The sequence below is a fragment of the Pseudorca crassidens genome, chromosome 7 (assembly GCF_039906515.1).
Source record: "Pseudorca crassidens isolate mPseCra1 chromosome 7, mPseCra1.hap1, whole genome shotgun sequence".
Classification (NCBI taxonomy): domain Eukaryota; kingdom Metazoa; phylum Chordata; class Mammalia; order Artiodactyla; family Delphinidae; genus Pseudorca; species Pseudorca crassidens.
In genome coordinates this window covers 33,199,712-33,316,684 of record NC_090302.1, presented here as the reverse complement: position 1 = coordinate 33,316,684, position 116,973 = coordinate 33,199,712, and the positions used below count along the sequence as shown (strand labels likewise).

General features: G+C 46.3%; 2 protein-coding genes across 5 annotated transcripts; one reads left to right on the top strand and one right to left on the bottom strand.

The window, feature by feature from the left end:
- Nucleotides 1–315: 315 nt before the first annotated feature.
- Nucleotides 316–56,904, bottom strand: ANKS6 (ankyrin repeat and sterile alpha motif domain containing 6). Of its 2 annotated transcripts, none has more exons than XM_067743840.1 (15): nt 56,421–56,904; nt 48,674–49,170; nt 43,994–44,038; nt 43,085–43,289; nt 41,976–42,082; nt 39,785–39,933; nt 38,273–38,471; nt 37,435–37,484; nt 34,101–34,304; nt 32,873–33,026; nt 30,625–30,794; nt 21,657–21,843; nt 16,660–16,727; nt 13,388–13,504; nt 316–3,709 (listed from the first exon to the last, which is right to left on the bottom strand). In XM_067743840.1, the coding sequence occupies exons 1-15, from the start codon at nt 56,771–56,773 to the stop codon at nt 3,605–3,607; spliced, it is 2,610 nt and encodes an 869-aa protein (XP_067599941.1). In that variant the 5' UTR covers nt 56,774–56,904; the 3' UTR covers nt 316–3,604. The 2 variants fall into 2 exon arrangements, with proteins under 2 accessions (XP_067599941.1, XP_067599942.1); XM_067743841.1 differs by having other exon boundaries at nt 21,657–21,840.
- Nucleotides 56,905–57,083: 179 nt separating this feature from the next.
- On the top strand, nt 57,084–110,601 carry GALNT12 (polypeptide N-acetylgalactosaminyltransferase 12). 3 transcript variants are annotated; one of them, XM_067743839.1, is made up of 10 exons: nt 57,084–57,857; nt 84,942–85,111; nt 89,733–89,922; nt 92,618–92,803; nt 95,554–95,671; nt 97,051–97,227; nt 99,617–99,748; nt 101,664–101,777; nt 107,005–107,151; nt 109,377–110,601. In XM_067743839.1, the coding sequence occupies exons 1-10, from the start codon at nt 57,793–57,795 to the stop codon at nt 109,515–109,517; spliced, it is 1,440 nt and encodes a 479-aa protein (XP_067599940.1). In that variant the 5' UTR covers nt 57,084–57,792; the 3' UTR covers nt 109,518–110,601. The 3 variants fall into 3 exon arrangements, with proteins under 3 accessions (XP_067599940.1, XP_067599938.1, XP_067599939.1); XM_067743837.1 differs by lacking the exon at nt 57,084–57,857 and adding an exon at nt 70,938–71,333; XM_067743838.1 differs by lacking the exons at nt 57,084–57,857; nt 107,005–107,151 and adding an exon at nt 70,938–71,333.
- The last annotated feature ends 6,372 nt before the right edge of the window (nt 110,602–116,973 follow it).

Here is a 116,973-nt window from a genome sequence, read left to right as displayed (position 1 = left end):
GGTTTTATTTGTTTTATGTTGGCTGGGCTTATCCCAATTCAACATTTCTCTCTGTGCTGAAAGGCAGCAAGACAGCATGGAGAGACTTGACAGGTGAGGCCTGCATTCAAATCGACCATCGCCTGTTACAAGGTGACCTTGGTGAGGTTGATATCTGTGTGCCACACTCACCAAATTGGTAGAAAGGGGATTTTAAGGCTGCCTCACAAGATTATCATGAAGGAGGTGAGGCAACAGAAGCGCCCAGCACACCATAGGCACTTGCTCCATAACAGTTCTCATTGGAAGAAATCTGAGCAGCATTTTATACCTTCGATGAGCAAAAACAAAGTGAGAACACAAACTCACCATTATTTAATATACATTTGGCAAACAAAAGTCCTTCAAAGAATCAAATCCCTGTATGGAAAAACAATAAAATAGTAACAAAAAGAAATGTTGGATGGTAAGGAACATGGAAACACAGTAGAGCTGAAACAAAACAGCACCTTGGTCTCTTATCAAAGGATCCAGTGGCACTGCTGAGGCCAAACCCTACCCCAGCCACCTGGACAGTGGGAACAAGGTCTCCCGGAAGAGGATGGCCATGCCCTGTGTCTATGAGCCCTAGGGAGGCAGCTCCAACAGGAACTAAGACTCATGGGGGCTGGCTCAACCCACTGGGTAGGGAGGGCCCTGAGGAGGGGCCCTGGGTGGTCCCCACCTTAGGAAAGAAGTTGAAGAGGGGACTCACCACCCACCTCCCCCAGGAAGGAGATTCAGTCCCTGGCCAGTCCTTCAGAATTTGGTATCGACTTTGTCAGGGAAAGCATCAGGTCTCCTTACATGCTGAACAGGATCTGTTGGTTAATGAGACATGATCACCTTGCCTGAACAAAGCACAGATGGTGCTTCACACCTTCAGTCTGGGCTGCAGAATCTTCCCAGGAAGGGTCCCAAGCCCTCAAAAGGTGCTTTCTTGGAAGGTCGGCGTAGATGTTCACAGCTGTCTAGCCCGGGACTGGCCTGCACGGCACTGTCCTTAGGCAGCTCTGAGGCAAGAGCAAACTGGAGGGGTTTCCTGCTTCCTCTCTGCCCCCTGGATCAGCCCCTGTGATCAGGCTGGAAGGCCTCCCTTCTTTCTGTCCACCTTGCTGGGAATCCCAGTGACACAAACACCAGAGTCAGCCACAACTGGAGGGTGGGGATTCAACAACAACCCTCACTTCCTCGGGGCTCCGATACCAGCAGAGCCACCTAAGCTGCTGCCACCTCTGGCTGGAGGCTGCTGCTTCTGGCCTTGCCCACCCAGCCCTGGCTACATCAGGGCAAGTGGGAGGCGGGGTGGGGCAGGGGAGAAACAGAGTATTTCAAACAGGCAAGCACTGTGGAGATTTCTCCCATCTGCAGAGCTCCACATGGTGTGAAAAGGGCTTTCACCTTCATCTGCTCCTCAGCGCCTTGGGGAGCGCTACCCCCTTGTAACTGAAAGGGAAACTGAGGTCCAAGGAATGTTAGAAATATGTTACCCATTAAGAAGTGGCTGAGCCAAAACCCAGTGCTAGGACCGACTATAGATTCAGTGCTCTTCCACAGTCTCTGAAGATATGAGTACATTAAAACAGCGAGAATGCCTGGTGCCTCTAGCCCCGGGAGTCTATAGGAATTGGTGGCAAAAGCATGGGCTCAGAGCCCACTAGATCCGGTTCTCAGCCAGCTCTACTCCTTCCGGGCTGGGGAACTGGCATGCAGCTCCAGTCCTCTGTGTCTGTTTCCCCAGCGTGCAGGATGAGGTTAAACCATGCCAGCCTCCAGGCTTCTGGTGAGGACAGATGACACTGGGTTCCAGCTGCTGCACACAGAAGGTGCTCAATGACTGTGTCTCCTTAAAAAAGGTTGGGATGCGAGGAACATTTATAAAGGTGTCTGTCAGTGATGGCTAAAACAAAACCTCTTCTCTCCAGTCATGTGGGAAGCTGGCTTTTATGGGCGGGAAGATGGGAGGATGAAGGAGGAACAGCATCCGCTGGATCAACGGACAGAGGGAGAACACGATGAGGCTCCAGGCAACATGGTCAGGACTCCCTCTAGAAGCCAGCAGAGGGTGAATGGGCACTCATGGCCGGGGGAGGGAGAGGTGAGAGGCCACATCTCCCAAGGAGACCAGCATGCGGCCAGGCAGAGCTCACGGTAAAGATGAGAACTCTGCAAAGGCTGCTATCCATTGCGCATGTCCCACGGACCAAGTGCTTGACGCACGCTGGCTCTAAGCGCCAACTTACCCGTCCCTGGCCACACAGCTGGCTAGCTGCAGGGCTGAACCAGAACCCTGAGCCTGAGTCCAGAGCACACGCTTTCTCCACTCTTCCGTGCTGCCCCTCGAGGCTGGGACCACCATTCCTTTCTTCTCTTGCTGTCCAGGTCCTCAAGGGTGGGGACTGGCTCTGACTCATCTCTGCACCCCCAGCACCCAGCGGTGCTGGTCGAATGAATTACGCACTTGAAAACATTTCAGAAACCTACTGGACTCAAAAGTCAGAGTCCTTTTCATAGAATATGACACGGTAGAAAACTACACAGGCTGATTCCCTTCTGAGGAATGTAGCCTTAGAAGAAATTCTAAATTCTTCACTTCTTTGCCTAGAAAATGTGAGTATCCAAGTCCTTCTACAATGTAATGTATTAGGGTCTTCTGCTCCCACTCAAAGTGGAAAAGCCCTACTGTGATATGGGGTGAGCAGCGTGGAATATCAGAGCATTGTCTTGCCTGACGACAGACAAGGAAACTGAAGGCCAGGAAGGAAAAGGGATCCCTCAAGATCACACCTTGGGCCTCGCCATTTTTCCTACATAAAAGGCTGCCTTTGCAAGAAAGAAGTACGCATTCAACATATACATCCTGAACAGCTGGTGTACGCTATCTGCAGCAGGTGCAGTGAAGTGCTAGAGCAGAGTTATCACACGGAGCAGTAAGGGCCCCAGAGGCTGGAGGAGTTAGTTCTGTGTAAGGGAGTTGAGAAAGGCTTCATGTGATAGGTGACTTGGACCATTAGGGAGAAGTTAGAAGTTCTAAGGGAAGATGTGGAAGAGTGGCTAACCTTCTGCCAAAATATGTGCTCCCCCATCTAAGTACAGAGCTGTTGCTGTGAAGCCACTACCTGAACAACGACTACACGTGGGGCCACGTGACTATGAGCGGCCGATGGAACGTGAGCAGTTAAGAGCAAAGCAGTAAAGAAATGGCTGTGCCTTCTTCACCATCCCCTTCCCCTCTGCCAGCCAGAAACAAAGCCTCTGAGGCCCCAGGAATGGCAGAGCCACAGATGAAAGGAGCTGGGTCCCTGAATCACCGTGTGCTTCTGCCGAGCGGATGCAGCCATACTGGATTGTATGGGAGAGTAAGTCTCTACAGTGTTGGAGTTTGTTACAGCAACAAGCATCACCAACTACTACAGAAGGGAAGGGAAGACAGGTGTTCCAGGCAGAAGGACTAAGGCACAGCGGTGTGACAAAAACATAGTGTGTTTCAGGGAATGGGGAAGGTCTGATGGTGGCTGGAGCACCGGCCACGTGAAGGGGGTACTGAGATTCAGCAAGCTCACGCTGGTCACCACAGGAAGGAAGGTCACGTACAGGGATTGTTTCCAGGGGCCCTGGTGTTGCTGGCGCTGCTCTCGAAGGAAGAGTGGAAGTTGTGAATGGTTTCCTGTAAAATTTGTCTCTCGCGTCCCTGTGGAGGAAATTGAAAACAGACACAGAAAGTCTTGTTAAATCTTTTAACCATTAATTCAATTGACACAGTGCTGTTAACGTTTAACTCATACTTGAAAAACCCATGGGCATCTTGGGGAAAACAAATTACCTAATTGAAAGAGTACTGAGTTTAATAAAAACATCCTGAGTCAGAATCTCCCCCAGCACCCACAAACACAGCATGCCAGGCCTGGAGAGGCCCCCAAGATGCAGGGGTCCAATTTCCCAGATGAGGAAGGGCAGCAGAACCCAGGGAGCAAGAATGACTTGCCCTGGGTCACTCGGCCCGGAAGGGACGTCTCCTACCCTGCCCTGTGCATCTTTCCAGCCCTCGTATCTCCAGGGACTTCAGAGGGAGCTGAACTTTCTGATACAGAGTGAGAGTTTGAACTGCCTTTACTCCCCCTTGTCCAAAAGATGACAGATTCGTTTTCACAGTGATTCACTTCTCACCCCATCCTTGCAGACCCCCCTCCTAGTTGCTGCTCTTTACACACGTATTTTGAGATGGGAAAAGAGGGGGGATGTGGATTTTTTTTTTAAGCCCAAAGAACATCTTCACTGAATACGTAGGCGAGAGGCAGTGATATATAGAGGTGAAGAACAGAGACTGGAATCACACAGCCTGGGTTCAAATCCCAACCCTCCCATTTACTAGCTGGGTGACCTTGAGCAAGATACTTCATCTCTCTGGGGCTTAATTTCCTCATCTATAAAACGAGGATGATAATTGTACCTCAGATGGTTGCTGCTGACATTGGGCTGTGGGTGGGCAGCAGGAGGCCAGCATATCCTGACCTCAGAGAACAGCAGTGTAGATTAAACATATATATATATATATATATATTTTTTTTTTTTTTTTGGCGGTACGCGGGCCTCTCACTGTTGTGGCCCCTCCCGTTGCGGAGCACAGGCTCCGGACGCGCAGGCTCAGCGGCCATGGCTCACAGGCCCAGCCGCTCCGCGGCATGTGGGATCCTCCCAGACCAGGGCACGAACCCATGTCCCCTGCATCGCAGGCGGACTCTCAACCGCTGCGCCACCAGGGAAGCCCTAAACATATATTTTTTAAACTAAGAAATAAATGTGGTCAAAATGTAAAGCAAATTAAAACTGAATAATCTCTGGCAGATTGTTTTCTGCCAAGAGTGGAAAAAAAATAAAAAACTCCACCGAATGAGCCTAGACTTTAAACTTTCTCTTCCTTTATTGCATGGACTGCCCTTTCCAGATCCCCAAGCAGAGACCTCTAGTGCTGACGAGGCCTCCTGGACACTTGGGAGGGCAGAAGAGTCTCCCTTCACACAATCCTTCCAGGTCATTCTTCCAAGACAGCTGGGAAAGTGCCATCAGGATTCCATCAACACACACCTAAAGGCAGCAGGGAAGAGGACAGAGCATTGGAGGTGGGGAGGTGGAGTCAGAGGACCCCGAATCCCTAACCCACTACTCACTCTGTCCCAGGCATGACCCCATGCTGCTGAGTTTCTGTATCTGTAAAAGGGGGATGGTATCACATGCTGGGGCTGTGATGAGGCTCAACCTGAGATAATGAACGGGGTGACACTGTGCAAACTGCAGAGGGCTAAAAAATAAATAGAGGGAATGACAACCATGTCATTATTAGACACCACCTTAGCCTTAATTGCCTGAGAAATGAGGTCAGGGCGAGACAGGGTTCCAGCACACTATGCTTCCTAACCTCAGGAGGGAGCCGCAGATGATGAAAACCATAATCACTCCCTGCATCCACACCTGATTGAAGATGATAATGATAACTGCCCTTTAAAAACCCCCAAGTTTCAAAGGACCTGCCTGATAATTCTCAAAAAGAAAAAAAGCAAATGGCCATTAAAAGTAGAAAAAATGTTCAGTCTATCTAGTAGTTAAAGAAATACAAACCAACACAAGGCATACTTCTCGGCCTATCAAATTAATAAAAATTAAAAAGCAAATTGGTAGTACCCAATGCTGGCAAGGGTGACACTGGAACTTATAACCACAGCTGGTGGGGGTGTTCACTGGCTCCTGCTGGAAGGTATTTCAGGACAAAGTACCATATACCTTGACTTAGACTCTGACTCCATAATTTCACTTTTTTTAGATGTCTATTCTGAGGAGATAATTAGAAAGCCTTATACACGAAGTTGCTCACTGTAGCACTATTTATAGAAAGTTGGAATATCTACATATCCAACAAGTAGGGATTAAAAAAAATAATTTTAGTACATCCTTGCAAATTTATTTTATTATATTAAAAGAGTTCTTAATGACATGGGTAACTGCATATATTTACTGTTAAACAAAGTAAGTAGAATATAAAATTATAGATCCAAATTTATCTCAGCCACATAAAGAAAACATTCAGCACAAAACACTGCAGAGCGATCTCACCAAATACGAACAGTGCTGGCCTCTGGGTAGTTGGATCGTGACTCCTTTGAAAGTTTTTTCGCCTTTCTGGCACTGTGCAAATTTAGTAAGACAAATATGCACAACTTTGAATAATCACAAAAAAATGGGAATGGAAAGAAGCAATGGCTTTAGGACCAACTAAAGGTGAAACTCAGGCCATCATTTCTGTTTAACCTTCTCCAATATAGCACTTGTCTGAAACTAACAGACTAATAAGCTGACTTGAGTATACATCACAACTCGGATACTGGGGTGGGCTCACCTGGAAGTCAAATAGTTTGCAGGCTGAGGGTCCACGCTGCTTTGCTGATATTTTTATGGCTGAGCCAGGTTTTGGGCGAATAGTCATTAAAAAAAAAATTTTGAGGAGGCAAAGATGGTGTCAAGATGGCAGTGTGGGAAGATGCAGAGTTAGCGTCTCCCCACAACTAGGGTGCCTGCCGGCCGCTGGTGGGGGACACTGATGCCCAAGGAGACGGGAAGAACCCGAGAGTGAACTGGTAGGATGTAGGGGGACTGAGGGGGTAGGAGAAGTGGAGGCCAGACAGGATCAGCGCCCCTGAGGCCGGGGAGATCAGGAGAGGCAGGTGGGAGGGACTCTCCGGAAAGAGCATGAGAGGAGCAGAGGGCAATCGCCTGGCCCACGCGGGCCGGGGAGCCTGCTGAGCTCCCAGGCGGGTCCCCTGCCCTCCAATGCCCTGTCCAGGCCAACAGGTCCTTGGGAGCATAGGAGGGAGGCCAGGGAGATCAGGAGAGGCAGGCGGGAGGGGCCCTCCCAGACCGGAGGAGCAGGAGAGGTGGGAGGGAGTTTGCCCCACCCACTCGAGCCCAGAAAGCCTGCTGGGCTCCCAGGTGAGGTCCGCTGCCCTCTGAGACCAGGGGTGGGGGGCACATCTGTGTCCCTTCTGTTCCTTGAGCCTAAGCCCCACCCCCCACAGCCCCCAGGGCCTTTTCCAGCCCTGTGGGTCCTGAGTATTGGCCCCACCCTCCGCCCAAACCTCGCCCTTGCTTAGGCCCCGCCCTCCACAGCCAAGGCCTCCCACCAACCCGCCCCTTTTATTTTTTGCTACTCCATGTGGCTTGCGGGATCTTGGTTTGCGAGCCTGGGGTTGGGCGGAAGCTCCGCTGGTGGGAGCTCCGAGTCCAAACCACTGGGCTAACAGAGAACCTCAGACCCTAGGGAATATTCACCAGAGTGAGGTCTCACAGAGGTCCCCGTCTCAGCACCAAGATCCAGCTCTACCCAATAGCCTACAAACTCCAGTGTTCGAAGCCTCAGGCCAAACAACCAGTAAAACAGGAATACAATCCCACTCATGAAGAGAAAAAAAAAAAAGGAGATTGCAAAAAAAGATGTCACAAATGAAGGAACAAGGTAAAAACCTACGAGACCAAATAAATGAAGAGGAAATAGGCAATCTACCTGAAAAAGAATTCAGAGTAATGATAGTAAAGATGATCCAGAATCTTGGAAATAGAATGGAAGCACGGATTGAGAAAATACAAGAAATATTTAACAAAGATCTAAAAGAACTAAAGAAAAACAGAGATGAACAACACAATAACTGAAACGAAAAATACACCAGAAGGAATCAATAACAGAATAACTGAGGCAAAAGAACGAATAAGTGAGCTGGAAGACAAAATGCTGGAAATAACTGCTGAGGAGCAGAATAAAGAAGGAAGAATGAAAAGAACTGAAGACAACCTCAGAGACCTCTGGGACAACACTAAATGCACCAACATTCGAATTATAGGGGTCCCAGAAGAGAAAAAGAAAGGGTCTGAGAAAATATTTGAACAGATTATAGTTGAAAACTTCCCTAACATGGGAAAGGAAATAGTCACCCAAGTCCAGGAAGCACAGAGAGTTCCATACAGGATAAACCCTAGGAAAAACACACCAAGACACATATTAATCAAACTAACAAAAATTAAATTCAAAGAAAAAATATTAAAAGCAGCAAGGGAAAAACAAAAAATAACATACAAAGCAATCCCCATAAGGTTATCAGCTGATTTTTCAGTGGAAACGCTGCAGGCCAGAAGGGAGTGGCAGGCTATACTTAAAGTGATGAAAGAGAAAAAAACCTACAACCAAGATTACTCTACCCAGCAAGGATCTCATTCAGATTCGATGGAGAAGTCAAAAGCAGCTCCTGCAGCTCAATAACAAAAAAACAAACAACCCAATCCAAAAATGGGCAGAAGACCTAAATAGACATTTCTCCAAAGAAGATATACAGACGGCTAACAAACACATGAAAGAATGCTCAACATCATTAATCATTAGAGAAATGCAAATCAAAACTACAATGAGATATCATCTCACACCAGTCAGAATGGCCATCATCAGAAAATCTAGAAACAATAAATGCTGGAGAGGGTGTGGAGAAAAGGGAACACTCTTGCACTGTTGGTGGGAATGTAAATTGATACAGCCACTATGGAGAACAGTATGGAGGTTCCTTAAAAAAATACAAATAGAACTACTATACGACCCAGCAATCCCACTACTGGGCATATACCCTGAGAAAACCATAATTCAAAGAGTCATGTACCAAAATGTTCATTGCAGCTCTATTTACAATAGCTTCCCTGTATTTGCAACACATGGAAGCAGCCTAAGTGTCCATCAACAGATGAACGGATAAAGAAGATATGGCACATATATATACAATGGAATGTTACTCAGCCATAAAAAGAAACGAAATTGAGTTATTTGTAGTGAGGTGGATGGACCCATCTGTCATACAGAGTGAAGTAAGTCAGAAAGAGAAAAACAAATACCGTATGCTAATGTATATATATGGAATCTAGAAAAAAAAGAAGATGGTACTGATGAACCTAGTTGCAGGGCAGGAATAAAGAGGTAGACATAGAGAATGGACTTGATGACATGGGGTGGGAGGGCGAAGCTGGGGCAAAGTGAGAGTAGCATCGACATATATACACTACCGAATGTGAAACAGTTGGCAGGTGGGAAGCAGCAGCATAGCACAGGGAGACTGGCTCCGTGCTCTGCGATGACCTAGAAGGGTGGGATACGGAGGATGGGAGGGAGGCTCGAGAGGGAGGGGATATGGGGACATGTGTATGCATATAGCTGATTCGCTTTGTTGTACAACAGAAACTAACACAGTATTGTGAAGCAATTATACTCTAATAAAGATCTATTAAAAATTTTTTTGGCTAAAATGTTCAAACTTTTTTGATTGTGTATGAAATATATTTTATATCACAACCCTGTTACATGTAAATCCATACAACTTAAACAAGCTTTAGCCTTCTTACCTGCAAAGAACGTTCATATTTTCTGCTCTGTTCTATTTTGCTTGTTAAAATGCTACTCATGAACTACTAAATTGATTCCACAACCCTCCAGCACGCTGTGGACCACAGCTAGAAAGACATGGGGGTGAGGGGACAAGGAAAGCTGGGCATCTCCTCTCCCAAGTGTCCTGAGTTTTCAAATGTGTACAGAGCATTTGAGCCACAATGGGTACTCTTTTGGCCAAGGTTCAGTTTCGAAAGAAAGAGGATGAACATTAGGAGAAGCTCCTGCCCTAGAGCAATCAAGAAGGAGACAGGAGTCGGGGTCAGGCGGGTCCAGCCCAGAAGAGCCGAGGCCCCAGGCGTCCAAAGAGCTATTGGAAGCCACACTTGGCCTGAGAAGTTCTTTGCTCTTTCTAAGAACTAGCACAGACTTGCAATGGTAACCTAGAGTAGGGAAGATACACTTGCTTTTGTGATATTCAACGTCTCCCAATCATACCTTTGCTCTAAGATGCACTTGACACACAGTCCTCATTTCCACAGGACTTTGGCACTACTGACCCTTGAATAATAGGGCCATTCTCCAGCGATCAGTTCAGCTCAGCCCCTTCCCCTTGCACCTATCTCCACGTGGGTTTGCCTGACTTTGCAGGGTGGATGCTACCTGTGGGGAGGACATGGGTGGCGTGGCATGTTGGATGCACCCGGATCTTTCAGTTGGGAGATGATCAGCTGGGGCCCCCAAGGAAGACCACGGTATTGGGCTGAATGTTTGTGTCCTGTGTTGAAACCCTAAGCCATCAATGTGATGGTGTTAGGGGGTGGGGCCTTTGGGGGGTGATTAGAATTAGGTGAGCTCATGAGGGTCAGCCTCCCATGATACCATCGGTGTCCCTATAAGAAGAGATAAGAGAGATTGGCTTCTCTCTGTTATGGGTCACATGGGGACACATGAGAAGGTGGCATTGTGCAACTTGGAATAGGACCCTCACCAAACTCAACCACTGGCACCCTGATCTTAGACTTCCAGCCTCCATACTTTGAGAATTCAATTTGCATTTACAAGCCACCTGGTTTGGGTATTTTGTTATGCAGCCCGAACTAAGACAACCACCAGCGGATGTTCCTCTCGATGGGGCCCCGCTTAGTGTGGGATACAAGCTGTTACAGAAACAAGGAGAAGGGGGGCAATGAATTTCAGAGAAAACTTAAAGAAAAAAATGTTCAGGCCTGTACAGACTTTAAGACAAATGTCCTCCTTTGGAGTGGGCTTGAGATGTCACATCATCCACTCTGATGATGACAGTTTCCTAAGATTTGCAAACCAACCCAGTCTGTTTTCTTTTTATGATTCCGGACCAAGGAGGCCATAACCACTGAGGGCAGAGGAGAGGTTCCAGAAGCATTAGCGGTTACCATCTACCAAGCCCCAGGCCAGGCTCCAGGGACACCTAGCTCCTGTCCTTCCATGCCCTCCGAGGTCCTCACTGGCCCTACATCTAGAATCTTTTCTGTCCTTCTCGACTGGCCTAGGCTTGGCTTTCCTCACCTCCTTCCTCCCCTTGGCTCACACATCTGGCCCTTGGAGGCCAGGAGGAGGAAGGGTCCTAACTTCTGAGCCAGAGCCTCCTTACCATCACTCACCTAGTCTCCACCCCGAAGCCCTTGGACACTTGACTGGGTCACCCTCAACCACCCTGAGAGCCTTAATCTGTCCCCTCTGGCCTCCCCTCACACCAGGCATCTTTCTCTCCATGCTCCAGCCACTCCTTTAGTTCTTTAAATGCACCACACATCTTCTCACTGCAGGGCCTTTGCACATGTGCTGCCCTCTGCCTGGTCTGCACTTTTCTTCTACCCCTTTGCCAGGTGGTTCCTGTCTTCCTTCACATTGCAGCCCTCCTGCCCTTCCTCGGGGACGTCTTCCAGGCCCTTGCCTTACCAGTCCCCACTCTAAGTCAGGAGCTCTCACAACACAATTTGCCTGTCCCGTGCCTGTGGATTATACCGAGGCAGGATAGCAGAGAGGCCAGGACACAAACTCTGGGTTCTAATCTTGCCTCTGCCACTTACTGACTATGTGATCTTAGGCAAGTTCCCTGATCTCTCTGTGCTTCAGTTCCCTCATCTGTAAACTGGAAACAACCTCAGCAGCTTTCGTGAGGGTTACACGAATGACTAGATGTGACGTGCTCAGAGCAATGCTGGGCACTGAGTGATACTCAGTGCTCAACACCCACACAGTGCCTGGGACATGGCAGACAGTTAAAGGGAGATTTCTCATGAGTAAATCAATGCTCTGAAGAGTTTAGTGCTGGCTTCAGGTGATCCACCTGCAGTAAGCCACCCTGAGGCTTCCGTTCCCTAGGTGAACCCTTCCTAGCAGCCGAGACCTGCCCACCTTCTGCTGCTCATGTCTAAGGGCAGGGCAGAAACGGTGCTGGTCTCCGAGTTGGGGCTCACTGCCTCTCTCGGAGCCTCTGCTTCCCTATCTGTAAAGTGAGGCAGCAAGGGTCCCAGGACAGGTGAGCAGTGTTTAGGAACAGGCCACTTGCAGAGGAGAAAGAACACACAGCAAAGACCTGCAGGAAAACGCTTAGGCTTGCAGACACCTGCAATGCCTGAAGCAATGCCGACTACATCACTTTGAAGGACGACCTCACAGCCTACACACAGGCAAAACAGTGACGACCACGATGGCAGAAAAACCAGCCGCCAACCCGGCGAGGCTGCAGGGCTGGAGGAGCTGCTTCCACACAGTGTGATGCTGCAGGAACCAGTGAGAAGGACCCCCTCCCTACCCCCGACTCTGCTCCTGGGCTGCACGAGGAGAGTGTGAGGGTACCGGCCTCCTGGATTAACTGAGGAAAGGTATGCACAGTGATCTGTGAATGATAAACTGTTACGTGGATATTTACCTGAGATTGTCACTACAGGTCTGTTCAATATTTCTGTGCCTACCTGGCACTATATAGAAAGAACCATAAAATGGCACGATCGCTAACATAACCTTGTATTGTGGAACACAGCCTGAAGAACAAAACAACAGCAGAAAAAGCAAAAACGCAGAGATGTCCATTCTGGTACTATTTACAATGGTCAAATCCCAGATTTTACCTGTCACTATCGTCGAACAAGTGGGGAGCTGTTCGGCTAAGTGTGAAAGAGCAACAGGTATGCAAGTATTTATACGTTATTGCTTGAATAAGAGACCAAAAAAATCCAGCCCACGTTAGGGAAAAAGACAGAAGGCAAAGGAATGTGAATAGCCCAAGAGCGACTGTACAACTGTCTGCAGAGTGAGTGGTGCCTCACTTCTCTTGTGTTCTGTTTGCTTGTTTGTTTTTTGCATATGTGCCTTTGGGTGGGTGGATGGGTGGGTGGGGGCTTTGCTAATCTTTAGCTCTAAAGCTGGTGAAACAGAAGTTGAACATTAGACAAAAATGCAGGATGCCAACAACAACAACAACACTGACTGACAGATCTCTGTGTGCCAGGTGCTCTGCGGAGCATTTTAGTCCCGGCAGCGAGCCCATCACCCCCACCCTACAGACAAGAAAGCGAGGCTCAGAGGAGGGTGTGACTTGCTCAGGGTCATTGTAAGTGGAGGAGCTGGGATTCAAACCCAGGTCGGCCTGACCCTGCCGCCTGTCTTAATCAACTTCCACTGTGCTCCGGAGGGCAAAACCCAGCCCGGTGGGGTGAGATGACCGGAGGGAATGTTTTAGCCAAATCTAAGGAGAAACCACCTTATGGGAAGAGAGATCTCGAAAAGGAACAGGCATACTCAAAGGTAGTGACCCCTCGGTCATGAGAGGTGTATGAGCGGGGCTGTCGTCCACCAGGTGTGGGGGAGAGATGAAATCAGACCATGAAGGTCCCTGGAACACTGGGGCCGAGGATCCTAGTGAAGCTCTCAGCTGTTGGAAACAGGAAAAAAAAAAAAAAAGATTGAGAACAATACCTTGCCTGCGTTCAGTTCAGAAATCGCTGCCAAAATCTGCTGCCTGGACCCATCTGTCTTAATCCCCAGCTCCTTCAGGTCGCCATCGGTGAGCGTGAGGAACGCTTCCATATCCACCTGGGGAGAGAGAGGGGGATTCGCTGCTATCTGCTCGGCGCCACACCTCTTTTCCCCAACCACAACCAGACTATCACGATAACGAGCTATTAGTGTTTATGAGCAGTGAATTAATTATGATTTACTACTTCCAAGTCCTGGCTTTATGCTGAAAGTTTATTTGAAAACATCATTAAAATCGAACCCTCAGGACTTCCCTGGTGGTGCAGTGGTTAAGAATTCGCCTGCCAATGCAGGGGACACGGGTTCGATCCCTGGTCCGGGAAGATCCCACATGCCGCGGAGCAACTAAGCCCATGCGCCACAACTACTGAGCCCGCATGCCTAGAGCCCGTGCTCTGCAACAAGAAAAGCCACCGCAATGAGAAGCCCACGCACCACAACGAAGAGTAGCCCCCCGCTCGTCACAACTAGAGAAAGCCCGCGCGCAGCAACGAAGACCCAATGCAACCAAAAATAAATAAAATAAAAAACAAACAAAAACAAAACAAAACAAAAACAACGAACTCTCCTCAGCTCTAAGCCTGGGATTTTTAGGAGAGGTGCATTCTGGAAAGACTCTGAAAACGAAACAAGTAAGGGAAGTCTCTGAGACGGTAATCTGGGTGACTCGAGTGGTAAAAAATCCAAGTCTTGGTACTAGAAAGTTAATTCCAATGTTGCTGCACTTTTAACAGTATCCGATACTGCACAGAAAATATGAGTATGTGGCAGTACTCACCATGTTTCCCCCCCCCCCAAGGACAAGAGAGATGCAGACTGCGGAAAGACAGAGTGAGAAAATAAACAAGCAGAAGCAATAAAGGAAAGAAGGGCCATTGGTTTTTACCAGAAAAAAAAGGGCATCTCAAAGCTGTTCAATCCTTGGTTTTTGCCAGAGAAATTCTAACATTTCTGTCATCCCTGCCTAGGCCTCAGCTCCAGGAGAAATTTCTTCCCTGTCTTGATCTCTTTTAATAGTCACTTTACTTTCATGGATTTAAAAAAAAATCTTGAACCAGGTTTGAGTTAGTGGGGAAGGGTCTGCTCCCTTATCCAACATCAAGCTCTCCCTGAGATGCAGAAAGGGCCCCTCTGATAACGGATAAGCTCCCTGAATCCCTCGGACACTTTACAGATCACAAGGTGCTAACGGGATCAAGGAAGAGGTGACATGATTTTGACGGAAACCACCTGCCCCTGGCCCTGCTGGATACTCCCCTCCCCCACCATCCCAGACCTGTGGCAGAGACCCCACACCCAGCTCCTCAGAAAGCACGGAACGCATAAAATAAAAGCAGGCAGCCATCAGCAAACAGTAAAGATTTTTTTGACGATGAGAACAATCGCCACTGAAGTTTAAGACATCAAGGAGGCAGGAAGGACAGGCTGGATAGGGCAGAAAAGCAAACCAAGGAAGAAAGCCACAGCACCCCTTACTGTTTCCTGAACAAAAATACAAACTCCTCAGATTTTGGAATTTATGAATTAGATAAGATTCTAATGACCAAATAATTCTGCCTTCTCAAATAACAGAGAAAATGTTAAATAATATTTAAATCAAACTGACTAGGTTGAGTTCATCTGCCCAGTGAGGAACATTTCTCTTGCCATAATTTAGCTTGAATTATTTTTATAGAGACTGGATTTTCTTCACAACCACAATGCCTTTTTTTATAATGGCTTTTGGCTTTTATTCGGAGGCAGACCCTTTTAAATTTAAACATGATCTGTTGTATTTACTTTGAATGCCAATATACTGTGTATTACCCCCCCCCCCCCCAAAAAAAACAAACTCCTCAACTGCATCTCAAGCTTGTTGGGGACAATGAGTGACTCTCGTGATTGCTACAATAACTATGACAGTTGTCATGTGCTAAACTGGGCACCAGAATGTTCTAAGCCAGTGATTACACCCTGGTGGCTAATGGGCCCACTGAGGAGTTTTATTTGGCCAACAGTAAAAATTTTAACATCTTATTGAGATGTAATTCACCTACCATACAATTCACCCATTTAAAGTGTGCAATTCAAAGATTTTTAGTGCAGAGTTATGCAACCGTCACCACACTTAATTTTAGAACATTTTCATCACCCCAAAAAGAAAACCCATACTCATTAGCAATCACTCCCATTCTATCCTCCCCACATTCCCTGGCAACCACTAATCTACTGTCTGTCTCTATAGATTTGCCTATTCTGGACACTGTACATAAATGGAGTCATACCATATGCGGCCTTTTGTGACTACTTTCACTTAGCACAGTGTTTTCAAGGCTCATCCATGTTGTAGTGTGTATCAGCATTTCCTTCTTTTTCATGACCTAGCTACATTCCATGGTATAGAGGTAACACGTCTTAGTTATTCATTCATCAACTGAGGGGCATTTGGGTCGTTTCCACTTTTTGGCTACTAAGAATAGTGCTGCTATGAACACTCTGTGTGAACACATGCTTTCAGTTATCTTGGGTATATACCTGGGAGAGGGATTTCTGGGTCATAAGGTAACTCTGCTAAACATTTTGAGAAACTGCCAAACTGCAGGACAGTAATTTTTAAAAATGTGGTGGTGAGCGCTTTAGAGCAAATAGGAACCTCTTAGACTAACACAGACTATTTACATCCAGATACTGAACACAGGTTCATCAGGATTTGCTTTTTTACCTGCTTTAAACCTAAGAACGTGCCAGGCAATCCCCTTCAACTAGAGAGCAGAGTTCAAAATTATACAATTCTATTATAATAAAACAAGTTATAAGGTCCCCAGGATTTCACTGTTATGAACTGAACCAAATGTGCTGAACAAGAATTCTATTTCCTCAGCTATCTAAGTGAAAAAGATCAATCTAGGCTTACAGGATGACAACCTACATATTTAGACAACTGTTTTATGGTAAGATATAAATTGACATTCAGAAAGAACATCCTGGGCTTCCCTGGTGGCGCAGTGGTTGAGAGTCCGCCTGCTGTGCAGGGGACATGGGATCGTGCCCCAGTCCGGGAGGATCCCACATGCCGCAGAGCGGCTGGGCTCGTGAGCCATGGCTGCTGAGCCCGTGCGTCCGGAGCCTGTGCTCCGCAACGGGAGAGGCCACAACAGTGAGGGGCCCGCGTACTGCAAAAAAACCAAAAAAAACCCAAAAAAAACAAAAAAAACAAAAAAGAACATCCTTACCTCTTGCTCCTCAAAAATGGGCTGATATTTCTCAAGTGATAATTTCTTAAGGATTCCAGTCAGTTCATCTTCAAGAGGGAAAGAATGTAAAATAAGATATTTTAGCATTGGGTAAAATGTATCAAGAGTGATCTTCAAACTTTCATAAAACAGTGGTAATCTTATTTTGAAATTCTACCAGAAACCCCAACACAGAAAACAGATCTAAGGTGCGTTCCTGGGGATGAAGCTGAAGGTGGGTCCCGAGCCACCTGTTGACCATAATCTTCCCTTAGGGCAGGCTCTCAGCATTTGCCAAAACCCCAGATTGGGCTATGAAGACAGAAGATGTGGGGGCAGTTCATGGCCAGGCTCCAAAGGCTGACTCTCCAATGGCGGGACCATCAAGTTCTTGGAGGTCTAGCTGCTGGGACTAAAACCCTCCCGTCTGTCCCAGAACAATTTTTAATTATGATTTCTTGACTGTTGTTAGCTACAGCTGCAGTAAACACTAATGCCAGCAGTCCTCAGCTAGACAGAGAAAGAACTGGAGAGAACAGGTAGGTGGGCTTCAGACCAGAGTCAAGGTTTGCCTCAAGCGTTCGGAGGCTGTGGGCTTCCTGAAGGAAGGGCGTGTCTGAATGGGACAGCAGAGCCAGATGGGCACAGACCAGGGGAAAACAGAAAATTTTGAGTATCAAGTTATCAGAGCAGGGAAGATAAAGGAGACAAAAGCAGCATCTGTGGGGGCTTTAAGAAACATTCCTTCACACATTCGATAAGGATTTATCGGACTAGGCACTGGGGGCTCAATAGGGACCAAAGCAGACCATAAGCAGGCTGTCAGGCTCAAGGCAATGAGGAAGAACAGAGCAGGGTGGGGGAGGTTGACAAGGGATGTGAGAATGTTGTTTTATAGAGGGCGGTCAGGGAAGGCCTCTCAGAAGGAGATATTTGAGCAGTAAATGAAGGAGTGAGCTGTGCAGATATCAAGGCAAAGAGCACCAGGCAGCATCCAGACAGTGAGAACAGCAAGTGCAAAGGTCCTGGGGCAGCGGGGGCAGCTTACAAAAGAGTGGACTGGAGGTTAGGAGGTCAGAGGTCCTTTTATTCACTCATTCATCATTCAACAGTGGCTACTACTGTGCCTACTACGTACTGGGAATGCAAGGATGGAAACGTCCATGCTGTGAAGGAACTCAGTGTAGCTGGGAAGATATAATGAAGAGGATGACAGCTGATGCACAGTGCTCACTGTCAGGCACCCTGTATGGATGATGCATCTCCTCTTAACAACCCCATGAGGTAGACCCTCTTACTGTCCCCATTTGCAGATGAGGAAGGCACAGAAAGCTGGGTACCATATCTCGAGTGAGGTCACACCACTAGTCCATGGCACAGCAGGGATTCAAACACAGTGGTTTAGCTACCAGGCTTCTGCTACACACACTGCTCTGCCACTTCTCCCACTGGTGATGAGTTTATGGCGAAGCACATGAATAAGGGGATCTGGGGACAGAGAGGACAGCTGACCAGCCCAAGGGACCGGACAGGCTTTGCAGAAGAGGTGCTAATGAAATAGGATGTATGAGGTGAAACGAGTCCCAGTCCACACATAATCTATTATAGGCTCATGACGCCTATCATGCTTTGCTGCTGTCATTCCCTCCACGAGTCTCTCTCCACATCTGTGTGCTGGTAAATGTTTAACAACTGGATTTCTGGGAGGGGGAATGTACGCACGTATATAAGTACATGATTTTACTGATTTAAGGATGTGTGTGCACAATTTACATACAATAATAAATTACACAATACTCTGTATTATAAATTCCATATAGCCAATGCCTTCACTGCATTTCAGGCGTCTCACTGAATGCCTTCATTGATTTTTGCCTTACTCTTGAAGACATAGCCAATGAGTGTAGCTCCTACATGAAGGCTCACTAATGCTTCCATTTACGTGAACGTGCGAGATGAAATGAAATGATGAAGACATACGTTGGAACTTCATGTGAGCAACTTTGCTGAATCAGATAATGGTTTTCAAAATCTTGAAGAATATTTTCTCAATTTTTAATGTTATTTTCAATATAACAGGTTAAATAGTTAAAGTTTAACCTGTATAATTAACACTGTCTCTGTCACTGTCTAGATGACATCCAGATGCTCTTTAAAACATTAAATCAAGCCCTAGTGGGTATTTGCTGATTTTCGTGGTATAAATGCCCCATTGTGGTCAATTTCAACCTACCAACATCATGTTCCTGGCAGTGGAATTGGGAAAGATGCACAGCAGTAACACATCAATACACAGTATTCCCACCACGTAGATAAAGGAGACATAAAGAATCTTAAGAGAACAGGTATTAGTAAAACGCACTAAAAATCAGTAAATAATATATTTTGTTTTAAATGCCACATACCTTTACATGTAACATAATCAGCTTAATTATAAGTTCATGCAGTTTGACTTTTTTTTTGTCTTCTTTTTTTTTAAGCATTTTTATTTTTATTTTTTAAAACTTTTTGGCCGCACAATGTAGTATGTGGGATTTAATTCCCCAACCAGGGATCGAATCCACACCCCCTGCATTGGAAGCATGGAGTCTTAACCACTGGACCGCTGGGGAAGTCCCTGTCTTTTTTTTACACATATTTTTGTTGTTGTAATTTGACTTTAAACAGCTGTGTTTAATTGCCAGCTCAACTGTTTCCTACAAATGTAACAATCGGTTCTGGGCCACCATTCCCGGCTCCCAGCCCCCCACTCTTCTCAGTCCTCCTGGCCCGGCACGAGGGCCACTCTTCAGTGAAGACTGCCATGGTGCTTCGTGCCTTGCTGATAACACACGTTTGATCCCACCTTGCGTTACAATCATTTAATGTTATTATGTGGAATGTATCTGAATCCCCAGCCTGATGATGAGTTATGCTGACACTGGCACAGGTTACAGCACCCAGGGCCTACCCCAGTCACCTTCATAGTAGGAATGTGAGGCTGAGAAGGCCACGTTGTCACCACCCCACCACTTCCTCCAGGAGGAATGAACAGACGGACACAGGTGGGAGGATGAGCAGGGCAAAGGCTTGCATGCAGTCCTTGACTGAGGCTACAGATTTCCCACAAAAATATCATAAAGAATGGCTATTTGGGGATAGATTGCAGGCTCTGGTCTGTGATAATCTAATGCCTGAAGGACAAGGGTCTGGCTGCCTCGGGACCCAGGAACCCCAGGAGGGAAAACTAGGCTTTCTAAGCCAGAGAAGGTAATCTAAAAAGAATTTGCTGTCAGGTCCTCCTGTTTTTATCCCAACTAGGCTTTGCAAACCTTTTTTAAAAAAATGAATGAGAGGGGAGCAAAGTGGGCATAGACAGTGCATTCTGATGACTGTCTCAACTCTTTTTTTGGAAAAAGGTGGGGTACAAATCCCAAACTGAAACTGTAGGAGTTTAGATTCCTGAAAGCCTCTGAGGCGGGAGAGTTCATGGGTAGGGAAATTAAGATTCCACACAGAAAACACAGTTAGGGGGAATTCCTTGGTGGTCCAGTGGTTAGGACTCGACGCTCTCACTGCCAAGGGCCTGGGTTCAATCCCTGGTCGGGGAACTAAGATCCCACAAGCCACATGGTGTGGCCAAAAAAAAAAAGAAAAAGAAAAAAACATTATATAAAAAAGAGAAAACACAGTTAGGGAGGAATGGGGTTGCTAAGTGAATCTCTGAAGCTTTTATAAATGATTGCACTAGATATCACAAAACAATAAAAGCAGCCCCAAATAAAGCGGATGCCAATGGCAGTGTACATTTATCAACTCAGTACAGACCAGAGCCTGTGCAGTTGATTTCAACTTATCACTTGCTGGGCAGAACCTGCTCTGCACTCCCTCCCAGTAGCTGCAGCAAGATGCCTGCAAATGCACTTGTGAGGACCACACACACAATGAGAGTTTCCTCCCCTCTCTGATTTATACTCCTTGATTTGCACCTGCCTGGGCCCCATCTCTCACCAAAGCCCTGCTCCCTCCTCCCCCATCCCTGCTCCCAGGAGCCACCAGAGGGGAGTTGTAAAGGATGAGCTTCTTCTCTCCTTTATCTTTTATATCTTCACATCTTTATCTGGGGCCTCACTGCACAGCCTCCACCCCTGCCCGGCCGTCCGGTCCATCTTCCTTTCCTCATCATCCCCACTCATGCAACTTCCAACGTTCTCCTGGTTACATCTCCTGCTTTTGCTTGCCCTCCATCCACTTCCATTTTCCTCTGAGGAGCTACTTCTCTCCCACTCCCAATCCACACAGACCTGACCCCAACCCTGGCTCCAAAGGCAGACACACTCCACCCTTGGGGACACAGAGATAGTCAAGGATGGGCAAACAACCCAAGTTGTTATAAATATAGCCAAGACAGGACAATGACCTTTACCCCTGGGATTTTGCTGTACCTACTAAGAAAGCAGCACTCTTTCTGCTGGGGTTGCTAAGTTAGTAGGAAGAAGTAAGCATGGAGCTGCTGGGTATGTCCTTGCCACTACCTGAAGAGAGCTTACCTGAGACATGGAGAAAAACATTCCCTAAGCACCTGGATCCAGACACACCTGAAGAACACCCTAGATATTTCCATTATATGAGCCAACAAATTATCAGTTTTTGGTATTGTTTTTGCTTAAATCAGTTTGAGTGGAGATTCCATCCCTTGCAACTGACAGAGTTCTGATTTGTACAAGGTTCAGGGAAAGGTACATAACTGGGGTCGGAGAAGCAGTTCTATGGGTGTTTGTTTGTATATATAAACGAAACTCACCTACATTCAAAAACTACTATACACCTTTTAGGTATGTAAGCTCAATGAAGACAAAAATACAAGGTAGAATCAGGGAAGGGGAAAGACAGGTGTTTTTGTATGACTGAAAAAATGATAAAACACCTGAACTAGGATGGCTATAGCAAAGAAGGGCAGCTGCTAGGTTACCATGGTGAAGAGGAAAGGGCGGGCTTTCAGGACCCCGGGGACTCACCCTCATCAGTGATGGTGCCACTGCTGGAGCCCCCGCTGCTCTTGGACTGCCGGTGGGATGAGGAGGAGGACACGGAAGACTCGGCTGCCTGCGCTTTGGGAGAAGGTGAAGGCGTGAGCGTGGGGGAGGTGCTTTTGGAGGTAGTGGAAGTTCCAGATGGAGGCCTTTTGCTCGTCTCCAGTTTCTGCTGAAAAGAATAAGACAAATACAATTTTTTTTTTTTTTTTTTTGTGGTACGCGGGCCTCTCACTGTTGTGGCCTCTCCCATTGTGGAGCACAGGCTCCGGACGCGCAGGCTCAGCGGCCATGGCTCACGGGCCCAGCTGCTCCGCGGCATGTGGGATCTTCCCGGACCGGGGCACGAACCCATGTCCCCTGCATCGGCAGGCGGACTTTCAACCACTGCGCCACCAGGGAAGCCCGACAAATACAATTTTGAGCCCAAATCAATTGAGTTCTTTGCCCACTGGGAGGGAAAACAACTTTCATACCAGGACTGGTGAGATTTGGGGTTTCTGCATTTACTCTTGACCTGTGACTGAAATTTTAGAATCCAAGCTATAAGCCCTCTTTATCTGTCTCTGTACGTCTGTAGATTAGAAAGGCCTTTATCCTTCATTGTGTAAATGTGTAATATTTTCTTATTTCCAGAGGTTATTAATAAATTTGATTATAAAGTCAAAAAAAATAAAAAAGAATAAGACAAATACATAAGCCATCACCTGGAGGGTACACATGATTCAAACAGACACCCACAACAGGGAACACGTGGGACATTTGACTCAACAAGATATCTAACCAGGACTATGACATCTACTTAAGAAAACATGCAAAGCAGAAACAGTATTATCAAAACAGTTACAGGAAAATCCTCCCCTGGAGCAGAGAGGCAGGGAATGGGATGGAAAAAGTGGCACATAAGGAGCCAGAAAACCCGGGTCCTAGTCCTGCCCCTACAGCTGCAATATTGTGTCCTTGGCTGAGTCCCCTAACCTCTCAGTTAACCAGCTCTAAAATGGAAGTGTGGCTTATTACAAACGAAGGCCCATTCCGCTCTTCATGTTTCTTCATTTAAACCAGTCACTTCTAACCTTTCACCACAGAACACTTATTATTTTTCCTTTGTGTGTGTTGCACACAAAAAGCCCTTCTTATTTTGAAATACTTTATTTTATTGAAGTACAGTTGATTTACAATGTTGTGCTAGTTTGGGGTGTACAACATAGTGATTTGGGTAGGGTTTTTTTGCAGTTTACATTCCATTATAGGTTATTACAAGATATTGGGTATAATTCCTGGGACTATACAGTAAATCCTTGTTGCTTATCTATTTTATGTATAGTAGTTTGTATCTGTTAATCCCATACTCCTAGTTTGTCCCTCCCTGCCCCCCTTTGGTAATCGTAAATTTGTTTTCTATGTTTGTGAGTACTCTTAGACTTACAATGACGGAAACTAAGAAATTAACACTGGGACAGTATCAGCTAAACTACAGACGGTACTCAAATATCACTAGTTGTTACACTGATTCTTATTCTGGTCCAGGATCCATGCTGCATTGACTTGTTAGGTCTCCTTAGTCTCCTCCAATCTGTGAAAACTCCTTGGTCTTGCCTTGTCTTTCATGACCTCGACACTTTTGAAGAGTCCTGGTCAGGTATTTGTAGACAGTCCCTCAATTTGGATGTGTCTTATTTTTTCATAATTAGATTTACTTATGGATTTTGAGGTTGATGACCACTGAGGTGATGCGCCATTCTCAGTGCATCACACCAGGAGATACAAAGTATCAGTACCTTATCACTGATGCTAGCCTTGATGACTTAGTTAAGGTGTTGTCTGTCAGGTTTCTCCATTGTGAAGTTACTATTTTTCCCTTTATAACCAATAAATATTTGGGGAGACATTTTGAGCTAAATGTTTTGTTTTTTCTTAAAAGTTTTGCCTGCTAATTTTAACATTCTTTGGTGCATCTTCTCTGGAGCAATTACTACTGTGATGTTCTAATGGTGTTTTGCTATTTCACTTATTCCTTCCACATTTATTACTTGGAATTCTTCTGTACAGAAGACTTGTTTCTTCTCCCCCGATTTATTTATTCAGTTATTTATTCATATCAGCATGGGCTTGTGGATATTTATTCTCTGGGTTATAATCCAATACTACTGTTATGCCCTGGTCCCTTTTATTGGAGGGTGCTATTTAGAAACCAAAATCTGGATAGTAGGTTGCTCATGGCTACTGGGATATCACTGCTTCTAGGTCCTCTCAGTGAACAGAGCAAGGAAATATATGAAGTCTACTAACCCATGCATACACACATAGCTCTACAGTAAGTATATTCCTATGTCTATCAATCTGTGTATATATGTATATTTATGCATACATTCATACTGATTTATACTGATACCTCTGACTCCAATCCAATACTCACAGGATTAGTTCTAGCATTTCCCCTTTGACTCAATCTCTGACAGTTAAAAACTGGGCTCATTATCTATAATATATTTACTTATTTGTTCAACCCTAGTATATATATAAAGTGTATATGTACACAAAAGGTATATATATGTAAAGTAGCTTCACAACTGCTACACCATAACGCCTGCAAGAAAAAAAAAACCTCAGATGAATTGGGAGATTGGAATTAACATATATACACTACTATGTATAAAACAGATAACTAATGAGAACCTGCTGTATAGCACAGGGAACTCTACTTCACTTTGCTGTACAGTAGAAACTAACACAACATTGTAAAACAACTATACCCCAATTAAAAAAAAAATCAACTAGAGTACAATGCTTTTGTACAGTTCTTTTTGTCTTTACTTTACTCTCACAATATCCATTTACATGTTTTCTCCCACCTCCTACAGTGCAGTTATGTCATTCACTTGTAATACAACTACATCTGTTGTCATAGTCTGCGTACATCCTTAGGTCCTGGTTGATTTTTTTAAAATTTGCATACAGTAAAATAACTGTTGTGTACAATTCTACAGGTATTGATAAATACGTAGAGTTGTGTATTCCACCAACAGAGTACCATATGGAACAGTTCCATCATCCCCCATATTCCCTTGTGCTGTCTCTTTCTAGTCAACCCCTCCCCCCATCCCAACCCATGGAAATAACTGATCTGTTTTCCATCCTTATAGTTTTGCCTTTTGTATACTGTCATATAAATGGAATCAAACGATATGTACACTTTTTTGTCTGATGCAGCATGATGCCTCTAAGATTCATTTAAGTTACTGCATGTGTCAGTAGTGTGTTATTTTACATTGCTGAGTAGTATTCCATTGCATGGATATTACCACAGTTAGTTTACCTGTTCACCTGTTATGAGATGTTTCTAGTTTGGGGTATTTATGAAAAAACTGCTGTAAACATTCGCAAACTGATTTTTGTATAAACAGAAGTTTAAAAAAATTCATTTGGGTAAATATCTAGGAGTGAGAGAGCCAGGTCACATGCTATATGTATGTTTAGTTTTATAAGAAACTGACAAACTTTTTCAAGGCGGCTGTATCATTTTTGCATTCCCACCAGCAATGAATGGGAATTCCAGTAGCTCCACATTCTCACAGCACTTGTAACTTAATTTTTTTTTAATTTTAGGCAGTCTAATAATAGGTGTAGAGTGCTGTCTCATTGTGGTTTTAAGTAGCATTCCCTAAATAATGATGTTGAACATCTTTTCATATGTTTACGTGCCATCTGCATATTTTCTTTCATGATACTTTTCAGATACTTTGCCCATTTTTAAATTTATTGGTTGTTTTCTCATTGTTGAGTTTTGAGAGTTCTTTATTCTGGATACAAGACCTTTATCAGATACATGATTCGCAAATATATTGTCTAGTCTGTGGCTTGTCTTTTCATTCTCTTAATGCTGTCTCTTACAGACAAAAGATATGAATTTTCATAAAGTCGAATTTAACATTTTTTTCTTTTATGGATCATGCTTTTGGTACTATATCTTAAACTTACTTGCCAAATCCAAAGTCACACAGACTTTCCCCTAGAAATTTTATAGTTTTTCATTTTGTATTTCAGTCTATGATCCATTTTGAGTTAATCTCTGAATTAGCTGTGAGAAATATGTGAAGGTTCATTTTCCTGCATATTTAATTGTTCCAGCACTATTTGTTGAAAAGACTACCCTTTCTTTGTGGAATTGCCTTTGCACCTTTGTAAAAAAAAAAAAAATTCAGTTGATTATTCTTTGGCCTCTCTATTCTGTTCCATTGACCTGTGTGTCTGTCCTTCCCTAATACTGTACTGTAGTTTTATAGTAAGTCTTGAAACTAGGTATTATGATTCTCTTTTTCATAATTCTTTTGCCTATTATAGTTTATTTGCATCTAAATATAAATTTAAGAATCACTTTCTAGATCTCTACAAAAAGCTAGCTGGGATTTTAATTGGGATTACATTGAATCTATAGATCAAATTACAAAAAAATGGATATCTATTTATTTAAGCTTATTTGATTTATCAGTGTCTTGTGGTTTTCAACTTATAGACTCTGCGTTTACTTTATTAGATTTATACTTAAGTATTTCATTCTCATAATACATTTTCATATAATTTTATTTTCATATAATACATTTCAAATGTATTGTAAATGATATTTTAAGTTTCATATTTTAAAAGTCTAACTGTTCTAATTCTAATTGTTCATTGCTAGTGTGTAAAAATACAATTGGGACTTTTGTATATTGACCTCGTATCCTGAGACCCTGCTGAACTCACTTCTTAGTCCTAGGAGCTTTTGTGTAGATTTTTTTGAGTTTTCTAAGCAGACAATCATATCATCTAAAAATAGAGATAGTTTTCTTTCTTCCTTTCCAATCTGTGTACCTTTTATTTGTTTCTTACCTTATTACACTAGCTATAGTTTTTGGTACAAAGTTGAGAGACAACATCCTTATTCCTGATCTTAGGCGGAAAGCACTCAGTCTTTCACCATTAAGTATGATGCTAAGTACAGGTATCTTACATGAGGTCCAGGAATTTCTTTTCAATTCTTAATTTGCCAAAAGTTGTGATCGCGAATGGAGTTTGAATTTTGCCAAGTGCTTTTTCTGCATTTTATTCTTTAGTCTGTTAATATGGTGAATTACTCTGACAAAGTGTTCTTTTTTGGGTATTTATCCTATTTAGTGTTCTCTTAACTTCCTGGACCTATGGTTTGGCATCTGTCATTAATTTGGGGAGAAATTCTTGGTCATTAAAAAATACATATATATTCCTCTGCACCACCATTCTCTCTTTCTTCAGGGGTTCCAATTACTTGTATGTGAGAGTATTTGATATTATCTCACAGCTTTTTGGTGCTCTGCTTTTTTTTTTTTTTGCTTTACCTTCTTTTTTACTTTGTGTTTCAGTTTGGGTAATTTCTATTGCCCTATCTTCAGGTTCACTGAGTCTTTCCTTAGCTGTGTCAGATCTACTGAGGAGCCCATCAGAGGCATTTCTAATCTCTGTTACAGGTTTTCTGTTTCTAGCATTGCCATTTGATTCTTTCTTATAGTTTCCATTTCTCTGCTGAAATTGTTACTCATAGGATCTTGCATGCTGTTCAAATTTTCCACTAGAGCCTTTAACATATTAATTGTAGTTCTTTTAAATTTCCTGTCACATAATTCCAACACCTGTTTCACATCTACATCAGATTCTGATGACTGCCTTACTTCTTGGGAGTGTGGTGTTTCTTGCCTTTTTTGTACGTCTTATAATTTATGCTAAAAATTGGACAACTCATTTAGAATAGTAGAGACCAGGACAAATATTTTCCTGCCTGGAAATGGGTACACCTTTCCTTCTGCTAGGCCTTTAATGCTCCTTAGAGCTAACTACAACCCAGAGTGGAAAAAGAAGTCCCTTTCTTACGTTTTAAAAGACTTTGTCAATAAGCTGCCTATATTATTAAGGAATTCTTCCTCTGCTTTTTCTATAAAGACAGACATTCCATAATAAAGCTTCTGGTTAAGCAGAAGGTAATTGGTATATCCCTAAGAAACAGATCTATCCCAGCCAAGAGCAAAGAAACACAATACTCTAGGCCTTGTGTGCAGCATTATTCGGGAGGGAGCAGATAAATATAAAATTTGGGATGCTCTGAAATATTTGAACCATTCCTCTCATCCGCAGTGTGGCAGATTGATCATGTAATGGCATCATCTCCACCCCTCCCTGGATCAATACCCTTTGCTATGTAAGTCTGTGTGGTCTCCTGCACAGAGGGTGTGATGACTTAGTTACTTGATTGGTTTTCAACTTATGCCTTTGACTAGTGCCATTAGAACATACCCAAGCTTGCTGTGGGCATACATGGCCCTGTTTTTTTGGTCACCCCAGCCAAAAGCCAAACATCTAAGTGATCCCCTCAGACCAGAAGAACTGCCTAACTAAGTCAAGACTAAACTGCCCAGCCACAGACTTGCAAGCAAAAGAAATGCCTTCTGTTTTAAACCACTGTGCTTTCGGGTGGGAACAGAAAGCTGACATTCCCAGTGGGCCTTTGGGCTTCCTGAGATCTGGGAAGTGTTGAAGCATACTCTGATCCCATTCCCCCCAATTCTGGGTCTCCTAAGGCACACTTCATGTGAGAAGCCATGCCTTACAAATATCCTGCCATCGCAGTGGTGCTTGTTTTAAGCAAAGTACAAAACCCAGATTTAGGAGGCTCATATTTTGAATACTAATTTCTAATTCTTCCTAACGCAGTCTTTGAAAAGCACTTCATGTCTCCATTTTGCTGCTGGAGCCTTTGACAGAAAGCCCACTCCTGTGTCCTTTGGTTTAGGGCAGTGGTTTCTAAGAACTTGGGCTGGGCTGGCTGCAACACTCTCTGGGGAGAAAAACAGATTCCCCTAACCCTACCCTAAGAGTTTCATTCAGTTATGCTGTGTGGAACCCAGTAATCTGAATTTTTAAATAGCTCCCCAGGATTACAGTATATTCTTATGTTAAGAATATCAGGTGATCATTAAACTGAATCGTTTCCCCAGTCTTCTGTTTCCTGAATGCATCTTTAGACACAATTTCCTTTCATCAGAACACACTTGTATATAGATTAAATGATAGGTGCATCCAAGTGAGGTAATAGTTAATTTAATTTATAACTTAGATGCCTACCTATTTCCAACACCAATTAAAGGAAGCTAACAATATATAATACATCTAATAAGACCATCAAAATAGAAACAGAAAATTTTAGACAACAGAGAAGAGGAAAACTATATCAAAATTCTAGAGTAGCAGATTTACCTTAATGAGTAGCTGAGTCTCCTAGCAGCAAAGGCAAAAAGTGAAATATGCTAATTATAGAATTCTTACTATCTGATGAAATAAAATGTATCGAAGTATCTGAAGAAATAAAATGTATCGAAGTATCAGTAGAGACATTTTTTCCGTAGAGCTGAATTCTAAAAGGAACTTAATTACATAAATCCTATTACACAAGTAATTTTGAACATAATAGAAAATATGCTAATGTATAGAGAGAAATTTTTTCTGGAGTTATATTGTAAAGAAACTAATTATACAGGTCCAACTGTGTAAGGGACTTTGAATAACAAAAAGAGTTGTATAACCAACAGTGGCTGGGCAGACAATAAAGACTATTTCTCATACATCCATTAAGACATCAATCTCTGGAGGCACTTCTGGGCAAAGGTCCAAGAGTGAGGCCTTCAGACGATCTAACTTTTCTCAGGGAAAAAGCTTAAGACATCTAGAAAATGAGATGAAGAGTGCGGTTGTGCCTGGACTTGGGGTCCTCTCAGAGGAGGAAATGGGCTATACTGCCCCACTGTAGGGGCACCTGGAGAGCCATCTGGTAAAGGAGCCAGTTCATGCTCATGACTAGGTACCCACACTCTGGGGGCTCACTCCATTAATCAGCCCCAGAGGAGGGACTCAGGAGGTGGAGGGGGAAGATTCTGAAGACCCTGGAAGACCTGCCCTCCCAGAGGCATGTGGGGTTTTCCACGCATTGCAAATCCCACAGTTTGCTACCAACGTGGTGACTGCTCTGGGGCTGCACTAATGGAGGAAAGGTGCCAGAGCAGGGAGGTGAGGCCCTGGCTCTGTCCTGACCACCAACCTCCCTTTAGTTCCTTTCCTACACCACACTCTCATCTCCGGTGCTCTGCACGTGCCGTCCCCTCACCCTGGGACAGTCTCCCCCTCACCCCACCCTTGCCCCTTTCATCTGGCACTTCATCCTTCAGAGCCCTGTCTAGATGTCACTGACGCCCTCAAGCCTCGGCAGAAACCCAGCCGTGCCCCACAGCATCCTCCCCTCTCCACAGCAGACCCTACCACACCAGTGTGAGATGGCTGTGTCTGCAGTGACACCCTGAGAACGGTCACCAAAGCCCTGGTTCACTGCTGGATCCTCACTGCTGGAAGTGCCAGGCACAGAGCAGATGCTCCAAAGATGTGGACAGTGGATGCATAAGAAAGGAGTACAAATACTACTGCTACGACTGTCAACAGTAAGGGCTGACACTTATACAGGCATACCAGGTACCAGCCCCATTCTAAATGCTGAAGTGTGAGGCTGTGATTAGAACCCAGGCAGTTGCTCCTGAACCCACACTCTGAACCCTTTTGCTCTAAATCAGTGAACAAAAACACGTGCCGTGTGAGGCTGGATGACCAGTATAGGGCTGGAGAACTTAGTGCTCACCCCGGCATCGCACCGCACCTCAGCACCCCTCCCACCTGCAGGTATCCTGGAGATCGGGCAAGAGGTGAACACACGTGTGCAGGAGACCAAGGGCACAGGGTATGATCTCGGCAGCCACCCTTCTCAGAAAGCCCAGGTGCGGCCAGATGGGAGGTTTAGTCCTATCCCACGACGGTGGCACCGCCTGTGCTCCCCAGGCGTGGACCATGCTAGAACAGGACCTGTGAGCGTCAGAGGAGCAGACGGAAACAGAACAAGCACCTTGCCACCAGGAACACTGCCGCCTGCAGAGGAGACCAGGAGCTCAGACGGGCTGGAGCCAGGCGCTGGCCCAACAGGACTTGACCGATGGCTGGGCTTCTGCTCAGATAATCCGGCTGCTTTTTTCCTCTGGGCAGCGATCTGGGACAGAACACTGTCTATGCTTCCACCTGAGGAAACAGGAATAGGAATGACTGCCTGGGTCCAGAGCACTGCAGTGCGGGCGGTGGACATCAGGTGCCGACCTGGCTGAGCCAGAACCCCGTTTCCCAGACCCCCGCCCCTGGCTCTGGGTCAGGGCTAACCACAGGAGGACTGTGCATGACAACTGGCAGGTGGACGGCCATCAAGGCTCCAGTTTGTCCTCGCTTTCCCCCGAGCCACGGCCAGTTCAGTCAGCCGCCAGCGGGCACAGACAGCACGCCCTGCCCTGGGTTCCCCCAGCAGCCTCGCTGCAGCGCCTGCCAGCAGCTCCACATGCTGCCACGCCAGGGCTCCTCTGCCATCATCCAGCCTCCGCTTCTGGATCCCTACGCCCCCAGCTACTCCCACAGTTGAGTCAATAACTTTCTCACTCCATAATACTCAAGGGGTTAGCTTCCCTGACTGAATCCTGACTGCCAAGTTCCCTCTCCCTGTTTCCCCAAACCTACCAGCAACCTTGAATTATTAGGAAGGAAAAGGGGAAAGTGATAATATCCAGAGCGCGGGAGGGCACTGGAGGGAGAACACTGATATCTGACATTTATAGAGCACTTACTAGGTCTGGAGGGCAAAGTGTAAAGCTTCAAAGACAGGCACACCCACTGCCCCCGCCACCCTGATTCAAAGGCACTTACATTAAGCAAATCGCTAAGCAAGCAGGCAAGCGCAGAGCTATGGAGCCATTACTTAGAGTGGGATCTCCAAGAGCAAAAATCGAGAACAGCCTGAATGGTTGAACACCATTCAACAAGAGGGAACTGGTGAATTAAAACTGACACCTCATATGAGTGGAAGGCTGTCTGGTTATTTAAAAGATGCTGTAGCTACACGTGTACTGGCATAAAGAGGTGTTTACAACATGGTAATGGGTACAAAGAGGAAAAAGGTTACAGAGCAGACTACACTGGGAAGTCAGCCTGCTTGCGTGCAGGTCCTGGCTCTGCTACTTCGCAGCTGTGTGGTCCTGGGCGAGTTATTTAACTCCCCTGAGCCCCAGTTCCCTCCTCTGTAAAGTGGAGAGGACACCTCACAGGTTGTTGGAGGACTGAAGGAGATAATCTATTTAAAGGGCACTGTGCCTGGCACACACTAAGTGCTTAATAAATTATTATTATGCTTTCAAAAATATGCATTAAAGTACTTTGCGAAGATATACACCAAAATGTTAACAATGATCCCTAGTGGGTGAGATTATACTTTTTTTTTTCTTTATCTGGTTTTCAAGCTTTTCCATAAGAAGCATGCATTCCTTATGTAATGGCATAAAGCAGGGTGCCTTCCTGCAAAGCTGGCTTTGGTTAATCCTGGATCCCCTCGGGGAGAACCAGAAAATATCCTGTAACCAGCCTCATTACCTATTCCCATACTCTGGTGTTTTGTTTGGTTTTTTATAGTATTTACTATCATCAGATTTTTAAAAAATTATCTGTTTATACCAGAATACAACTTCTTACAGAACTGACTTTGAATTTTTTATTGCTAAATGCTCTATCGCCTAGACATTGCCTTGCATCTAATAAGTGGTCAACAATATTTGCTGAAAGAATATGGTAAACAAATGTAATGATGTGAAAAAAATTAAAATTAAAGAAAAAGAAAGTATGCCAATAAGCCCCAAATAACTGTGGGGCAATTTGCTTTGAGTCTTAATTGTCTCTGGGCAAATCTGCTGTGTGTCTCTGGGCAAATCTGTCACCCACTCTGAGCTTCCGTTTCCTCATCTGTTCACTGAAGGCTCAGGATGAGAAGATATCTAAGGTTTAATCTTCAAGGATTTTAAATACCGCAAAAACACCATGTATTTCTCTTAGTTTCTTGTAAAATTTTCCAAGAAAATAAAGCATTATAGACTACTTCTTCCCCTCCCCTGCCCTAAGAAAATGCATAGAAGAAACTATGAATTGTGAATTCACTGAAAAATCCTTTAGGCACATCAACGAGAAAGACAGGTTGTATGCAGTGGTCTCTAGGACTGTCCCCAGTTCACACCCTCAACCCCAAGGGATCTTCCCACCTCCACGGAGTGGCCTGCCTGGGTACCCACCTGAGCGGTTGTGTAGCTCCCCACCGTGCCTGCTCATGCCTCCTACCCCACTGGAGCCACCAGAAGAATGAGGTGAGTGGTTGAAGTTTCCAGAATTGGCAGGAGAGGCTGGGCTTCTGGAGAGAGATGGAAATTTAACTGGCCTGACGGGAGTCTGCAAGAACAAGGTGGATATCACAGTTAGGGTTTGCTGTTCATTCCTTCCGATGCACAGATCACAGTGGTGAGGGACCTGGAGTTCAGCTGGCCCATCCCAGCCGGTGCTTGCATCCACTGGCATGTCCTTGCCCACCGGTGCTCATCCTGCTAGGAGTCCCCCAAGGGATGGCAGTTCACATCTATCTGCTGACAACTTGACTGACCATTAACTCAGGCTGAGCACCTGTGACATCGTTTCCTACAGGTCACCCACCTGCTCCCATGGGGTGGACTAATGTAAACCCGCTCTGTCCATTTTTGAGTACCTCCAGCCACCAGGCCCTTGGTCTCCAACTAGTGATTTGGTATTACGACAGTCCAGGGAGGCAGCAGCAAGCAATGGAGGTCAGACAGAGACGGGGGCCCTGAGGTTCTCCAATCAGTCGACACAAAGCGGCAGGGTCAGGTCCTAAATCCCTGTCCTCGGTTTGCCCATTTACTGTACCTACATTATTTACAGTCTACACATATGGAGATCAGCTCCCACAACGGGACGGACTACCTCAGTATATCACAGAGACACACCGAGGGCCACCAAGTCAGAAACCACTGTGGTCAAAAGGAGACAAGTCACACTTTCTGGTTGCAAGAAAACACTAGTAGCACACATAGTTGCCTCCCAGCATTAAGCTTTGTCCTGGACCTGCGCAATGTAGTATGGAACTTAATTAGAGGCCAAGAACCTGATTTCTGGTCCCAGCATCCCCGCCCCAACTTGGCTGGGTGACCTTCAGCAACTGACTTCCCTTCTCTGGGCTGTTTCCTCATCTACTAAAGGGAAGGGTGGATTAGATCAGGTCTTCAACCTGTGTTCCAGGGAGAGGGACTCCCATTTTCACTCCATTCACTCTAACATTTTAATCTGCTTACATATTAAGTTCTTTGGTAGGGTTTCATTAGACAAAAGAATATCACTCATTTAAAAGAAAACAAAAAGCTTCAGCCCCCCTGGATTAGTGGGTCTCAGGTCCCTTCTGCCTGCAATGTCAGTGAGTGGTGACATGTAAAGCATGTCAGCTGGACAACTTACGGTGTCTGTGCTCCCGCCGCCCACAGGTTGCCCCCTGCTGGCTCTCTGGGGCCGCACAGTCTTCATGGGGTCTGCCTTCCCGTTGTGACATGTCCGGGACCGATCCGAGCTCCACAGCTCAAAGCTGGAAGGGGGTAAGAAAGGGGGGATGACTGCCTTCAGCTTGTCGCTTGGGAGTCTGGTGAAGGGGGCTCCATTCCGAAGCTGAAAAAGACAGGCTGTGGGTTAGGCAAGCTCCAAGAGGGCTCCCGGCTCTGCGAGGAAGGCTCCAGCTTTCCCCTGCTTCTCAGAGAACGGCAGCACTACCTACCCCTCCACCCAAGCCAGAAACCCACATGATGTCCTCAGCTCTCTTCCCAGCAACCAAGCGATTCCCACAGCTGCCCTGCTCCAACTCCCAGGTTCTCTTGCATCTGTCCACAGCAGAAACACACAACAGGGGCGGGGAATATGGAGAGTCGTGGGGTAGCCAAGAGGTGATACGTGTGCTGTGATGGGGCAGCACAGGGGAGGGGCCACCTCTCCCTGCAGGTAGAGAGGGCATCTTGTGGGTGGGGGGGCACTTGAGCTGAGCCCAAAGGACAACAGAGAGGTTTGGGAAAAGGGCACTGCAGACCGAGGGAAGAGAATGTGGAAAGGCCTGGAGGCAAGAGGAGCAAGACCAGTGCACAGAATTGCAAGGACACTGGTGTGACGAGAGCTGGGGGTTTTGGGAGGAGGGGATGAGGGTACTGGAAGGCCCAGGCTGGCTATCTGTGAACCCAGCCAACCCTCCCATCCCCCATCCCACCATGTCCTTCCTACTCCAGCCACACCTCCCACTGCTGACATTTTTAACTGCAATTTAAGTTTTGAAAATGTGATTTGGGGTCAGTATAAAATCCACACAATGATGACTGGCGGATTGTCAAGGAAAAGCTTTCACACAGTCCAAGCTAACTTTAATTAAGAAAAGACAGTGAACTTGGTGCCAGATGGTGCTTTGCAGGGAAGGGCATACCACAGCTAAACCTGCCTCGGGAGCCAGGCAGGTGGGCATCTCCGCAAGGATGGCTGCAAACGCCCACTCAGCAGAGCACCGTGGCCATCCTCCATCTGCCACGGGGCAGGCAGGCACACTCGTGCCCTCTAGAGGGCATGAGGAGGTGGGACAGGAGAGCAACAAGATGGGAGGGTGGGCATCCTGGGTTCCCATCCTGGCTCTATCCTGCTTTTCTGAGAGTCCGTGAATAAGGGGTGTACCCTCTGGACCTCGACAACCTCATCTGCCTAAGGGTATTCATCAGAGCTGTTAAAACAATGAAAAACTAGGAACCCCAAAGTCCAGGTCAGTCTTAGATAAAGAGATGAGGGCACAGTCCCATGATGGAATGTTCATCCTGCAGCCATTGGGTGTGATGGGACCAAAGAGTGTTTCTGACACAGAAAAGATGGTCATGACAAACTGTTAATACACCAGGTTCAGCACAATATGGGGAGGATAACAGTGCCTGACCTGGCATGGTTGTTGGGGATATTAAGTGAGTGAATATATGCAAAGTGCTGCAAATACTTAATAAGCATTTGGCTGGTACACTTAGTGCTGTGTTAAGTATTTGTTTATTATATATAACACGATATCATATTCACAGATGTGAAAAAATGATTAGGGAAAATACTCAAAAGATATATGCCACAAAATGTCAATCATGATTATATCTGGATGTATGATCAAGGGCAATTTTATTTTTCTTTATACTTTACTGCACCTTCCAAAATTTCAATAACAGCATTTGTCTTCATACTGAAAGTAATTCTTGCTATTTAATAACATTATCAAATGTTGGGCGGTACAAGTCCCACAGTCAGTGTGCAGACACCAATTTACGCCTATTACACAGCAGGGCAGAGCGGGCAGATCCTGGTCAGGGCTCCGCAGGTCCTGGGGCAGCTTAGTCTTTTGGGGGCTCCTCTGCTCCCTTCTTCTCTCCAATACTGCCCTCTCCTGGCCAGCCTCCAGATTAAGGCCTCAGAGCTAAAGGGACTTGAGCCCAACTCCAACCAGGAGACTCTCACTTCAGAGAAGAGAAATGAAGCCCACAGAAGTGAGGTAACATGTCCAATGTCACACAGTAGATAAATGAGAGCTCATTCTGGGCCAGTCACTATGTTAAGAACTTCCTGGGGATGATCTCATTGAAAAACCACAACCATGAGAGATCATCCCCTAAGTTAGAGAAGGCTAGCTATCACCTAATGTCCATCCTCGATATCTTCCTCAGCAGACACACCTGATACTTAGATGGGCACACGACCACTCGGAACAAAGACTTCATTTCCCAGCCTCCTGTGCAGTGTGAATGGGCCATGTGACTAAATTCTGGCCCATTTAATGTAAGCAAAAGTGATGTGTGAGTTTCCAGGAAACTTCTTTAATTTTTTGCAGTACGTGGGCCTCTCACTGTCGTGGCCCCCCCCCCCCCCCCCCCCGTTGCGGAGCACAGGCTCCGGACGCGCAGGCTCAGCGGCCATGACTCACGGGCCCAGCCGCTCCGCGGCACGCGGGATCCTCCCAGATCGGGTCACAAACCCATGTCCCCTTCATCGGCAGGCGGACCCTCAACCACTGCGCCACCAGGGAAGCCCAGGAAACTTCTTTAAAGACACCTGGCATGTGCCTATGGTCACCTCTTCTTCCCTCATCTTTCCTGTCAGCTGGAGTGAGGTAGTAATGGACAGAGCTCTGGCAGGCATCTTGGACCAAAAGGTGACCTTGGTAGTAGTAGCCATGGCTGGTAGACCAACAGGTAAAAGGAACCTAGGTCCCAAACTCTATGGAACAATAAACTAGTCTTGAACTTCACTTACTTGACAGAAATGTGATGCTGTCATATATTTATGCCAGTTATTTGGGGATTTTCTGTTACTCATAGCTGAACCTAATCCTGATACATCTCTAATTTATAGATGAGGAAACTGAGGCCTCTCTCAGGCTGGAAACATACCCTCCTCTTTGACTTCTCTCTCCTTGGCTTTCCGTAACCAAAAGGGTGAGTTCAATGTCACCCATCAATTCCTATGCCTACAAGGCCCCTGTCCTCAGTACTGCCTCCTTGAGAACATGATTGGGGATTACCTCTGGCTGCTAAGCACAAGCACAGCCTTACCTGCAATTCAGGGCTGGCATCTGTCCTGATTTCTCGGTGCCAGAGATATACCCACTGTTACACATTTTGATATCGACCCCATCTGTAACCACCACAGAGAAAGACAAACGCCTACATCCCTTCTTAGAAATCAATCCCCTAACGATTGGTAGAGACCTGAAATGCGTTTAGAAAAGCCCCACACTCACCATGGTTGTCAATAACACATCTTCCTTTTCTCCTCTTGTGCTCCCAGGACCTGAGAAACAAATAGAAGTTTCCTGAAATGACCCCACCCCCACCCCACAAAGAGTTCATGGCATGACAAGTGACCAGGTCAGCCTTCATCCTGGAAAACCAACTCTCCTGAGTGATTAAATACTTAATAATAATTGGTATTCTATATCTGAATAGAAGGAATCTTAAGATACCTTAAAAGGTATCTTAGAGTGTGTTTTCAGCTTTCCCGTAAACCACTGTCATGCTGGGTCAGACAGTGGTACCTCCAGCTCAATAGTCTGTCTCAAACAGTGGTGCCAAAGGATCTAGTCTGGGTGTGGGAAGTCTGACTGTTAGAAGGGATCTGATCTAATTGACGTCCCAATCAGTGTGGGAATCTCCTTCAGTGCCCTGGCAAAGTCATCCAATCTGTTGAATACCTCCAGTGGTGGGGAGCTCACTACCCCCAGCCCAACCCTAGTAATTCACTCTATTTCAAAACACTGTCAGTGCAAGACCAATCACATTCGGCAGGTGGGAAAATCGCTGATCGAAGGCAAGAGAGAGGCAGTGACTGGCCAGTGGTCTCAACAGGGCATGTGGGACAGGAGCCTGGGACTTGTGCCACCAGCTTCCCCATTCTACCACACTGACAGCAATTATGTCCCTTCTTTGCCAGACCAGCCACTCTGCCCCAGTGTCACATTCCAACAGCATCTCACCTCTGGCATCAGCCTAGGAGGTGGGACAAAGGGAAGAGGGTGAGGGCAAAAAGGTTCAGGGTTTGACCATTCTGGAAATTCTACCACACATGCAACTTCTTCTTACCATTGTCTTTGGTCGTGGGGGTCACGTCGGGGAGCCCAGAGCGGCTCGTCTTGTCTGGGGGGGGCGCCCTCATTGTGGAGTCCAGTGCTGGCTCTGGCTCATCACAGAAAGGCAATGGCTGGTTGCTGGACAGCCCACGGGGCAGTGTCTGCATCAGTTTGAGCTTCCGGAACCGATTGGACATTCGGTTCCACCAGGACTGCCAAGGAAGTGCAGAGCAGAGGTCATGCCCCAAGAACACCTAGCCCAGGGACAGTGACCACACTCCACACGTGCTTCCCTTCCTCTCTCCTGGGCCCACTGCGGGCATTACCAATCAACCATAGCACCCTTTCCCAAAAGCCATGGTTCTCTCTAAATCCTTCCTGACCCAGCCCTTAGGGGGCCTTTCCAATAGGCTGGAGTTGGCAGTGAACCCTATTTGCTAACCCTCCTCCAATCAATCTCCTTATTGCACAGATAGAGAAACACAGACCCAGGGATATCAATTTGCTCAATGTCTTACAGTCAAACAGGGACAGACAGGTGGACACAGAGGCAATACCAAACACCTTAACACCTATTACTGCATAACCTCCTTCCCCCTATTCCAGTAACAATGTGAGAGGTGTCAGGGTGTCCACACCAACGCCTGGACCATCTGCTCCTGTAGCTGATGCCTTCCCACCTAAAGAGAGGACAGGTGCCACCTCTAGGGTGTCTACATAATCCCACGATAGCTCAGGGGTTACTGGCACAGCGCCAAAGGGAGGCTGTGAGAGCCTGGCCTACAGAGATGGCAGTGAGGCAGGAATGAAGAGATCTATGCAAACAACACTGTGAGGAAGAATCCAGGGGCCTGAGTGAGCGACGAACATGAGAAGAATGCTAAGTCTGCAGATCTGAGAAGGTGCTAGAACCCCAGCCAGGACAAGGGAAAAAATAATTTTGATTTCCAACAAGCAGAGCAGGGCTCGGAGGATAAGAAATTCAAAGAGAAACATTCAGCTTGCAGTTTAGAAATAGGCAACTGGAGCTTGGTTTTGAGGTTTCCGGAAGAAGCTGACGGGGGTCTGTGGACCACAGGGAGATCCTAGAATGGTGCAATCAGCAAATACTTTCCACACTAAAGCACAGGCCACAGACAGATGGCCTGGAAGAAGAGGTGTTCAAGGTTGGCCAGCTCAGTACTACATCATGCAAAAAAAATGTTTAAATTCCCTACATTTACAAATTGTGTCTCTGCATCAAAATCTGGGTTTCTAGCTTCTCCTGAAAAAGATGGGAACATGTGGCAACATGGACCCACATACTTGCAAAGCAGCGACTAAGGCCACTAAGTGGTTACGATCACCCCAGTTTTCCCTGGTCCCCACCGTTCCCTATTGCTCACCTCCAGCTTACTTCCTGCCCCTACTGGGCCCCCACCCCAGCCTACACCAGCCCTGGTTAACAAGGAAGCGGCAAGCATCTCCCCACTTCACCCATCCTGGCCTGGCTCTCTGACACCATTTAAGACAAGAGAAGTCAAACCTTAAGTCCGCCTTTGTCATCAGGCAGCACTGGGACACTCCAGGGCTGTCGGACCTTCGAGTGGGGCGGGGGTGGTGAGTGGCTGGGCCGGCCTTTGTCTTTATTCACCTGCATGCAGACAGATGCCAGCAGTCGAACAAGTTCCGTGTCTATGGACACAAAAGGCAGCATTTTACCTGCAAATATGTCTGTCGGGCCATGGGGTGGGGGCCCAAGATGACCCCCATCAGCCTGAGAACTCAGCCCCACAGCTCCAGAGCCTGTGTTACTCCAGGATCAAGGCGTCCCTGCCCCTCCACTGGCTCTTCAAAAGGTGGCAAACAGGTGAGCAGGGCTTAACCCACTTAACCAGAAATAAAAGCCAGAAGTCCTGTCCTACCAGGAAGGCAGAGGGGTCGTGGGTTTAAAAAAGTACAGGCTCGGGACTTCCGACGCGGTAGTTAAGAATCCGCCTGCCAATGCAGGGGACACGGGTTCGAGCCCTGGTCCGGGAAGACCCCATATGTTGCGGAGCAACTAAGCCCGTGCACCACAACTACTGAAGCCCACGTGCCTAGAGCCCATGCTGTGCAACAAGTGAAGCCACCGCAATGAGAAGCCCGTGCACCGCAACGAAGACCACTTGCAACTAGAGAAAGCCCGCACACAGCAACGAAGACCGAACGCAGCCAAAAATAAATAAATAAATAAATATATTAAAAACAAATAATAAGTAAAATAAAACAGCTGTTGTTTAAAAAAAAAAAAAGTACAGGCTCTACAGCCAGATGACTGAGGTTTGAATTCTGCCTCTGTTCCTCCCTGGCCATGTAACTGCAGGTAGATTAAGAGGTGACATTAGTACCACCACCTAAAGGTATCTGGAGGATTTGAGGTAATTCCTAACATACAGTAAGTGCTTAAGAAAGGTTAAGTAGTATTAGTTATTATTAACTCAACTAGGCTATTGAAAAAACAACAAACAGGACTGAGAAGAAAATACTACCAACTATTAATATGCTTTTCTCTTGATGACTGTTTCCTTTTTTTCTCTCCAAGTGTTCAATAATAAGCATGTGTTTCTTTGAAAATTTCAGGCAAAAACTTCATTTGAAAACCCACTAGGAAAAAAAAAAAATCCATTGGGGTAGATTGTTTTATTGGGAAAGGGAGTGGGGGAGAAGGGGGGAGCGGGAAGAGACACAGGGAAAGAGACGAGTCTGTCAGAGGAAAGCGTGTGTGGGAGGAGGCCGGGGTCCCCGGGAGACTGATCCTGAATGATGTGAACCCTAGCCACGTGAGGAGTGAGATCGCTGCACTTAGGTGGAGGGCCCTATCTCTCTAGCAGGGCTCAGGTCTTCCCAGACTCTGGGCTCCTCCCCTCTACAAGCAGCTCTGCTTCTCTCGCTGCTCTCCAAGGATACAACAGGACCAGCACGTATGTGTGATGTGTGGGGCCGGCAGGAGGGGAGGGTGGTGGGGGAGGTGATGCTGGCGGTAAGGAAGGGGCTGCCACCTCCACAGCTAAGGGAGGCCGCAGGAGTCCCTCCACCAGACACTGAGGAGGCAAAAGTCCTCCCCTCCACCGCCAGCTGCTTAGAATCCGGCTCAGGGTTCAGAGCCTGCGGGCCAGGAAGGCCTCCCAGCTTCTCCTGCTCTGGGCTGAAACTTGGGGGTCACAAGAGAGACAATAGGTAAGACAGACCCTGCCCCCTGAGCTGGCTAATTGGAAGCCCCAGGTCCCAGAGGAAGGCCTGTCAAAGTGGGGGAGGGTCTGAGATGCCAGCTGGGGGCTTAGTAATGGCGACACCTCCAGCACAGGACCCTTGACCTGCAGCCTCCACCTACACAATTAAGCCACGGGGGTCACTGCTTACTCTGATTCTGCTCGTGAGAGGGGCCTGTTTCCTCCGGAGTCAATCAGTTTCCGGCTGGGAGCACAAATACCAACCTAGGATTTGTGCAGTCTGCCAAGGGCTTCCCTCCTGGAGACTCCCAGAAGGCTGGAGCCGAGAGAGGCCTCAGGGACTACCTGGTCCCAGCTCCACCCTCCTTGGGAGGAGTGAAGACTTGCCTGAGGCTGTGTGGGGAGCTCTGGGAGTCTGAGAGTGGCTTCCCCCTTGAATAAGCAAGTGCTTAATCACAGGTGATTATCTCAATTCCCAGCCAGAGAACCCGGCAGGCTTAAAACTCTTTTCCAGAAACAACCCACCAGGATCACTCAGCAGCATCACTAGGTCAAAGGCCGTGTACCCGTTTTTTGCACGAAGAGTGACATCGGCTCCTTGGTTTAGCAGATATTTGACAATCTCCTTGTTCCTGTGGAAGAAAGAAAAAGCCAGAGTGAGACCCACTGAAAGAGAAATCATGGCCTTGCTTCTGGGCAACATGAGTGGTGGCTTTAACTACAGCAGCATCTCTGCACCTGTAAAAGGGCTTGGAAAGCTGTGTCTCCCAGCCCTTGTTCCCTACACTGTGGCCAGCCATGACAGAAATCAAAGCCTGAGTGTTCCTTCCACAAACCAAAAACCAAGGGCTCTGCCCCAAAACCACTGGCCCCCAGGACCACATGCAGGCCCTGCCCCTCCAGCCCCAAATCAGGACTCCTGCAGCTGAAACATGAAGCCTCCCGCAGGCCAGGGTGTTTGATGTGGAAGTCTGAGGCCTATCAAATGAGGAAAGAAACCACTTCAAAAGGATGCAGGAGACTGCTCTGATCACCTGAAGCAGGACAAGGGTGGAGCCCCTAATTTGGAATCAGATCACTGAGCAGGTATAAGGCTGTATGCAGATCCCTGCCTCTTGGTCAAGCCCACCCCAAGGAGGAGGCATCCAGGAGGGCAGAGGGATGACTGGATGAGAAGGGATTCAGAAGCACCAGTCGACGCTGACGCCTATGCAAAACGAGGGCTAGGACAAGCCTCACCATCAGACGAGAAGCCAGTGGTACAAATGGCCGATGTTCATTCCCAACAGGGGCAACAGGGGGCTGCTATATACACCAATGTGAAACTCCAGAAGAACTAATCTGTTTGCTCAACTGAAACTTATCTTTCAGTATAAAACCTTCCTTCTGCATGGTTTCTCATGACCACAGGTGAAATTGTGTGCCAAGGCAACAGGAAATCTGGACACAAAGGGTAGGAATACAGGATAGACTGAGCCTGCGTGGCTTTTAGTCTTTTTTGAGTGCCTCAACATCGTCATAACTGGGGGGGGGGGGCTCATCTGTAGCATCTCGGTACCAGAAACCCATCAGGAATCCTCTTTCAGCCCGGGACATCTTAGCCTCCCCACTGAGGGAGTGGAGCTGGCACTGACCCGTGGTAGGTGGCCTGCATGAGGGCCGTCCAGCCATGCACGCCGTCCTGCTTGTCCACGTCAGCATGCCTCTCAACCAGTAGCTGCACCAGAGGCAGCTGCCCCATGACAGCTGCCAGCATCAGTGGGGTCGCCCCATCCCCATTAACCAGGTTCACGTGGTTGGGGTCTTCATCGGCAATCTCTTTGACCAGCTGGAAGTTTCCTGCAAGCAGAAGCAGAAGCAGAAGCAGAAGCCCTGGTGATCCGTGGGCCTGGCACTGCAGGATCATTTACCCAGTGGTTTCATGTAACAGATGTGCTAAGCCAGCCTCTGCACTGGGCTACGGGGCATCGCAGGGGCTACAAAGATGAGTCAGAGGTAGCCCGCACTCTCAAATCCTTCCGTCTAGGAGGGATGGAGGCAAGCACACGAACGGCTTTACCAAAAGACAGAAAATGTCACCGACATCTTAAAAGGATGGTGATGAAGGGCAATGAGCACGCAGAAGGAGAGCTCAGGTCTCCCTGAGAGGTGAGGATAAGGGCGAGCTTCCTGGAGGTGGGGTGTCTATTTCAGGAGAGGCAATATTAGGCTAAACAGCCCTTCATTACAAAGAGAGTGGAGCGGGTAGGCGGGCAGCCAGGCATTTTAGAGGTAAGTAAAAGCCAGGACATAGCCACAGGATTTAGCTGGAGAGGCAGAGGGGGCCTGAGAGAGCAGTCTGGAACCTGTGTGTAAAACAGCATGACTACCAGACTCCAGGGTCTGAACCTCCCTGGGTGAAACTAGAGTCAGGAAACAACAAAATGCCTGTTTCTTTCTCAAATACTCTGGGTGGCCTTGGAAAGGACTATAAATATTAATTAGGTTGGAAAAAAATAGCACTGTATTCTTAAATATCCAAAAAGATTTTCTCAAGCGCTTACCCATTTTCAATGCATGGAAAATATCAGGTCGCCTTTTCTCCTCATCTGGGTAAACAAAGATTTTACAAGTTAACCACGGAAAGGTTTGAAACAACAGAAAAGTCACAAGGGTGTAACGACCCAGCCTAGCTTTAAAAATGATCTGCTTCTCAAAAGCAGTCTAATCAGAGACCTGAGATGACTCCAGCAGACCTTCTGGAAGGGCTATTGTCAGAGTGTCTGAAAATGCTTCAGACACAGACCGTGGGAGGTCATCTGGCCCAGAAAACATGAATGAGCAGACCATTTCCCGATCCCACAACTCATAAAGCAGTCATTTTTAGGCACTCCAAACTTTGGGATGGCCTTTCTCAGATAGAATGGAAAAGTACAGTCTTAGAAAAATGTATTCCTATGAAGATTTTAAAAAGAAACAATGATTCTTTTAGTCTAAAAACTAAATGTACAACCATGAGGTAATTCCAGAGCAGAGGACCCCTGAGACACTGAGCAGCTAATCCCAGAGGAGGTCATGGTCGTGGCCACCAGAAGAGCCAATGCTAATATTTGCTTTCCTTCCCAAATAAGCAGCCATCTGAATGATTCTGAAAGTCACCCCTACCCCAGACTTGCAGATGCAGCGCCCAGCAGGCGACTGCCCAACTGATGTCTTCGTGCTGGGCCTTGCTGCGCCCACCCAGGGCTAGCCCCTCCCTCATCTGCTCTCTGTCATCTTCCTCGAAGCTGGAGCTAGCGGGTACCCTGCTCCTTCCCGTCAGAAAGCATCCATCCTCATGACCAGGCTCTTCGCTGGTGTGCAAATGTAGGACTTCCTTTGACTAACTCCGGGGGGATGGAGCAGCTGCAGGAGGAAACCTGTGACTCTGGGCCAAATCCCTGGTCCAGATCAGCCCCCTCCGGCAGCTGGGAGGAAGGTGCAGCGTGGCACAAGGAGCACAGAGTCTCGAGTCAGAGTACCTGAATCTGAATGCATGTTTCCAGAGAGATCTGTCTCCTCATCATTAATATGGGGACAACACACTAACATGGGGACCATGTGGTTGTTGCAGGGGTGGATAATATAGATGGTAAAATGCTTCAGAAATTCTTAGGCTCTATTCTAAAAAAAAGAGCAATTTTTGTTATCTTTCCTGGTGACCAGCATCCACCCCAGAAAAGGTACTAGTTAACTCCAGGGCTCTTACAAGGAAGTATACACAGGGCCATGGAACCAAGTGTCTAATTTTGCCTTTGAAATACTATTAAGAAATGATACTGTGTTTTGGTTTCAAAAAATATGTCTCGTTCCTTTAAGTGTTTAAGAGTCTAATTTGCCGTGGGCCAGGGCCTTCTCATGCCAAGACCCTTTGACAGAAAAGAGTGTGTCACCTGGCCCTAGTGTTGGTTGCTAAGCAACCTTCTGGTGCAAATGAATCACTGACAGTCTAGTCTTACCCCAGGAAGCTGGGGCAGCTGTGCCTGATGCCCAGTGACCCTGGGCTGGTCCTTTCCTCACTCCAGGCTCCAGTTTTTGCATCAGTATCAGAGCAACTCCAGGGACCCTTCCATAGCCCAAGGAACAACCACAGTGGGGGTGGGGAGGGTGTCACAAGGACAGTTACAGCCTCAAAGATATCCTGTCCTGCAGCTAATGCAAGGGAGAGAGCTGGGGATCTCCAAGGCCCCGATGCGGGGTGGATTTCTGGCGTTTCACAAAAAAAGCTGGGGCCTAATGTTATTCACTTAATAATCTGTCATTATTAGTAACACAGCCTTTGCCCTTGCTGTTGTCCTACCCGAAGGCTCTTCCCTGAGAGGCCGCATGGAACACTTCTTCAGCTCCTGCAAGTAGGCTGAACTCTCACCTCAAGGGGGCCACCCAACGGCCCTATTTCATACAGTGGCCTGTATCGCCCCAACTCCACTGCTCCCACACCCTCCACCTCGCCCCTGTTTGTTTTCTTCCCCACCATGGTACTTCCATCTACCGTACTATGTAACTTATTTTATTTAATATGCTTATTTCCTGTTTCTTGGCTGTCTCGCCTACAGAGGCCAGCGTCCTCAAGTGCAGGGATTAGGTCTGATTTGTTTGCTGGTGCCTAGAACAGTGCCTGGTACATAGTAGGCACTCAAATACTTGCAGAGTAACGGAATGAATGAATGGTCAATAAAAATCCATTTTGGTAGCTTTCACTCACTGCTCTTTATGTGCCAGGCACTGGGGTATGTATTTTACAGGCATTATCTTACCACAGCTCATAGGACCTCACAAGGTAAGTGCATTTATTATGGCTGTTTTATGAAAGAGGACACTGGAGTCCTGGAGGGACAATGAATACAACAAGGCCGCCCAGCCACAAAGTGGGAGAGCTGAGCCTCAAACCCTGGTCTGCTCGATGGGGAAGTCTGCTCGTAACCATGACCCGGTCCCATCAAATAGAATGACTACGGTAACAGGGGTGAGGCAGCTGCCAGCATCTCTCACGTGCTCCCTCTGGGCTGGGATGACCTCACTTGATTGTCACAGCAGTCCTGTGAGGCAGGGGGTACTCCCGTCACCCACTTATGGATGACGAAACAGAAGCTTAGAGAACGCAGGCAGCTGGTCCAAGGTCCCTTGGCCAGCACAGGCAAGGCTGGGTGGATCCTGGTAGAGGGTGACCTTGGGCAAGCCCAACACTGTGTCTGCCCCACCGCACCTCGAGGAGATGAGGGCATCGCCTTCCCAGGGTGCCAGGGCAGTCCCTAAGGAGGCACGTGGGGAGCTAAGACCCCAGAACGCCGGCTGGGGGAAATCTGAGGAAGGAGGAGAATAAGCAGTACGAGAGGCACAGCTCAGTGGCTACAGGCAGGGTGCAAGTTCCAGACTGTCGACTTCTAGGGTGGAGGCCTTGAGCGAGTTGCCTGATCTCCCTCACCTGCAACGTGGCTGAAGCCAACCTCCCTGGGGTGGGGGTGAGGTAAGAGTCTGCCTATTGGCAGAGCAGGGACATGAGAAGGCAGTTCCCGTCCCGATCTTGGCTACAGAGACAAATGGAACTAAAGCCTTTAAAGGAGGGCAGCAGCCTTGCGTCAAGGAAAATACCCTGTGTGAGGCTGGAGCCCTACCTTCCAACTGCAACTCTTCCCCAGGACCTAACACTGAATTGCTATTACATTCTAGCCCAAGGGCTCACACCCCAGAGGCCGGCTTATTTTCTGCTCATGACCACCTGGTAGTTGTCATTAACCCCATTTTACACAAGAGGCAAAGGAAGGCTCAGAGAGAGTTACAAGCATGCCCAGCTCCCAGCGGCCCTACAAGTGTTCCAACTGGGCGGAGTCACATCCCCGTGCTCTTCCCATGGATTCCCTCGCCTTCTGAGTGTCACTCAGCTTCTAACCGGTATGTGACCTTTGACCAGCCTCTATTCCTCTCTGGATCTGCAAAGAAGTAAAGAGGTCTCCTGGCTCCAGATAGGTTTTCCTAAACTTTACTTCTTTTTCCTTTCTGTTTGGCGTTCTCTTCATTTTCGCCATCCCTCTGTTGTTACGGGGTTTTTCAACATGTTTATTTCAGAGTATTTTGACCCGACAGTGTATTTCTAATAAGCATTTCCCAAATGTGCAGCATCTTTTGATTGATGGAACTTTTTTTAATTGACCATTTGAATTTTTTTTTAATTGAAATGTAGTTGATTTACAAAGTGATTGACAGGACTACTGCGTATTCTTTGCATGGTTCAAACCTTTCAACACTTTCAAGTCTTTTTAGCCTGTCTGTCTGATGACCTTTTCTTCCAATTTTTACCTTTCAGTCCTACGTGCTCACATGCTGCAGCCCAGCCTTACAGCCCAGGTCGTCTCAGGCCTGCCACTGAAATCAGAGCATCACAGACAGAGGGTATTGAGGCCGTGTGACTCTGCATTACACAATTCTACTGCACATGATGAACTAGAGGTTTTGAAACATATGTCCTGTAGCAGATTTGCTAAGGATTGTTTAGACATCTCTTTAAGTGCCAGAAAGATGGCAAGTTTAGACATCTCTTTAAGTGCCAGAAAGATGGCAAAAAGAAAAAAGAAACAGGATACACTAATAGGTGTTGAAAAAACACAACAGAAAAGGAGGCTAAATTTTATGTGACTTAGTCTCTGGGCACTGGTCATTGGCAACTGAGGTTAGGCACACTGTTCTAGAGCAGGGGTTGCCAAAACTACCCCGTGCCTGTTTTTAGAATGATGGTTTTCCTGGTCACAGCCCCACCCACTCCTTGACATATCACGTAGGCTGCTTTCATTCTAGCAGAACTGAGTGGTTACGACAGAGATTGTGTGGCCCACAAAGCCTAAAATACTATATTTATTATCTGGTTCTTTACAGAAGTTTGCTGACCCATTCTAGAAGGATCTCAGAACCTCCTGCACCAGAATCATCTGGTTAGGAAGGAGGGGCCTTGCTGTGCAGGTTTCCAGGCTCTTCTGAGAGCTACCAAATCACTCTCTGGAGGGAGGGTGGGCCAGGAACCTGCACGTGGCAGGCACCCCTGCCTGATTCTCCCCCACGGCACATCTTAAGTCCCACTAGCCCGCAGGCTGCGATTTCCACATGCCCTTCTGTTTGGACACCCCTCGGCGTTTGCCATTTAAACACAATCTGGGGTCCTCTGTGAGGCCACGGCGGGACGAGGGGGTAGTTTAGCGGTGGCGCAGCCTGACCTGTCTTGGGTCTGACAGTGGTCAGCGGGTCCAGGTAGTCTGCAAGGTCCCTGTACTTGCGGTCAAGTGCGACCTCGAAGGCGGTCTTCTCCAGCACGCTGAGGTGGTCCGGGTTGGCCCCCTTCTCCACCAGCTGCTGGGCCGTGCCAAGCCTCCCGAGGAGTGCTGACAGCATCAGCGGGCTCCAGCCCACAGTGCGGGCCGCGTGGTTGGGGTCTGCACCCCACTCCATCAGCAGACGTACCACAGCCTCATGTCCGTGCTGGATTGCGGCCATCAGGGCCGTGACGTCCAGGAGCTCGTCCCTGCCGTCCCCCGCCTGCTCGCCTGAGGGTTTGTGATGGTCCACAAAGGCACCGGCTTCCAGGAGCAGCTTCACCACGCCCAGGTGGCCACCCCGAGAGGCCACAGTGAGCACACTGGCCCCCAGCCGGTTCTGGGCATTGACATCAGCCCCGTGATCCAAAAGGAGGTGTGCCACGCTCACATGTCCAAATCTGCCAGGAAGATGGACAATTAGTGACACTCAACATGGGGCAGTGATGAGGAGACAGCTCATGTAATCATTTAGTTATTAACTATTGAATCATTAACTATTAAAGTTGTAATAGCTGCTTATAATCAAAGGCCTTCTTCTGCTGCCAGGCACTGTGCTGGCCCTGCATACACACCATCACAAAGGCAAGCCACTGCCCTGTCTAGTTTCCAATCCAGCTCTGCCACCCACTAGCTGCATTACCTGGAGAAAGAATTTTAGCTTCTTCGTGCCTTCATTTCCTCATCTCTAAAATGGGGATATGATTATATCTACTTCAAGGGCTGTGGAGGATTAAATGAGTTAATATATATAAATATAAAACATACATAAAGCACCTAGAACAGTGCTTGGCCAAAGGAAGCACCACATAAATGTTAGCTATTACAATTGTAATCATTTAAACATTTTACATCACACAACAGGCCAAGGTCACCCAGCTGGTGAGAGGTGGCCACAGGGTCAGAGCCCAGGTCTGTCTGAATCCTGCTGCCTTCCCGCTTTCCCCTACACCACGCTGCTTCCCACATCGCAGAGAGTTCGTGTGATTCTGCTTCAGAGCTGGGTAAGCTCCCTCTCTGTGTTCTCATTCCCCACAGGCAGGGCCCATGTCTGACTCACGTCTACCCTTCCCAGCCCCAAACACACATGCACAGAAGGTCCTTCGAGATGAGACAGCGGACCCCATGCCAAGAAGTGTGGCGTAGCTGTGGTCAGCAGAGGCGGGTGGGGGCACCTCTCGCCAGAGGCCTGCTGCCACCTTCTGGCTGGAATGTCCCCTGCTGGCGGCTGAGAATCCGATCTGGGCCAGACCCTCTCCAGGGAAGCTTGAGCGACTGCCTGGCTGGGACGCTGGGGAGACAGACATGCACCCACCAACTCTAATACCAGGAAGAGGAAAACAGATGCCTTTTCCCAGCAAAATTTCTTCCTTCGTCTGCCGCCAGAGGGCAGAAGAGTTCTGTTTTGCAGCGTTTGGGGTTGGCGCAATCTTTCTGGGCTCAGAGCTGGAAGGAGCCTTGGACTAAAAGGAAAGAACAACAAGAAGAAAGGGGCCGGCGGCGCCAGGTTTTACAAGACCGTAATGCCGGCATGAGGTCTGCATCTGCGAGGCAGCTTTTACAATGAATCTCTTGTGGCGTTCCCCTCCTTTACGGAAGCGGTTTTGTACTTCTTCTAAACCCAGGGCCTCCCTCCTCCCTGTGGAGGCAGAGCCAAGGTTGAACTCTGTTTTGAACTTACAAATACCTTCTGGGACGTGAACCTGAACAGCACCGGGTCACTCAGCCTGCGGAGCTCGGAGGGAGAGCTTGGTGAACTGGCTTCCCCAGCTGCAGGGGAACTGGGCCTGTCTGGCCTCTTCTCCAAGAGTGGACTGAATCTGGCAAAAATGTGGAGAGCTGCAACCCCAGCCTGTCTCCCTGCCCATTCTCCATAATGATATTCCGCAAACCTAAATCTCATGGCCACTCCCCCACTTCCCGAAAAGGCCTGCCAACTTTGTCAACCTTACTTCCTCCCAACTCCCACACTGTACTGCCACGCTCACCTGCACTCAGCAGTTATACTCCTCCCATGCCTCTGCCATCCTGCCTTTCTGACCAGAGTACCCTCCTGTCCTTGTCTACGGGTCTAAGCACACCGTTATCCTGCTGCAGGATTCAGCTCAGATCTCACCTCCTCTGAGCAGCTTCCAGATCATCTCCCCACATCAGTTCAGGTGTCCCTCAATTGAACACACACAATACCCTGTCCTCACCCCTCCTGATGTACCTGGGCCCTCCTTCTATAATTGTGTCTTCCTGTTAGACTGTGCACTCTCCAAGGACAAGACCCACAGTGGAGCTCAGTAAATTTTGTCGAATGAGTGAGTGAATGAACAGTTGGCATAACCACGCAGAGGCTGGTCCCCAGACAGGCAACAGAAATGGCCGAAGAACTGGTGTATCCTCCGTTGGAGTAGATAACTTTAAAAGATTACCCTATTTAGGGACTTCCCTGGTGGTCCAGTGGTAAAGAATCCGCCTTCCAAGGCAGGGGACGCAAGTTCGATCCCTGGTCAGGGAACTAAGGTCCCACATGCCGTGGGGCAACTAAGCTCGCGCCCCACAACTACTGAGCTCTTGCGCCTCAACGAGAGAGCCCATGTGCCGCAAACTACAGAGCCCATGCGCTGTGGACCCCGCACGCCACAACTAGTGAGAGAAAACTCGCACGCCACAACTAGAGAGAAGCCCACACGCCACAAACAAAGACCCTGCATGCCACAACTAAGACCCAACGCAGCCAAAAATATTTTAAAAATTTAAAAAAGATTTCTCTATTTAGTTATCAAGCATGAGATAAAATCTAGCATAATCCCTGACAGCAGATAACAGATAAAAATCCTGTTTTTATCTATTGGATCTTAGTAAGCCCTGAGATAAACTGATAATGCCTATTTCACAGATGAGGAAACTGAAGATTACAATGGAAAGCAATAATCCAGAATCTCTCAATTTGGAAGCCATGGAGTCAAAACTTGAACCTAGACCCTAAAATCCCAAAGCCCACTTTTTCTGGTAAAACAAACTCACAAAGGAGGAAAAGCGCTTAATTTGAGCAGAAATGCTGACACTTGGAATGCTTTCTGAACTCGTGAGTAGCCCAAGAGGTCATTCAATTAGGCTGAAAATATAAAAGGATTCAATGAAGGCTGAGATAATTTTGTGGATGCTAAGCTTCTAATAGGTAATTACTGAAGATAGGGAAGCTCAGGGCTTTCTGAGCAGCTGCTATGATTACCAATTAATGTCAGCAATTAACACCTGTATTGAAGGACCTGGCACACACTCCCACTCTCAAAGCACTGGGCTGAGAGGCCAGCTCTGCCACGCTGGCAGGCGGAAAAGTGAAGGGCAGAAGAAGGAAAGTAAGGAAGCCAAGGGTGAAATTAGAGCCAGAGTAAACACCATATAAGCTGTCCCTTTAGTGTTTAGCAAATTTGGCAAGTGGCTTCCTTGTGGCCAACACCAAGAGGAAAATGGTGAGTTACAGGATTCATGGCTGAGAGCAGAGGCTGGGAGCATAGGCTCTGGAGCACCTGCCTAGGTGTGAATCTGACTCTGTCTCTTACTAGCTGTGTGGCCTTGGGCAAGTAACCTAACTTCTCTGAGCCTCAATTCTTTATCTGTAAAATGGGGAAGGCAACAGTACCTACTTCCTCAGATTCTGTGTGGCCTGAATGAGTTAATTCATTTGAAGTACTTAGCACAGTGCTTGACACAAACTAAGTGCTCAACAAAGGTTATCATTTTAAGAATAGGAAAAAAAACATGAATGAAACCATCTCTGATGCTAAAACACTCACAAGAGACCAAAGTGCAGTCCAGGCACAGGGCCTCTGATGGTCCTGATCCAATGATGAGCTTTGGAACACAGAGAGCTGGGAAGATAAATAGATGCTCACTTCATTGAAAGTGGTGGCTGCCAGGAGCACCATCTCTGAGGCCTATCTACTTTCAAGGAGAAAGAGCACAGGACTGGAACGTGTCGGCACACAGCCATGTGCTTGGCCATCCTGACTCAAGGGTCAGACAAACTGTGTATCCTTTAGGAAGTCTCCCTACATATTATTCCTCAACACTGAGCTCTTGATGCAGGTTAGGCAAGCGAATGCTTGAGCACAAGCCAGCACAGACAGTCCAGATGGTCAGTATCACAAACTGAAGTACAATAAATTTTAAAGTACCCAGGCCCTATCTAGGCTCAGCTAAAGGTTGAGTCAATTCTCATCATCTCATAGGACTATCCCATTCTACCATAGTAAATTAGAGAGTATGTCATAGCTAACGCTTCCAAAATAGCACCTGTAAGATAAATGGAGGAAAAAAGAGGAACATAATTAGTCCAGAGCCTTTCGATTTGCAAGTGATAAAGTCAGGACACTTGGACCACAAATTCCAGCTCTTTTTACAATACCAACTTGTAGAGAAGAAGGAAAATCCTCTAAAAATGTTAAATTATTAGTTAGCAGAGTTCAGCTTAATTCTTCTGAGTCTCCTGTCCCATCAAGGTTAAATTTCATTAGATGAAATTAATCAGATGACTTTGACCATCCTGCAGAACTTGGTTAGCAGCAAAAAACTGGTGATCAGGGTCTTTGAGACACCCTGCAGCAAACCAGGTCCTGCAGACATAAATCTCACTCAGCAAGGCCCCCGGGGCTCACTAAGGGTTCCTCGGTTCCAGGTGGGAGTTCAGAGATTAGGTGCGCGTCAGTGGCTCCCAAACCTACCATGTGGGAGAATCGTCGCCGGGGAGCCTCGTGTCACACAGAGTCCCTGTCCCTCCCCTGGGTCTTCTGAATCACAATCCCAGAAAGGGAACTCAGGGATCTGATTTGGAAAAGCGTCCCAATGATTCTGATGTACGGCCAGGTTTGGGTGTCACTGACAAAGGTGACCAGCTATAACGTGGGAGTGGTGGGCACTACTGCAGAGGCCTGCCCAGGGCTGAGAGACCAGAGAACAGGGGGGATATCATGGCAGGCTTCCCAGAAGAAGCTAAGCTGGGAGGAAGTGGGGGCTTCACTCACTGAGGGGAGAAGGGGAAGAAGAGGTTTCCAGTACATGGTTGTGGTGAGGACTCTGCGGCTGGACTCCCCAAATCTGCTGACTAGCTGAATGCTCATGAGCAGATTTTGTAATGTCAAATTCTCATTCATAAAGTGGAGACGAAATTCTTGGCACACAGTAAATGCTCAATAAACGTTAACTTAAAAAAACAAAGAACATGCAGGGAGACACAAGAGAAGGCCTGGATGATGTCATCTTGGCCTGAATTTAGGAAGCCAGGGGGAAAGAAGAAGAGAGGATTTGGGAAGAGGTCCGAATGTGAGAGCCTCAAATGCCATGCTAAGGGCTCTGACTAGGGGAGCTATCCCAGGAGAGGCACAACCAAACATTCATTTCAGAAAGATCTGGAAGCTCTGCAGAGGATGGATTACAGAAGGCACACCTGGAAGAGGAGACAGCAGTGGGAGGCCACTTATAAATGTGCGGCCTGGACTAACGCAGAGGGGAAGGAGAGATGCTAAGGCCTAGACGGCCTGGAAGAGTGGATGGGGCCACTAAGAGAGACAGGGAACCTCAGAAGTAAGGCCCATAGCCCAAAAGGTTTTATGGGCACCCCACACTGCTCCGGGCAACAAATCAAGTGTCTTAAGACAAGGAGTCCCAACACAATGATAGGTACATAAAACACTGCACTACCCATGTGAATGGGCAGCTCAAGTGTTACAACTGGGATGCGTTACCTAGGTGTGTTTACAGACTGAAATAAATACCCAAGGGCTAAGGAATGGTTAAGCAAACCACAAATGGTTAAGTAGTGCCCATGGATGGAATATCACACAGCAGTGGAAAACGATATATTTAACGACGAAAATAATGCAGAGTAAAAATTTTCCAGAAATACAAATTAAACTAGAACAACCATGTAACACTTGGAAATGAACTCAGAAATGAAATATAATCGGGTCACAATGAGAAGATTATGGGTAAGAATGTTGTGATTTCAACGCCTTTTAGAAAAACAAATGGCTCATACATATGGAAAGATGTTTCATTTCACTCAATTTAACAAATGCAAGTCACGGCCACGCTGAGATATTTTTCACTCATCAGACACAAAAATTCAAAAGTTTAATAATATACTCTGTTGGAGAGGCTGCAGGAAAAAAAAGGCACTCACATACACTGCTGCCAGGAGGGTAAACTGGTTAATACTACTGTGGTCAACAGAATAATGGGCTCCCTAAAGACGTCCACATCCTAATCCCCAGAACCTGTAAATATGTTAGGTTTCGTGGCAAAGGGGAAATTAAGGTTGCAGATAGAATTAAGGTTGCTAATCAGCTGACCTTGAGATAGGGGAGATTATCCAGGTGGGCTCAGTGGAATCACAAGGGTCCTTTAAACGTGGAGAGGGAGGCAAAGGAGGCAGAAGATGTGATGACGAAGCAGGGGTTGGAGTGATGTGATTGCTGCTGGCTTTGTAGTAAGTTGTTACAGCAGCCATAGGAAACTAATAAACCTGTATGGAGAGCAATTTGGCAATATCCATCAAAATTACAAATGACTTCTGTTCCCTCCTTGGGGAATTTCTCCAAGAAACTGGGTGGGACCTAAGTAGTTGGCTGACAGGAGTGAGAGACTTCACTGTATATCAGAGTTTCTTTATACCAGAGTTTCAAGTCCGGTTCATCCTACTTCCTGAGTACATCTCAAACTCATTGCTTTGCTCTCACACCACCATCTCTGCTCTGGTCCAGGACACCAACACCTCTTCCTGGATTGCTGCAATCCCCTCCTAACCAGCCTTTCCGATTCTAGCTCACCCCTCCAATCCATCCTCACGGTGCAGTGAAAGTGATCTTTGAAAACATAAATCTCATTCTGTCAGTTGCTCTGCCTAGAAACTTCCATTACTTCCCAGTGTCCTTAGGATAGCTCACCTTTCGCAGCCTTGCCACGGTGCATCTCCCACTACTCCCAGGCTCTCCCAGCCACAACATCGTTCTAGCAGTCCTACCAATGCCTATTTCACTTTGGTTTCCAAACCTTTGCACGGGCCTCCTATCACCCCATTCCCACCTTCCACTTCTTCCGTCCAGGTCAATTCTTAGGTATCCTTAGGTCTCGACTTGAATACATACATCATCCTTACCAGAAACCTTCCCCCGCTTCCTGAAACTGAGTCTGCTCTCCAAAAGCTCCCCCAATTTTCCCCGTGAAAGCTGTTCCTTTACCTGGCCTACCCAATGGCATGTGAGCTGCTCCAGTGGGAACTTTACCTGGGTACCGCAGCATCCCGAACGCCAAGCTAGGGTTGGTAGGTAGGTTCTTAGAAAACCCTTGTTGCCAGAAGTAATAAATGGACATCACTAAGGTTCTAAGTCTCTAAGATTCTATTTGCTGTCTCCAGATTGTGTTTTGAAAGGCCAATGTTTCTAAGATTCGGATTTTACTTTATTAAAAAGAGCGTCCACTTCTCGTCGTATCCCAAGCTACTCAAAGTTTACCATTCCAATTCTCTCGAACCAGTCCTTCACTCTTTACCTCCCGGGGCATCTGCGGGGGGCCACCGGGCAGGTCCGGCCGCCTGAGCCCGCCCGCGCCCCGGGGGCCGCTGGACACCACCCCGGATCCCCCGGCGCCCCGGACCCCTCACCTGGCCGCCTGCATGAGCGCGCTCCAGCCGTAGTGGTTGCGGCTGTTGACCGAGGCGCCGCGTCGCAGCAGGAACCGCACCAGCTGCTCATGGCCCCCGGCCGCGGCGAACTGCAGCGCCGTGTTGCCCGCCTCGTCAGAGCAATCTACGGGCACCGGCGCTCCGGCCGCCGACCCCGCCCCGGGCCCGGACGCCTCGGGCCCCGCCGGCTCCGCGCCCGCCTCGGGCTCCGCGCCGCGCTCCGCCGGTTCTGCAGTCCCCGGCTCCAGCAGCCGCCGCGCCGTCTCCGTGTCGCCCTGATCGCAGGCGCGCAACAGCAGCTGGAAGGCCGGGGGCAATCCGCCCTCCCCCATCGCGGCCAGCGGCCAGCGGCCCGCGTCCGTCTGCGCCGCTGAACCAGCCGGCTCCGCCCCCGGATACCGTGCGCCGGCGCCCCCTTCCGCCCGCGCGCGCGCCTACTGTGTGCCGGCCGCGTGAGGAGGGCCGGGCCGCGCGCCTACTGTGTGCCGGACGCGCGCCCAGGGCGAGGGCACGCCTCAATCGCCGGCGTCGGGGGCGGGGGCTGGACAGCGGGTTCCGGGAAGTTTCGAGCTGCGTCCGCCGCCGAGCTCCCGAGGTTACCTTTGCGTTCTGGGCGCCCGCTTGCGGCCCTCCCCGCTGCTCCGGATACTTCCCGCCGCGTGCGGAGGTCCGAGCGGCCGTCCCAGCCCTCCTCACGTTGCGAGCTCCCAACCACTGGGCCAGGGTCTGAGTACACGGGCTCACGGGCCTGGCCTGTGGCACGCGCCGCTGACCCCTCCGGCACCCGGCACTAACCTGGCGCCTCCGAAATGGTCGTTGACTGAATTAAGGAACAGATGCGTCCACTCTGTCCTCGCAGAATGTCCTGCCGGGCCATCAGTGCCATACTTGTCTGGGACGGGCGTTAGGCCTACAATCACCTCCTGTACCTTCATCTCTTTTCGTCAGTGGTTCTTGAAGCAGCACCGTCTGGGACATTTTACAAATGAACATTTTCTCATCCCACCCAGACCTACTGAATAGGAAACCGAGTATGGAGCCCAGACACTGGTATCTTAGCAAGTCCTCCAGGTGATTCTGAGGCACGTTAAAGTTTGAGACGCACTGTTTGATACTTAACAGCAGTGCTGTCAGCCGCGGGGAAGGGCCGAGATGATCACCCCCAATTTACAGAGGAGGCACCTGAGGCTTAAAGAGGATGTGTCTTGCTAAAGCCCACACGACTGTCGTGTGGGAGAGCTGTGACTAGGACCCAGGTCTTCTGACATATAGTCCAATTCTCTTTCTACTCTCAACAAGTATTTATTGAGTGACTACTGTGTGCCAGGCACTGTTTTAGGCCCCGGAGAAGATGCAAAATAAAATCCCTGCTGTCCTGGACCTGACAGTGGAAAGAGGCTGTAAATACACAAACAAGTAAGTAACTTGTACGTCAGATGGTGATGAGTGTTATTAAAACAATAAATAGAACATAAAAGAATCCAAGTAAATGGGTTAGAGGATGGGATGTTATTTTATAATAGGTTGGGTAGAAAAGATATCACTGAGAATGTGACATTTGCAAAGAGACCTGAAGGAATTGAGCAGTCAAGTTATGCTAACATTTGGAGAGAGTGCAATCCAGGCGGAGGGAAAGAGAAAGATTCTAACGAGAGCAGCCCTGCCAGCCAATTGCTTTACACGTTCTCATCGCGATAACAGACTTAACATTCTGATCTGGGGTAATTGGTTTCCACAGACTGTGAGCTATGGTCCCAAAGCCTAGCAAAAAGCTAGACATATGGTAGGTGCTAGGTCATTTAACTTGACTGTTAAATGACTAAGTCTAGTATATAGAATTATAATACAGAACAAAACTTGATGAGGGCATGAGGAAGGAATAAGGGTCATGGCTTTGGCAGATCAAAGATGGTAATGCCCTTCGGATATGGACCGGCAGGGCTGGAAGATAAGGTCTTCTAGGTGAAGGGTAAAATGAGGAAAAGTCTCGAAAGTACACAGGGTTCAGGCTGCAAAATGCTTCAGTGCTAGAGATTTATTCTGTGAGTAATGGAGAGTCATGGCAAGTGTTTGAGTGTGTGAGATTCAGTAATAGAGCTAATCATTTCGGCCATGTGGGAGGTGGCATATCTCAGAGATATTGCGGGTTCGGTTCCAGACCACTGCAATAAAGTGAGTCATGCAACTTTTTGGTTTCCCAGTGCATGTAAAATTTATGTTTACACTATACTGTAGTCTAGTAAGTGTGCAATAGTCTTTAAGAAAACAAACAAGGTAAATACCTTGTCAGATGGTGATGAATGTTATTAAAACAATAAATAGAACATAACAGAATCCAAGTAAATGGGTTAGAGGATGGGATGTTATTTTATAATAGGTTGGGTAGAAAAGATATCACTGAGAATGTGACATTTGCAAAGAGACCTGAAGGAATTGAGCAGTCAAGTTATGCTAACATTTGGAGAGAGTGCATCATCTAAGCCCTCAGCAAGTTGTAATCTTTTTGCAATAGTGACATCAAAAATTACTGATCATGGATCACCATAACAGATATAATAATAATGAAAAGTTTGAAATATTGCAAGAATTACCAAAATGTGACAGTGACACAAAGTGGGTAAATGCTGTTGGAAAAATGGTGCTGGTAGACATGCTCCATGCAGGGTTGCCACAAACCTTCAGTCTATAAGATGCCACATCTGGGAAGCACGATAAAGGAAAGCACAATAAAACAAGGTGTGGGGAATTCCCTGGTGGTCCAGTGGTTAGGACTCCATGAGCTTCCACTGCAGGGGGCACAGGTTCAACCCCTGGTCAGAGAACTAAGATCCCGCTAGTTGCACAACCAAAATAAATAACTAATTAATTAATTAAACAAACACTGTCACTCATTTCCACATTTGGCTCTGTTCATCACAACAGAGTTGAGGATGACTTTCTTTTGAATGTCTAATGAAGACTTGGTTCCTTGAAAATCCTGAGCAATTGCTTCCTTGTCTTATTGTATTTATTCAGGTGTCTTTTCTTATATTTTACTAACTAGTTGTTTCACTGTAAAAGTAATATACATGGTAAAAAAAAAATTCCAACAATACAAATGGGCATAAAGCAAAAGCCTTTTTCCCTCCTCCTCCACTTTCCCACTTTCCCAGTCCTACTTCCCATAGGTAACCAATATTCACATTTATTTTATCTTTCCAAAAATATTTCATACATATTTAAACATGCACACCTACTTATAGGCATTAATCAAGGTTCTTGATTGCAAGCAGCAGAAATTAACCCTCTGGATAATTTAAGAAGAAAGGGGATTTAATACGAGGTTTTGTTCATAGCTCACAGATCCCACGGGGCCAGAGAACCAGCCCCGGAGGCCCCACAACCAAGAACAATGTCCCAAATCATGCCAGGCTGCACCCTATACCAGGATGGAGTCTGCACAGGCCCATTTTGGTGTCACCAGCTTCAGAGTCCAAGGCAGAGATGGGAGCATCTGAATGGCCTGGCCAGGTCATGTGTTTTGCCTGGCAGAAAGGGAGTTGGGAAAGTGCATTTCTAGCTTTTTCAGCATGTATAATGGGAGGTAGGCTCCATTGTGTGTGCCCCAGAAGGTAGGAGACTCTCCAGCATAGGAAGGGGGTTCCCATGCTGGGCAGCCAAAAAGGATAACAAATGTCTACTACAAATATTCCCTCTAGAGTGGATCTGTATTGCTTACACCTGTCCTGCCTCTCCTACTTGGGGAAGAGACACCCTCTTTCTCTTCGGGAGCCTCCTTCCCCCACTCTCAGTCCACGTGGTTCAGTGATTAGCGTATGTCCAAGCTCATTCCAATTCCTTCAGTGCAGGATTTTTTGTTAAAGGTTGTCAGCTGTCAGGACGTCATAAGCCAGGCTGGGGCTCGCTCTGCCCCCACTTGAAGACAACCTGCCTGAGAGTGAAGCCACCACACAGAAGAGCAGAGACAAGTGATAGAAAAAGATGGAATCAGAACCCCCCCACCCCCATTCTTTTTGGTTAGGTTTGTTTTGAGCAGGGGATGCAATCCAAGCCTTAACAAATGCATATTTTACTATTTTACTTTTTAAAGAAGTGGGTTCCTACTATGCATGCTATTCTGAATATTCCCCCGCCCTTTTTTCATTAAATAAATGGCTTGGGCATCTTTCCATGAACATAGATCTACTGCATCCTTTTTTTAAAATATATATATATTTATTTTCTTTTTGTCTGTGTCGGGTCTTAGTTGTGGTGTGCAGGCTCCTTGTTGCCAGGCGCGGGCTTCTCTCTAGTTGTAGCACACGGGCTCTCGTTGTGGCCCGAGTGCTCAGTAGTTGTGGCACGTGGGCTTAGTTGCCCTGCGGCATGTGGGATCTTAGTTCCCCGAGGGATCGAACCGAGTCCCCTGCATTGCGATGCAGATTCTTAACCGCTGGACGACCAGGGACATCCCTACTGCATCCTCTTTAATTGTTGCATGTAACACCATTAAGCAGATGTACCGTAATTTATTTAATCATTTTTTAATGATGCACAATTAGGTTGTTTCCAGTTTTCTGCTCTTATAAAAAAAATTCTGCATTGAACAGCACTTGTAGCAGTCAGGTTCCCAGCAGGAGACAGGTGGCACATTTGGCTGAGGAAATGAGGACCATTTACTAAAGAACTAATTACAGACACGTGGGCAGTATTTACTAAGAGTTACAAGGGATGTTGCAGTACTCAGAGGCTGGCAACAGTAGGGAGCCATCACCACCCCAGGCCTGAAGGGGGAAAGGGAGAGAGCAGTTACTGGAATTCTGCAAGAGAGAAAACTGGAGAGATCTACCTGATAGGAGTTGGGCCTTTGGTAGAGGGATGCAGCCATCCTACGGCAACCCAGTAGGAAGCAATCCCCAGAGGAATAAAAACTTCTGACCTCATCCTCCTCCTGCCCTCTGATCTCTTGTCAATGCTCCTCATTGGCCAAACATAACTGTTAGCCTGAGGTTCAGAGCCTACTGATGTGGCCCTCACAGTCAGCCTCCCAGGGAGGAGAGACCGAGCGGGGCAAATAAAGATTCCAGCACCTTGCTGCTCAAACTCTGGTCCCTGGACCAGCAGCATCAATACATCCTGGGAGCTTCTTAGAAATACAGCATCTTGGGTCCACCCCAGACCTATTGAACCAGAATCCATTTCAACACCATTCCCAGGTGATTTGTGTGCACAAAGGTTTGGAAGAATGGATCCAGCACATCTTTATACATAAATCTCTTCTGCAAGTGTATCTATAGTCTTATTATTTATGAATTCTCTTCCAGTATCTTTTCACTGATCCCTATGTTGGTTTGGGTCCTCTAAGAATCAAATGCCATAATGTTTTTTTTTCCTGGGAGAAATGCTTGTGTACGATAAAGGTGGAAGGAAGAAGAAAAGGGAAGGAGAGCCTTCAGACCCAGATGCAGGTCTGACAACTGGGAAAAGAGAGTGGAAAGGGAGGAGGCTTGGGTAGGAAGAGCTTCAGACTGCCCTGCAGTTCTGGGAATGACTCGACCAGGCTGATGGGGAGTCCCCAGGCAAAGGGAGTCTGCTAAGTCTTCCTGCGTCAAACAGAAATGGCTGGGTTCTGGTGTCCCTCCCATGCTTGGTCACTGACTGGGAGAAACCAGAGGAACTGTAGCCTCAGCAAGAATATCACGGAGGACCCGAAGGCATAGCAGCTAGAGTCTCTTAGTCAACTGTTCTCCCTGCAGCAGGTTCTCTTGAAGGGCCTTCTGAGTGGTGTACCTCCATCACCAACACAATCCCCGTTCAACCAACATTAACTGAGTGCCTTCTGTGTGCCAGACATTATGTGTGTTGGATGATAGGGACACAGCCCCTGGCCCCCAGGGAATCCCACGTGATTGTGGAACAGGGTGGTCTGTGAGCTTTTGTTATCAATTCAGAGGAAGGTTTCAGAGTTTGAGGGTGTCACTGACAGCTTTATGGGAGAGCTTGACCACAAGTTGGGCAGAAAAACTGGGTGTGAGTTGGGTAGTTGTAGGAAAAGAGAGGAAACAGGTTGGAAAGGAGGGACAGGGGGATCAGAGACTGGTGCAATGGATTAGAAAGGAGGTAAGGAGGGTTTGGAAGTAAAATAATCTCTAAAGAGTATTTATTTACCTTAAAATATCTTCCTAATAAGATGATGATATGTGTTGTAAAGAGTTCCAATGTTGTAGAAATACAGAATGTAAGCTTCTTGAGATCAATGGCTCTGGGTGTTTACCATCATATCCCTTGAACCTAGTACATTGCCTGCCAAGTGGTAGGTAATCAATAAATATTCGTTGAAAAAAAATGGAATGAAAATGAAAGGGCCAAAGAATCTCACTAATCAGAAATAAATATAATATGGTTAATGGTTTGGTGAATATTTCTTTAGAGTTTTTCCTTTTTATATATTAATGTATTTTACTCAAATAGAATCATACTATCCATACAGCTCTACAACTTGATTTTCTTGACTTAACAATGCATCTTAAACGCATTTGTATGTTAAACACTTAGAATTAATGTCATTCTTGTTAATGACACTCTGGCATATTAGTGTATGGATGTGCAGTACTTCATTTTATAATCTACTATTAATGGATATCTGGGTTGTTTCCAACTTTTTGCTTTTATATACAATACTGTAGCGGACCCCGACCTTTCTGACACCAGGGACCGGTTTTGTGGAAGACAGTTTTTCCACAGACTGGGGTGGGGGGGTACGAGGAGGATGGTTCAGCCAGTAATGCGAGTGATGGGGGGCAATGGGCAGATGAAGCTTCGTTTGCTTTGCTTTGCTTTGCTTTGCTCGCTGCCTGCCGCTCACCTCCTGCTGTGAGGCCTGGTTCCTAACAGGCTGAGGACCGGTACCGGTCCACGGCGGTGGGGGGGGTGGGGGTGGTTGGGGACCCCTGCAATACTGCGATAAGCTTCCTGTAAGCTTGTCTCTTGAGCACTTATGAATCTATTTCTGTTAGATAAATTCCTAGATGTGAAATTGCAGAACCAAAAGGATACGAACATTAACATTTCAAATAAATGTTGCCTAATTGCTTTCCAAAAGGTTGTACCAGTTTGCATTCCTACTGACTGGATAAGAGTGCCTGTTTACTCACATCCTTGACAACACTGGAATTAATAACCTTTTTAGTCTTTGCCAATCTGATAGGTGAAGAAAGTATTTTGGAGGAAGTTTAGTTTGCATGCTTTTTAAGTAGAGAAGTTGAGCATATTTCGATACATTTATAGACCATTTTAGATCTCTTTTTTGTGGGAGCTGTCTTCAAATCCTTTGGTCATTTTTACTTCTGTTTGTTCTTTTTATTTCTCTGTTGATTCATATACTGGGTAAATGTCATCTGCAAATATGTCTTTCTGATTTGTCTTCTGTCTTTTGAGTTTACATTATTTGGGGCTTTACAGAATTTAAAAATTTTTATGTAGTCAAATTTATAAATCTTTTCCATAATGGTCTCTGGGTTTTTTCATCCAGTACTTTCATCATTGGATTTTCTTATTTTTCTTTTTTTACTTTGACATTTCTAGATCATTTGGAACTTATTTTGGTGTAAGGTGTGAGGTTGGCATTTAACTTTATTTTCCCAAATGTTTATCTAGTTGCCCCAATCATTAATTGAATCAGTCATCTTTTCCCCACTAATGTTTGAAGTACCACTACCGTATAACTTATTAAGCTCTAAAAGGGCTGTAATGATCCCCTGTGAAGGGAGCTAATATGACAAATCAAAAGTGCCTTCTACAGAAATCTATTTGTTGGTTGAGCAGCAGATGAGATGGTGTGGTCAAAGAACAAGTTATCTCCTCAAACTAACAAGAAACCCAAGGAGAGGACAAGTTAGTCAATTTGGGAAGAGGTATGAAAAGAATTAAGGTCCCAGCTGGATTTGCCCTCTATGGATGCCAACTTATCATCATTAATAACATTTACATAGTACTTACTCTGGGTAAGCAGAGTAACTCCTGTTACTTTACCTCTGTTAACAAACTGTTGTAGCTCCCAGGTGGTACCAATGCTGCTGGTCTAAGAACCACACTTTGAGTAGCAAAGTACTAGTCATCTTCCATTTGCCCTTGCAGAAGCTCTTTCCACCCTGCTTTGTGTCCAGGGAGGCTGTCTGTGTGGACTACATCGCTCAATCCTTCCCAAAACCCTACTCTGGTACTGTTATTATCACCACTATTTTATACATGAGCACATTGCGTTGAAAGAGGTTAAGTGACTTGCCTAAGGCTGCACAGCAATCTGTGATGGGGCTGGGATTTGAGCTCAGGCAAGCGGGCTGCAAGGCTGTGTTCTTACCCACGAGGCTAAGCTGTCTTTGGTCTTTGGTCTCACAGCAGCCTGCCATTGAGGTGTGTGGTAGGAAATCCTGAACTAGGGGTCAGGAGACCTGGCCTCAGATCCTTGTTCTGCCCCTTGTATGTTGTGTGACCTTGGATAAACCACCTCACTTCTCTGAGCCCAAGTTTCCTCAGAGAAGAAACCTTGCAAGATTGTCAGTGGGTAAAGTGAGATGCTAGCAGTTTACAGCACATATAGGTGCTCAGTAAGTGACAGCTTGTATCCATTACCTGGCACTTGAACCCAGGTCTTGTAAGGCCTAATTCCATCACTCTTTTCTCTGCAACTAAGCCTCTGTTGGGAAGCATTCCAATTTGGTAAGCCGATCCAAGTTGTAATCCTTGTCTGTTTTCTAATCTGACAGATCTTAAATGTGTTGGGCGTTTGGACAGAGACCAAAAGGCACAGCTCCAAGACTTTCCTATCACACCTGACTTCCAGCACCAACCAGTGGACTCTGTTTTGTGCATGGAGTCACCTCCCACTAGTCTATAGTCTGATAGCAGCAGCAGTTCCGGGTAGGAGCTGCTTTGTATGGTTCCCCTCAAACCCCATCCCCCTCCTGGAGCCCTGGGGGAGCTGCTCATGGAAGGGCCATATCCTCCAGGGAGGCCAGTAACCAGAGGCTGTGAATTGAAGCAGATGGCAAGTTAGATCCTACTCTGCCTGAGCCACCAACTTGTTCAAGACCGCCTCCCCACTCTGTGTCTTAGGCTCCCCATCTGTAAAATGAGAGAATCAGACCAGACTTATGCTTCTTAACTTTTGGGCTGTGGTCCCTTTGAAAATAGAGAATATTTGATAAAAAGCTTGGGACTAGCTTACCAGTTTACACATTATCTTTCTACAGGAGATACAAAACTATTCATTTCCCTGAGCTGGGCAGCAGCAAAGGGAGTTCCAGATTAACCTAAAGTATGATTTCAAATCACTGATCTCACTTTAACATCCAGGTATCCGTGTAAACATAACTTCTTCAGAGAAACCTTCCTAAACCCCTAAACTAAACCAGGTTCTACTAGTATAAGTCCTTTTAGCACCCTGCAATGCTTCTTCAAAATATTTATCACAACTCTAATAAGTTATCTTTTTATTATCTGTCCATTCCATTACACTCTCAGCACCATGATGTCAGAAGTATCTGTCTTGTGACAAAGATTCTCTCCTTGACCAAATTCTAGACAGGTTCCTCTGAGCTTTCATCTTGACTAGGGCTCAAACTTGGCCTGTAAAAACTACAGACTCTCAACACAAATGATTTCATCCACCCGCCTCCCCTCACCTTAAAAGACTTAAACACTAACATAGTTTCCAAGACTGTGACACTAGCACCCCTTAAGTGCCTGCCTGAGAAAGCTGAAGACTACCTAAACAATTTGCTGTTTGCTCTGTCCAACACCTAACCAGAGGCCCCTGACCACCCTTTTTAAGAACATTTACTGAAAAGGGCTTACAATTGTGAATCCTTTCTCTGTCCCTTTGAGATGTGTATGTATCTCCTACAATTCAGGAGTATCTTTCTCAAGGACCTGAAAGTCATTCCTTTATTTATTTATTTAAGTTTATTTATTTATTTATTTTTGGCTGCATTGGGTCTTCGTTGCTGCACACGGGCTTTCTCTAGTTGTGGCGAGAGGGGGCTACTCTTCGTTGCAGTGCGCGGGCTTCTCATTGAGGTGGCTTCTCTTGTTGTGGCGCATGGGCTCTAGGCGCGCGGGCTTCAGTAGTTGTGGCTCGCGGGCTCTAGAGCGCAGGCCCAGTAGTCGTGGCTCACAGGCTTAGCTGCTCTGCAGCATGTGGGATCTTACCGCACCAGGGCTCGAACCCGTGTCCCCCTGCATTGGTAGGTGGATTCTTAACCACTGCACCACCAGGGAAGCCCCAGTCATTCCTTTAAAATGCGATCGTCAGGAAGGATAGGGCCTCTGTCTGGCAGTCTCAGTGGGAGGATAGAATCCTGACTTTGATGATTGCAAGCCAACAGACATATCTGGGCTAATCAGCATTTATGCTGACCAATCCTTTGTAATTTTTCATTTCCTCAGCTCTACTTAAAACTCCCAGTTACCCCTATGCAAATCAAAGTTGAATCAGTTCATACTGGACCTCCTTCCCTATTGAAATGGTATGTTACCGATTCAAATCTGTCTTTCCCATTTAACTAGTATCCAGCTTTGTTTATCATCGACAGTTGCTCATTGTAGTTTGCCTAGTCTGTAGCACAGTACCTGGCACATGTTTAGATGCTCAGTAATATTTCCTCTTGAAATATGTTGATTAAAATCATCCAGTTGTTCCAGTTATCTACTGCTGTGTTACAAACCATCCCAAATCGTCATGGTGTAAAACAACAATCATCTTATTATGTTCATGGGTTCTGTGGGTCAGGGATTTGAAGACAGCACCTCTCTGTTCTGTGACATCTGGGGCCATAGCTGAGATGACTTGAATGACTGGGGAGGAGCCACTTTCAAGATGGCTTCTTCACTCACCTGTCTGTTGCCTGGGCTGTCTAGGGTGGCTAAAGGTTGGGCTCAGCTGACCCTGTTGACTGTGTGTCTGCCTGTGGCTTCTCTGGCGTGATGGCATCGGGATCGTCAGATTTCTTTCCTGGCAGCTCAGGGCTCCGAGAACAGTGGTCCCGTGAACAAGGTGGAAGCTTCATGGCCTTTTATACCTAGCTTTAGAAGTCACAGAACTTCACTTCTACCATATTCTGTTGGTTGAAGCAGTTAGAAGTCTGCCTTGTTTCAAGGGAAGGGAGTATCAAAGAATTTTCAGCCTGGTTTTAAAATCACCGTACCATCAGAGTCAGATTTGGGGAGAATTCTCTTGCAATTAATCATCTGCTTATCAGTGAGAATTAGACTTGGCTGCCTAAGACAGAAAACCCATAGAAACAGTGGCTTCAATGAGATAGAAGTTTATTTCTCTCTCACTAAACAAAGCCTGGAAGGAGGCCAGCAGGACTGGTTCAGTGTCCACAATGTTAGGGAACTGGACTCCTTCTGCCATGGTGTTTCACCATTTTCAGTGCATGACCCAAGGTGATTGCTTGAGCTCCAGTCTTCATAGCCACAATCCAGCCAGCAAGAAAGAAAGGTAAGGAAGTTTCCTTTAAGGACATTACTCAGAAGCCCTATTTGACACCACCACTTATAGCCCATTGGTGGCACACTTAGTCACTTGGCCATGCCTAGTTGCAAGGAGGGCTGGGAAATATAGTCTTTATTTTGGAAGACAATGGGTCCAGAGAAACAAACACATTTTTAAAAAAAGGATTCTAGAGAAGGAAAAAGAGAAGATTGGATATTGGCAGACATCTAGCAGTTTGTACCATACCTTTTTATTCTGTTCTATTTCCTGTTCTGCTACTGATCAGCTGTGGGCCTGGACAACGTACTTCCTTTGGCCTGGTTACCAAGTCCTCTGGTAATTAGAGACGTGGCTGCGATGATCTAATAAGGAAGCTCAAAGGATTAAGCAAATAAATGTGTCAATGCTCTGGTTTCAGGGAGAATAACTGGAGCCCTGTCCAGTCAGCCTCCTTTTTACTTTCCTGGATGGTTTTCCCTTGGGATTTCTAGGAACAGATTCTGAAAACGTCCAGACTGAGTTGCTGAGGCCCTTCCAGCAAGAAGACCTAAAGAATTCATGTTTGTTACCTTTTGGGAGTAACTTTTCTCTGCACTTAACCAGACTGTGCCCTCCATCAGGTACTTCCCCACTGAGTTCCAACAGGTGCCTACTTAAGTAAGTGTGAGACACAAAGCCAGCCATGAATTGAGCACTTACTGTGTCTGACACTGAACCAACTTCTGGGATCATAAAGTGACCACAGCCCCATACTCTTAATCCTTTACATTCTTTTTTTTTTTTTTTTTTTTACAAGGCCAGGGTATGAAGGGCTGTAACAAAGTATGATGGTGATATGGATTGAATTGTGTCCCCCCAGAAGATCTGTTGAAGTCCTAATCCTTGATACCTATGAATGTTACCTTATTTGGGAATAGGGTCTTTGTTGATGTAATCAAGTTAAGATGAGATCATTAGAGTGGCCCAAATCCAATGACCAGCGCCCTTAGAAGAAGAGTAGAAGGGACACAGAGACAAACGCACTAGAAGAATGTCATATGACCATGGAGTCAGAGATTGGAGTGATGCATCTACAAGTCAAGGAATGTCAAGGATTGCTGGCAACACGAGTAACTAAGAGAAAGGTATGGAACAGATTCTCCCCTGGAGCCTCCAGGGAGAAAGTGGCTCTGCTAATAAGACTTATTGCCTCCAGAACTGTGAGAGAATAAATTTCTGTTGTTTTTAGCCACCTAGTTTGTGGTAGTTTGTTATGGCAATTCTCGGAAACTAATAGACATGGTCAGTTTGATACGTCAGCTTGGCTAGGCTTTAATCCTCAGTTATTCAATCAAACACTAATGTAAATGTTGCCATGAAGGTATTTCGTAGATATGGTTAACATTTACAATCAGCTGACTTTAAGGAAGGAGATTGTTTAGGTGGGCCTGATTTAATAAGTTAAAGTCCTAAAGAGCAGAACTGAGATTGCCCTAGAAAATAAGAAATTCTGCCTGTGGATTGTAGCTTCTGCTTATGTCAGAGAGTTTCAGCCTGTCATTCCTGATGACCTGCCCTATAGATTTTGGACTTGCTTCACCAGTCTCTGCAATTGTATAAGCCAATTTCTTGCAGTAAATCTCTTAATATATCTCTTCCTGCTTTTGTTTCTCTTGTGGAACCCTGACTAATACACAAAAGGATGATGTGATCTTTAAATACGTTTACCTAAAAAACCATGGAATTGCTGAAGGCTTCATGGAGGAGGTGGCTTTTGGCAGGGTCTTGAAGGATCGGTAGGAGTTTGCTAGGTAGGGAAGGGCATTTCCAGCAGAGAGAACAGCCTATGCAAAGGCCTGGAGTGAAACCATGCCTCCCCTATCCCCCAGTGGTTGGGGGGATAGGCATTACAGAATTTGGAGTCACATTATGGGGGTCTCTCCAGTCAAGCTGAGGACTTCGGCACTTGTCCTGGAGGCTAGGGGTTCTCCTTTTTTAATTCTTTGTTCTTTCATTTCTTTATTTTTAAAAATTGAGATATAACTTTCATAAGTCAAGCGCATGGGTTTTAAAGAAGAACTTGATGAATTTTTACATATGTATTTATCCATGTAATCCTCACTAAAATCAAGAGATAGAATCAGGGCTGGGATTAGGGTGAGGTGAGTGAAGTGAGCTGTGCAAGCACAGGGTTAGATTTTCTGCCTTTAAACTTTTGGTATTTTGTTGTCATGGATTTTTTGCATTCATTTTGATTTTGAAAAATATTGTTTATTTTGATTACTGAGGCTTATTTGGCCCACACTTCAATTTTCCGCCTTGGAGAGAGCCTCATGCCTCACTCTAGTCTGGACCCTATTAAATATTTCCGGCACCCCTGTGGCTTCCTCATTCTCCCAATCCTCCCAAAGGAAACCTCTAGCCAGGAACCGGGCTACTTAACATGAAGGGACGGCCTGGGGTGTGTGCAGTCATGGGTGTGTTTGCGTGTTTTTCTGAGAGGATAGTTCATTTCTTTGATAAGTTTCTTGGAGGCGTCTGTAAAGTGAGGAATAAGAAACATTACCGACTAATAGGGAGCCAGAGGAGGGTTTGTTATTCAAGGGATCCGAGCAGAATGTCTTAGGTCGGTATGCCTGCAGGCCTCCATGAGATAGCCCGGTGTAAATTAGCCTCACTGTGCCCCAGTCTCCTCATCTGTAAAATGTACCTCTCTTATTGGACTGTGTAGGGGTCAGATGAGATAATGGCAGTGAAATTCATAGCGCCCTGCACAGCGCATTCGGCCAACATTTACGGAGCGCTTACGACTTGCCAGGCGCTGAGCTGAGGGTTTTACGGCCGTTACCTTTTTAATAAAGCACACAGCCCACCAAGAAGGTGCACGGCTCAGCGAGCCCTCCTGAGGACCCTGTAAAAGTTCGCCCCTTCGGCGGGCAGGCGGGGCGGGAAGGGGGCGGGGCGCAGGTGGGGCGGGCCGGGGGCGGGGCGGCGCGCCGGTTCCGGGATCCGGGTCGCTGGCTGCGCCAACGCCTCGGGGCGCGCCGGGCGCTGGCCGCAGCTGGCGGGCGCATGTTGGGGCGCGCGGCGTGGAGGCGCTGCCCGCGAGGGCTTCGGCGCGGCCGGGAGGCGCTGCTGGTACTGCTGGCGTTGCTGGCCCTGGCCGGGCTGGGCTCGGTGCTGCGGGCGCGGCGCGGGGCCGGGACGGCCGAGCCAGGACTCCCACGCACCCCGCGCTCTGGGCGGCGAGACCCGGTTCTGCCGCGGCCGCCGGTGCGGGAGGACGCTCTGGGCGCGCGAGGCGAGGCAGTGCGGCTGCAGCTGCAGGGCGAAGAGCTGCGGCTGCAGGAGGAGAGCGTGCGGCTGCACCAGATCAACATCTACCTCAGCGACCGCATCTCGCTGCACCGCCGCCTGCCCGAGCGCTGGAACCCTCTGTGAGTCCCCAGGTGGCGGGAGAAGCACCGCCCTCGGAGTCCCCGGGCCTCAGTTTCTGCAGCTGTGAAGTGGCAAGGTGGAACCGGGGTCTCGAAAGACCTGGGGATCTCAAGTCTTATTGAGTCACTCGGAAGTGGGCAGTGAAAGTGTTCATACTGCGGGGTAGGGGAGAAAGTTTTAAAAAATGAAAATAGAAAAATCTCAGAAATTGACAAATCTGCAGACAGGTTTCAGATGAGACCCTTTGGGTGCCCTTCCTGGGTCCAAAGGCACCCCCAGTCCAGTTACACCTGTAACGTCCTGCTTTGGCGAAGCTAAGGACCTGTGGGGTTCGAGACAGGCTTCATTCACTTACCTGTGTGCACCTGTGTGCACCAGGGCCCATGAATCAACCAGGAGGGGAGGGCCCGCCTGGCAGGTGAGATGAAAGGTGCCTGGAAGGGCAAGTCGGAAGTCGCAAGCCTCCTTGCCCTCTCTCTGGGAGTTGGGACTCCTGACCTTTAAGTGGAGGAAGTCAGGAAGGAGCGGTTGCTGGGAAGGGCTCCTTCTGGCTGTGGTCCAGCAGAGCTGACTCCTGTGAGTGACACAGTCCTGGAACCTGTGTGGTCAGAGGCCTAATTCCTATAGGAGCTGCTGTCTGGAGGGGTTGTACCCACTGCTTAGGTAAGAAGGGAACAAGCTGGCCGGTGGAGGATGGCCCTCCTGGCCTTCTATTTCCTTTCCTCTTTTGGTAGGGATCTTCCAGGTCCCTGCTGGAGCCCCCTCCTTAAAGACTTTGAGGGAAAGAGGGCTCAGAGAGGGGGTTCTGGAGCCAAGTGGACAGCCTCCTGTATGTACCAGGCATCTGCCACTCCTCCCTGCTCCTTGTCCCTCCTGCTTTACAGGTGTGGAAATTGGCCCAGAGAGGTCAGGTGACTCACCCAAGGCCCCACAGCTGGAAAGTGGTGGAACTGGCCTTGGGGGACTGTGACCCTCCTGGCCCCCATGGTACTGTGCTGATTTCAGGATTTTACGCAACTGCTCTGTGCATCCTTGGTCAGAGAAAGCATGAATGTCTGCAGGAGGAGGCCCACCTCTGCCCTCACTGGCAAAGTTTGAATGGATTTGCACCTCACTGTCTCTGCTGTTTTTCAGGATCTGCTCATGCCTAGCCTATGCTTTTACCTTAGGCATTTTTACTGTTTATCTTTTTGAGTCGAGCTTTGTTTGTTGGGGTTGGTGGTAGTTCCTCCTCTTCAGCCAAATGGCTGAATATATGTTTATCTCCTTGAAACACGAAGGGTGCTCACTGAGGCAAGGTCTAGGGGAAGCTTTCAGGTCAGAATCAGGGTTCAGACCCAGCTCATGTGAAATAAAATCGTGGCTCTTTTGCTCATCAGCTCTGTGATGTTGGGCAACTTATCTAGCCTCTCTGAGCCTCAATTTCCCTGTCGGCAAAATAGGGGATGAGTAGAAATAACACAACCTAGGAGTTAATAAAACACCTAACACCTGGGAACACACTGTGTACTCAGTTCTTATTAGTTTTTCCTGCCTTCCCTGTTGCCAACAATACACTCAGGAGGTTGCTTTTAAGAGTCGTCCAGGGATTGGTCATAAAGTTTTTCTTTTCCAGGTTCCAACTTCCTCTGTTGTCCCAGGTTGTGAAGTCTCTTTGAAACATTGTGGATGACCTGTGGGGCGTATGGTGTTCCATCTCCATGGTGACACAGCTGCTCTGTGTCCTATCAGGATTTGCTTATAGATCCTGCTATTGCAATGACCCTGGGAAGTTAATCCAAACCCAGCGTGATAAGGAGTGTGAATGCCTCCTGTCTTTAATTCCTGCAGCAAGGCCTATTGGGTCATTCTTGCCTAGAGAGAAAGGTGAGCTCCATCTGTGTCGGTCTCAGCCCAGCCAGGCCTTGAGGTATAACTTAGATGTAGCCAGTAGTGTCAAGGCCTTTCACGAAGACTCACTTTTATTATAGTTCATACGGGCGTGAGGACCTAATAAGGTGTTGAGATTTAGCCTGAGAAACCAGAATGGCAGATTATGAGTTCACAGTCGGGGTCCTGGGTGAGGGGGAGGGTTAGAACTAATTAATAAGCAGAGGTGTGGTTAGGATCCTTGAATGTCATAGGAGGGAAGGTCCTGAGGGAGCATCCAATCTAACCAGAGAGGAAAAGCCATGCCCCCAAGGTAACACACAGATCTGGGGCAGAGCTGATCTAGAACCCAGATCTTTTATTCCATCCTCCCTTTTGATATGGAAGCAATTATTTATCTGTTAATTTTAATTATAAGAGCAATACATGTTCACTCTAGAAAAGTTTGCATATACAGAGAAGCAAAAAAAAAAGAAAAAGAAAAATCATCCATAAACCTACCATCCTGGGAAGAACCACTATTAACATTTTGCTGTGTATCCTTCTAGACTTTTCTAGGTATAGAAATAGATTCTGAAAAATATACACACGGGTAAGTGGGTGAGAACATATTCAGGCATGAGTGTGTACAAAGGCCCACACACGTTTTTAACCAAAGTCTTTGCACTACAGGGGATCAGTGTGTTATCATAGGCAAGGGACTGTTTGGCTTGGTTCTTCTGGCATCTGCAAGCCTTGGTAGCTAATAGAGACACTTCGAAGTATTGGCTCTAATTCTTCAAGACTTGGTGTAGACCCTGGCCCTTCTGTGAGGCTAATAATTCACATGCCAGTAGATTAGTGCATCGCTTTTTTTCTATTAGTTACGGCACTGAATCGAGGAGGAAAAGGAGGAGGGAGGAGGATGACAAGGAATTCTTGCATGGTAGTGTAGTAAGTATAGGGTTTGCAAAACTCTTTCACAAATATCGTCTCATTTGAGCCTAGTGAGGAGAGGGAACTTTCACTGTGAGATGGCAGCAGGCCAAAGTGGGGAGCCAGATAGCTGGGTTTGTGGCCTTGGGGAACTTTGAAAAATTATGTGAGGGATCTTCCCCAGAATGATTAAATAGAGTTTTGGTGGGTAGGGCCTAGGCTGAGGCTGATGTGCAACTAGTGTTGAAAGCTACTGGCTTAGAGCCTTTGGATTTCTCACTCCGAAGATTAAGCGTGGGTGCTTTTGAGGCTGTGGGAGAATACCAGAATTAGACAAAGTGGGGACTGATAACAGGTCAAATGCAGATGAAACTCGTGGTGACATCACAGTCAGTTACAAGGTGTGTCACAAGTGATGATGGGTAATCATGTACCAATACTTACATGAAGTTTTAGTTTTCATAGATAAGGGAAGCCTTGAGATAATCCTATACTGTTATTCTCATTTGCATTCTGACCTCTTTAGCAGGAGAGAAAGGTGGAGTGACAGCGCCCTTGGGGCTCTGCATTTCCACCGCACATGTATGGGGTTGCCACGCATGTGAACATCAGCTGTTCTCTGCCACTGCCAAGGAGTTGTGAACCGCTGGTTAGAAAAGTGTGTAAATAATACACACAGGTGTTTGCATTTCCTGAACGCTTGCTCTGGTTTTAGCCGTATTAGTGCTATAGTTGCAGAGTGTGTATCCGAGTTTAAGGACTAGGACTTGGGTGCTAGGATGGCAAAGAGTCTCAAAATAGCTCTAAATAGGTAATTCAGCAAAAGAAAGTGTTTGTGTCCTGCTGGGGTTGGCAGGAGGGAGTTGGTTAAGATTTCTCTTTTTGCAGAGAGGTAGCCTGCTTGTCTGTTCTCTTAACATTACCTTTGGAGAAACATCACACATGGTGTGGAGATTAGACTGATGTTTCTTTGCTTCCCCGACAAGGTTGTAAACTGAGGCTATTTTATTAGTTTTTCCTAGACCCATCTTGTGGTTGTCAGAGTGGCGTCCTTTCTTTGAATCAGTACCTTAAGTCTACAGAACATGTTCCTTTTGGTTAGAGTTTTCATGATACCTTCTCCCATCCTTTTATTTTCACTTCTTCTGTGACTTAGCTTTTAGGCATGTCTCTAATTAGCATGTTGCTGGATTTTGTGTTATCATTAAAAAAAAAATCCTGACTCACAGTCTTTGACTTTAACTAGATAGTTATGTCCATTTATACTTACTGTGCTTACTGATACTTTAGTGTTTGATTATGCCATCTTACTTATGCTTTCTATTTGTTATGCTTTTTCTATGTTTTTTCCCTTTTTTCCATACTGCTTTTTGAACCCATAGAACCTTCTGGTTCCATTTTTCTCTCTCTATTAATTTGGCAGTTATCTATTTCCAATCTTTAGTGGTAAATTTGAAAGTATATATTTAACTGAAAAAAGTCTAAAGTTAATCGATAACTATGGATCCTAGAATGCTTTAACATTGATCACCTTCTTTCCCAATTTGTATGTCATTTTACTCCACTATTTTAATTCTGTCTTGCTTTTTAAACCAACACATTAGACATTTTTAAAAATGCAGTATTCGTTTACATTTATCCACATGTTTACCATTTTCTCTTCCCATCATTCTTTCCTGAATGGTCATCTTTGGATCTCAGAGATCTTTCTGGGATTCTTTTCTTCTTCCTGAAAGATATCATGTATTTCTTGCTGTAGACAAGGTTATTGTTGTAAACACTCAGTTTTATTTATCTGAAAATGTTTTTATTTTGCTCTTGTTCTCAAAAAATAGTTTGGTTGGGTATATAATTCCAGGTTGATAGTTTGGCATTTGAAGATAGTATTCCACTGTCCCCTGGCTTGCTCTTTGCTGTGAGATGTCTATACTGAGTTAAATTTGTCTGTCATTCTTGTTTCTTTGTCATTCAGTTGAGGTCCTCTTTTATTTATTTAAGCATAGTCAGCATACTTATTTTATGCTCTGTCTGATACCTCTAATATCCAGGTTCATAGATTTCCTTGTTGTTCCTGTGCTCTGAGGACTTCTTTTACTTTTTTGTAAGCTGATCCATGCATTTAAAAGATTTTTTAAAAGTATTTTATCAAGAATTTTTTGGGTGTCCTTTACCAAGAGGTGTTCCCAGATATTTTAAATCTTTCATACTGCCTTGAGTGGAAGTCCTATATTCACTTTAAAAAAAGACTTATTTTCTCTATTAGTTAGGGTTCTTTGGTTGAAAGTGACTGAAAACTCAATGCAAACTGACTTAAATATAAAAGAAAATATATTGACTTCTATGACAGAACAGTCTGAGATTAGAACTGGGTTCAGATTATTCTGGGCCCTGAATACAGGGACTCAACTGATTTCATCAGGAAAATGTTGATTGGTCAGGCCAGGGGCATGTGACCTTCCCAGAGGGGTGTGTATATGTGCATATGTATACACAAGTGTGTGCACACACATTGTATGTATGCGTGTGTGTGTGTGTGTGTGTGTGTGTGTCCAGCCTTGCACAAACCATACAGCTTGAGAGTGCAGGAGGCATGGTTCCTGAAAGAGCAAAGTGCAGTAAGATGAAGAAAGGAGAAGGCATTCTGGGCCAATAAAACACACCTATGTATATTATGACCTCCCTGGCCTGTTCTCCAAAGGATATGAATTTTCATTTTTTTAAAGATGTTTATGTGATAACCTAAATATAATATAAAAGAAGACCTGGAAGTATTTGCCGCACCCATTCATTCGCATCCATAAAATACATAGACATATATTGTACTGGTGGAGGTTATGGTAGTCCGCACCCAGTAGGGTTGTTTTGAAGGCTAAAGGGAATAATGCATGTAGAATGCTTAGCACGCTGCCTATCATGTAGTAGGCACTCAACAAATGTTACTATTATTACTAGGTATTACTAGGTATTTTCTGCAAAGCATGCAGAAAATACAGAGGAAAACACAGTTCAGCCCCTGCCCTTACAAAGCACATGGATTATACCAGAAAGTTAAGGAAAGAATGGCTTACTATGATTTAGCAGTGAATTTGGTTCTGAGCTCTCTTTTATCTCCTATGCAGAAGTGGAACCCTGAGTGATGCATAGCTGCCCTTGCCTAATGGAAGGATGCACAGCTTTTTATCACCCAGGAAAAGGGGAAAGTGTTTTTCCTGGATGCAAATTTAGAGATATTCAGGAAGGATATATTGAACTTCATGAAGGAGAATGCTTTTAAAGGATGTTTTATCTTCTTTTTTTCTTCAATTGAAGTATAGTTGATTTACAATGCTGTGTTACTTTCTAGTGTACATCAAAGTGATTTAGTTATATATATATATGTATGCTTTTCCATTTTGGTTTATTACAGGATATTGAATATAGTTCCCTGTGCTATACAGTAGGGCTTTGTTGTTTATCTATTTTATTTATAGTAGTTTATATCTGCTAATCCCAAACTCCTAATTTATCCTTCCCTCACCCGTTTTTCCCTTTGGTAACCATAAGTTTTTTATCTATGTCTGTGAGTCTGTTTCTGTTTTGTAAATAAGTTCACTTGTGTCATATTTTAGATTCCACATATAAATGATATTATATGGTATTTGTCTTTCTCTTTCTAACTCACTTCACTTGGTATGGTAATCTCTAGGTCCACCCATGTTGCTGCAAATGGCATTATCTTACGCTTTTTTATGTCGCTGTAGCATTCCGTTATATGTGTGTGTGTGTGTGTGTGTGTGTGTGTATACCACATCTTCTTTATCCATTCATCTGTCGATGGACATTTAGGTTGCTTCCATGTCTTGGCTATTGTAAAGCGATATTTTAAAGAACAAAGGAGAAAATATACTACGCCAACAACAAAAAAAGGAGAGGGCAGAATGTTAAATATTACTCAGTGAAGACATTTGCTATGGCAAGCTAAAGAAATATGATTCAGCATTTTAAAAATCTTTCTTGTGATTATAAAAATGATGCATGTTCATTATAGAACTATTTTTTTTAAATAAATTTATTTATTTTTGGCTGAGTTGGGTCTTTGTTGCTGCACGTGGGCTTTCTCTAGTTGTGGCGAGCAGGGCTACTCTTCGTTGTGGTGTATGGGCTTCCCATTGCAGTGGCTTTTCTTGTTGCAGAGCATGGCTCTAGGCGCATGGGCTTCAGTAGTTGTGGCTCGCGGGCTCTAGAGCACAGGCTCAGTAGCTGTGGCGCACGGGCTTGGTTGCTCCGTGGCATGTGGGATCTTCCCGGACCAGGGATCGAACCCCTGTCCCCTGCATTGGCAGGCGGATTCTTAACCACTGCGCCACCAGGGGAGCCCTATAGAACAATTTTAGAATGCAGAAAAATATAAAGAATTAAATAAGAATCAGTGATAATCCCACTGCTCAGAGATCACCATTGTTAACATTCTTGGCATATTTCTTTCTATTGTTTACTGTTTATGTGTGAGTGCATGCACACACACTTTGTTGTTCGAAGAACTGACATGATGCTGTTTATAGATCTGTACCCTGCTTTTCTGATTAAACGTCAGAGAGTGGCCATCCTTTTTTTATTGCTAAATATTCTCTGAAAACATGGCTTTGGATGGCCATGTAGCATTTCTTCATGCAACCGTGAATGTTTATCCTCCGACATTTAAATTGTTTACAGAATTTCACTATTATAAATAATGTTACAAAGAAAAATTTTTACGACAAGCCTCCTTCAGGGTATCTCTGATTATTCACTTGGGTGAGAAATTCTTAGATGTATTGATATGAGATGAATGAGAAGAGGAACATTTTAAAGCTCTGAGTGTAGGGAATTCCCTGGGGGGCCAGTGGTTAGGACTCCAAGCGCTCACTGCTGAGGGCCCTGGTTGGGGAACTAAGATCCCATATGCAGCGCAGCGTGGCCAAAAATAAAAAATGTTTAATAATAATAAAAAAAGAAAGCTCTGAGTGTATATTGCTAAATTGGTATCTTGTAATCTCAGAGCACACAAATAGCCCACCTGGACATTTGAGAACAGTGCCCTTGAACTTCTGGATTTTGCACAGCAGTGAAAACACATAAACAAAAACACTGAGGAGGGGCTGACATACAGTCCGAACTCTATTTGGTCAAACAGAGCTTGTCTTGTTCTCCTATTTACTCCCATCATGAGAAGAAATAAATTTTAATCCAAAACAGTAAGGATGTGATTTCAAACTAAAGGACAGTTCGTTTAAATTGAATAAATTTCATGTTTGAAAACCTCATTGTCCTTATTTCTACTCATTTCTCTTTGGACTGGTGCATATGTGAAACTAAATTTTAGCTTTACCTTATTTTTAAAGATAAAAAAATCTTAATTTTAGTTTCACAAAAACACATTTTTTTTTCATGTAGTATAAGCAGTTCTTTCTGATGCTTCTAGTGGGCTGTGGTGGCTTTTCTATGCACCCTGTCTAGTACTCAGAGAATATTAAATCCAGACATAGTTATTAATATTCTTATACATATATGTGTGTGTTTTCTTTTTGCTCTAACATATATTTGGAGGAAGGCAACTGTTTTTTGTTTTTGTTTTCATCAACATTTTTTTAATTAAAACAATTTTTGTCTCTGACTTTTTATTCTTTTATTTTGTTCTATTTTATTTTTAAAATTTATTCAGATTTTTATACAAAATTTAAAGGTTACTTTACATTTAGATTGATTACAAAATGTTAGCTATATTTCCCATATTGTACAATACATCCTTGAGCCTGTCTTACGTCCAATAATTTGCACCCCCCCACCACTGATAACCACTGGTTTGTTCTCTGTATCTGTGAGTCTGCTTCTTTTTTGTTATATTCACTAGTTTGTTGTATTTTTTTAGACTCCACATAAAAGTGATGTCATATAGTATTTGTCTTTCTCTGTCTGACTTATTTTATTTCACTTAGCATAATGCCCTCCAAGTCCATCCACATTGCTGCAAATAGCAAAATTTTGTTCTTTTTTATGGCTGAGTAGTATTCCATTGTATATATCTGCCACATCTTTTTTTTTTTTTCTTTTGCGGCACGCGGGCCTCTCACTGTTGTGGCCTCTCCCGTTGCAGAGCACAGGCTCTGAACACGCAGGCTCAGCGGCCATGGCTCACGGGCCCAGCCGCTCCGCAGCATGTGGGATCTTCCCGGACCGGGGCACGAATCCGTGTCCCCTGCATCGGCAGGCAGGCTCTCAACCACTGCGCCACCGGGGAAACCCTCTGCCACGTCTTCTTATCCATTTGTCTGTTGATGGACACTTAGGTTGCTTCCATATCTTGGCAATTGTAAATAATGGTGTTGTGAATATTTGGGGTGCATGTATCTTCAAATTAGTGTTTTTGGTTTTTTTCAGACATATACCCAGGAGTGGAATTCCTGGGTCATACGGTAGTTCTATTTTTCAAGGAATGTCCGTACTGTTTTCCACAGTCTGCACCAACTTACATTCCCACCAACAGTGTACAAGTGTTCTTTTTCCTCCACATCCTCAGAGGGCAGCTGTTTTGGTAGAAGTGGGAATGAGTGAGAAAGGAGAGGGCCTTGGGCAGGGCCACTAAGATTGAGATACGTATAGGTCAGAATTGGCTTGGTGTTTGGGTACACCCTTTGCAACATTAAAAATTTTCTTTTCTTCTTTTTGTATTAAACTTTTAATTTTGAAAAATTCAAACCTAGAGAAAATTTGCTAGAATAGCCAAAATCCTCTATATCCTTCACCTAGACCCACTCATTATTTTGCCACATTTGCTTAATTTTTCTCTTTCTATATGTATCCTATAATATTATACACATTTGAGAATAAGTTACAGAGATGATAATCTTTTATCCTTTGTTACTTCTGTGTGTATTTTCTAAAAACAAGGACATTCTCTCATGATACCATGAAGGTAGTTATCAAATTCAGGAAATGTATACAATATCAGATGTTTCCAACTGTCCCAACTTCTAGAGCAACTTTTTTCTTCCTTACCCGGTATCTAATTGAGAATCAAGTAGGACATTTAGTTGTCCTGCCTCTTTAGTCTCCTTTAGTCTGAAATGGTTCCTCAGACTCTCATTGTGTTTTAGGACAGTCACGTTTTTTAAAAGAGTACAGGCCTGTTGGTTTATAAAATGTCAATTCAGGCCTGTCTGATAGTTTCCTTGCGATTTATTTCAGCGCATGTGTGACCATAAAACTTAATGACTTAAAACAGCAATAAACGTTTATTATTTCGCATAATTTCTGTGGGTCAAGGATTTGTGAGTGCGTTATCTGAGTGGTCTGGCTTGGGAGTCTCTCATGAGATTGTAGTTAAAATGCTACCTGGGTTTTTTGTCATCTCAAGGTTTGATTGGGACTGTTGAGGCTGGAGGATCTGCTTTTAGGATGGCCCATCATATGCTGGAAAGTCTGTCTGGGCTGTCCTGGCTGTCAGAAGCCTCAGTTCCTCTCCACATAGATCTCTTCATGGGACACTTGAGTGTCCTCACTACACAGTGGCTGGCTTTCCCCAGATTGGATGGTCCATGGGAGGGAACAAAGAGGAACCTTCGGTGTCTTATGACCTGGTCTTAGAAGCCACATACTGTTACTCCTGCTGCATTCTGTTCATGTGTGGTGGTTTTAAAATATACCTACAAATTCTTTGATAGTCTTCCCTTTAAAAGAAGGAGCCTAATTCTCCTCCCCTTGAGTATGGGCTGGACTCCCCTCTGTGGAGCACAGCGCTAAGTAATCACTTCCGTGATTCAGAAGACCAGCGTGTCCAAGAATTCAGGTCCTGCTGGCTAAGGCTGATGGGAATGCCTTATCGCTTCAGGGCATCAGCGTGGTCATGCCTCCAGCCTACAGATGAAGCAGGCATGAGAATGTAAAGGGGGCTGAGAAGAGCCAGCCCCTCTCAGAGACTCAGATAAGCCTATTCATGTGGCAAGGCCACCCCAGTGATGGCAGAGCCTGGGCTGCTGCCTGGGTAGCCTCAGAGCCCTCTACAGAAACTGTCCTGGCGCTTAGGAAAAGGGACCTGGAGCTACTTAGAAGACCCTGAGAGGGATGAGAGGAGAAATTTCCTGTTTCTTGGTAGGAGGGAGGGCTGGTTGAGGAGAGGGGATGTAGGGATCTTTGTTTAGATTCTGATGGCCCACCTGAGCCTCCCGCAGGGTCAAAGGCACGAGCCAGAACCCTGTGACAAGATCGCACAGGGACACAAGGAGTTCAGCCAAGTACATACACACTTGCAGGCACTCTGAGAACTGTCCAGGCTACCCCGCCTCTCAGCCTTGTCTTTAAAATAGGAACAGTGAATGCTAACATAGGAAGAGGTTTTGAGAGTGAAATAAAGTGCTACATTTCATCAATTCTAAGGCATTTTTTCTTTCTTTTTTTTTTGGCCACGTGGTGCAGCTTGTGGGATCTTAGTTCCCTGACCAGAGATTGAACCTGGGCCCTCAGCAGTGAAAGTGCAGAGTCCTAACCACTGGACCACCAGGGAATTCCCTCTAAGGCAGAGGTCCCCAAACCCCGGGCCTGTTAGGAACCGGGCCGCACAGCAGGAGGTGAGCGGCAGGGGAGCGAGCGGTGCTTCATCTGCTGCTCCCCATTGCTTGCATTACCGCCTGAACCATCTCCACCCCCCACCCCCCATCCGTGGAAGAATTGTCTTCCACGAAACCGGTCCCTGGTGCCAAAAAGGTTGGATACCGCTGCTCTAAGGCACTTTAAAAAAAATATTTAAACATTTCTGAAATTAGGATGTCTCTTAAAATCAGAGCATTCTGCAGTTATGATTGGTAGCATTTGTCTTTCTTATTGGTTCATAAGAGAATGGTGTGTCTTCCAACCATTGGAAGACACACCATTAATTTTGATGAAAGCTTATAGACTGGAGATGTGATAGCACTAAGGAATTGCTAACTTTTAAAGTGTTACAATGATATTGTGTTCATTATGAAAAGAATCTTTATCTCTTAGATATATATATTGAAATATTTATGGATGCTGTGGTATGCTGGGTTTTGCTTAAAATTAGTCTGGGATGGGGGTAGTGGGTGAAGACAAAGATGAATCAAGACCATGTGTTAAGGACTACTGAAGTTAGGTGAAAGGGTCACAGGACTTTCTTATACTGTTCTCTCTACTTTTTGCATGTTTGAAAACTTTCATAATAAAATAAAAGGAGAAAACAAGAAATAAGTTGTGTACACAAAAGGCTTTTCCTCTGCTTTTTGTGGGACTGGGTCCCTCATTATTCAGGCCTCATCCTAAATGACACCTCCTGGAGGGGCCCTCCCTGATTACCTGTTCTGTGGTTGCCTCCATTCCCCCTTCCTACTCCCCTCTGTAGTTGCTCTCTCTTTCATCCCCCTCCTTTTCTTCATAGCACCCTAACTTTCTGAAATTATTGATATGTTTACTTATTTGATTATTGTCCCCCTGATTGTAAGCTCTGGGAAGCAGGGGCTTTGCCTATGTGCCTGGCACATAGTAGGCGATGAGGAAATGATCGGTGACTGACTGATACAGGTCCCACTGCTACAGTGCCTGGCACGTGGTAGATAGTCAATAGATGTTGGTTTCACCCCTCACCCTGCTTCGTTCTCCATCTCTTTGATCTTGCACTTAGCTTATCTGTAAGACCTTCCCTTTCTGCCCCCGGAGGCTGGCCAGGCCTCAACATTTATCTTCTTCTCAAATTTCCACCCCATCCCTTGGTCTGGCCTTTAGCCAGGCCAGCCTTCAAACCCTGGTCCTTCTGGTGTCCCTTGTGGGTTTCTGTTCCTCCCCTATCTTGCTGTCAGCCATGTCCTGATTTCCAGGCACTGCCTACTCCCTGGGATGACACTGGGAGTTTGTCATCCATTACTCTGAGGAGAGAATTCTGTGTCAACCTGGAACCTTCTGTGCAAAGTAACAGAAAACCCTACCAAAGAAAGAGGGAGCTAAATGGTTCTTATCACTGCCAGCCAAGCCCTAACCCCAGAGAGATGGGTGGGCTCAGCGCCCTCCTCACCACAAGACTGCCTCAGAATGGAACGGGAGGGTGGGTGGTGGCAGTGGTATGGGGGCTGGGGGGTAGTCAGTGTTCTCTACAGAGCCCTTCCTGGAATGTTCACACATCCTAGCCATGGTTCCAGTTTATGCATTCAGTGCATCACCTTTGAAAGCATAGCCCCTGCTGGGATGCAGAGTAGGAAAGGTGCTGGGAGAAGGTAGGGGGAGACTCAAGTGGTGGTGAGTTCTGGAGCACGGAGAGTGACACCTGCTGAAACGGAGACGTGGGCAAGATGCTGTAGGAGCAAGGAGGGGCGAGCACCTGCCCCACACAGGTGTCCCCAGACTTTTCCAGAGAAGGCGGGGTGAGTTCTTGAAAGAGGACAGAGAGTGTGCCAAGCAGGAAAGGGAGGAAAGGGCGCAGTCTGAGCAAAGGCCTCAGTGGGATTGGAAAGGCGTGGACAGATGGGAGAGCTGTTGGGCGGGGAAAAGTGACAGTCCCCCTCCCTTCTGATTCTGCTGAGTTTGCATGTTGCATAAATCTGAAAATTGCTTTAAAGCTTAAAAACAGCATCTGCAGTTCAAGCTCGTTAAGTATTTAAAACCTTTTTAAAGAATCTGCTGGGTCTCCTAATGGAACACGGGGGACTCTGGAACATCCCAGCAGCTATTTGCCATTCCCCAGGGGGAGGCCCCTGGACCGTGACCTACGTCCCTTTCATCACTCCATCCCCAGCACCAGCCTGGGCCTGGTACATACAGTCAACAGTGGGGTCTTGATTCCTGAAGTTGTGTTGTGTTCGCAGGTGCAAAGAGAAGAAATACAATTATGATCAATTGCCCACGACATCTGTCATCATAACATTTTATAATGAAGCCTGGTCAACTCTCCTTCGGACAGTTTACAGTGTCCTCGAGACATCCCCAGACACCCTGCTAGAAGAAGTTATCCTTGTAGATGACTACAGCGATCGAGGTGAGCCCCTGACGTGGGCTCTTGGAAGAGCCTGCCCTTCTGTGGCTGTGCCTGGGAAGCGAGAGTGTGACGTGGGACATATAGAACAGGCCTGGAAGGACAGGCTTCCTGCACCCCTGTGTGGCTGGCCACTCCCCTCAGGGAGTTCAGAGCCAGGTGGGGGGAGGCAGATGTGATGGCAGAGGGCTCTACCACACGGTGCTACGGGACTCACCCCACCTGGGTGCTCAGGAGGGGATGGTTGACCTTAATCTTGAAGGCTGGGTTTGCAGACAGCAAAGGTGGAGGGAGGCGTTTCAAGTGGAGGGCACAGAATATGGAAAGGCTTAGAGGTGCAGTGCTGTGTGGACTGTGTAGGATCTGCAAGTAGTTCAGGAAGGATGGAGGGCCGGCTGCTGCAGTGAGTAGCAAGAGATGAACGGGGGTGGGTGGGGGGAGAGGGCTCAGGCCTTCGACCCGAGGCTGAGGAGTTGGGGCTTTGTCCTGAGGGCAGGGAGAGCCAAGGCAGAATTTCAAGCAGGAGACCAGTTTTGCTCTTTGGGGAATCCCTCTAGGCTGGAGTGTGGAGAATGGGGTACTAGGGAGCTCTGCAGGGAGGCCAGGGGGCTGTGGAGGTGGCCCAGGTGGGAGATGGAGGCTTGGAGTCGGGTGGGAGGGGAGGGCAGGGCAAGGGCAGGCGGGTGGAAGGAGGGGTACCCGGGAGGTGGCATCCACAGGCCCAGAAACTGGCTGAGGTGTGAGGCGGACCTTCGGGCTTCCGGCTTGGGTCTCCAGGTGAAGGGTGATGCGGTCCCAGAGCTAGAAAAGCCATTTAGGGCAGGAGGGGCAGGTCTGGCAGGAGAAGGGGGGCATTTGGCCTTGAACATGTTGAGTTTGGGATGAGATCAAAAAGGGGCAGCCTAGACAGAAGAACTGAAGCCAGGGAGAGGCATTCCATTGAAAGGGTGGTTGTTGTCCCTACAGACCTAACCAGTGACCTGGGATCCAGCAATTCACTGCAGTCCAAGGCTGGCCCTTTATGATTCAGTGAACGTTTTCTGAATGTGTGCTAAGGCGCTGGGGATTCCGTGGGAAACAAGACAAATCCCTGCTCTCATAAAAGTCACATTCTAGAGAGGTGGGTGGAGATGGTCAATAAACATATAAAGAACATAACATAATATGCATCACATAGTACAACACAGTATAACATAGCATACCATAATGGAACGTGATACTATACTACAGCACGAGTAGGAAGTGCTCTGAAAGAATACTGGGAACAGGAGAGTGAGTGGGGCTTGGGCACCAGGCCTACTCTAGTGGGTGGAGGTCAGGGAGGCCTCTTTGAGGAGGTAGCCTTTAAGCCAGAAGCTAGAGAGGCAGCGCAGTGAAGGTCTGGGGAGAGGGGCCGGGCTGGAAGCAGCAGGTGCAGAAGCTGGAACAGCAGCCATTCTCCGCGTCAGACCACCGGCTGGTGGAGGGTGACCTGGGGGATGAGGTTGCAGGGTGGGTGGGGCCAGATCAGGTGGGGCCTCGGAGGCCAATCTAAGGGGTTTAGCTTAAATAGGAGCCTGTTGGGAGCCGCCTGAGGGCTATCGGGAGAGCTGGAACGTCGCTAGGTCTTGGGGACTCAACTGTGCTGCCCTGTGGAGCAAGGCTGACGTTGGGGGTGGACACGGATGGAAGGGGGAGGGGCGTAGGGACTGCCATGGCCTTGCCTGGCTGGGGTTAGCCCTGTCCATGGAGCGGTAGTCAGCCAGCACATCTTTGGCCACTAGCTGACGTGAGGGCAGCTAAGCTGAAGTGAGGGGAAATGTCACGGCCCTGCAAGAGGGAGAGCTGTGGGCTTGGTTGCTAGAGCCCGTTTCAAACCAAATCACCACCCCGGACCACCCATCAGGGTAGAGCCACTGCTTATTGGGCATCTGCTGCTTCAGGCTCTGAGGCTGGTCTGTCTGACTTCAGAGCCTGGTGTATAGGTCCTAATTGGTGGGTGTGCCGGGCTGTTCTCACAGAGACTCAAAATAACAGTGATTTACATGAGATAAAAATTGATTTCTCGCTCACATCACAAATCTGGGGTAATAGTCTAGGGCAGGTGTGGCCCCTCCGCGCTATTAGGGCCCAGCTCCTCCTGCCCTAAGTCTCCTTCTTCTCGAGGATGGTGCACTGCCTCTGTCTGCATAGCCCAGGCTGGGTCTTCACCTCCTGTTCACTCCTGTCAGCAGGAGGGTTTCAAGGGGACTGGGAGCTACACCTGGAAGTTGCCCTCAGTCCCACTGAGTAGAACAGTGTCACCTGGCCACACCTACCTGTGAGGGAGGCTAGGAACATCGTCTCTATGGAGGGTGTCCATGTGCTCAGCTGAAAAGCATGGGGAGAGTGAGTCTTAGGGGACAGCTGGCATTCCCCATGGCGGCAGGCAAGCCACACTGGGGGTTGAGGCCTAGTGTAGCCTACAAGGTGCTGAATTCTGTGGTCAGGGGTCTTAGGCGAGCTTTACCATAACCCGTCATGGCACCTTGGGCAAGTCACTTGTCTTCTGAGCCTTAGTTTCTAATCTATAAATGGGTTTATCTACACTAATACCAGAGACTTGTGGTGAGGAATAAATGAGATCATGTGTAGGACAGAACCTCACGTAGCAGCCAGCTTATAGTAGGCGTGCATCTCCATTTCCTTTCCTCCCAGGGTTTTAAATATGTCGGTGTAGACGCTGGTTCTGGGTCACGCCGCATAGCCTGGAATCCCAGCTCCAGCACTTTGCAGCCGTATAGCCTTGAGCAAGGAGCTTAACCAGTTTCAACCTTGCCTTCCAGCCCTGTAAAATGGCATAATAGTAGTTCTTACCTTTCAGGGTCATTGTTGAGGATTAAATGAGATGAAGGTGGTAGCTTGCTACGTCAGGGCCTGGCCCATTGCTGGCACTTGTTCAGCGATAACTTCAGCTTTTATGAACTATTTAAAAAACGGCAGAGTGCCAAAAACGTTTCAGAAGTGTATTCATTCAGAAGCAAATATCAGATTATTTTCTCTTTATGGGATCAAGCAGCTGCTCAGCAGACAGGAATACAGCCCAGTACAGCTCAGTGCTCCCATAAATGTAAGGCCAAGACTGTGGGGGGACAGGACTTCCCCTCCCCATCGTGGTAATTTGTGAAGTCAGCAGGATGCCCCTCTCAGCGTGTATTGGAGGTAAGAAGTCCTGCCCTGCCCCCTCCTCCCACCCTTCCTGCAGGGTCAGTCTGAGCTGATGAGGGATGTCAGCGCCTTCCAGGATTGGGGAAGACAGTTCAGGCAGACAGAAAATTGATGCAGACCAAACCCATCCTGAGTGCTGGGTGGCTGCACCACAGTTTTCCTGTGTGTTCCCTGGGCACTGCCACTAATTAGCTTTGCTTGGGAAGTCACCTCCCTTATTCCTGCCATTAGCTTATATGCAGTTATATTTAGGGTTGAAAAAAAATCAACCAATGAATGTTTTTTGTTTCTTGTTTGAGTATCAAGAGTACTTAGGGAAACATTTCACAGACAACAAAGCAACTGAGAACATTATACAAAGTTTTCCCGTCACTGATGATTGAGGGGGACTTTGAGATGAAGCCCATGTTGATGTGGGGAGATTCTCTCATTTTTATTTTACCTGACTGGTTCTCACCTGCCTCCACCTACCCATCGAGAGGCATGAATCGGGACCTCTAGTCCCAGAGCCTGTGTGTGGAGTTGGGAGTCCTGGGGCCAGTTCTAGCTGTGGGCACATCCTTTCAACTCTTAAGGACTCATTTCCTCTCTTACAAAATGGGATAAGCATGTCCTCCTGACAAGTTTTGGATTTGTTTAACAAGGATGGGCAGCTGTGGAAGAAAGCTCTGGAGGCAGCGTTAAGCCTGCAGACTCGAGCCAGAGTCCCTGGGTTCACATCATGACTCCTCAGCTCGCTTGTCTGGGACCTCGGCACGTCACTTAGCCTCTCTGCCATCAATGTTCTCATTCATAAAATGGGGACAGTAGTAGTACTTACCTCATAGGGTTGTTATGAGACTCATGTGAGTTCTATGAATCACTTGGACTGTAATTAGCACAGCAGGCTTTCTCATGTTGGCTGCCATTGTTACTATTATTACTGTGTCAACTGAAACGTACTTCTGAGAAAATTTGTGTTAACGTAATTGTATTATAAATAAAATTTATGTTAATATAATTCCATATAAATTAAAATTTTATGATGTGTTGCATAATTAACATAAATGAACAAAGTTTATATTAACACAATTTTTTGGAAAAATCGTGGTTGGATGGTTCTTGTGCTTTTTATTTAAATGTTTACAAGTCAAGGTAATTTTGGGAGGTAATAGCTTTATTGAGATACATCCACATGACACATTCACTCAATTCAGGAGTACAGTTCAATGTGCGTGTGTTTTGAACGGGAGCATTTGGTGGTTCTGGAATCCTCCACCTCAGCCTCCCTGGCCTTCAGGGGCTTCCAGCCTTGGTTCTGGGTGCGGTGAGCACGTCCCTGGTGCAGAGCAAAGGAGGCTCGTGTCTACTTAGTCTTCTTTTGGGGACAGGGAGGCCCTTCAAGGACGCGGCTGGGGATGTGTGGCGGTGACCCTCAGTGTCCCGCTTGCCTCCCCAGAGCACCTGAAGGAACGCCTGGCCTCCGAGCTGGCCAGGCTGCCCAAGGTCCGCCTGATCCGCGCCAACAAGAGGGAGGGCCTGGTGCGGGCACGGCTGCTGGGGGCTTCCGCGGCCAAGGGCGACGTGCTGACCTTCCTGGACTGCCACTGCGAGTGCCACGAAGGGTGGCTGGAGCCGCTGCTGCAGAGGTGCGTGGACCGTCAGTGGGGGGCGAGGGGGAGGCGGGGGCCCTGACCAAACTGGCATGAGAGGCAGGGGTGCTGGGCTCAGATGCCCCTTGGGCAAAGCCTCTGTCCCTGGTAACAGCGTGGTAACAGTCCCTACCTCCTGGGGCTGTGGAGGCCGTTAAATGACTTAATACACGGACAGTGCTTAGAACATGCCAGCATGTGGGAGGTCCTAGATGAGTGTTTGCTTTTATTACTGCTTATTATACACGTTTATTGTAGAAAACTTAGTATGATCAACCAAGAAAAAAATATGATCAGTCACACAGAATTGCACTCCTGGAGGGTATACATTTTGGTGTATTTCCTTCAAGCTGGGCTGACTTATTTATTACATGCAGTACCTACAATACCTACGGCCCACCCATGAAACTTTAAGGGACCCCCCCAAAAAAATTTTATGTTAATTTCTTTTAAAATCAGAATGGAAAATGAATATCATAATAATGAATATATAATAATGAATCTAGCCTGGATTGTTTGTCTTTTTACCAATATAGTCATAAAATATTGTTTTAATATATTTTTTATAGAGTCATGAAAGTATAAATATGGCTGTGTCTTCAAGGATATTTCCTCTGCTGTCCCACAGTCTCTTACACTCACCTTCTCATCTACCCCTCGGCCTACTTTTGTTCTCTTCTCTTCTCTCTTTCCCTTTCCATCCTACTGATTCAGCATCAGGAGCTGAGCTGGCAAGCCCAGAGCTCCTCCGGGTGGGAGAGGAAAGTCTGGGGGTCTCTGTTTGGTCCCCTCCCTGTGGAGTGGGTGAAGGGCTGGAGGATCAGAGTCTGTGCATTTGGCAAACTGCTCTCCCTTGGCATCCAACGCTTGGTTGTCAGGGTCTGTTTGAAAGAGCTAGGGACCCCCTCGCCTCTGTTCCTGCATGAGACTGAGCTCTGCTCTGCCACTTCCTGCTGTCCCGGTCCTTTGCTGCCTCTTTCTCCCGCTCAGCTCTGGTGAGCTTCACCCGCAGAAAGGACTCAGGATTCCTCAGGCCAGTGATGGACTCTGAGATTACTTAGAACATAGTGACAGCTAGGTGCTCACTCTGGAACCCGGACTAGTGAGTTCATCCTTCCCCCCTTCCCCAACTGTGCATACAGAGGGCTGCCTCTAGGCCTGTCTAAAGTCATGGTAGGGGCACTTTTCCCCTTCAGCTGATTCATTAATGCCATCTAGAATTCCACTTCACCCCGTCCCACCCTTTGGAGAGAGCGAGGCAGCATTCCCCATAATCACGTCCTTGCTCCATACCTGGAGACAAAGGGATTCTCCCCTGGTTACCCTTTAGAAATAACTGGGGAACCTTAAAAACTCCTGGACTATTTGGAGGGGTAGATCCTGGCCTTCTGGATGTTTCAGAAGCTCCCTGAAGACTTGAGGGTGCACCAGAGTTGAGACACTGGAGTGTAGACTGTCCCTCAGGTGGTCCCAACCAGGCACAGTAGCCCCTTTCCTCCAGGGGCTTTTGGAAGTGGAAGATGTTTTTGGTTGTCACATCAACTGGGTAGTGCTCCTGGCATTTTATAAGCTGCTGTTGACATCTGGGGCAGAACCATTCTTTGCTGTGTAGGGCTGGACTGCACACTGCAGGATGTTTGCATCCCTGGTCCCTGGCTCACAAGATGCCAGGAAACACGACCCAGTAACCACTGCTACTGGGCCTGCACGTTCTCTAACCGTGATTTAGAATTCTTTACTCCAGTGCAGGCTCCCCCCGTTTTTCCCTTTCTTGCAAAAATTAGACTACCCGTGGTTCCAACCAGCTGGACTGCAAGTCACAAGTTAATGATTTATAGGTCTCAAGTTCTAGAGAACTGCCCCCAAAATGTAACCCAGAGAAATCTAGCGTTCACACGTGGTTCAGTCTCAGTTCATGTTTCCTGGTGTGCTGTCAAATGCAAAGAAACACAGTCCGGAAGCCTGCTGGGATGGCTGGGCTTGTAAGAATGATTGTGGAGAGAACTGCTGAAGACTACGCACAAGCTGATGCTTGCAAAAGGAAATTATCACATTTTCCACTACGTGTAACATTTAATAATAAAAAAGGTTAAAAGAAAAATATAGCAGTAGTTCCAGGTTCTCTGCCAGCCTCTTACAAACATTCCCGTAGGGAGTCCACATTAACCTATGAGTAGGTATATTTTTCCAGTGTAACCCATGAGGCAACAGGCTCTAAGCAGTTAAGTGACAATGCTAATGTTACACAGTAAATAAGAGGCAGGATTAAAATTTATTTTCTAACTGCAAAGCAGACCCTTTGGTCTGGGCGCATCTCTGTTCACAGGGAGATAATTATTTCTTGACTTAAAGATGTTTCATTTTAATTAAATGAAGAAATCTCTTGCAGTCTTGAAGAAACTGAAAATGTGCTTTCCGTTTTAAAATTTAGCTTTAATTTTGACATCATGACTTTCATAGAGGGATTCAAATTTAACCAGAATATCCCTAGATGGAATCAGAATATTAAAGCTGTGGGACTTTTCATATCAGGGCCAGAGTCCTAGCTCCCTGCCTCCCCCCACCGCCCAGCAGCCCCCTTTTGCTCACCTGCCAGGGCGGACTTGGCTGTAGACCCCTGGAATAAGAGAAGCAGGCCTTTCTCAGACAGGTGTTCCTCCTTCTAGTGGAAGGCTCTTCTGACTGTTTTCAGGATCCATGAAGAGGAGTTGGCAGTGGTGTGCCCTGTGATCGATGTGATCGACTGGAACACCTTCGAGTACCTGGGGAACGCTGGGGAGCCCCAGATTGGCGGTTTCGACTGGAGGCTGGTGTTCACGTGGCACGTGGTTCCCGAGAGGGAGAGGATCCGCATGCGGTCCCCCATCGATGTCATCAGGTCAGGGGTTGACTTCTCTGAGCACGCATCTGGCCAACTTGTCAGTGAAGGCCCTCAGGAGGGATGGTTAGCTGTTGCCTCTCTTTTCTTTTTCCAGAGTATTTGTTTACTTTTATTAAAAATCATTGCTATATATGTGGATTTTATATTGGTGTATATATATATATATATTTTAAAATTTATTTTAAAAATTGTGTTGAAATATGTATAACGTAAAGTTTACCATTTTAACCATTTTTTAAATGCACAATTCAGTAGCATCAGGCACATTCACAATGTTGTAGAACCATCACCTCTACATATTTCCAGAACTTTTTCATCAACCTAAATAGAAACTCTATACCTGTTAAGCAATAATTCCCTTTCCTCCCCTCCTCCAGCCCCTGGTAACTTCTACTCTACTCTCCATCTCTATGGATTTCCCTATTTTATGTACATCATATAAGTGGAATCACACAATATTTATCCTTTTGTGTCTGGCTTCTTTTCCTTAACAAAGTATTTTCAAGGTCCTTCTAGAACTTCATTCCTTTTAATGGCTGAATAATATTCCATTGTGTATGCATCCACATTTTCTTTATCCATCTGTCTGTTGATGGACACTTGGGTTATTTCCACTTTTTGGTTATTGTAAATAATGCTGCTGTGAACAGCGGTACACTATTGTCTGTTTGAGTGCCTGTTTTCAGTTCTCTGGGGTATATACCTAGGACTGGACTTGCTATGGTGATTCCATGGCTAATATTTTGAGGACACACTGTCAGGCTCCTTCTGAGCTGCAGGGGATGAGTAGACCTGGGGGTACAGGGTCCAGCTTTGGCCAGTGGGTGAGCCTGGGTCTGAGAAGAGAAGGCTCAAGCGGTGCTGGGTTGCCCTCATTCTTGAGGTGTTGAAGTCATAGTGTGGCTTCTTCCTCTCCTTCCAAGTTTAGCACCAAATGGGAGACAGATGTGGGAGTCAGGCCGGTGGAGGTTGGACTTCAGCTTTATCACTGGGGTATTGACCCAGAAGTGGTGTCGTAGATCTGCACCCATGTTTGGCAGCTGGCCTTCTGAATCCTTCCACCTGAGTCCAGACCTAGAGATGACCCAGTGCTGGCTGGAGAGGAACAACTGTGGAGACGGTGTTGAGAGACAGGGCTGGAGAGGTGAATGGGGCCAAGTCATATCCAGCCTTGAAGGCCAAGGAAAGGGGTTTGGACTTTACTGTGGGTGTTCAGAAGCCACTGAAGGGATTTGAGCTGGAAGTGACCTTATTTAGCCTGTTGCATTCTCTAAAGTCTGTGCTGGATGCCACATGGTGGGGGGTGGGGGCCTGGAGGGGGTGGAGCTGCAGGCAGGGGCACCACTGGGAGGCGTTGCAGTCCTCCAGCTTAGAGATGATGGTGCAGGAGAAGATGGAGGGACATGGTGGACTCCAGAGACTTTGTGGTGGGAAAATTGGGAGGAATTGAATGGGAATGAGGGGAGGACGACTCAAGGATGACATGTAGGCTTCTACGGGAGCCCTGAGGGGCGGCATCCTGCCCAACCCCTCATCTAACAGGTTTGGAAACTGAGACACCAAGTAGGAGGGATCATATCAAGCGTCACATATGCAGCCTGTGATGCTGACACAAACTGCCCCCCCCCCGCCACACACGCATGCACGCACGCATGCACATGCTCAGGGACACTGTGGCCAGCTATCCTTCCCCTCCCGTAATATCCTTGGGCCTCAGTTTTCTCACTTGTGAAATAGGTATGAGCATATCCACCCTACCTATTTCCTAGCCTTTAGGATGAACACACATGAAAATGCTTTGTAGCCTAGAACCTTCTCTTCCATAGTCTTGCTGTCCTGTTCTCATTGGCCCAGAGCTTGGAGTGCAGGAAAAGCCAATACTTTGTCAAGGCCTGGAAGCACTACTGGAGGATCTTAAAATTTTGAACTGTTAGGCTCTTCATGTTATAATTTCCCCATTTTTAAATGTATTCCTCTGCATCTCTGTGGTGTGTTGACGCTATAGCTTTCTGCGGGGGTAGGATGGAAGCCTTGGGCCATTTCTGAAACCAGTGCCATCTCCTAGATGAACCTGGAAGGGAGGAAACAGGGCTGGCTGAGGCAGCAGGCCAGAGCTGGCCGTGTGGGTCCTGCAGGGGAGGCCATTCCAGCAGGAGAGGCTCAAGCCCTGGGGGAGCTTTAAGATGCCAGAGTGGCCTCTACTGGCCCATAAAGGACATCTGTGAGGGCTGCACGAGCAAGGCCACCGCACCCTTACTTCTGCCACCCTCTTAGAACCTGGTCTCTCTCTTCTCATCTCTCCTTGTTGTCTGTGCTCCTAGAAGTACAAGGCTTTCTCTCACCCTTGGGCCTTTTCTCATGCTCCTGTCTTCTTGGAGGACCATTCCATGCCTCTTCTTGGCTAACTTCCCTTTGTGCTGCAGACCATGCCTCCTCCGAGAAACTTAGCTCTACCCGCCCCCCTCCGCATCTCATGGCTGCTTCTGCATTCCCGCTGGGCCCTAGGTTGGCCTTAGTCATCCCACACCTTGCTCTGTGCTTGCCTGGTGAGATGTCTGTGAGCTTCCCCAGGGCAGGGGCTATGGGGCACGTCTGTGCCTCCAGCCCAGTTCAGCACCAGGCCCAGAACGTGAACTCAGGGTATGCTTATATGGATGAATGGACTCCAGGCTTGTGGTGAGAAGGGATTCAACTAACTGTGATGGTTTCCTGCCGCTTACCTTGAATTATGATTCACACGCTTCTAGGTCTCCAACCATGGCTGGTGGGCTGTTTTCTGTGAGTAAGAAATATTTTGAATACCTGGGGTCTTACGATACAGGAATGGAAGTTTGGGGCGGAGAAAACCTCGAATTCTCATTTAGAGTAAGTATTCCAGTCTTCTGTTTGGACTCATTCTTAACCTGTTCTCTTTCTCTCTGGGAAGGATGTATTTGCTAGGAGAGCCTGGTGGACTTTTCCTCCATATTGGCAGTTTATCCAACGATCCTCAAAGATGACAGTGGCACACATATCCTGTAATCACGCCTGTCTTCTTGTGTAAACTTTTTAAAAAAATACACTTTTAATAGATTTGGGGCTGGAAAGGGTCTTGCAAGTCTCACCTGGTTCTTTCCTCTCACTCCATAAAGAGGAGGGGCAGAGGCCGGAGGCGGGTAGCGACTGGCTGAAGGTCACTCACAGAGTGTATGGCAGAGACTGGACTAAAACACGGGTCCCTGCCTCCTGATCCCATGTTTTGGAGCCTTGATTTGCTTGACTGCTTGATAAAGTAGCCTCTTTACTTGGCACAGTGACTTTCAAACTTTGACACATAGCAGAATTGTTAGGGAAACTTGTTAAAAATGCAGATTAACAGGCATGGTCTCTGGAAAGTCAGATTTGATAGATTTACGGTAGGGACTGGGAATCTGCCTTTTGTAATGAGCCCATCTATTGATTCTGCTGTATGTGATCCCCAGAGGCCCCTTTGGGAAAGCCCAAGCATTTGGGTGGATTTTCTAGTTAATTGAATCTTGCATTTTAAGTATCAAAACCTTATGTTGATGTTCGTGCTTTTAAATGGAAAATTTTAAACTTTACAAATATTTTATATGGTTTCCTGCTTTAAGAGTTAATACACAAGGCTTTGACTCTCCACTAAGGACTCACCTCCCCCCCCCCATTATAAGCACCAGTTGCTATCCTTGGTCATACATCCAGGGGACAATGGGGTATTCACAGCCGTTTGCCCCAGCATGCAAAGGCTCCAGATGACTCCACCTGCTGAGTTTTGGGGTGTGCTTTTAATGGTCTTTCTACCTCTTCCCCAGGTGTCAGGCTGCTCTGTCTGCCTCTAGAAGCTCTTCCTGTCCCCCTTCCAAACCTCTCTTCTTACTTGCTGCTTTCCTATCTTCTGTGGCTAGGAGACCAGGTAATCAGCCTGTGCTTTACATAATAAGTAAGTTCCCAGCGAGGTCCACTGTCGGTGCTCCTAGGAGTCAAGCGCATGAGCCTTAGTGCATGGACTTTGGGGTCTGGATTCCGATGGCTTAGTTGTCTTTGAGGCTGCTTTCTTGCTCTTTGACTGCATCCCGTGTCCTGAGTATGCTGGGGGAGTGGCCCCCTGCCCCATGGGGGGTGAGGCCTTGGCAGTGTTCACCATGACCTCCGTGTGTCCAGCCTCCTTGCTCTGGGCATTGTGGACCTGCAGCTGACTTCCCGCTCACTCCCCACCCCACACCTCCTACCCGCTCTGTGTACAGATCTGGCAGTGCGGGGGGACCCTGGAGACACACCCGTGTTCGCACGTTGGCCACGTTTTCCCCAGGCAAGCTCCCTACTCCCGCAACAAGGCTCTGGCCAACAGTGTCCGCGCAGCTGAAGTGTGGATGGATGAATTTAAAGAGCTCTACTACCATCGCAACCCCCAGGCCCGCTTGGTGAGTTCCCCGGCCTGCCCACGCTCCATCTGGCTGCATCCGAACAACAGCAGCTAATTCTGTCCTCCTACCATAGTAGATCTAGTTCCAGAAATAGAGAGGAAATTGGGTGCTCATGACACTTGTATGGGAAAACTTTATTCCTTCACTTACAGTAACAACAGACAGCTGATTCTCACTATTCGCAGCAGTCAATGCTGCATACAGGCACTGCAGTCACTGAATTTGGAACCAACTCTTGAGCCATTGCTCGTGGGGGAAGTACAGGGTTAGAGTCCTGCAAACCTCTCGCAGGTGGACATTTTTGTCGATCGATCAATACATAACTTGGTTTTATGTGTGTTTCTGTTTAAATAATTTATTTAATATATACTGTTGATTGGTTACATTGAACTCATGCCCAAGTGAAGCTCATACAATGCACCTATTTTCTCCCTCCAGCACATCATAGCCTTCTTGCCCTAGGAACACTGGACAGCACTTCAGCCCTATGCTTGGGGGCCATTTAAAACAGTGAAATCACCAACACAATGCAGAACAATCTGAAAACCGTGCCACTAAATAGACCATGAACAGGACACTTGCTTTCAGAACAAGAACTGAGACGTGACCTCAGCTGGGAACATGCACGTTGGGTGACTGTCATGTTTTAGAATGACTGAAAGCGTGAAGACACCACAAGTATTGATTTTGGGGTTACAGGTACATTTTAGCGAAGAGCCTCACTGCCTCTGACACATCACCTCTGCACACCCCAGGACAGGGTTCCCACTTACCTGTGTTCACATAACTAAGGGCCACGTGGAAAGACAAGAAGCTCTGTCCCAAGACCTCTTTCCTGGCCACTTGATGAAACTCTCTTCTTGTGAATCCTTATAGCAGCCCTTCAGGGTAGCTCTGAAATTTTCATTTTATAGGTGAGAACACTGAAGCTCAGAGAGAGAGTGATTTAAGGAACTTGCCCAAGGCCTCGTAGCTGATGCGGGTAGAACTGGGTCCACCCCAGTGGATCTCTTTCTGCTCTGTGGAACCCTCGGGACCCTCACCCTGACCTCCCCTTTGGTCTCTCTCTGCCTCTGGGCTCCAGGGTCATTGTTTCCTCTCTCTTGCCCAGGGCTGCAGGGTAGAAACATCTGCTTTTCCCTGTCACCCAGTCTGAAACCCACAGATCCCTCTTCCTGATGGTTCCCAAAGAATAATATGTTAGTAAGGGGGGCACTGCATGCACCTTTTGTCTGAATGACCAGTGACCATGTGTTGAAATGGACATTTGGTTGAAGATGAGGTCATAGTGACTCTCATCAAAGAATGAACTTCTGGGAAATAAGGAGAAATTGGAAATTTTATTCAAATGTTTTTCCTATCATTACCATTTTGTTAAATGTTTAACTTGTCAAATTTTAATAGTATAACGTCAGGGACAGTCCTATCTTTGCGCTCAGCATTGCTCTTGTGGTTGCACATTTGCTGTGCTAAATAGATGCTTGCTTTATTTAATTATTCAGAAGTTCTTAATCATTGGGGGCTTCCCAGGTGGTGCAGTGGTTGAGAGTCTGCCTGCTAATGCAGGGGGCACGGGTTCGAGCCCTGGTCTGGGAGGATCCCACATGCCGCGGAGCAACTAGGCCCGTGAGCCACAACTACTGAGCCTGCGCGTCTGGAGCCTGTGCTCCGCAACAAGAGAGGCCGCGATAGTGAGAGGCCTGCGCACCGCGATGAAGAGTGGCCCCCGCTTGCCACAACTAGAGAAAGCCCTCACACCGAAACGAAGACCCAACACAGCAAAAATAAATTAATTAATTAATAAACTAAAAAAAAAAGTTCTTAATCATTGGTTTTGTCCATAAAACTAAACTGCTACAAGTATTTATTATTGCAGTATTTTGCTCTTACTATCCGAAGAATATATTTAGACTTCAATAGATTGGGCATATAAGGTTTTCATTCATAATTACCTCTAGAATACTTACCTTTGTTTGGAAGTGAGTGTTCAGGTATCAGTGGTGAATCAGAACATTATGGCATACGTGTGCTACTGACTTGTTGCTGGTCTGTGATCACACGCTCATGGATGACACATGGGGCCAGGGATGCTGGTGCAGCCCCAGAATTCAGCTCCCTGTCCCATCTGCAGGTGCTTTGTGTTTTTCCTTCCTGTACCTGGCCACACCTCCCTGCAGTGAGAGCACCTGGGGATGTCATTGTTTGTGCAGCAGTCTCTCCTACTAAGATGCTGCAACTACGTCTGAGGCCATTCCTTATCCTCCGTGCACCGTGCAGGCTACGCACACAATAGGTGCTCAATAAAAGCTTACTGAGTGAGTGAGAGAGGGGCTTTGATAGGAAGCGCCGTGGCCTGCAGGGGCTCACTGTTTTGTCATTTTCTCAGGAACCCTTTGGGGATGTGACAGAGAGGAGGCAGCTCCGTGCAAGGCTCCAGTGTAAGGACTTCAAGTGGTTCTTGAGTACCGTGTATCCAGAACTGCACGTGCCTGAGGACAGGCCTGGCTTCTTCGGGATGGTGAGCGAGGTGGGCCCATGCTGGGCAGGGTGCTCCTGGCCTCCAGGTCTGATTGACGAACTCTGTGAAAGAAAGACCCCTTCATGGCGACAGCTGGCCTCTCCCACACCCCTCCCCGCTTTTCATCCACTGTCCTTCCTTCTCCCCTTGAGTCTCTGGGCCTCAGGTCCACAATGTCAGCACAGGAAGCATCTCAGAATTGGTGAGTACAGCCTCCTATTTTACAGATGGAAACTGAGGCTTGGAAACTTGGTGTTCCCAAGTCCTATTTTTTTATACTAACTCCTATCACATGACTTCAAGTCTCAGTAACTGGACCAGTTACTAATTCCCAACTCAGGGATCCACAAAAGCAGTAGTAGGGAAGGAGAGTCACTTGTGTTATTTCAAAAAACCTAAAAGAAATGTTGTTGGGATGAGGTCAACTAAAATGTCCAGCACCTTTGGCTTTTGCTTGAAACTCCACCAACTTAGGGAGGCCTCTTCTGCTGTGTTGTGTTCATCAGAAGAGCTGTGTTCCATTCTGGAAGTCTTGATAAATACAAAGGGTATTGGTGTGTTCATTTCAGTTAGCATTACGAAAATGTTCAAACATACAGAAATGCAGAGAGAGTGTGTAATGAGCCCTGTCCCTGAGATTCTACAATTACCAAGATTTTGCCTCTCTTGCTTTCCCTCTTCTCTGCTCCACCCTCCCACTGACAGTGTAATACTGAATGAGGTTTAAGATTTCTTGCAGCTCTATTTATTTATAAAATAGATTTCACTAAGGAAGTGTAGTCAAACATACTATGCTCTAAAGTCATTCAAAACATTCTCTATGTCTATCACCAAGTTGATATAGTTAGCTTAATCAATCTGTTTTAATCTTTAGGGGTTTCTCCTTTTTTTTCTTCTCTTTTAGTTTTTCTTGTAGTTTCTTTGGTAGACCACATCTTTTGAACGTAGGGAGCTGATTTGAGGTTGAGGTTCTTTGGTGGTCAAGAGTGGGGACAACTTGGCTTAATGACGTTTGAGTTCTTCTAGCTATAAGATGCTCTGATTATTCACATCTCCTGTTCCCAGATTCCTTCACAAGCAAAGGGACATCAAGAACATGCTGTTCTGTGTTTTATGAGCTAGTGGATTGTGGATTCTTCTTTCTATATGGCTGAGTCTTATCCTCAGGACCAGGCTAGTCAAAGGTGGACAAGGGCCGGGGCAAGAGTGGGGTTCAGAAGGAGGTTCTTTAAACTCTCCAGAAAGGGATTTGCAAGATGTTTGAGTCTTTCTCTGGAGGCTCCTGGAAGGGAGGAGGAGCATGGAACCTCCCATGGTTTTTTGCTCTTAGAATGATTAAAGGGATTTAGATCCAAAAGTACCTTAGAGATGACATTAGATTAGGCAATATTGAGTGATGGAGAGAGTACTGGACTTGGAGTCTGAGGTCCTGGATTCAAGACTCAGGTATCTCCGCTTACCTGTTGTGTGACTTTGTGTGTGAATCATTGGCTCTGTATTATGCTGTTCCTGTAATCTACAATGATGGACTTCTGATCTGTGGAATGCCGGGTCTCTCAATTGGGGTATCCTTCGCAGATGTGCGATAGCAGGAGCTCCTTGGTACGTACGCAAGGTGACAATCCAGCTGTGTTTGGCCTAGTGCAGCAGTAAGGCTGCGCTAATGAGACATGAAGTGGTATGAGCTCTCAGGCCATAAAGGGTTCATCTCTCTGCTCCTCAGGTTTATCGTTTTAAAATGGAGCTTATGATTCCTGTCTGTGGTATAGGATGGGAAAACACTTTTAAAACTAGAAATGGCAGGGGCTCTTAGCAATGAGTCCAGTTCTTGAGGCAGCCACTCCTCTTACTCCATTTATCCGCCCACACAGCCTTAGGTGGAATCTGGACTAAAATGCCTTTATGTTTTGTTTAGCTCCAGAACAAAGGACTAAAAGATTACTGCTTTGACTATAACCCTCCCAATGAACACGAGATCATAGGACATCAGGTCATTCTGTACCACTGTCATGGGATGGGTCAGAACCAGGTAGGTGCTGCTTCTTTAATAGATTGACATTCTCAAGCTCTGGGACAATGGACAATGGGACGCTCAGTGCTCAAGGGATCATTGGTGTGGGCCTTTAAAGAGGGAGATGAGGGGAAATCTGTGTGTTTTTAAAGCATTAAATATGTGACTTTTTTATTATAAAGGTAATATATACTCATCACAGAACATTTGGGAAATATAAAAAGTAGATGCAAGTAGTAAATGACAGGACCCAGAGCGACCACCATTATAATTAAGATATATTTACTTCCCGTGTCTTTTTTTTTTTTTTTAATTTATTTATTTATTTTTGGCTGCGCTGGGTCTTCGTTGCTGTGTGCGGGCTTTCTCTAGTTGCGGTGAGTGGGAGCTACTCTTCGTTGTGGTGTGTGGGCTTCTCATTGCGGTGGCTTCTCTTGTTCAGAGCATGGGCTCTAGGTGCACGGGCTCAGTAGTTGTGGCACGCGGGCTCAGTAGTTGTGGCTCATGGGCTTAGTTGCTCCACGGCATGTGGGATCTTCCTGGACCAGGGCTCAAACCCATGTCCCCTGCATTGGCAGGTGGATTCTTAACCTCTGTAACACCAGGGAAGTCCCCCGATGTCTTTTAATGCATGAGCTTGGTATTATGTATTTTAAATAGTTGTTATAATGTCTACATGTTTTATAGTCTCTTATTTCCATTACTTAATCATACTTTACTTGTATTGTTAGACACCCTTTGAGAATATCATTCCTAACGGCCCCTTGATATTCCTTTGTGTGGCTATATTAATTACTGTTGAGGTAACTGATTCCCTTTCTCTCTGTTTTTGTGACTATAGATAACCCTGCCACTGACATCTTTGGTCAGAAAAAAAAAAAAGAGGGAAAAAACACCAACAGATCTGCATTTCAGATGACTTACTCAATTAATACTTTTTTCTTTACATCTTTATTGGAGTATAATTTCTTTACAATGGTGTGTTAGTTTCTGCTTTACAACAAAGTGAATCAGCTATACATATACATATATCCCCATATCTCCTCCCCCTTGCGTCTCCCTCCCACCCTCCCTATCCCACCCCTCTAGGTGGTCACAAAGCACCGAGCTGATCTCCCTGTGTTATGTGGCTGCTTCCCACTAGCTATCTATCTTACGTTTGGTAGTGTATATATGTCCATGCCACTCTCTCACTTCGTCCCAGCTTACCCTTCCCCCTCCCCATGTCCTCAAGTCCATTCTCTACGTCTGTGTCTTTATTCCTGTCCTGCCCCTAGGTTCTTCAGAACCATATTTTTTTTCATATATATGTGTTAGCATACAGTATTTGTTTCTTGTATTTTCTCCATTCTGTTTCCACAATTTTGGGTCATCTTTACTATCATTACCCTGAATTATTTTTCAGGTAGAAAAACTTTCTTCTTGAAAGTTTTTTCAGGAAAGTAGACTGCCAGTTGCCTCTTCATTTGTTACGTCTGGTGGGTGCTTACCTTGCTCCTTCATCTGCTGTGTGTTTCTCTGTCTTCTCATTTTGCTTATCTTACTGTGTTTGGGGTCTCCTTTTCACAGGCTGCAGGTCCGTAGTTCCCATTGTTTTTGGTGTCTGCCCCCAGTGGCTAAGGTTGGTTCAGTGGGTTGCGTAGGCTCCCTGGTGGAGGGGACTGGTGCCTGTGTTCTGGAGGATGAGGCTGGATCTTGTCTTTCTGGTGGGCAGGACCACATCCGGTGGTATGTTTTGGGGTGTCTGTGACCTTATTATGATTTTAGGCAGCCTCTCTGCTAATGGGTGGGGTTGTGTTCCTGTCTTGCTAGTTGTTTGGCATGGGGTGTCCAACACTGTAGCTTGCTGGTCGTTGAGTGGAGCTGGGTCTTAGCATTGAGATGGAGATCTCTGGGAGAGCTTTCGCCATTTGATATTACGTGGAGCTGGGAGGTCTCTTGTGGACCAGTGTCCTGAACTCGGCTCTCCCACCTCAGAGGCACAGGCCTGACACCTGGCCAGAGCACCAAGACCCTGTCAGCCACATGGCTCAGAAGAAAAGGGAGAAAAAAAGAAAGAAAGAAAAAAATAAGATAAAATAAAAAGTTATTAAAATAAAAAATAATAAAAATTATTAAAAATAAAAAATTAAAGAGTAATTTAAAAAAAGAAAGAAAGAAGAGAGCAACCAAACCAAAAAACAAATCCACCAATGATAACAAGTGCTAAAAACTCTACAGAAAACCCCCAAGAAACAGGGCTTCCCTGGTGGCGCAGTGGTTGAGAGTCTGCCTGCCGATGCAGGGTACACGGGTTCGTGCCCCGGTCTGGGAAGATCCCACATGCCGCTGAGCGGCTGGGCCCGTGAGCCATGGCCGCTGAGCCTGCGCATCCGGAGCCTGTGCTCCGCAACAGGAGAGGCCACAGCAATGAGAGGCCCGCGTACCACAAAAACAAAACAAAACAAAACAAAAACCAAGAAACAAAAAACGGACAGACAGAACCTTAGGACAAATGGTAAAAGCAAAGCTCTATAGACAAAATCACACAAAGAAGCATACACATATATACTCACAAAAAGAAAAAGGAAAAATATATATATGTATATTAAAAAAAAAGGAAGAGAGCAACCAAATCAATAAACAAATCTACCAATGATAATAAACTCTAAATACTAAACTAAGATAAACATAAAACCAGAAACAAATTAGATGCAGAAAGCAAACCCCAAGTCTCCAGTTGCTCCCAAAGTCCACCCCCTTTTGGGATGATTCATTGTATATTCAGGTATTCCAGAGATGCAGGGTACATCAAGTTGGTTGTGGAGATTTAATCCGCTGCTCCTGAGGCTGCTGGGAGGAATTTCCCTTTCTCTTCTTTGTTCGCACAGCTCCCGGGTTCAGCACAGCTCCCGGGTTCAGCTTTGGATGTGGCCCTGCCTCTGTGTGTAGGTTGCCTGAGGGCATCTGTTCTTCCTCAGACAGGACGGGGTTAAAGGAGCAGCTGATTCAGGGACTCTGGCTCACTTAGGCCAGGGGGAGGGAGGGGTACGGATGCGGGGCGAGCGTGAGGCGGCAGAGGCCGGTGTGACGTTGCAGCAGCCTGAGGCCCGCTGTGCGTTCTCCTGGGGAAGTTGTCCCTGGATCACGGGACCCTGGCAGTGGCGGGCTGCACAGGCTCCCGGGAGGGGAGGTGTGGATAGTGACCTGTGTTTGCACACAGGCTTCTTGGTGGCGGCAGCAGCAGCCTTAGCGTCTCATGCCCGTCTCTGGGGTCCGCACCGATAGCCGTGGCTCGCGCCCGTCTCTGGAGCTCCTTTAAGCAGCGCTCTTAATCCCCTCTCCTCTTGCACCAGGAAACAAAGAGGCAAGAAAAAGTCTCCTGCCTCTTAGGCAGCTTCAGACCTTTTCCTGCACTCCCTCCCGGCTAGCCGTGGTGCACTAACCCCCTGCAGGCTGTGTTCATGCCGCCAACCCCAGTCCTCTCCCTGCGCTCCGACCGAAGCCCGAGCCTCAGCTCCCAGCCCCGCCCACCCCGGCGGGTGAGCAGACAAGCCTCTCGTGCTGGTGAGTGCCGGGCGGCACCGATCCTCTGTGCGGCAATCTCTCCGCTTTGCCCTCCGCACCCCTGTGGCTGCGCTCTCCTCCGCGGCTCTGAAGCTTCTCCCTCACCCCACCCCTGTCTCCACCAGTAAAGGGTCTTCCTAGTGCATGGAAACTTCTCCTCCTTCACAGCTCCCTCCCAGAAGTGCAGGTCCCGTCCCTATTCTTTTGTCTCTGTTTATTCTTTTTTTTTTTTGCCCTACCCAGGTACGTGGGGAGCTTCTTGCCTTTTGGGAGGTCTGAGGTCTTCTGCCAGCGTTCAGTAGGTGTTCTGTAGGAGTTGTTCCACGTGTAGATGTATTTCTGATGTATTTGTGGGGAGGAAGGTGATCTCCACGTCTTACTCTTCTGCTATCTTGAAGGTCTCTCCAGAATTAATTCTTAAATGAAATTATAGGATTTGATGTGTAGTGCCACATTGCAAAGCGGTTTTTAGGGCAGTTTCATCAGTCAGGGCCCAGGTAGATCGGTCTGGGTTAAGTGCTGAACTGCAAGCTGGGCAGGGGAGCAAGACCTGGAAGTTCTGAGGACCATAACAGGACCCTGCCCGGGAAGCAGGCAAGCCTTTCAGGGTGGGCCCAGGGGAGGATGCAGGAGAGAGCAAAGCATTGGTTCTGGACCTTCAAAGCCTTGCTGTCCTAAGTAAGGTGTCAGACACTGGAGACGAGGGATGGGCATTCAAGTTTTCCTCCAACCTGGAGTCACCCCGATTCCATTTAAATATTATGCACCATTATGGTCAACAGTAAGCTTTCATAATTCGGACCCCTACAGCCTTAAAATTTTCAGGTTCTTCAACCCCCTTTAGAATAGCACTCCTCAAAGGTGTCCCCACGTGGTACCATCAGCATCACTTGAGAGCTTAGAAATACAGATTCTCAGATCCATCCCATCCCTCCCCAACCCACCTCTTGTCTTGACCAGCTTTCAGGGAGATTTGTTTGAGAAGCAGTGCTCCATATGCCTTAAGAACAGTCACCTGTGTCAGAATCTCCTGGAAGCAAGGGGATGGATCATGGTGGATGGGTGGCTGTGTGTCTTGTTAGAAGTGTAAAAGTGCAGCTTCCTAGGCCCCATCTCAGACAGAAGGAATCCTCATTCCCTCTTTGGGAGTGGGGCCTGGAATCAGCATTTTTCCTAGGCACACTAGGGTAGGAAAACCATTGCTCTGAAGAACAAGTCCTCCTGTTAGCAGTCCTGTTGCCTGCTTGTACACAGAACTTTTATAGTCTCCAAGGTATGGTTGCCTCCATTATATTTCAGGGGAAGGAGGAGGAAAGGAATGAAGAAAAGGAGAGGAAGTGGCTGGTCAAGGTCACAGAGAGCCCCTGACTGCTGGGACCGGTCCATCTTCTTTCCTGCCGTTCTGCAACAGCCTGGGGATAGGCACAGCGGGTGTGGGGTGACCCAGGAACCAGCCCCACCCTCACAATCTAGCAAACGAGAAGGATGAGAAAGGGCCCCTCCATTCATGCTTGCTAAGCACCCCTCCAGAGGTGCACGTGGTGCTCCGGGGACACAGGCTGGTGTTGGTGGGTGAGGGGAGAAGGCTGGATCCCAGCACCCACGCCCTGGTGACCCCAGGTTTTCATCCCTCTTTCTAAAGACTTCCCTCTTTGCACATCAGAGGGTAACTGGCACATGTTGGCCGCCCTGTTTCTAGTTTTTCGAGTACACGTCCCAGAATGAAATACGCTATAACACCCACCAGCCAGAAGGCTGCGTGGCGGTGGAGGCCGGAATGGATGTTCTCATCATGCATCTTTGCGAGGGAGCCACCCCAGAGGATCAGAAGTTCATCTTGCAGCAGGTAAGGGAGCTGTCTCATGCCTTCCTTGCTGTCACTCCTGGTCCCATGGGCTGCAGAGGGGAGTCTAGAAGTAAAGCAAGTCCCTAGCAAGTCTCAGGGATGTGAGACTACATACTCCTACAGGAGACCAGGAACTTCACAGTGACCCCAAGGGATCCCATGGCATCCAGCACTCATAGCACTTTCCTTCTTTCCTCACTGTCCACTCCCTTTCAGTCTTCCTGTCCTCCTTACACTTTAAGCTGTGACTGGCTGGAATGGGAAGAGGCGCTGTCGCCAATGTGTTCAGAGATCATGTGGGGTTCAAACGAGTGAAACAAATTGCCAAGTGTGAGGACATGAGGTTAGATCCAAGTAGAAGCCACTCCCGTTGTCTAAGTCTCATTTTTCCCAGCTCTAAAGTGGGGACAATAATCACAGCCTTGTCTACCTCTAGTGAAGAGTAGATGTATGGCCAGAAAGAGTCTTTGGAAGCTGTAAAGCTCTATAGACATTAATTGTTACTTGTATAATAACCAAGAAAACCTCTCTGATGGAGTTGGTTCTCTATCAGAAGAGCCATTGTTGATTTGGAACTGGGTGTTATTTCACGCCTGAAAGGCACTACCTCTACCATGTTTGCAGTAAGCCCGTGGTGGGACTCATACACCAGTCATCTCCAAAGACTCACTAAAAAAGCACTTGAGGGAATAAATCCAAAGAAAATAATTCAGAAGAAAGAATTAGTTCACTTTTATGTCAATGGAAAACTTTCATTCCCAGCCTGGCCCCAGGGATAGAAAGATTCATCTATACTACTTATAAATGGATTAATTCTAAGTATAATTAGAAGTTGGAATATGCTTTCCTGTAGAAAGTGTTATGATTAGCAACGAAATTTGCAGGTTTCCTGGAAAAACCAGGCACCATAGTGCTGTCTATGTGATATAAAAAATAATAGGGAAAAATATTTTTGTAAACCCCAAAAGTTGTGTCCTTCCCTTCTTTCTTCCAACTGGAAGCCATTGTAAGCCCTCAAAGAAGAGTAATGCAAGATAGAAATCATGGGGCTTCCCTGGTGGCGCAGTGGTTGAGAGTCTGCCTGCCGATGCGGGGGACACGGGTTCGTGCCCCGGTCCGGGAAGATCCCACATGCCGTGGAGTGGCTGGGCCCCTGAGCCGTGGCCGCTGGGCCTGCCCATCTGGAGCCTGTGCTCCACAACGGGAGAGGTCACAGTGGTGAGAGGCCTGTGTACTGTTAAAAAAAAAAAAAAAAAGAAATCATGAAATTGGTTTGAAATGTCGTTAAAATTTTACCTTAAAAATCTTTAATTTCAGTGACCATTTAAGCAAGTTTCTTTAGAAGGGTGGGAGGAGGGAGGTTTTAATTATTTACTTTCACATTATTCTAAAGGCAACTTATGAGCACCTTTAAGGGCTTTCCAGATTAATATTATAGAGATTCTTTTGCATCTAATTTTATTTCCAAGGGTTCTGTTTCCCTGGAACAGGTATGCCACTTGTTCTGCCCTTTTGCTTCTCAACCATGATGAAGTTCCTTGGGGCTGTACAGCTTACACCAGAGAGAGACAGAGGGAAAAAAATAAACTCCAGAACTTGGGGAGAGACTTGCCGAGTTAACTCAACAACAGTTGGGGAAAGAAGAAATGGGAGAGGCGGTAGAGAGGGTCATTGTCCTTCGGGGTTTGGGAATTGGCATTGTTTGCAGAACCAGCTTCCTCTCTGGTGACCTGTACCCTCACCCAGCCGGTCTGTGGCTGAGCTGGGACTAAAGCCAAGTTTCCAGATTCTCCACTTAAATACATAGGAGAAAGAGACTACCAGAGATGGAATTAGTTGACCTAAGAGAAGTGGAAGAGATTAATAAAGGATCTTTGGTCCTGGTTACCCTGAAGGAAAAGAACATCAGTAAGGGTGAGATATAGGGTCTGACCGATCCCAGAATGGCCAGCAGGTGGCACTATCGGCCCTGACGGTAGAGTCACGGACCCCATGAAGAGCTCCGGGGAGAGACAAGCATGACATACGTTTCTACACGCCTGGCCCTCTCTCTGCACAGACAATCATGGGCTGCCTTCATACCTGCAGACACTCACTACTCAATAAATATTTCTGAAATAATAAAAATCACCCTGAGCACTTAACAACACATTTTAAGGAAAAGATACTTTCTGAGGAATTGCTTATAATTATCTTGAACACCCAATGTCTATTATCTTTTGTAGGATGGTTCTTTATTTCATGTACAGTCCAAGAAATGTGTTCAGGCTGAGAGGAAGGAACTGAGCGACGGTTTTGTACCACTCTTACGAGACTGTACCAACTCAGATCATCAGAAATGGTTCTTCAAGGAACACATGGTATGAAGTGTCACTGTACTATGGAGCCCATCTAGAGGAGATGGGGGGAGCCCCTGGACTCCGTGTTTAACAGACTTAGCTAAGCACAGAGACAGACACACCAAACACTTGGCTGCTCTTCTTTTCATAAGGAAATCATTCTGTGATTTGTGAAAGTGATGTTGGCTTTAATAAAAATGTGAATAAGCTTTGTACTGATTTTGAAAACTTTAAAATTGTTCCCAAATACCCTGTTTTCAAAGGGTAGTCATAAAATGTTAACTCTAGGTATTCAGAGAATTAAAAGCTTTAACTATTTTTCTATCAAGATGTATATTCTACTGTCATGTCTTTTTATTCCCCTTAGCAAAAAAGTAAATATTTTATTTTGGTATTTGAAAGCATTCCCAGGTATGAAGATGTTTGCATGGAAATTAGACTCATGCAATGTACTTTGCATAAATTGATAATACCTCAAACATTGGGTTAAGATTTTTCTCATTGTAGATAGGTGGACACTGGAACATTATATTGATTCCTTCAGGTCATTGAGATAATCTAGATTTATTTAATAAAGAATGCTATGTGGTTATGTGTTGCTGTCATAGTCAAAACTTTATGTTAGTCGAAGAGGACTCACCAAAGTTGAAACTTCAAGGGAACAATTTGATGTACTGGGCTAATATAAACTTCAACTGCACAGAGTAGACTTCTGACAGTGCCTAGCTGTGGGATGGCTGGCTACTTTTAGTAATTACCACAATGACTTTAAAACATGTTTATATCATTTTTAATTTTTATCACACATTAGTGTCAGGGAGAAATGTAATGCTGTATGTGAAATTCAGTTTTCAAATTTGTACATTAATAATATTTGGTCATTTCAATCCATGTTAGATTTTGTGCCACAGCAGCTGCTGCAGTTTCTCTTCATAATTCTGATTTGTGAAGGATCCCAGATCTACTTCTGAGATCTTGTCAACTTGATGAAGTCAATATGAGTGATTTTTTTAAAAAAAAGCAAGAACATTGCCAATCTTTGTTTTTGCAGTCAGTCAGATGTGAGAGATGACACACATGTCTTCAATTGATTAAAAAGCATCAAATTTTGTCTCAGGCTCTTTTTTACACATTCCCCTTTGAGGGATGCAGTTTAACAATTAGCCAGGAACAAATCCAGTTCACCTGGCTTGGATCAATCTGATGCAGCTTAACCACTCTGAACTTCAGTTTCTTCATCTGTGCAATGAGAATAATGAAACCAAGCTTGTGGGGCACTTGTGAGGATTAAATAACAAAGAACAGGTGAGGGCTTAGCTTAGTCCCTGGCATACAGTATGGGTTCATTAAATTTCTGTTTTCAAAAATGCACTTTATAAAATGTGAAGCACAGTAAACATCAGTAGGTGTTTATTCAAAAATAAATATTAAATAATTTAGTTATTTTATCTTTACAGGATTAAATAGCTCCTCAGCAGGCAGGAATACGATATGAACTCCTTCCAGCACAGCTCAGTTCTCCTGTAAATGTAATATGCTGTGAGGCCAAAGCTTCCCTCCTCCATTGTGGTAACTTATAAAGCAGGTGAGATGCCCCCTCGGTCTGTAATGGAGGTAAGAAGTCCTGCCCTGCCCCCTCCTCCCGCCCTTCCTGCAGTGTCAGTCTGAGCTCCATTGAAGGGGTGTCAGCCCCTCCCAGGGTATAGGAAGGCAGTTCAGGCAGACGGAAAATTAATGCTGATCAAATTCATAATGAGTGCTGGGAGTCTACACAAGCATTTTTGGGTGTGTTCACTGGACACTGCCGGTAATTAGCTTTGCTTGAGAAGTCATCCCTCTTACTCTCGCCAGCAGTTTCTACGGGGTAATTTTTAGGATGGAAGAACTAATAAAAATATTCAGGGTGTCCAGGAAGATATTTTCAGACTGTAAGGCAATTTACAATATTTTGAGGAATCTTCCCTTCACTAATGGATGAGGAATCTCAGCCTGGGTAGGTCTCCACCTGCCCCACTGGAAGGTATGGATTGGCCTCCAGTCCTGTTGTGTGGAGTCAGGATCTTGGGGGCCAGCCCCAGCTGGGGTAGGTTGCTTCACCTGCTAGCACTCATTTCCTCATCTGCATGATATGGATAAGAATGTCTTCTGTTAAATTCTCAGATATATTTTTTAGTTACTTTTTTAGCAGTTGCCCTAAGGGATTATATTATGCTTCCTGGATTTATTACAATCTTCTTCATTCTTAGTATTGAGTTAATTTGAGTAAAATTTAGCAAATTTGTATCAGTATAGCTCCTGTCTCCTCCCCTGTGCTATTATGGACATATATGTTATATCTATATGTTATAAACTCAGTAACAGAGTGGTTTAGGTCTTGCTTTAAATAGTAAGAGAAAAAGAAAAAATATGCACACATAATATACACACAGTCTCTTATATTTACCCATCTATGTACCATTTTCCATGCTCTTCATTACTTCCTGTGAATCTGAGTAACCCTCTGGTGTAATTTTCTTTCAGTATGAGGCCTTTCTTTGGTATTTCATCTAGGATAGATATGTTAGCAATAAATTCTCTCAGTTTTTGTTTATTTGGGAATGATTTTATTATGCTTTCAGTTTTTGGAAAGATAGTTTAGCTGGATATAGAATGCTAGTTGACAAGGATTTTTTTCTTACAGCACAGTGAATTTGGGATTACACTACCATAGTGTCACCATTGTTTTGATTGAGAGGTCATCCGTTAATCATTTTGTTACCTGTATGGGATGAATCATTTTTCTGTTGCTGCCTTTAAGATGTTCTCTTTATCTTTCAGGAGTTTAAGATATGTGTAAATGTGGTTTGTATTTATTGTACTTGGAGTTTGTTGAGCTTGGAATGTAATTTAATGTTTTAAAAATCAATTTGGGAAGGTTTTAGCCATTATTTCTTCAAATATTTTTTCTGCCCCTTTCTCTGTTCTTCAAATTGGATAATTTCTGATGATCTATCTTTAAATTCACTGATTTCTTCTGTCAAATCAAACTATTGAGCTATGTAGTCATTTTATTCCAGTAGTCATTTTTTGTAGTCATTTTTTTTCAACTCTGAATATCCATTTGGTTCTTTTCAGTAGTATCTGTTTCTCTGTTGAGATTTCCTATATATTGACTCATTGTTAGCATATTTCCTTTAGTTCTTTAATTATAGTTTTCTTTAATTATTTGAATATATTTTTAATAGCTGCTTTGAAGCCTTTGTAACTTAGCAGCTTAAAACGTTAAATATATTATCTTACAGTTCCTGTAGGTCAAAAGTTTGCACGTGGCTCTTTTTTTTTTTTTTTTTTTTTGTCTGCGTTGGGTCTTCATTGCTGCGTGCGGGCTTTCTCTAGTTGTGGCGAGCAGGGGCTACTCTTCATTGCGGTGCGCAGGCTTCTCATTGTGGTGGCTTGTCTTGTTGCAGAGCATGGGCTCTAGGTGCTCGGGCTTCAGTAGTTGTGGCTCGTGGGCTCTAGAGCACAGGCTCAGTGGTCGTGGTACACAGGCTTAGTTGCTCCGCGGCATCTTCCCGAACTAGGGCTCAAACCCATGTCCCCTGCATTGGCAGGCAGATTCTTAACCACTGTGCTGTGCCACCAGGGAAGTCCCTTGCACATGGCTTGACTGGATTCTCTGCTCAGGGTCTCCCAAGGCTTCAGTCAAGGTGTCCACCACGGCTGTGATCTCATCTGTGATCTCACTGATTGTTGGCTGAATTCAATTTCTTGAGGCTGTAGAACTGAGGACCTCAGCTCTAAAAGGCCATTTTCCATTCCCTGCCATATGGCCTTCTACACAACATGACAGTTTTCTTCTTCAAGGCCAGTAGGAGAGTGTCTGTTGCTGATTCTTATCTCTTTTAAGTTCTCACTTGATCTAGTCAGGTTGACCCAGGATAATCTTCCTTCTGTTAACTCAGAAGTCAACCGATTAGGGACCTTAATTACATCCAGGTAATTCCCTCTCTGGAGTGATATGCCATCATATTCACAGATCCTGCACACACTCAAGGGGAGGGCATTATATTCAGCATGTGTACCAGGAGGCAGGAATCTTGGGGGGTCATCTTAGAGTTCTGCCTATCACTGTGCACCTTTGATCCCCAATAATTCACATCCCTTACACGCAAAATACATTCACTCCCTCCCAAGGTTCCCAAGAGTCTCATCTCATTACAGCATGAGTTCAAAGTCTAAATTTTCATCATCCAAATCTAAATCTCATCAGCTAAAAGTCCAAAATCTAAATCAGGTCCAGGTCCAGGTGCAGCTCATTTCAGTATATGCAGCTGCTAGGACACCATTGCTCTCCATCTGTTACACTGAAGAGGCCATTTATCCACCCCAATACTCCCAACATACAGTGGTAGGAAGGCATAGGATAATGTTTATAGATATTCTGGCTCAAACAGGGGGAAATGAAAGTCAAAAGGAGTCATGGGTCCATAATTGTTTTGAAATCAGGTAAACATTTGACTTTTCTTGATTCAATTTCAAGACCTGGGAATAATCATGAGGGGCTTTTGGCTCTTCCCTCTGGGCACGTGGTTCCACCTTCTTGTCATCCTTACTATTTTATGAAAAGTAACACACGTTTGCAGCTGAGTCGTTTTGTGAGCCTGCTTCCCACCAGTAGAATTTTGGTTGTCCAACCTCCTCTTTTCATTTTGTTCTCTCTCTCTGTCCCATTTTGTCCAAGCTGACAGGATTTCTTTTCTTTTTTTGTTGTTTTAATATTTATTTATTTATATATTTATTTGGCTGTGCAGGGTCTTAGTTGTGGCATGCGGGATCTAGTTCCCTGACCAGGGATCAAACCTGGGCCCGCTGCATTGGGATCATGGAATCTTAGCCACTGGACCACCAGGGAAGTCCCCCCAGCTGGCAGGATTTCTGCTGAGATAATTCTCAAGAACTTTGTGGTCTTTCATGGATTCACTGCTTTTCACTCCATTAGACAGAAGCCACATCCACTAGATCTTTTCAAACAAATCCCTTTTCTCTCTTGGCCTCCTGTTGAGAAGGCTGAGTGATAATGACCTTCAGCTTCCTGGATGCCCCTGGTGTAGTCAAGAAGATCCATGACATGCACACACTCTTGATCTCTTAAAAGGTCCCTTTGTGTGACTGAACGTTCTGAGCTTTTGATCTCTCTGAGGTTTTAACAAAAGATTGTACAGTCACACACTCAGTCTTTTCTCTGTGCCACATTTTCAGTAGCCATTCTGATTTTTAGCCTCTTTTGCCATCTGGAGTGGCTGAAAATTTTCTAAATAATTCAGTCCTACTTAATTTTTGTATAACAGTTATATATATATAATGTTATGTATAACATTATACATATATAATCTCTCTCCTCTTTCACTTTACCATAAGCAGCAAGAAGAAACCAGGCAGCATCTTCAGCACGGCTTGGAAATCTCCTTAGCTATATAACTAGGTTCATCCCTTAAAAATTCTACATAACTGCTGGAGACGATTTTGCTAAGCTTTCTGCCACTATATAATAAGGATCTCCTTTTTCCACTTTCTAATAACATGTTCCTCACTTTCTTCTTAACCTTCACCAGCAGCATCCTCAACATTTATATTTCTGCTAACAGTCTGTTTAATTAAGGAAATTTAAGCTTTCTCTATTATGTGCTGCAGAATTCCTCCAGCTTCCTCCTACTGCCCAATTCTAAAGCTGCTCCTACATTTTAGGTATTTCTTAGAGTGTCATCTCACTCCCAGGTACCAAAATCTTTATTAATTTTCTATTGCTGCGTAATAGATTGCCTCAGATATAGCGGCAAATATAGTGGTTCCTGTAGGTCATAAGTCTGGACATGGCTTAGCTGGGTTCTCTGCTCTGGATCTCACTGGCTGAAATCAAAGTGTTGGCCAGGGCAGCTATCTCATCTGGGACTTGGGCTCTTCCAAGCCCACTGTTTGTTGGCAGAATTCAGTTCCTTGAGGTTGTGGGGCTGCAAACCTCAGCCTCTAGAGGTCGCTTGCTGAGAGATTCTCCTGCTGGCTTTGAAGAAATCAGCTGCCATGTTGTGATGGGCCCTGTGGCTGGGACCTGAGGTGGCCTATGGGAGCTCAGAGTGGTCAAGTTCATGTTGAATTTGTGGAAACAAAGACTCATCAGTATGATTATTACATTAATAACAATGTAGACCATGCAGGTGCATTTGAAACTCTGGCTCAGGGATGCCCATCTCATCAGATGCCTACTTACCATTCCAGAAGATTCCTTTTTGAAAACTTGTAAAAATTCCCAAGAACCTGAACCTTCATTGCATGACAGTCTCCTTACACATGAGTTGGGAAGGATTTGTTTTATTTATATGGGTCGATTCTGGATATGTGTTAAAGGGAAATTTCCTGCGCTAACTAGCTTCCCTTTTCTCCTCCTGTGAAAGCAGTACTTTTCACAATTTAATGTGCATGGGAATCACTTGACATCTTGTTAAAAGGTAGATTCAGGTTCAGCAGGTCTGGGATAGGCCTTGAGATTCTGCATTTCTCACAAGCACGCAGATGATGCCACACTGGATCAAATTTTGAGTAGCAGATTATTCAAGTGAGAATAAGAATGCAGGTCCTGGTTGCCTGGTCCCTGGTGTGTATTCTCACACACACACTAGATGGTGTTGTCAGCTCAGGAAATATCACAATGCTTTAGTTGCAGGCGTGTCTGTTGATCTAAAAGAATCCTCCAAATCTCAGGTCCATGGGATGCAGACCTGGAAGGCACCCAGAGATCATCCTTTGCCCAGTGGGTAGAGGTGGTAATGAGGCCCATGAGGGAAGGGGGTTGCCTGAGATCACACAACAAGTTAGGGACAGCGTTTTCTTTGTCAATACCTGTCAGTCTATGTAGTAATCAGCGTTCTAAATTTGGCCTGGGTGTGTTTTTCTTAAAGTGTTAAATTGGTACTCTTTTTAAAAAAATTGTATCTTCAAATATTGGCTTGCTGTATTACATTAAATTATAAAAAGGAAAATTAGTTTCCTATCTTGATAAGAAGTTCTAAAGACTTTGCCACATGGTTTGTTGTATCATAGCCGCAACGTTTATTTAAGCAAGTGGGGTTGGAAATGCTGGCCTCTTACAGTCTCCTAATGTTTGTGAGATTTAATGCACTGTACACCAAATTTTTCACACTTATACACAACTTTAGAGTTCTGTTTTCAAGAGTTTTATTTTGTTTGCTCCTATAAAGTCAGCCGAGTGAGGATTGCTGTCTCCTTTTTATTTTCAGCATCTGCTGATAATAATAATAATAATACCATGAGTTTGGGCACTGCTCTAAGCACTTCATGTAAATGAGCTAATTTAATGCTGAAAACACCCAGTAACATAGGTGTTGGTCCTCCCCTCACCTCCTACCAGCTTCCCCCATCCCCAATTTAAAGGTGAGGACACTGAGGCTCAGAGAGTGTAGGGAACTTGTCTCAGGTCACACAGCTAATC

Bases quoted from the DNA above. Each gene is read 5' to 3' on its own strand.
- ANKS6 (XM_067743840.1), bottom strand. From the start codon at position 56,773: ATGGGGGAGGGCGGATTGCCCCCGGCCTTCCAGCTGCTGTTGCGCGCC. The intron at 16,728-21,656 runs GTGAGTCCCCGG...TCCCTCTTGAAG, and splicing joins TGGCACCATCACTGATGAGG to ATGAACTGACTGGAATCCTT. The intron at 13,505-16,659 runs GTAAGGATGTTC...CTCTCTCCCCAG, and splicing joins CCATTTTTGAGGAGCAAGAG to GTGGATATGGAAGCGTTCCT.
- GALNT12 (XM_067743837.1), top strand. From the start codon at position 70,969: ATGTTGGGGCGCGCGGCGTGGAGGCGCTGCCCGCGAGGGCTTCGGCGC. The intron at 85,112-89,732 runs GTGAGCCCCTGA...TTGCCTCCCCAG, and splicing joins AGATGACTACAGCGATCGAG to AGCACCTGAAGGAACGCCTG. The intron at 101,778-107,004 runs GTAGGTGCTGCT...CCCTGTTTCTAG, and splicing joins ATGGGATGGGTCAGAACCAG to TTTTTCGAGTACACGTCCCA.